The sequence below is a fragment of the Brachyhypopomus gauderio genome, chromosome 15 (genome assembly GCF_052324685.1).
Source record: "Brachyhypopomus gauderio isolate BG-103 chromosome 15, BGAUD_0.2, whole genome shotgun sequence".
Taxonomy (NCBI): domain Eukaryota; kingdom Metazoa; phylum Chordata; class Actinopteri; order Gymnotiformes; family Hypopomidae; genus Brachyhypopomus; species Brachyhypopomus gauderio.
Genome location: NC_135225.1, coordinates 20462966 through 20607144, shown reverse-complemented (window position 1 = coordinate 20607144; position 144179 = coordinate 20462966). Strand labels below are relative to the sequence as shown.

The window sequence follows — 144179 nt, the reverse complement described above, 5'->3', positions numbered from 1 at the left end:
TATGTCAAGCTAGTGCCCCTCACAAACTAAAAAGTAGTCCATGTCGCTATGTCCCAGCTCGAGATTTCTCAAGTTATTTTTCTGTGGTATCACCATTTCTGTAGTTTTATCTTCTTCTTTTTACATTTTATTTGTTTTCATTTTAAGTTTTCATCCAATTTTAAGTGATTAAATAAATTCCTGCCCATCATCTTTCTAAACTTCCCCCATCAACAAGTGAACCCTGAAGGATTTAGGCCAATGCATGCTTCCTGTTAGATATATGAAGCCAAGCACACAGGCATCCATGACTGTGAGCACACAGATGGCCATGATTGGATAGTGTGGCTGTGATTGACAGGGGACAGAGCGATACATCCCTCCCACACTGACAGCAGTGCCAGTTTTGCTCCCTTGGACTCCAAACCACAGATGGCTGTGGCACCATCAGGATTCAAACCAGCAAACTCTCAATTATACGGCTAATGTTATTTTCTTCTATGCCACTCGGGAGCCACGGGTTCCATTCTGGGTCAGTTTACCTACACAACATCCAATGAAATAATACAGAGCGCCTTGGGGCCTTTTATGACAATGTACCTCAGAATGACCAATTACACAGATGACTGAATACTCTGCCCAAACGTGTAGTAAGCAGGTTATGGAATCAGTCTCAGTTCCTCACTGTGAACCACAATAAAGTCCCGATCAGGAACTGTGATGTTTCTCAATGCTCCACGAGCAGGAACATGTCAAGCAAGTGGCGCCCACACTACTGATGTGTGTGCATGGTTGTGTAAGTGAACAGGCCAGGCATGCAACAAGCCTCTGGGGTCCTACAGACAGGTAGAGAACTGATGTGGGCGGTTAAGAAAGTCTAAATGGGCTCTGTAAATATTTTCTGGAGCGCTTTCAAGTTTGTTTCAAGTTTAATAGCCTTGCTTGACCTTTCCTAAGCAAACAAGGTGTAAATCTTTGCTTGAAAAATGTTAGCTAATGTGCTAGTGTAGAAAACAGCAACACTCAGTTGGAATATCAGACATACTGATATCAGACATACTGATATCAGACATACTGATTGTCCTGGATTGGGAATTGCTGCATATTTTTTCAGTAGTCACATTGTGTGCAGATCAAGAATGGAAAAAATGTGCCACATTTTGTTTTCATTATTACTATAACCAGCACACAGATATAACCAAAATGGGACTGCCCGTATCATTTTAATTATTTCATGTGGTTGAGTTCAACAGACCACAGAAAATGTTTGACTAGCTTGTTACATTACATGAATTAAAATGGAAGGCTGGTGGATACCTGTGGTTAAAACTGTTTCAGAGACATTTCAGAGGCATCAAACCTAATGGCATTCATGTATGTGCAGTGTATACCAACAAGTGAACTAAAGTGATAAATGATTTTCTCAAAAATGTCCATGAAAAATAAAAAGCAGGAATGGTGTGGTGGCTTAAGATGACTTGATATGAAAATCTATACAATGGAAAAAAGGCATTTTGGTAATATATTTTGGTAAAGTTTTGGTGCAACCTGTTAACAAAAAATATTTCAATATATTTAATAGAGAGTCTAGTATTCATAACTGAGCTGAGTCAGAGAGAGACTGGTTTCATATGACATTTATCTCAAGAGCATGGAATAATGTGGAATGCTAATGGTTTGTTTCCATTGCTAATGATTTGCCAACAATTTGTTAATTAAAAGTCGGTCTTTTCTCAGTGGAACTGCATTGACACATCTGACAACCAAACATGGGCCACTAACAAACCAATTATGTGCAGAATTAGGGTGTGGGGTTGGAGTGGGTGGGGGTGGGGGGTTGGAGTGGGTGGGGGTGGGAGTGAGAGTGGGTGGGGGTGGGGGTTGGAGTGGGTATGGGTAGGGGGTGGGAGTGGGTGTGGGTAGGGGTAGGGGGTGGGAGTGGGTGGGGGTGGGGGTTGAGGGTGGGAGTAGGGGGTGGGAGTGGGTGGGGGTGGGAGTAGGTGTGGGTAGGGGGTGGGAGTGGGTGGGGGTGGGAGTGAGAGTGGGTGGGGGTAGGGGGTTGGAGTGGGTATGGGTAGGGGGTGGGAGTGGGTGTGGGTAGGGGTAGGGGGTGGGAGTGGGTGGGGGTGGGGGTTGAGGGTGGGAGTAGGGGGTGGGAGTGGGTGGGGGTGGGAGTAGGTGTGGGTAGGGGGTGGGAGTGGGTGGGGGTAGGGGGTGGGAGTAGGTGTGGGTAGGGGGTGGGAGTGGGTGGGGGTAGGGGGTGGGAGTGGGTGTGGGTAGGGGGTGGGGGTTGAGGGTGGGAGTAGGGGGTGGGAGTGGGTGGGGGTAGGGGGTGGGAGTAGGGGGTGGGAGTGGGTGGGAGTAGGTGTGGGTAGGGGGTGGGAGTGGGTGGGGGTAGGGGGTGGGAGTGGGTGTGGGTAGGGGGTGGGAGTGGGTAGGGGGTAGGGGGTGGGTGTGGGTAGGGGGTGGGGGTTGAGGGTGGGAGTAGGGGGTGGGAGTGGGTGGGGGTAGGGGGTGGGAGTAGGGGGTGGGAGTGGGTGGGAGTAGGTGTGGGTAGGGGGTGGGAGTGGGTGGGGGTAGGGGGTGGGAGTAGGTGTGGGTAGGGGGTGGGAGTGGGTGGGGGTAGGGGGTGGGAGTGGGTGTGGGTAGGGGGTGGGAGTGGGTAGGGGGTAGGGGGTGGGAGTGGGTGTGGGTAGGGGGTGGGAGTGGGTAGGGGGTAGGGGGTGGGAGTGGGTGTGGGTAGGGGGTGGGGGTTGAGGGTGGGAGTAGGGGGTGGGAGTGGGTGGGGGTGGGAGTAGGGGGTTGGTACTTTTCTCACCACTAAGTTGTCTGCCTAGGGGCATCAGCATTGTCCAAAGTCTCTATTGCCCAGACAGTAGGAAGACACCAGCATTCATTAGGTTGCAGTTGAAAAGATCGCTCACAGAAGTCATCGACAGCTCCAGGCTGATGAGGATGCTGGCTGGCATTTACCATGATGAGTCAGTGAAAGGCAAAGGGCAGCCTCTCATCCCGCCGCTTCTGCGCAGTGTAATGACATGTTTGGAGCTGCTAACTCAGTGTACGGCATGACTTTGAGAGGTATTGACACCAGCAGCCAGTCTGATCACTGTAGCAGTGCAAGGTAGACAGAGATTACTGTGATAGGTACTAGAGTGCAGTTAGAGATACAAACTGAGCAGTGTCTGGGCTCTCTACACTTTTTACACAAGACCAGTCTAAACAAACAACCCATTTTCAAGAGATCTCTATGGGACTGGGTAGTTTATTTATTTATATAGTTTATATAGATATATTTCCAGTATGATTTAAGCTATCTATGATCGTGTCTCATTTTTAGTTCCGTGCGCTTGAAGTATCAGTTTTTGCTATTTAATGTTTAGTGTATACTGTCATTGTTAACACTATGAATATCAACAACATATAAGAATAAGACGTATTATGGATAACATGAGGCAAAATATTACCGTTACTCACCATTATTACCAATATTACCATTACTCACCAACTAAACTGAGATAATTTGACCAATATTTATAAAATAATGCATCAGGAAATTCAACCCAAAATAGCCAAAGTTATTATGCTCATCCTTTAAGATGTCATTTCTGAAGAACTTGTGCAAACACTGTTTTAGCTACAGATAAACAGACTACCAGCAGGGACAAAAGCCGAGTGAAACATTTAAATGGCACAGGTTGATTACAGGAGCGGTGAAGTAATGGTGGCGGTGTTCCCCTTACACGAGGGAACAGACTAGTGATTACAAGAGCACAGGAGAGGGAATCGTTCATTCTTTCAACAGCTCCCATGCTACCAGACCAGAAGCACATCTAACAAAAGAGGAACTATTTAACATGGTGTGACGGGGATCTCCTGCCCCACACGCTGTTGCAGGAACAGCACGATTATAGAAAATGTCACCACAGTGAGACATTCCCGAGTCCCGGTCTGCTCCAACAGAGAGTGAAGAAGAAATCATTTCAGTAATGAAAGTAATTAAGGGAGATGCTCTCGCACGTTAGGCCTGTGAGCTGGGCACCTGCCATGTTGTGTTCCTCTCGACTCTGGTCTTCTGCTTTCTTCATCTGTCTCTGGCTTTCTGTCCAGTTCATTTAGCTTTTCTATGTACCTCACCCTCAAGGCTGTAGTGCGAACCAACTATATTTGTGTCAGTTATGTGAGCTCTGATGTGCTAAAAGTGACAGGAAATATCTATAGCTTGAACTCATTAGTGAAAAGATCCAATCTCAAAAAGATGCATATGGCATTCATATAAATGACATGATCGCATTTCCATAGCAACTTGAAAATATCTGCACACTGAAAAACATACATAAAGCTGAAAAGATGTTTAAAGGCAGGTTGGGTTTGCTCCTGTTTTCTGTTTTTTGGTAGGGAGGGAGAGTGAAAGAGAGAGAGAAAGAGGGAGAGACAGAGAGAGAGAGAGAGAGAATCTGGCAAATCTCCATCTGGCTGCCGCCTGTGAGTGCAGTTATCAAGCCATGAATTAAACGCAGTCCCCTGTCAAAAAACATCCTTCAAACGATTACAGCGAATTCCCTCTTCATCAAACATTAGCCTATATGAGTGAATTTATCACGCATCCTTTTTTGTTTTTTTGTTTTTTTGCCAACTTCAAATCATCCAAATATGGAGGAAAAAACATTAAGTACTTTCTGGGTCTCACTGTACAAGCCGGGATACTGGACATAGTGCAGCGCCTGTACCTACTCTGATAATTCAGTGAGAACGAAGTGCTGGAGATCTGGGAGGAACTGGTGCTAAATAAAACAGCATCAGCGAGAGGGAAAGAGAGGAGGGGATGGGGAGAGGAGAGGATGGAGAGAGGAGGGGATGAGGAGAGGTGGGGGATGGGAGGATGCGGTAAAATGACTGTTTCAGCTCAGCTCGGCAGGAGACATCAGTCCAGCGGGGCGTGTGCTGGCATCGTCCTCCGCCGCAGATAAGCAAAGGTTATTTTTGGGTTAGGGCTCGTCTGTTTTTCAAAGGAGTGGCGAGACCCCGTAGCCTGAACACTCCACCCCCCCCCCCCCCCCCCCCCCCCCCCCCACAACCCCCTCAAACCGAGGCTCCCCCGCTTTCCGGATGCCGCTAACTCCGTGCTGCTGTTTCTGCAATGCCGGCGCTGCTAAACCGTCGGCTCTCTTTAAGGAAGTGTCTTTGGCTGGGAAACTGAAAGCGAGGGTAAAGAATGCCAAGATGTTTTAGTCAAGCTCTGATTTGCTGCATGCAGGGCACTGAGTTCTGAAATCTCGAAGGAACGAGATTTGTGATGGGAGAATGGTGGCGTTCTTAATTGCCAAGGTGCAGTCTGCTCCCATCTCACCACACAAGCTAAACCCTTCATTAGATTCAGATCTGATTACATGCATGACCCAGATGTGTCATCAATGGTTACAAAAGAAAGGCTTTCAACCACCCATCGCAGTCAGATTTCCCCCAGTCCATATCTTAAAGGTGCAATAAGGAATTGTCATAAATGGCAGCTCGGTTTTAACTTGGGGCTTTTGATTAACACACTTCCCTGGCAGACGCCCCATTAATTATAAAAAGTACGTTTAAATGTAATCTCGTGGTGTCTGTACTGTCGGAAATTCCTGGAATAGAGGCATTTCAACAAATCTGCAGTTGATGGACAAAATAATAAAGAAAAGCAATACAGCCTCTATGAACGGAAATCACATCGTGTTTCTGAGTTTCCACACTAGCCTGGAATACCTGTTTTGGTAGACAGCAGAACAATAGCAAAACAAGTGTCAACCATCTTAAAACCAAAGCAAACCACCCACATGAGAAAAAATTATTACCATATTAAAAAATAATACATTAAAAGCATACTTACATAATTTGAAGCCAGGTCTGGGTGTAGATAATCAATGCCTGTCAAAAATACCAAATATATATACTCTGTGGTACAATACATATATCTATAATATCAACACCTGCAAAACAGATTATGTTAAAGTTAAAATTACATATATTTTGCTTAGTTAGGCATTCATTGTTGTTGATGGGGGGATGAACTTTTACAGTGTACGCACCGTCGTCCATTATGGCGATGGTCACTCCTCTCCCAGTGTAGCCCATCTTCCAAGCCTCAGCCACATTTAGGTCCAGACCGGGAGTGCCGTCAGCCTGTCCTGTGTTTATCTAATCAGTGACACAGTATGTGCATTGTGTGTGTTAACATTCTGGGCACGTGCACATCAGAAAATTAGTCACAACCATGACAGCGCAACAGAACAAGATAAAAGTCATCAGTGTAACACGTTGTCGAAACCTTGCTGGGAAACATTTAAAACTGACATGCTCAATAAAGGGGACGTTCCCATCGTGTCTCCCGAGCCTGATTAAGTCCTGGAGAAACGGAGCCGGAACTGAGGTGAAGCTTGCTTGCACGCCGTTGATACAGAATGCTAATGTAAAAGAAATCTTTAAATCAGCTGTTTAGATTCATCCTGTACAGGCTGCCACAGTGTTGAAGGTCAAGCAAAATGAAGACAATGCAAACAGTAATTACTTACAAGATACCACTGCTTAGTGAAGAGTGGGTCATTCATACTGATGTCAAAGTCATTGATGTCACGGTAGCCTCTCTTTTGACGAGCAAAGCCCTCCTGAACAACCACATTTTTCACCTAAAACATAAAAAGGAATTTCTTTAAGAACAGGTCATTTTTATATCATAAAAATCCTATCTTATCGTGAGCAGTAACAAAAGCATGAAACCTTTTCAAATGGAAAACAGGTCTAATTCATGAAGAAATACAATAGTTTTTGTGTGTACTCGTTCTTGAGAGCTCTTTTCAGGCACGAAAGATACGTTCGTTTATCATCCCGCGAATTCTTCTCATTCTATCTACTCGTCTGGGCCCCGTACCTCAACAGAAGCTAAAACCCACAGAAGCCAGATGCCCATTCCTCAGGCATTATGTGGTGTGATAAGGCCTTGGAAACAAAGAACGCCTGAATTATCCATCTAGATTTGCATATTCTCTCTCTTTCATTGTACAGATCAAAGGCAGGTCTGACCTGATTTAAGAAGTGCTTTGAAAGCTCTTTCATGATGACTAGGGATATCATTGCCGACAGTCCAAGGGCTGCGTGCTTTAATGAATATTCACAAGTGTTCTATTAAATTCAAATGTAACATTTTAAATTATTTAGCTTGCGATATAAAGCACTGCAAGGGAGCACATATTACAGAGTATGTTTACAGCCTTCATCCTGCCAGACTGGTGACACTGTCATAAGATATAAGTAGAGAAAGGCTTGGAAGCTGAAATCGAAACTCCTCGATGTCCCTGAGGACAGATTTTTGTGGAAATGTGAGATGAGGAAGGTTTGTTTGAACAGTACATGTACCATTTAAGACATTAATCCTGTCAAATATTTATTAGGAACCAACTCAGAAAACCTGGCTAAACAACCCCAGCTTCAACAAGGAGACATTAAAATGCACTGCTGACTGCTGTGTGAATCTGTGTGCAATAAGCTTACAACTTTAGGATGCTTTATTAATGTTAAAATAGAACTTTCTGCCTGTGACTCTTATTTGCCACACCCATTCCTACCCCTTTGACATTAGCACTTAAACCTGCAGTTAGGTGTCCACAGTCAGCAATGTGCATGACTTGGCTGGGTTTAAACTTGGAATGAAAATGACTGGAAGTATATACTTGTTGAATATCGAGGGCTAAGCAAAACATAAAATATCACCTCCCTTTTTTGGACTAGCACCTAAAGGGTTTAAAGAGGCAGGAATGACAGATGTAAGAGAGCACAAATAAACCTGGAGCGTTGCCTTAATTAGTTTAGAAATGTGAATTCCCTGCTGCCCCCCTGTTCTGACTCAATACTCACTTAGAAGAAAATATGAAAGAAAAACTCAGTGTAGTGCACAGTCCCTGACTCTCACAATCACTCCCAGTAATCTGAAATGAGAAAGACAACTACATCATTTAACATCTGACAGGACCTGGAAGCAGCTTCTTGATGTATGAATTTGGTGCATGAAATTACATGCCACGTTCTGGTCTTTGTTGCTCTAAAAAGAACTTCTGAGCTAATTCAAGCACTTGAAACTAGACTTATATATTTATACTTATATATATATATTTATTTATATATATATTTAGCATCTATCTATAAAACATTTCCATTATCATATATTTAGCATTTATCTATAAAACATTTCCAAACTATCATTCTACTTGTTTCAGACTTTTTTATTAATATGCATTGTTATGTTTTTTACTTATTTTTCTTAATTATACACATAATATATTTTCCTTACACTGGCAGCATATAAAACTCAAGTCCAACCCACCAATCTCTTACCAAAATCTGACAAAGAAACACACCTTACTCTACGTACCACCGCAAAGACAATTAAGCCCAGCTGTACCATTGTGAGGTCCACTATTCCTGTTCGGTAATGAGGAGATCCGGGATCAAGGCTGGCAAGAACAAGCTCTGCCCTTCGGATTTAATTGGTTCCACAAGTTGCCGTTTTGGTGTTCTTTAACACCCCGAGTAATGTAATGCTCTGATCATACCGTGCTAGTTCACGGAGGTCTGAGGACCGTGGCAGGCTCAGCAAACTGCACATCAGGTTTCCTGTTCTAAAACAGCGTTACAGTAGAATTACAAAGAAGGAATGTTTTACCTTTTAACTGTGAACTTTCAATTGCACATCCTGTCCTGTGATACCGCAAGCAGTTTTTCAAACACATTAAAATTTAATGATCTTATAAATATGAGCTGGGTCATTGTAGTTATTGGTAAACCTATATATAATGCTTCCCCTTAGGACATAAACATGCAACCCAAACAATGTGCTGACAAAGAAATAATACAAATGTGAATGTTGCAACACCCACATCACAATGGAAATTAAATCAGGCACGCTGCCCTGGAAAAGCTATCTTGGTTTCCTCTTGGTAAAATCTACATCTCCCCCCCAGCCATATAATTTCTCAGTAATGTATATTTTACTACTGTGAGGATGAATTATAATCTCTGTAAATGATAAAAGGTGGATTTACAGGGTAAGGAGTAGATTGTTCTGTATCGTGTCCTTGTGTTGTACTGTGTTGTACTGAGCAGTAACCCAAATATCAGACACAAGTTTGTCTAGTGGGCACGAGCTTCTCCGATAACTTTATGATTGATCAGTCACCAAAGACACAGCCTGCACTAGCAACCTCACTCCATTATGTATATCTTTGTGGTGCCGTCTCTTTTTTCATAAGCAACAGGGGCACCAATGACCTAGATCCTCAGTGTGTGGGCCTGCAGTTGAAACACACACACGGTCAAGATCTGTGTCCTGCATGACTAATGTCACAACATACGAGACAGCATTCATGAGCCCTTTAAAGAATAAAAAAGAAATAAAGTCCTGGTCATGTGTGAGTTGTGTATCTGTACAAACCCATGAAACAGGCGATTTAACCTTGTTTGGGTAAATAAGTATGCAAGGTTAAAATAACTCACTATGCTATCAAGCTAATACTCATTAACATTTGCTAATAAACCCCCATCATGATGAAATCTGCAGGCAATACTGAAGCAGCCCCACTCTGGACATCTTTCTCTGGATAAATGTTCCAGATTGATCTCACTGGAAGACTACAAATGATCTAGATTGGAAACATTCCCTCCCATGTAAATTAAGTAAGCATCAATTCAAACTCAGCATTAGCGCATATCATAACATATTAGGAACCCAAAATATCTTCCGCTTTCCACAAGCACATGAAGAGAGCCCATAAATCAAGAACTGACTCCTACTGTGTTGTGAGGAAAACCCAAGACATTTAAAATGGCTTTAAGTTAAAAGATCAAAGAGCAAAACTCTAGCCACTTGGCGTAGTTATGAAGCTTCCTTGAACACATCTTAGGACACTTAGAAAACACATAGAAAACACATCAATGATGGCAGTTACACCTGTGTTTTTCTCTTATCTGGCCAAGCACCTCTGCCCCTGTGGCATTAACTATAGAGCGTTACCCACATCAGCCTGTCTGATCTCTTATCACCTAACAATTCAATCGCTGCTGTTCCTTAAAATGGCATCCCTGGACTTTCTGCACGTAGGCACTCTATTTCCTGACCTCGAAATCAAATCTTCATTACAATGTAGTCAGCTGATACTGTCTCACCATAGATCCAGCATCTTAGCCCATTCAATCTGTGCATTAGGACCAACTTCACATAGGCCTTAGACCTACACTTAAACCTACACTTAGACCTACTCCTAAGTGTTAAATGAGGAAGCTCATGCTTAGCCTCCTTCTGCAATGATGCTGTTACTCAGCAGCCTGCAGGGACAGGGAAGCAGAGGATGATGAGGATGAAGAGCAGAGTGAGCACTGTCTCAGCCAACAGACCAGACGAGGAGCCTGAGCCAAGGAGGCGAGATCAATACAACGTTCTCTATGACAACAAAGATCCTCTGCCTGGTTTCACTGATCTTTAACCAAAGCGAGGCTGTGGTTTAACATGCACTGACGCTCACCACTGCAAATGCAGGAATACTAATACTTAGCAGTTGTAATTTTACATCGCTATTCAGCTGTAAAAAGCATTACTACTTTCATTTTTATTACTAATGGCTCGTGAGACATCATTTGTCTAACGTAATTTGGAGTGGTTTTACAGTGCTGCGAAGTGATTACACATATTAGCACTGCAGTTGGGCTTTTCCGTTTCTGTGTTTGTGAAGAAAACCCAGACAAAACGGCTACGCTACTCAGTGGGTACGTATGTCCTCACTTTTCCTCACAGAGACAATCAGCAAATCCAGGTATTTCTGTTTCATCCCATTGAGCAGTTTTGTGCAGAAAAATTTATGGAGCTGAACTGTCAGTTGGGACGTTTCTGGTCAGCCTGAAGTAGTAATATATAAATCAACTAAAACCCCAAGCATAAATAATATAAAAACTGTTATTATTAAGTACTCAATAGCTCACACATTTACTCATGAAGTTTGCAATAACAGAGTATACAATGTGGAGCTAACAGGTTAATATTCTTAGATCTTCCAAATGTTAGAAATGTGCAAAATACGCATTCTTGTGTCTCATTAAATGAATTCATGCGCTCTCTTAACCCACCATATACAAATGATGCACCTCAGACATCAGTACTTCCAAAATGTATGAAAATCTGTTGACAAATGCAGCATTTTGAAACATTTTACTTGAATTCTCATCAGATAGCTGCACAGACACCATATTCATACATATTCACATGTATATGATAAAGAATTCCAATCTAGCCAAAAAATTATGTGAACACCTGAAGCATCAATATGCATAAATCTATGCCCATAAATTACTATATAAGGTAGCAATCGAACTAGAAAAATTCATGACTCCCATGGTGTCAGAGGGAATAGGTAAAGTAAATAATTTGATTCAGAAAACAAGATTTAGTGTGTAGACCTACAAAATGAGGCTATTCTGTGTGCAAAGTCTGTACTTCTGGTCATACCCTTACATAAGCACTCATGGCAAAACCATTATCCTTTATTTTTTTCAGGTTACTTTTACATTATCCAATATCCTTGAATGAAAGATCCATTAACCTTTGCCAGCAAGCATGAGCAATCTCTAAAGATGTGTTGTCTCTAAATAGAGAGACAATTTAAGAGGGTTATATGCTTTTCATACATAATGTCTCATCCGTATCACTGTAAACACGGAACCTCTGAATTTCTGTACTGACTCGTCCAATGACATCGGAGAACTTTTGCATTTTCCATCAGCAAGTACCATTTTAATGAAGGAGCCCTATTGTTTTGTTTATCTCAGACTTCAGCGAGTGGGTAATGCACACACTCACACATACACATACGGATCATGTATTTTTCCTTAATTGTGCATGTGATGGCAATAACCAAAACATTAATGTGTATTACCATAAGAATATGTTTGCTCATCTACAGCACTGTCTCATGGTGACTATTAAAACAACATTTTGAAATGACTCCACTGTGGTATTAGCAAGGGCTTATTTATGTACTTGTAGTACTGATGATTACTGTCAAGACATAACTAAATATATCCATATACTGCATAATAAAACATGAATGTATTGTTACACTGTAGCCCTCGTACAATACATCTTTCAGGACATCATCCGCAGTGTGACAGGCTTCATATTATTGTTGACACGTAAAAAAAAAATAGCGATCCAATTTTTAGGTCACATCACCCGTCACTATTAACAATTGTTTCCCAAGGACTGGAATCGGGCCGGTTTCTATGGGAACCACACACAGAGCTGGTAGGCTTACTCGTTGGTCCTTCTCCAGACTGTGTCGAGGGCTGCGTTTCCTCCTGGTCTTAGGAGCGTCCCGTGGGTAGAAATGATAAAGCCTCTCGCCAAAGGGAAGCTTGAGGAAAACAGAAAGAACATTAAAGGTTATGGGAAAAGGAAAGGAGAAATCACAGACACACCACTGGCCCACCGTGGGTAGAAACACAGCGAACATGGTGCTCTGGTTCTGTTTTATCCCAGGGTCACTGGACTGATCCATCATGTCAGATCAGTGTCTGGTCCATATACATCAGCATCAGATGGAGAGTAAATGCTGTTCATCTATGTAATTAAAGCCAGCACATCGTTCAAAAACAGGCTCACAGTGCCACAGTTTGTGTATGTTATGACTGGTAGATAAAACCAGACAAGGAGTGGGCTAAGAAAATTAACTACAGGAGCTGAGACTACATGAGAGCCCAACAAAGGTTCATCCAAGACAACTGAACTTCAGTTCAGTTAAGCATGAGTGAGAGCCACAAAAGACTAATCACAGAGTGCATGCAACTCATAATTAAGGGTATCCACTGAAGACAAATAAAGAGTATTATATGGATGCTGTGAGATACCGTATGTCCTAATCTCACCAGACATCATATCATTTTGAATTTGATTTTGTTGTACGATGAGTGTCTGGGTGTGAAAGGGCTAGACGGTGAGAACCTGCATGTGTAGACAAATTTGTGTCATGTTCCAAACTGCATCCGTAGGCTTCAAGAGAGCGAAATTTCAAATGCACGAGCACACGTCGAGTCCTGCGTTCAGTGAGTGGCGTAACACCCCAATGCACTCCCACAGCTCACACTTTGACATTTGACAGCACTAATCTGTCAGGATAATCATGTGCTCTGTTCACTAATAAATGGCTCTTTATGGCGGCCGTATAAGTAAGTGCAGTGATGTCAAATGAAGGCAATTTGGTCCATGAGTGGATTAGATACTTTAACATTAATGCTGTGTGAAAGGTTGGAAGTTTTTTTTTATAGTCCATGCTCAGTTACTAAATTCAAACCCACACACAGCAGAAAACACATATCAAAAATCTTTTATGTCTATGTGTTTGTGAATTTTGCCGCTAATTTCTAAAGGGACAGTTTCCATCTAAAGAGCCCAAATCTAACTTTGATATAAATAAATGAACTACATAGCATATAATAGTAGACGGTAAAGAAATATGGCAGTGTAAGTCATTTTTCAGCACTCCTACTATAAATGCATAAACGTTGAACTTGCATTTGACATTGTTTATAGAGTAGTGTGGCTAATCTGTAAGAAATGTATGAGCTGATTAAAGGAAAATAACTATGGCCAAACATTGTTTCACCAGATGTAAGGTCATATTGACACTGTGACCTTATAAAAAACATTTTTTGATCATTACTTCAGTCATCCAAATAAATTCATCAGTTCTCATAAATAGTTATTTGTTTTATTTCATAGCAAACGGTTTATACATTTAAAAAGTATGTTTAAGCAAGCAACTGGGCAATATTTCAATGTTATGATTGTCCTCTGAAAGAAATTCAGAAGGCTGCTATAGTCTGGTCTTTGACTTTAACTACTATTAACTGCAACAATTATTTGCTTCGTGGAAGAAAGCTATGTTTATGTCAGATATGGTGACTTTTTATGACTTTAGAAAATCAACGGATAATTGAGTATGTCTTGGCTTTTAAACTTTTACTGTCCATATAATAAGGCCCTGTTTCATCAGAGAATAATAGAGTGTAAAACGTTCCCCCCGAATCTAAACTTTCGACTTGCTCATTTACCGAATTTTACACATAGATTGATTAATATTTATGGGACTCTGTGTACTCATTGACAACGACAAAACTGTAGGATGTTCTGGGGATGAGATTTTTTCCATAAAGAGCTCTTAATTATCTTTAAGTTGTGGGTTTAATGTCAACGCTCATATTCAAATTTCAATTGTTTAAATGACTAATCTTAAAAGCAAACATTTGTATCGTAATAACCACGAGAGTTCGGTGCGTTTTGATGAGGGTATCAAATCTTACCTTTCTGGCACTTCCGAACCCATACTCTGCCGTAAGTTCATCTTCATCAACACCCTCATGTAATTGGACCAAAAGATGGTTTGTAAAAATTCCCTCCTCAGAGGATCCAGTGATAAGGAGCAACGCATTAAATAAGATCAGAACGGCCGCTGTGCCATATTTAAAGGTTCCAAGCATCGTGTCTCTGTTGTGTCGCTGTCTTGCTCAGAGTGAAATCAGAAAAACAAGGTGCTCCCAGTAAGAGATGACTTTATTAGGGATTCTCAGGATTCATCTCCTCGTCGGGGTGTGAGTCGGAGTGAGTTGAAACGGTCGTCGGACAACCGTCGTTTGCTGTACGAGTCGAAGGTTTGTGCAAGGGACCGAATCTGCATTTTCAGCTAACCTTTCATCTATAATTCATCGGTATAAACGTGTGGGTCTTCTTCATGTGACGTTCCCCGGAATGATGCCCAATAAGCTACAGAGGGTGTGGCTGTGGACCGCCGCCCCCTCTCTCTTCTCGGGTGTATATGAAGCCTTCCCGCGCCTGGATGCAGGCGACGTACTTTCAGCACCTTGGAGAATTCCTTCGTCCAGCCCAGCTGGACAAAAATGTCCCTTATTGTAAATAACAAACGAAATATTTTTTTTTCTTCATAAAGGGGATTAATTAGTCTTTTATTTTGTGTATATCGATTATTGTGTTCGATCTAGGTTTAATCGCGCATCATTTACACACAGTAGAATAACTATAACTTGCTTCTTTTACTGCCTTTTAAAATATTAAGAGTACAACTATTTTAATTAAATTTAAATCCTAATGGCGGCACTGCATACATGTTTTTGGAACATGCGATCGCAGTTATCACGTCTAACACAGTCTAAGACGCGTAGGCTGGGAATGTCTCAATCACACGTGAGAGAGAATGATGAAGAGGATAGCCACGCCCCCACAAGCACCAAACAAATGGTATACCCTGCAACGCACGTGCTCGCTTTAACTGGAAACATAGATCTGACGTTAAATGTTTGATATGAGGAGATGAGTTAAATCAGGAGTGGAAACTGCGTGGCAATCCTGACTCCATTAGTATAATTACCAGTGGGAAATTATCTTTGAATTAAATAAGATATAACTGTATGACAAACTTTAGCTTCAGTCGATAAATGAATTACTGATTTTAACATGCATATTCCTGCAGTCCCACATAACGCTACTTCCAGCAAACTTTGTTTTATGCATGACATGTCTGTATCCATGACAATATCCTATCATACTGAAGAGTAATAGAGACTACAATTTCAAACCCACACAGATCTTCTCACAGGCCTTCATGAACTGTTGCTTTGTGAGTCTTATATCGGAAGGAGCTGCGATGTGGAGAAATGTGCTCCTTCAGATGTTTCTGTTTTCTCTTGGATGTGCCCTTTCTATTGCAGGCTCTTGAAGAGCGTCTTGGTTTCAGCCTCTCTGCTATCATTGCAGACATCAATGCCGCTCGTCAGAACACATGGCGCGCCATTCTTCTCAACCCAGTCAGACATGCGCTGGCCATGCAGAATAGGAGGAGGCAAATATAGGCTGTCCCAGCACTGAAGGAATGATCAAATGCCAGCGCAGAGAGTCACTAAAAGTCAACTCTGCACACGTGCGCCCCATCTCACTTTCCGACTGCAGTCCGCAGAGGAGGAATCAATCGGCTTGCAGCCAGACTATTATCTGCTGCGTCTGTTTAGGGAAACATCAAGATGAAAAGGAAATCGTTTTCATGCTTGAAGAGTTTGATGATTTTTTCAGAAAGTCGTGTGTTGGGAGCAGGGCAGGGGGGTGAGTTAACAGAGGGATGGTCTCATGCTTGTGTGCTGACTTGGCCTCTTCTCTGTGAGCTCCCAAAAAGGTGAAGGAATCTTGGTCTCCCTGTACTTTCTTCTGTCATTATGTTTTTGGTGCCTTCATCCGAATGGAGAATCCATTAAAGTTCCTCTAGCTTATTAATAGGTAAAGATTCGAATGGTCAGCTGTTTAAATCTACCTGTAACTGATTTTGATAAATGTGCTGATTATTTTTTTGTTTTGTTTTGTTTTTTTTTTTACTCAACCTTTCCGTCCCACATGCACTCAGCCACAGGTCGCAGAGCAAATTCTCCATGAATCTTATGGAGCCAGAACTTTGGGCCATCACTCTTTGAAGCAAGATGGCAGATACTTCTGGCTGGCAACTTGGAGGGAACCTTTTGCAGTTTTGCATAGAGGGCAGAGGAGCACATCAGAGTGCCACACTGCACTGACCTTTCCGGCTATCCGATGCTCCGAGCCTGAGCGTACTGGCTTTTTGAAGATAAGATGGTGTTGATCGTTTTTTTGTTTGCATCAGACTAGTTATCACTGGTCTCTTGCTATTGTGCATATGCTCCCATACAAACAAATTTGGAACTGGAGTGCATCTGAAAAGGTTTGGTCTTACCACATATGACCATACAGTGACTAAAATCTTGTGATACCACAATCTCTCTGTTGCCTGGGAAACAAGTAGTGCATGTAGTATATAAGCTAGTGTTATTGGTGAAGGCAGAAGATACATATTCCTCTTCTACTCAGCCAACCAGGTAAGCTGGGACAGTTTTGCAGTTCTCAGTCTCAGGTACCGAGCATGGTTGATGTGCCAAGAGGTCAGGACAAGATCTCAGTGTCCACGCACCAGTGGGTAATCGGAACCGCTACATCTGTAATGACTGCAAGCTGCCATGTGCTACAGGACCCAGGGCGGCCAAGCACCTCCGCCTGTCCATCTGTCTGTCTCTCTCTCTCTCTCTTTCTCTCCCTCTCTCTCTCTGCACTTTTACAGCAAGTGCAGCCTATCGAATTTACAGGGGCCAGGCGAAATGGGAGAATCCAAACCGACATAGACGTTCCCAGAGGTTCCACCGGATCACGAAGCCCGCTCGATGGCCTTTGAAGCGATCCACCCTCTTGTAGACGTGGTGCCCTCTGGAGCCCAGTGTTCTATTTGATTACACAGCTGTCAGGTCTGAGAACGTCCAGCTCGGTGACATCACCAGCCTCTGCGTGAGGGAACATATCACTTCCGAAGAGTCTGCGTAGCACGTCAAAGGCGGGCCGAGAGCAGAGCGGGAGACACCCGTTTACGCTCTGCTCGTGGTCGCAGGAGGTGTCCGATGATCCGTCACGTAGCCGAGCTCGAGCCGAGGTAAATTTAATTGAACCCATCAGTCTCGCTCTCTTCTCCTCGGAAACTAAATTGTCCTGCCACCGTGTCAGCGCTATTTATATTTCCACCGCTTGGTCAGTAATCGGATGACAGACGAGACCCGGGCCTCCGTATGATTTGCTGTGTTTTTCCATAACCACTGAAGTACTAGACCATCACAAGCATCACTTTTAAGGGCGAATCTATATCTTCAATAACAGGCATTTAGGCAAAAATACCCATATTCTTGAGTGTTGTTGTCATTTAAGCCATCTAGGATTCTTCTTGGTGTCCTATGCAGTAAATCTAAAAGTTAATAATAGCGATTAATAATGAATATGAGTTTTCAACTTGATTTGTTTTGATTTAGGAAAATTTGGAAAACAATTTTTGTGCATTTCATTAGAAAAACTTGACCACATTTATGCACATCACCCACACGGCAGAGTTTGTTCCACATTTATGCACATCACCCACACGGCAGAGTTTGTTTGTAACCCAAATGTAACATCCTAATCAAGTTCTTTGTGGTCTGAATACCACAAGCAGGCATACAAGCTGAGGGGAGTTAAAACTCTTTAGGGCCACAGGAGTAGATCTTCGACAGTGGGGTTGGACGCCCTATTGTAGATCAAAGTCTCCCATTAGCAGCTTAGGTCATATTGTGAATCCAGACTCTTTGTTTTCCCTTTAACCAATAAGACTGGAAGTTACACAGTAAATAATAATAAAAATATAGGGTTTAACACACCATTTAACATTTATAAAAACTAAAATCCTAGCATGTTTGTACAGTGCAGCCCTGCTTTCTCTTTGCATTTATATTCTTTACTTGCATGCCAAGTGTATTTTGAATAATTAAAGAATAGGAAAGCAACAGTGAGAAGGTGGGGTTGGTGCATAATCAAACTAATTCCTCTCTCTTTATGTTTGATTCCAAGCTGAGCATTTAGTGCACCATAATGAATGAGCCGTCAATGTAAATCTACAGCTGAAAGTGAAGAAAGAGTGTGATTCACCTCCAGCTGAAGATGCTTTTTTCACAGGAGGCAAACAGAAGAGGAGGAATAAATGGTGATCCAAATCAAAGCAAATTACCTTGATAAATCTAGTTACGCACTCAGCCATAAGGCACTGGCAACTGGGCTTGAAAAACCAGCCTCTTTGTTTCACTGAGGCACCTTGATAACACCAGCCTGGCACAGAAAATTCACATGGACTTACAGTGAGGGTAAGCATATGTAACAGGATGTCACACAGATAGCAAATGCTACAACTGCAGTGTTCATATTTTGTATCTGTATAACAACTTAGCAGAATATTGTACTTTGTGTATAAGTGCATAAAAAGAAACCAGCAGCACACCTTGAGTTTAACTAGGCAGTGGGTTCCTACACTAACAATTGCATGAGACAGAGCAGCAGTTAATCAATCAAAGATCTTGATGGTCCTCATCAGCTCAGCAGCAAACCACGTCCATGCTGTGGTTCTTAGTCAAGTTCATCTCAAAAGGTCATGTGGAGTCCACAAGTTGAGGAGCATAAAAAACTAAACAGTTGTTTTCCTTCCTCCTCATTTGTCATTTTCACTCCAAGTGCATGAAATCCACCATGCAAGGACAGTGAGTCACTATCAATTTGCTTCCAATCCTTAAGCTTACTTCATGGGTGGCATTTTTAGCATTGCCTAAAAACAGATTTCTAGGCAGGTGCCAGGAAAGGCAACCAATCAGATCACTGCTCCTCATTTCTACTGAAACATTGTATTGCATCTTGGTAGTGTTCAGTGGGAGTGAACAAGAGAGACACCCCCACCCAAGCCCACTGTAAACCCACCATAAACCCTGTGTAAACCCATTGTAAAACCACTGTAAACCCAGTGCTCTCTACGACATTTTAAATATTGCTGCTTGTAAACCATTTTTACTGCTTATATGGATTCACAACATTATTATCTCAACAATATCTATAATTGAATGATAATTTTCGTTCTGTTTCAGTCCACATGCGACTGAAAAAGCTCAACAACACATAGTATAGTTTGACCTGTATTCAGGTTGGCCCACTGGTGTTCTATCTCCATTGAGAACTCTTCACTCTTCAGCCTTTTCGTTTTTCTGACTTGAATTGGAAGAAATTTTTTCTCAAACCGCAACCTCCGTAACTGGAGAAGCAATATTGACATTGATGTATCAGAGTGTCCAAGTCAGAGTGGCATGTCATTCTAATTTTGAGCTTCGCTTGTTTCTTGTTTTGGTTTTACCAAATATTATGCTATTCTCATAACTGTGACCCTGAACTATGGTATGTGTATGAAAATATGGGTATGCAAATACGGGACTATGATTCAATAAGAGGTGTAGCATTTTACTTTTGTCAATGTGGGAAGTTCCCCTGTTTTATACAGGTACAGGAACTCTACATATTGGGTGTATATTAGGTATGAGGTATACAGTACATATTATATATACTCAGCACAGCCGTGTCTACTTGAGACGATCCAAACTATGGTACACTGGGCAATGGGGATCATGCTCAACCCAATTGTGTACTGATGCTTTGTGGAGATCTGCAATGTCAAACTAACATAAAATTGTCAGGTGGGGCCAATAATACAAAATGTGTTTGTGTAAAACATGCAGAAATTGTTTTCTGAACTGAGCAAACGGAACTGAAAATGTACTTATTTTCAGTTTTCTAGGGCACAGACTTAGGCAAGTAGTTTGTCATACGTTACACTATTATGAGCAGCCAATGTTGCTCTGCATGGTTTCTACCACATTTCAGCACAATATCCACATGCACTGTCAAAAAAATGGATGATCATTCCAAAGAGATGACGGTCCTTCTTCACGTGCGTTGGTTTTGGGAGGTTTCAGAGCTTCTGAAAGGAACATCCAGCTGCTTCTGCCAGACGAGTCTAGCTTTGTGGTCAGTGGACCAGCCAGCAGGACAAAGAGCCATAGCTTTTCCAATGACCCACCCAAAAATAGCTCAGTGATCACAGGATCAAGCTTTTGAAGTGGCCATCCCATTACTCTGTCCTAAGCCTAATTAAAAAGCTGTGGGCTGAACTAAAGTGTCCAGCAGGCAAGATGTGGAGATGTCCGTGAACACAGAATATCTGCTTTGTGTGTTTTGGTACTTAAGAATAAAGGAAAAGAATAACAGGTCTATTGATAGAAGCTATCTGCCAGAATGTTCATTATGTCGCTAAGACTCTTATTATTATGTGATCACTTATGCACCTTCGCAGGGCTTTATGTTGCTGTTAAAGATCATCGTCCTATACATACTTTCCATAAATGCTCAGGTTAAAACACAGTCATATACACATACATACTGCCCTGTTCTCCAGGTTTACCATGTCTTTGTTTCACTGGGAACTCTCCAGAGTTCTGAAATGTCTGTTCACTACTGTGTGGATCTACAAACACAGGCTGTGCCTTACATTTGACCTCGAGCCCTTGAACAACCATTAGTACATTTTGCTATATAAATATAGACAGATAGAATGACTATAAGTTCCACCAATCCTGAGGTCACTTGGCTTGATTTCTGCAAATCAATAGCTAATTCTGCAACCTGAATAACAAAAGGCAGATGCTATTTGCACCCGGGTATATGCAGCAGTATGTGTTATTTGCACCCGAGTATATGCAGCAGTGTGTGCTATTTGCACCCGGGTGTACATAGCAGTGTGTGCTATTTGCACCCGGGTATATGCAGCAGTGTGTGCTATTTGCACCCGGGTGTACATAGCAGTGTGTGCTATTTGCACCCGGGTATATGCAGCAGTGTGTGCTATTTGCACCCGGCTATACGTAGCAGTGTGTACTATTTGCACCCAACATTTTGATTTATCAAAGATTAGTACTATTCTTTTGTGTTCCATTTTACTTACAAATTATTTTACAAGAAGTGAAGATACTTTTATTTGGGGTTATGGGGTAGACCTGTTTGAATTTTGTTTTTCACTTGTGAGTCTTTTTCTTTACCATGCTTAGAATTTAAATAGCAATTTAATTATCCTAAGTCGCTTACCGCTAATGGCAGTAATCACATGGTAAATACTACATGTAATATACACTGCCAGTGATAAATAATGTTAAAACAAAATGTAACACAAGTTAATATCTGTCTGTAGCACCCTGATATGTACACCACATTGTATGTGTCACGTTATGGTCCCCGACCCCTCCCTTTGGGCGTGTGTTTACGTCGTCTGCGTCAGTGGATCTCCGTGGGTGCGGTTGCGTCCTGTGATAATTCGTTTTACCTGTGGCTCGTCTCGTCATCATGTGGGGTTTATGTAGTTTGTCTATTTAATGTGCGTTCACGCAGTGTCTTGTGCTCGTCGTTGTTTGAGTCTACGTGTCTCTATATGAGTGTTAAACGTGCGCTGTCTGCGCTATATGTGTAAAGACAAATAAAGTAACGTCTGTAGCGAACAGGATTCTGTGTCTCGTCCTTCTCCCAGTCGCCAGCGTTACAGTATGATGTATACAAATATTCTTCCTGCCAGTACATTATCAGCCTCTTTAATTTTATTTAATTTCACAGAATGCAGAAGACAGATTCTATGACTAATTCATTTTTTCTGGATGGTTTGTACATTTTTTAAAGAAATAAATTGGGGTTTTTATTATTTACATCATGTTTAAATAAATTTTAATTTTGTGCATTGGATGGTAGCCCTCTTCACTCCATAATCTCAGTGCTCTCTGGAATTCCTCACAACTGTCGAAGGAGTATCCTTCACAAATGTTCTTTAGCTTTTCTTCCTTCTTGGGAGAAAACACAAATATTAGCTTATATAAAATAGTCATTACATTATAAGTCTGGCATATTGACTCTGTCATGCAAAAACCTTAATTCAAAAGGACTGTACATCTTTTGTTATACACATTCATGTCCTTTGTGTGTACTGAAACAACACAAAAATAGAGAACAAAAAGACAAAATTATATAATTTTACACAAAACTCAAAAAATAGACTGGACAAAATTGTTTTTGTAAGATAGCAATGCGACTGTCACGTAGGGCTACACCCCCCTCTCTGTCACTTCGGGTTCCTGTCCTTGTGTCTGTGTTGTTCCCTGCGTGTCTGTCTCCATGGTTTCCCCTCGTCTGACACGCCCGTGTCATCAGTGTCTTCACCTGTGTGTCTAGTTTAGTTCTGTGTATTTATAGTCCCAGTGTTTCACTTATCGGTTATTGGTTGTTTTGTTCTATTTGGTTAGTTTGTGCTCTTGTTATTCATGCTCTTTGGTCGTGTTGTGCTCTTGTTATTCATGCTCTTTGGTCGTGTTGTGCTCTTGTTATTCATGCTCTTTGGTCGTGTTGTGCTCTTGTTATTCATGCTCTTTGGTCGTGTTGTGCTCTTGTTATTCATGCTCTTTGTTCAGTGTTCTACGCTTCCTGGTCTGTGAGTTCTACTCATTTCGTTGCTCAGTCGTCTGTGTTTTCTGTAGCCTGATTTTCTAGTTTGTATGCGTTTACCCCGTGTTTGGTTTAAAGTGTTCGTTCGGTGTCTTAGTTTAATTCTTAGTATCGTCATGCCTGTTTATTTGTCAAACCTGGATGGCTCGCCCGTTATGACCCCTGCCTGTTTGAACGACTTTGATCATGATCATTCCTCTTAATAAATCTCGCTCTCCTCAGCGTTTGTGTCTGCCTCCAAGCTCTGTAGCGCCAGTTAGTGTTGCCACCTGTCCCGGTTTTCACGTCGCTGTCCCGGTTTGTCCCGGTTTTCCTTCTTTTTAATATTCGGTCCCGGCAAAAAATAAAAATCATTTAATGTCCCGGTTTTCACTAGGTTAGTTCAAACGACTATTTAGACTGTTTCTGCACACTTGAAATCTGTCTTTTTTTTCTCGCTGTGTCCATTTTACACCCCCCACCCGGTAACACTTTACGTTCGCCACTATTATGCTCCTATTAGCTCAAAAATATATCAGTGTTCGTTGGATAATAATTCTCACACTATTTCTTAAATATATATCTTAAAATGTAAAGTTAAATTGAGTGATGGACCTTTTATACATAACTATTAACCAAATTCTGCTTACCGTTTCCTACTGTCTCCGTTTCGGTTCCTTTGAATTTGCGCCTTTTCGCTCCCGCGCATTCATTGGTAGACATGCGCAGATGGGTTCGCTTTTTTTTTTTTTTTTTAATTAAGGGGTGAAAATAGCCTCGCTGTGTGGCAAATGCTACTTGTACCCGGGTGCAAATAGACACTCCGATAACAAAATTGCTGTTGAAATATTTTATGAAATGTTATAAAATACATGGTCAATTTTTATCTAGTATTCTTTTATTTGTAATGTGAATTCTAACTTTATTATTTACTGAAGCATTTATTACTGTTATTTGTTCACTTATTTTTTTTCTCTCTCTCTCTTCTCACTCTCCACAGGACTCTGATGAGAAATCACAGAAAAGGCCCACTGGCGTTAGCGCTACAGCGCCGAGGCTGAACGTCCACCTACCTCCATCTGTCTTATACTCAGGCAGATGCCTCGGACACACGTCAGGACAACCTTCTACAGGAGAGTGATTCATGTGTAAATCAAAATGAGACGCCATCCCAGAGACACGGTCAGTTCCGTCAAGTGTGCACCGACAACACTGAACGAGCTCGAGCTCGCAAAACACGATTCTCTGTCGAAAAAAAACAGTCTGTCGCAAGCGGCTATAACGCACCCGCTGGAACTTTTTTTTTTTCGGCACAGAGAGCCGTTGCCGTTAATCATCGTGACATTAACCCTTTACACTTGGAAAATGAATCCAGTTTCCAGAAGGACGAGAACACAATACTGATGACCGCGCACCAATTAGCAGGAACAACACACATGTGAAATCTGCAGGCCAGCTCGTGTTCACTCCAGATGCGTTTTTTCCATCTCCAAATCGCATTAGCAATAATGGTAATGATACCACTGTGTACTCTGTGCTTATAGGTCTTCACAGAATCGACACCTGACCTAGGAGGAAAGCACACTCCATTAAGAAAAGCAAACAGAGTTATTTTTTTGGTCACCATGCAGAGTAGGTAATGTGTAAGCGGAATACACTGATACATTTGCACTGGTTGTTTGAGCCCTACAGATGGGTCTTGTTCTGAAACAATGGCCAAACAAATAAACCTGAAAAAGCAAATGGAGAATGGAACAAGTAGTTTCATATCACTAAAATGTTATGAAGCCAAAACGAGATAGATAGATAGATAGATAGATAGATAGATAGATAGATAGATAGATAGATAGATAGATAGATAGATAGATAGATAGATAGATAGATAGATAGATAGATAGATAGATAGATAGATAGATAGATAGATAGATAGATAGATAGATAGATAGATAGATAGATAGATAGATAGATAGATAGATAGATAGATAGATAGATAGATAGATAGATAGATAGATAGATAGATAGATAGATAGATAGATAGATAGATAGATAGATAGATAGATAGATAGATAGATAGATAGATAGATAGATAGATAGATAGATAGATAGATAGATAGATAGATAGATAGATAGATAGATAGATAGATAGATAGATAGATAGATAGATAGATAGATAGATAGATAGATAGATAGATAGATAGATAGATAGATAGATAGATAGATAGATAGATAGATAGATAGATAGATAGATAGATAGATAGATAGATAGATAGATAGATAGATAGATAGATAGATAGATAGATAGATAGATAGATAGATAGATAGATAGATAGATAGATAGATAGATAGATAGATAGATAGATAGATAGATAGATAGATAGATAGATAGATAGATAGATAGATAGATAGATAGATAGATAGATAGATAGATAGATAGATAGATAGATAGATAGATAGATAGATAGATAGATAGATAGATAGATAGATAGATAGATAGATAGATAGATAGATAGATAGATAGATAGATAGATAGATAGATAGATAGATAGATAGATAGATAGATAGATAGATAGATAGATAGATAGATAGATAGATAGATAGATAGATAGATAGATAGATAGATAGATAGATAGATAGATAGATAGATAGATAGATAGATAGATAGATAGATAGATAGATAGATAGATAGATAGATAGATAGATAGATAGATAGATAGATAGATAGATAGATAGATAGATAGATAGATAGATAGATAGATAGATAGATAGATAGATAGATAGATAGATAGATAGATAGATAGATAGATAGATAGATAGATAGATAGATAGATAGATAGATAGATAGATAGATAGATAGATAGATAGATAGATAGATAGATAGATAGATAGATAGATAGATAGATAGATAGATAGATAGATAGATAGATAGATAGATAGATAGATAGATAGATAGATAGATAGATAGATAGATAGATAGATAGATAGATAGATAGATAGATAGATAGATAGATAGATAGATAGATAGATAGATAGATAGATAGATAGATAGATAGATAGATAGATAGATAGATAGATAGATAGATAGATAGATAGATAGATAGATAGATAGATAGATAGATAGATAGATAGATAGATAGATAGATAGATAGATAGATAGATAGATAGATAGATAGATAGATAGATAGATAGATAGATAGATAGATAGATAGATAGATAGATAGATAGATAGATAGATAGATAGATAGATAGATAGATAGATAGATAGATAGATAGATAGATAGATAGATAGATAGATAGATAGATAGATAGATAGATAGATAGATAGATAGATAGATAGATAGATAGATAGATAGATAGATAGATAGATAGATAGATAGATAGATAGATAGATAGATAGATACTTTATTGATCCCAGAGGGAAATTCGTGAATTTGAAGTGATAGTTTAAAAGGCCTGTTGTTTTGATGTTCCACTTCTAATATGTTTGTTCCACTTACACTTGCTTATCTTTCTTAATTCCAACTTATGAACAATAAAGAATAATTAATAATGAAGTAATTTATTTTTTCATTGCTAATTTGTTCATTACTCTCATAAAAGTATAAAATGCATTTTGATAATCATGGATGAAAAATAGAAATACATAACACTCTTATATCAAAATTCAGTTGTATAGCAGTAAAAGCCTCATTCCTAGTGAATGTAAGTGGGACTGTCCAAACTAGGAGACACCGGGTCTCGCAACAGTAATTCTGAGGTCATCTGATGCAAGGGCTTCTTACCAGGGAGGTGTGAGGATGCTCCGCTGAGCCCGGCAGGATTAAAGGTCTTCTACCGTGTCCACTGACTCACGTGTTGGGCCACGGGGCACACGGCACACACCTCATCACCAGCAGGATTCCCTGCTGGCTTCCGTGGCTTTAAACGTTCGCTCTCCCGCAAGGGCTAAACACGAGGACCTCTTTGCAAAACACACACATCTTAAAGGAGACGATCATTCGCAGTGGTTATAGTCTAGAATGTCATGTACCATTGTTGATCCCATGTAAGACTTCAAGTTAGGAAAGGGAGAATGAGAGAGAAGAGGCAAGAGGCTGGATAATCGCGTTTCTACTGATCCACACGATGTTTTACTCCCACCAGGGCCGACGAAAAGAGGGGAAAGCTCAATAACGTCCTTAGACCATTTCCTTAATCAAACGTGTTTCCTAATAAATAAAGGCCTGGTAAATTAAGTTTCAAGGCACTTAAAAATAAACCGAGCATTAGACACAACCTGGGCTATAAAAGGAGATGGTGAAAAGTGCCTGGATTTCCTGATTTAAAATGACTCTTCTGAAAGTGAATACACACATGGCCCAATCAATGAAGAGACCATTAAGCTTAACAATCCTACCTAATCCATAAACTGCCTCTTAACTCTGAAAATAAATAACAAAAAATTACCTGGGCAACAGACGGGCAGTGCAGCCTCATGCATACCTGTGTGTGTGTGTGTGTGTGTGTGTGTGTGTGTGTGTGTGTGTGTGTGTGTGTGTGTGTGTGTGTGTGTGTGTGTGTGTGTGTGGCATATAGCATCCCTGTGAATTGTAACTGCATGATTCCCAATACAATATTTTGACCATCCATCACACAGACGACAGTTGAAGTAGGCTGCTCGTTCGTCGTTTGAACGAGTCCCCCTGAGTACACTCGGTTTTTCTATGTTTTCAGTGTGATCCGCCTCCACTCAAATCCCGCCCTGGCATTTAATTGCTTCACTTAGCCTCGTTCTTCTTGCTGTGGGTAACTGGTTGTCATGACGTGCTAGCCCCATTCGGCAAAAAACTGAGCAAAATCAGAAAAGCCACCACGACAGAACAGAGCTGCAGACCAGCCCCCCTCTCACAAAGCTGCACCACAAACTGCTGTTGTGCAGTGAAATCTGGTGTGACTCCCCAGTCCCTGAAGTAATACAGCCATGGCTGACACCTAACAGCTCGGCTGGGTGCCCAGGCAGCCTGGCTCGTCATAACAAGTAAATCACAACCTGATAATTTCATAGTGTGTTCCTACCATGTCATCCATACAAACATATATGCTAATTATGATCCAACCTTAGAAACTACTCATCAACCTACTTTGTGGTGATTATTTTTTTTTATGGTAATGCCTTCCATCACTGTGAGAAATATGCCTTCATATGAATTTTAGATTTTTATCTTTGAGCTGGACTAAGAAATAAAATGCTCCAGACAGACCCACACGTGCATGTCGGATAACATCTCGGCATCGTCTACGAGGAGCGCCACGCTGTTAAATGCTCCAGTGGGAATGGATCTGTGACTTTGCTCAACATGACCATGTCATCATTACCACAGCGGGTGATGGGTTTTACAGAGCAGCAGTTACTGGGCGAGAACATCATTTAGAGCTTAGAGCTCAGAACAGACCGCACCTCGGCCGACACTCGTCAGCATCAGAGCAGGGCGCAGGGCCCACTGTGGGCTGGACTTATTCAGTCCTGGTAGGAAACTGGAGGGAGCTGAGCGAATATTCCCAGAAATCGCCCTGCAGAACGGGACATGGACTGATCTTTTTCTTGATATATTTAATATTTTTTCTTGACATGTTTGACATATCAAACAAAATGATTTTCCATGTTAGCAATACTGGTAGCTCATTTTTGTATGTGTCTCTGATATATATTCTTTTGCATGATATAAAACCTTATTCATAATACACAGAAGTGAATCACCATCACCGTTTCCTTTTAGGACAAACATACAGCGCACTCACTGGAATGAAAGCAGTGACTTGATCCCATAATGTACAATGGTAATGATTGCAAGAAAACATGCTTGGATAAAAAGGGCTTTTCATGGACTTAAGTGGCACATAATTCTATGAAACATCCCAGAAATTACTTATCTTAATGTTTTCAGCTTCCTTCTTCAAACTGTAGGATGTTACTTTTTACAGACATGCAGCTAATAGAGTATTTATGATTAATTCCTTGAAAGCTTTAAAGAAAGAAACACAAAAATGAAAGAGCAGGACAGGAGAGATATAGTCCTCAGGCCGTTTTTAAGCCATAAAAAGGACATAGAATTATTAGCTCCTATCCCCCAGTTCCCAGACATGAGTAACTCATTCAAATGTGACAGTGAGGATAATATAACTATATAGCATAAATAACATCTTAGCTTTATTAACTTGTTTATTTGGAAACAGCCATTACCTCTCTGTGCATTCTGATGCTCCTTAGTCAAAGTAAACAGGAACCGTGGTAAAAAAAACTACTCATGAGTGATGCAGTAACATGTTAACAAGCAGGTGTGTGAGTACTGATTCTGTTTCTCCATGTTCCTTATAACTCGATTCTCTTCCTCAGACTGCAGACTGTTTAATCACTCTTTTTGCCGTATGGTGAATAGAATGACACACATTTTGAAACACTCTTCGTAAAGAAGAGATTTGTTTATTTGGCTAACCTGCTTTTTAGATACGCATGCTAATGCTCACATCAAAACCTATTATCCAGCAAAGCTCAGATGGCTTCATTTCATCGACAAGAGCTGATTTCAGTAAGAATGCGAAGAAGCGTTACTTCTGTTGTCATATAGTAAATAATAGTAATTGAGTATCTTGGGTATAATAGGCAAAATGACACTTCACTGTCACGCTTCAGGAGATCCCCACACAAGCAGGAGGCTTTAATGGTGTGATAATGCCCCTGAGCTTGACATAACACGTCACCTCCAGGAAGAAGCAGGACTACGCAGAGAGACCAGCCAGGTTTCCCTTGATGCGAGATACATTTGTCCCTTGTGCTAGACAAGCACAGTGCCACAAAGACCGCAGACCTTCAAATGCTAAAAGCTTTAAGCAGTACTGTAAGTGTGACAGACAGTGGGAGACATTGGCCTTATCATCAGCTTTGCCCTTTAACACGAGTCACGGAAGAGCAAGACAGTGGCCCGGTTCCTGCACGAACATCGAACAGAGTTGGCCAATCAGTGAGCTTCTGACAGCATGCGTGTGCGGAATGTGGAGTGTGGTGATGGTGGTGGGGGGGTTGAAAGAACAACACACTCCTGTGGAAAAAACACGTTTACCGGTGCCATCTTCCTGCCTCACTCTTCCGGCACCTTCCACGTGCTCCAAAAGCCTCTTACCACGTTTCCATCATCCGTCTATGGTGTCTGCAAAACCCACGAGCCTTGTGACAGGATGTTGGAGCCACACCGTTGAGAAAGTGTCGTCGCACACTCTCCACCTCCTGTAATTGCCCTACCTTGACGACCGCTGTGTTTTCTATCGAGTGTTTTCGCGGGTCCCCTATTGCCTTTTTCTGCCCCATTTCATTCAAGAGAGAAAAGCAATGACCATACTGCGTTCAGACCATGGTGTCCGTTTCCTGTAACATTATGTTAACTATTGTAATGATTGTATTGTAATGTTCATAACACAGAGGGAGACGTAGCATTGAATCAGACCTGATGCAAATGATCTGAACATTCAGTAAACACAAACTCCCACTTTTTCTCTCTCTCACCAAACCAATATACTGTACACACCTGAACTTTTTTACTCTCTTTCCATCTGGATTCTCCAGGACCACAAACACACACATTTTGCACACATGCAAACACAAACACATTAACATTGATACATAATGAACAAATGTACACAACGACCAGCCATTCATTTAAATATGGTTTTGAACCCCAAAACATTAATTTGGAGAAATATATTTTAATTTGGAGAATTACATTTACATAGTTTCATATTTAAAATAAATTTGCTATTAGATGCCTTAATGAAACATTTACAGTATTGCAGTGAACTAAATGGCTTGAAACTTATGAACTGGAACATAGGCAAAGAATTCTGTCATCAGTTGTGAATCTTGCATTGGTTTTAGGTGACTACAAAAATGCATGTGCATGTAGGTAAACAACAAAAAAATCTACTGATTTTTCTGAGCCAGAGCTATGTTGAAGAACGGTATTTTTGTGGCCCCTAAATCATAAATCATGCACATATCACACAATATGCAACTCTATGTAATGATCTATGTTTCAAAAGGTGCAAACAGTTGCTCTCTGCGCAGGGCTGATGGGAACTGTAGATTTTTTAAAGAGTTCTGGAGAATCAATATAAATCTATTTTTAACCATCTTCAATTTGTCATGCTACGGAGGCCCCCTGCTGGCCGCTCCTGTCAGCAGCAGCAGTATTCCATGTTGTCCTGTTGTTGTTTTCATTGTTTGTCCCTCAGGTGGGCGTGGCCCATTAGGGAACCCGACACCTGAGGGTCGTTTGTCTGCCTATATATGTCGTGTCTTTCTATCAGTTGACCGCAGGTTATTGTTCACGTGTTTTGAGTTTGTGCACTTTAAATCCTCCATTTTCCCTGAGACATGATCACTTCCTTCTTTTCTTTCACTCCTTTGCCCGTCACACAATTACTCTGTAGAGTTCACTGTACAATTAACTACAGTATATTAATATGCATAGTATGGAAAATGTAAATCAATTCTTTAAGTAATAAATTCTCTGGGTGCTAAAGTGAAGGCATGTGTGCCCCTTCAGTTTACCTGGCATTTGGCAACCAGGAAAGGAGACTAAGTCTAAGTCAGAGTTATATAGCAATTTTACAATTGTCACAAATCAGCTTTACATACACTACCAGACAAAAGCTGACTGAATGTATGTTCTTTATAGTCTAAAGGCATTATTTATATTTTTTCCAAAACGATGTATATAGTATATAATTAAAATAATAATAATAATAATGAAATTTTAAATGAATATTTATTGCCTCCTCATCCTTCTCATGTTCTTGTACATGAGAATGTGTTCAGGGCATCATAGGTGGTGCCTCATGAAGCCGGTTAAGAACACCAAGACCATCCAGAACATCACCCCACACTGTCCAGGAATGAGTGGCTCTGAAGAACTTTACAATCCACAGCCATGTATTAAACTGTATCTGTTTTGGTTTATCATGTGCTATTTTGTTATTTTGATACCTTCACTGTTTTTCTAAAATGTAGAAAATATTATAAATAAATAAACTAAATGCGTCCAAACTTATGACTGGTAGTGTATATCCAAGTCTAAGCCTCCAGAGAGCAAGCCAAATGAGACAGTGACAAGGAAAAACTCCCCAGAGCACGAGGAAGAAAGTTTGAGAAGAACCAAGACTCAAAGGGGGACGCGACCTCTTCTAGTCATCAAAGAACACCACAATAACAACAACATAAATGTTGAGCAGCAAACCGCAAGATATCTAAAGACAAACAAAAAAGCACTGAATGTCCATCCTGGTTTTGTAGTGACTGGGTTGTAGTTAATGGTTTTGAAGTCCTGGTCTGGGTTGACTGGGGATAGATACGAGGCATGTCCTGTCAGAGGCCTGCTGAACCATGAGAGAGATTGTTCTGCACTCTGGAAGGTTAATGACCACGGTCCCCAGGATGAGCCCTAATGTGGAGCCAGTCCCCTCCGGGCTAACAATGGCTGAGATCGTAACGCTGCGGCACTTTGAGAAAACATGTTCGTCCAGTAGCTGCTTCATCTCTCTGTGACTTGTACTGTTTCTTTCTCCTGTACGGGCTCTTTCCGTGCATTATTTATGTTTATGTGCATTTACACTAGTTCATTATAAGATTTCTACAATATATCATATGAGATGTGGTTTTTAATATTTCTTGGCACGATATGATAAAGATCATAAAATTCATATCTGAGAATAGCGGGGACCTTGGTGAATGACTGTTCTGAAATGTGATGGATTCAGATGCTTTCTGATTAGGTCGGAATTGATTTTCTTTTGCGGTCCTCTCAGCTGGGAACTCCGAAGACCGGAAGGGCACAGCTGCAATCCGGGCAGACACACAAGAGCGCGTGCACACACACACGCGCATGCAGTGGCCTGGCCATCTCTCTCCTCTGCACACGACAGACCCCTGTGGTATCCATGGCAACCCTCCAATGCTGACGCTGTCTAACTGATGATCGACTTTGGGTCCAGGGAGTGCGTCGTGAAAGGATATTGGACAAATAAAGTCTGATGCACGAACTCAGACGTCCTCACTGCGCTCAGAGCAGCCGGGAAGCAGCTCCCATTTCAGGAAGACAGCCCCAAAGCAGACTTTAAAATATGTAGCAATAAAAGAAGTCTAAAAATACTTTGCACCAGTATTAACAAGCAATCTTCCTTACACGACCTATTTTGCACAAAAATAAAATCTTAAACACATTGTGCCAAAAAAGGTGAGTGTAGAAATAACAATAACCTGATGTGTGTGTGTGTGTGTGTGTGTGTGTGTGTGTGTGTGTGTGTGTGTGTGTGTGTGTGTGTGTGTGTGTGTACTCAACCTGGATAGGTTAAATGCAGAGAGGAATTTGCCTAAGAGGATCAACAAAAAGTACTTCTGCTTCTTCTTCTTCTTCTGTTAAATCTCCACTGCAAACTAGACACACTACTTCCCCCCAGAGGCCGTCACCTGTAACCCAGCACTGGTAAGAAAGCGCATGGGAGCAGACAGATCATACAGTGGCCATTCTTTCTGTCCCCCACAGACTTACGTTCACTGGGGACTCACAGAGCAGAGTATGTCCTGCTAACTGGGTTTGCAATTGAGACATGGTGCGACATTAGGAGATTAGGCCTTCTTGTAAAAAGGCTTTGAAGGTTTTTTTAGTAGTGTATTTCATAAAATAGTACATATTTGCATAGGATAAATGAGCAATATCAGTGTAAAGTTGGAAAAAATTGTAGAACATTGGTTTCAATTATATACTTTCACGTGTTTTTATATCATTTTTGCTGGTGTGGTAGATAACAAATATGAGTTCTGATATCAAAAGAATAGTGCTAGGGAACAAACATGATTTTATCTCACCAGTGACACCACAGTTTAAATGACGCAGTTTGGGATATTGGAGATTTTTCATTCATCAAAATGAAGGGGGACGATAATGTTCTAATGTGCCTGTGATGATGTGGTCTTAAATGAAACAGGAAGTGCCCAGTCACACTTTAAATACCCAAGAAGGTTGTTGTCGGTGTGTGTGTGTGTGTGTGTGTGTGTGTGTGTGTGTGTGTGTGTGTGTGTGTGTGTGTGTGTGTGTGTGTGATATTAATGTGTGTAATTTAATTAAAATGTATTACAAATTTCCATTACTGTTGCTTCCAGTAGTAACATGGTACTCGTTGCACTTCGATACATTCTGTAGTCGGTACCCGATTGGCACATGAGGTGAACTAATCGAGTTTGCTCTGCAACTCCATCGTCCTTGAGGTCCAGGATCCATTTGCATTCTTCCAAGGTCATTGTGCGTGTGTGCCCTTGCTGGCAGGTGGAGCATTACCACACTTGCCCAACAGATCCTCCCCACAAGACATCTCCTCCTGCCAGAACACAACCTCAGTCCTGCCCCTCCTTCCTGCACGCTTCTCCGCGAGGTTTCATACACTGATGAAACATGATCACCGTGACGGTCCCATCCAAATGACAGGGATAAAGTGGGCGGGGGGACCTTCTGGGCAAATTAGATTTTTTATGTTGAACCTCTTGACGATGTTCTCCTACAGGCCTAATTGAATATTTTGGGCTTTAATAGGACGTGGAAGTAAAGGTCACGTGCTGTGTGCGACTGCGTGGTTGGTTCAGTTCCCCGTAGTCGTGCTGACATTATATGTTCCGCACACACAGAAAAATCACAATAAGGTTACGGTTCCCTCCACTGCAATAAGTAATTGACGGCTTGACACTGAAAAACAAAAGCTCTATTCATGATCGCAAATTGAATTTAGCAATATCCACTAATGCCACTGCAGAAGCAGGCACAGAGAGAGAGAGAGAGAAAGAGAGAGAGAGAGAGAGAGAGAGAGAGAGAGAGAGAGAGAGAGAGAGAGAGAGAGAGAGAGAGAGAGAGAATGCTCTTCAGGGTAATTACCTTCAATTTTATGCTATTCAGCTCTGTCAAACAGCCGCGCTACAAAAAATATCCCCTGAGAAATGAATCAACGCATAAATAGTGTTGCCCTCTGGCGCTTCAAGATAACATAGGTTATGGGGTTAGCAGTAAAACATGCTTTAAGCATATTCTGAACAGTTTTCTTTGCTAAGATACCTTCCCTGCGTTTTTCCCACAGAAATGTCAATGCAAGCTAGAACACAGTGAAACAAAAGTCACCATTCATCAAAACACGGGCACACTCCATAGAATAAGAATTGTTTTATTTATTTTTTATTTTATTTTATTAGTTAGTTATTTAATGATCTTGTAAATAAAATCTAATTGTATGTGACAGCTTCCACTGTCATGCTACACTAAACCTTGACATCTTGAGAGTATATCTGATCTTAAGAAAAGGAATACACCATTGGATTAAATGAATATGAAAGAAATTGACAGAATGGCAACATAATGTGTAATACATGTTATAAATCTATATTTCAGACAGAGGTAATCAGTTCTTCTGAATTAATAGGAGGAGTAATCCGTTGATATAAGTGTAGTAAAAATGCATTAGCTGAATATTTCATGATGTATATATATATAACAATTGTTTTCTGCAAAAGAGCTATACTTTAAATGTAGGAGAGTTGTATTTATAACCCACAGCAAGATCCAGTATTCAGTCCTCGAAACATTACTGCAGTTTCCTCTTCAAGCACAGAAGAAGTCCATCTCCTGTATTTGCATGCAGAAAAGATAAACTCAAAATAATAGAATAGAATAGAATAGAATAGAATAGAATAGAATAGAAAAGTGCACCTTTAAACTATTTATTTGTTCTGTGATGCCTGTGGTGTGTGGAGACAGAGAAAACTCACAGTGGTAGGCATCTCAATGGTTTTCTTCTCAAAAATGTGTGTCTCGTTAACATGGTTACTCGGGAAGTAGCCAATTATACCCATCTGATCTACATAGCGATCACCATACACCTGTAAAAAAGAACTGTTAGACTTTCTGTTTTGTTTGTTTGTTTTCCAAAACAGTTAGAACAAGAAAACGACTGGTGCTTCTTCTACACAAATACAGTGCATTTAATATTTTATGCAAAAAATTAACTCAAATGCCTTTGGTATCTTAGCATGTTTTCATCATTAAAGACACAAATGTTAGTTACAAAAACGTTTTGAAGTTGCAAGAGCAGAATACTTTTTTCTTACTGCCATAAGAAATCTTAACTATTTTTATTAGCTGTTTAATAATTATTTTTATCTTATAACGAAATAAAAGTATAAATGTATCAAAGTATACCGTGATGCATGAAAATAAATAATCACAGAACAGAACTGCAATGCAATGTTATCATGTACTCACACTTCCCGACCAGAAGAGTCCAGCGCCCTCTAGTGGCTCAAGTTTGGAATAAACATAAATAATCTGGCCTTTCTTTAGATTGATGAATCTGCAGTCTGAAGCAATGAAGTCCTCAAGAGCTATGGCCACTGAAATAACATCTATAGGAATATAGATCATAAATCTAGATCATAGATCTATAGGAATACACATCATGAATGTATTATGACCACTTTGTCAATTTTGTAAAGGTTCACAAAGCATAGCAGATTTTGCACAGCCTAATCTTTAACATACGGCATGTTGTCTTTAATTTAAAAATGAATGAAAGAAAACTCAAAGTCAAACTCACATGAGCAGTACTTATCTGCACACATTTTTCTGTTTGCCAGTTTCTCCATATTGATGGCATCTGTTGTCTGGTACAGGCAAGAGACAATAAGCAAAACTACACAGGCCAACATGCCCATTTTCCAGCCTGATACAGTATGAAATAAGTACTTACTGCAACATTCCCAACTGAGCCCTTCATCCAGAGACTGCAGAAAAAAATATCCAACAGGCAGCCAATCAGCTTGGAGCAGTGAACATCCACATTCCAAACCTTAGAGATGGCAGCGCTCTGTTTGCTGAGCTAATATTTTCCTTCTCCTCTGCAAAATGCTCTCTTGTTCATTAAATTAAATGTGATTTGTTGCAAGCCAGTCACTGTGAACCTGCAATGACAACTGTGATCCATCATAAGCTCCACTGTGGTTTTACATATTTAGCAACAAGAAGGTTTGTGGGGTTTGTTTCTTAAAAAACATCAAACAAGTGTACATTGTCAAAATAATACTGGAAATGAAAGTTTTAAAAAAGATTAAATAAATCACAACCTTGTATACGTCCTTTGTCTGAAGGTGCTCAAGGATTTCAGGATTAGCCTATATATTTAAAATAAGGATTTAAATGTTTTGAGAGAATGAATCGACTTGCCCACTGCTATGGGCTTCCAGCCCCTGTACAAACGGAGCAAGACCTTCATTCACAAAGCCAGTAATAAGTCCATGTTGGACGTCAGCAGGGAGGCCGTTTGTCCACGGTTCTGTTCATAACATTTATGGACAGAATGTCTCAGCATAGCTAAGTGGCGGAGGGGGTTCGGTTTGGTGGCCTCAGGATTGCACGTCTCCATTTTGATGATGTGGTCCTGGTGGCATCATAAGGCCAGAACCTGCAGCTCTCACTGGGTCCGTTTGCAGCCGAGTGTGAGACGGCTGGGAGACTCTAGAACTGAGACCACGGTACTCAATCGGACAAGGGTGGGTCTGCAGCGTCTCCCTGGTGAGGTGTTCGTGTTCTACTGGGAGGAGACCCCGGGGAAGGACCCGAAGAAGCAGATGTAAATGCAGATGTAGAAGCAGATGGATGCATGGATGCATGGATGGATGGTGTTGACATGCAGCAAGTATTATATTTTCTAATATATCCTGATTTGATGCTTGGTTTGGGATAGTGTAATACCTCGTATTACAAAAACAGTGAGAAGCAAATGTATGAACAGATACTTATTATTATATTACTAATTATATTAACAGATACATGAGCACATATTTGTATTCTCCAATGTTTTGCTTTCTTTTTTATTGTAAGGTTATACCATATATTAATTCTGAAAAAGCATAGGTGCATATTAAAAAATATGTTTATTTGATAATTACAGTGTCATAGGCTAACCAAACAATCAATCAATCAATCAATAAGTGAAAGTATCAGATATTTGGCGGAAGCTAATGTGCTTTGAGACTACAACTGAACTTTTTGCCCAGTGATCCCACCAGTAAGATTGTGTTTTGCCTCCAGTTTCTCTGGGGCCCTTCTGAAGCTAATTGCCATCAAACTGCTGTTGAATAAAAAAAAATAAAAAAAAGAGGCACAAAAGTGTTGTAAGTATAGACTTTTTAATTATTATTTGCAAAAAAAATGTTTACCAAAACAGCCGAGCAGGTTTTGGTCAAAACCAAACCTTCTTGTCAGAAGGTGGAGCTTTTAGCTTTTATTGAAATGAAAAACAAGTCTGTCAGCTCCCTTACTTGAAATTACGAGAACATTTCTGAAGAATCGAAAGGGCCTTAAATAAGTAACCCCTTTGAAGACCTAAAGAAAAAGATATTTCCATACATTTGGTAAACAGTATACAAAACAGAACTACACATTCACATGTGTAGCAAACTAGCAAGTCAGGCATCAAATACGTATTAGTCTTATTACACAATAGAGTTTATGTAAGCCCAAAGAAGCTCATATATTAGTGTTTCACAAAATGGGTAGCTATATAAGTGCACAACAAATGATTCTTTTATTTTTCTTTTATGTTACGTTGTACATTCTTCACAGTAGGTCACAAATTTGGTATACCTACACCATTTGATTATATTTAACACGTTTGATAAGTGTGGTGTTGCACATGTATTTAGACCTAATTTATAATGTGACTTTTGTAAATGATAAATTAGGACGAGTCGATTTATTAAATAATCTTGAAAGCGTAACCTACAATAACTATGCTGTGTATGCAATCTTGTAACACACTGGAGCACATGATTAAAAACGATGATAATTAAAATAATCATAAAAAGGATGAAGTTAATAAACAGTTTCTCTTTAGTTACTACGCAACTTTAGTTACTATCAAGTCACAAACAAAACGTGTCTAGTTCAAATGTCTCGTGTGACATTGCAGTGTTGTTGCAACATATGAAACCGATGAATATTCAAAATATGTTTTACGTCGTAGGTTTCCTCAACACTTCCGCTCCGCTCATGAATATTTAAAATATGTGGTTTTACGTCGCAGGTTCTCAGCACTTCCGCTCCTCTTCATGAATATTCAGTGGATGACGTAACTGCTTCCGCAAACTTGAACACCGAGCGGAGTTGTTTTCATTTTTTCAGCAGGTCTATGTGTGGATCGGCCGGTCTGTGTGTTATAGTCCGTCCTCTGTTATTTATTCATAGTGTAGGTATATAAACTACATTAGTATGAATGATTCCGTCAGAACAGCTGGAAAACAGCGTTAGTTATTATTCGGGACAGCAAACTAACTTGGCGTTTCGTCAGGGTCCTGAGCGGTAATGGATACGCGGGTGTCGGAGCTGTTCGGGACGGGTTCCGCTTTCAGACCCGGGGCGTCGGGGACTCACGGTACCGCCGGAGCAGCTGCAAAAAAATCCTTCTTGAAGAATGGCAAAAAGTCAAAGAGTCGGTCAGCCCGCTATCCCAAACCAAGCAATAACCCTCCTTATCTGCCCCCGGAGGTAAGACGGGTAGAGCGGGTATAACAGTCCGTGCGGGGCGACGTTAGTTCCACACCCGCCCGGGTCACTAGTGTCGGGGGGGTCCGGGTCCCTACCAGCGCTCCGTCCACGGCGGCCTCTGGCTGTCTCTCGCTAGCTAACTTCTTATTTTCAAACTGTGGATACTGTCTAATTTTAGAAACTCGTTATAGCAGTCTGGTTCCTTGGTGGCTGGTGGTTTGTAAACGCCGGTAAACGTGGCGAATGTTCGTGCTGTATAAAAGTGAGAGTTGTGTGGCTGCACTGGGAAGGAGCCCCGGAACTCGGACTTCATTTTCGAGAACGGAAGGTCAACAAGTCATTGAATTTCAGCAAGAAGCTGTAGCTACCAGTGAATCCTAACTGTGTTCAATGTGAGGGAGTCAGTACTGGTTAATGCCTTTGTTATGGTACCCTGTAACTTCGTAGTTATCTAGCTGGTAGTAACTTTACTGTAACGGCTGTGTTTGTAAATATACCCCCACCCCCTCTCTTACCCCCCTAACCCCACCCCCTCTCCCAAACCCCACCCCCACTCCAACCCCACCCCCCTCCCAAACCCCAACCCCCCCTAACCCCACCCCCCATCAACCACCCTAACCACACCCCCCTCCATGGGCGAGGCGTAGCTAACATTGTCCCTGGTGGCAGTATGCATGCCAGCTGTGTCTGAAGTAAGTCAAAAAGAAAACAGAAAAGATTTTATAATCTTTATATTAATTTATACACTGTAAAAAGCACAAAATAAAGTCACTCTTGTCTGTTTATTTGCATGTTAACCATTTTAAACATACATCATTATGTGAACTAACTGGTCAGCCTATTTTAAATCGCCTTTCCTGCACATGTGTTAAGGCAGTGAACTGGGATCGTTTTGTTTCTCTTCAGCAGCTACTTTCTGTGTATTGTGAGTGATGGTTTGTTCACAGTGTTTGTTCTAGACATGCGTTGGACATCAAAACCTGAACTGCAGAGGCTATTGTCCAGGCTCTGTTCACTTATAGCTCCCTGTTGTTTTTGGTTTCAGGTTGAAGAGGGAAATATAGAATATAAGGTAAGCTTTTAGCATTCTTAATATCTCTCCTCATGAGTGCCCATCATCCTGCTAAAACATTTAAAGCTATTCTCAAATATGGGTGCTGTCTTAAAGTACTCCAAAGCTGCAATAAATTCACAAAATCTGATCATCTGTTTATTCTGATGTGGATTTTGCATTGTGTCTAAATGAAACTATATTCTGATTTAATGTAAAAATATGCTAATTACTTTATTAATTCTTAATACTGCACTGTCTATGGCTGTAAAATATAAGAATGGCATTACACTGTCATAGAATGTCTTAAGCACTTAACAGACTTGTTTGTAACATGATGCTGTAATGGATTATCAGCTCTGTACTTAGCACACAGCTGCTCTCCCTTTACATATAATGCAAAACAAATTCTAGCCATTATCTGTTCATTAAACTCCCCAGTCCACAGCACTGCCCTGTAACTGTAAACTTCACTCTCAGCTATGTCTTGCATATAAACATTGGACCTGTGTACAAAGAGCAAGTGTGTGTGTGTGTATATGTGTGTAAACTACAGTTTGGTTTTGCCCTAGCTCAAGCTGGTGAACCCCACGCAGTATCGGTTCGAGCACCTGGCCACGCAGATGAAATGGAGACTGCAGGAGGGCAGAGGAGAGGCCGTGTACCAGATAGGTGTGGAAGACAACGGCCTTCTGGTCGGCTTGACCGAGGTGGATATGAGAGCCTCACTCAGGACCCTCCACAGGATGGCTGAAAAGTATGATTTATTCTCTTACAGATACAACTTACAGATATTGTATACTAACTGTACACAGTAAAACTGCCAAAAATAATATAAACTGTTGGAATTACAGTGTTATTTCACTATGAACAAGTTTCAGGTTGTTTCATGGGTTTTTACTGCTTTAATGAGGCCCATGTTTACCGAGTCCTCTCTTTCCCCAGGGTGGGTGCAGACATTACGGTTCTCAGAGAGCGGGAGGTGGACTATGACTCGGAAGAACCACGGAAAATCGCAGAGGTGCTGGTCAGGAAAGTACCGGATGACCAGCAGGTGAGCCGTTCCACTGCCTGTTTAGAAGAGGCGTTTGTATGTGCGGCTTCATGTCCGTGTCCAAGTGAGCTGTGTTTCTGTAGCATTGGCTCTGACAAGCGTGCCCTGATGTCTGTCCCTGGCTGGGTCCGTAGTTCCTGGACCTGCGGGTTGCTGTGCTGGGGAATGTGGACTCGGGGAAGTCCACCTTGCTGGGTGTGCTCACGCAAGGCGAGCTGGACAACGGCAGGGGCCGGGCGAGACTCAACCTCTTCCGCCATCTCCACGAGATCCAGACGGGAAGGACGTCCAGCATTAGCTTTGAAATCCTGGGTTTCAACAGCAAGGGGGAGGTGAGAGACCTGCACTCTCTTCACACGTCCAGACTTCTTCATTTATTTGAGAAGATGATGTCGTTTGTATTTGCGTCCGGCACGGCAGGAGGAGAATATGAATAGAAGATCATCGCTTGTTTCATTCCTGGTCTCACTGTTTTCTCAGATTAAATCCAGCCATGTTGTACAATGTCAGTGTCTACTTGGTGTCAGAGATACAGGGTTACAGTTCGTGTCTGCATAAACGTGGGTGCTGCCACATATCACACCTGTTCTTCTTGTGTATTTAAACAGAAGTGTTTTCTTAAAAATGCTTTGTTTACGCTTAGCTAGCAGAACAGCCCATCAATCACTGAAACTGCTCACAAGTTCACCCTTGATCAAACTGTGAAATAATAGCTAACATTTTTTGCAGTGCCCAGAATTGTATTGACCGATTGTCAATATCGCACAAAAGGAGTCTGTTTAGGTGGAGGCTCACTGCTCTTCATGGCCTCTAAGATTCGGATGACGCTCGGTGAACGGTAAACGTCTCGCACACCTCCACAGGTGGTGAATTACAGTGAGTCGCGGACAGCCGAGGAGATCTGCGAGAGCGCTTCGAAAATGATCACCTTCATCGACCTTGCCGGCCACCATAAATACCTGAAGACCACCATCTTTGGCCTCACGAGCTACTGCCCTGACTTTGCAATGTTGGTAGTCAGTGCAAACACAGGCATCGGTAAGTGTGGCCCAACACGTTTCCACGGGTCCAACATTTGTTTAGAGAGACCATGCTATCCAACTACAGCTATATCTGGGTTAAGGTGACTCTGTCAAGATCAGGTTCTGACTGCGTAGTGCTTCGTCCTTTGACTGTGGGGTAATATAAGTTTAGATAAGTGTCAGTATAGCTTGTCTGTGATCCCCTAAAATACTGCAGCGCGCTCTTGTAAGCGTCGGACGCAAGGGGCCCGGGCAGCGGCGTGAAGTGGAGAACGGGCAGGAATGTTCAGTAATCTGAGCTCTGACATTGCCAGTGTTGACTCGAAAGATAAGACACGAGTTGGGGTCTGGCAGGCAGACGAATAGAGCTTGGTGGCTCGCTATGCAAGTCACATGCACCGGCGTCACATCTGTTCTCCAAAATGACCTCTCGTATTCTCACATTAAGCCATAAAAGATAATATAGTGGTAAAATCAACTGCTACCATGGAGTTTACTAATGTTAACAGCAGGTTTGTATAAGCATATTACTTTAAAAGACGAAGAGGTATTTTCTCCCTTTGCCATTGCCTTATGCACAAGGAATTTTTTAATAACTGTCAAACACAGTCTGTTGGCTTGTTAAGACCAAATTTCAGCAGATATTTGTGACTTCAAAACATGTTCATTAAATAATACATTTTACTCCACCAAAATGGCAAAGCAGTTATTGTTTAGTTATTCTTGTGTAAGGCAAAAAAACCCCAAAACAAAACACCCCCAGCACCTACATCCAGGGTGCCGAGGCCACCATTTTAGGTCAGGTAGTGTGTCAGTAACAGGAGACGTTATTTAGGTAAGGGGGTCAAGTGTCAGCTCCATGTCCAAGAGTCTGAAGGAGTGTCAACAAGGCACCTGCAACTCGACACGCCGTCTCGTTGTGCAGACGCGGACGTGGCTGTGAGGCGCGTGAGACGCGAGGAAGGGCTCGCCGCTCTTCACGGAAACGACCCTAAAAAGCGGCCACACGGTCCCATCGGCCCCATGTTGCTCTGTGTTTCTAACACATTGCTTGCACTAAGATTCAGACTGTCCACTAGAGCATTTGAAACAGGTCAAGATGCACAAAAATAAGATTTTATGGAGTGTTATAGGTGTCATTTTTCATGCCGAGGACTACTGCAGTACATGTAATGTGAAGGTCAGTACTGATAAACCAAGGGTGTGTTTTGAAGAACTGTGCAGACTAATGAAGAGAAATATGAGTCACTGTGAGTCACTTACGCCATTGAGTTCTGAACATGAAACACTTAGAAACTGGATTTCTCTTTTATATGTAATTTGATTTCCTCTTATTGATGAAAGGCTGTGTTAGGTGATGTCACACCGCTTTGTGATGTCAGCATTTGAGGGGCGGGGCTTCAGCCCTGTGCACACACACACACACTTGTTAGAATGAAAACTACAGGCCAGGAAATTCTAGCCTTATTTCTTTGAACTGGATAGTTAGAAATAATTTCTAAATACAATTCTGAAAAAAAAAAAACCAAACTACCAAACCAAACTACTATGTTACCAAACTATGAGTTTACTGTAGCATGTTCTGTGTGTATGGACCAGTATCATCACTCCGACACGGAATGAAAACCTGGCGTTCATCACAAGACATTTACATTGACAATATCAACACCCAGAACTTTCATTCTAGTTACCTTATACTTAGTCTGATTGTGTGATTTGTTTGTGACTTGTGTATTCGTCTGTATAATTTGTGTGTTAATGGGCCGCCCAATGGAGGATGGGTTCCATTTTGAGTCTTGGTCCTCCCAAGGTTTCTTCCTATTCCCCACCATCTAGGGAGTTTTTCCTTGCTCATTAGGGATTTAGACCCATATGATTGTTAAAACTTGTAAATCCTGTAAGCTGCTTTGTGACAACATGTGTTGTGAAAAGCGCTATACAAATATATTTGATTTGATTTGGACAAAACTCTACATTCTAGAAGCACTGCATTGCCGGAAGCTGCCGGAATGTGTGCAGGTAATTCTGTGTTAATTGAAGGTCTTCTCATTTCAGATTGCTCTTCAGTTTAGTTTGTTTGAAGCATGTCTTGCATGGCAAAGCTGTGTGTTCATGAGTGGAAGGAAAGGGGGCTACCACTGGCAAAAACATGCACTGGTCTGGTAATAATTGCAGATAATGATTGCATGATTTAATTTGTCATACCTTGTTAAAATAAGTGTTGATTTATTCTCCATCATTTTAAGACATTAAAAATGTACAATTAAGTGAATTCATAACAGGACCCAAGTACAGAATAAAGACATACACCTTGCCTTTTATCATATACGGTTAGCCATCTCCAGTTTAGTCTATGATGCTCCTTTTATAGGATGAGTTGAGTTCCATTTGCTAAACGTATATATTGTCCCTCGTTCCTTGCATGTGGGCATGTATTTTTACAACAACCTCTCCAAACTGCATACCCTCATGCTAATACAAATGTGTTTCCACCCCCACGCGACCTTCTCCTGAGCCCTCAGAGCTCCTGCCTACACACACCTGTATGCTACCAACCTACTGTTGAGACTAGATTACCCAGTTCTTCAAATGTACAATAACAGAATGCAGATGCTTCAGCTAATTAGATGTCTGCTGTCTCCTAGTTTATTGTTTATATGCAATGGTCTTTGCGTAAGATGCTAGTTCTTATTTCTTACAACGTGATCTCTGAAACGCTCGCTGCATGGACAGCTATGTAAAGATCAGAAGATGCAGTGTTCAAATCTCCTGACTGGGCAGTAAATCAAGACTAAAAACACATGGCTGAACATGACTGCTGTTTTCCCAGTCACTCACAGTAACTGTATGAAGTGTTTAATGTTGTTTGTTGTTCTTCACAGTCATCTAGCTAGAGAGCCTCCCACTAAAAAAAATGCCAAGTTATAAAACCTTTACACATTCATGTGGGTATTGTAAGTTTGAATATTTTTCTTCCATACAGCTGTGTGATGGAAAAACGTTTCTGCCATCATCTTGCGTTAATGCAGTTATTCACCTGCCCCACTGAGCTCTGAATATTTCAGACTCATATATAATAGTCATAGCATTTGTATCATGTCATATAAATGAAAGTAAATTAAAGTTATCCAGGCAAACACAAATGTCACATTTGGTTCACGCTTGCTACTTCTGCGGTGCGGAGATGCACGTTGAGATCTATTCATGTTCCCACACATGTAGCCGTCCGGAGTCAGATTTGGCTGTCTTGTGCTTTTCAGTGGGCACCACGCGAGAACATCTGGGTTTGGCCATGGCCCTCAAGGTGCCCATCTTCATCGTGGTCAGCAAGGTGGACCTGTGCACCAAGGCCACGGTGGAGCGCACCGTCCGTCAGCTGGAGCGTATCCTGAAGCAGCCGGGCTGCAATAAAGTCCCCCTGGTGGTGGGCAGCACAGACGACGCCGTCACTGCCGCCCAGCAGTTCGCCCAGTCGCCCAGGTACCTCCCAGCTTTAAAGGCCCACGCCGACAACAACAGCCCCCGCTCAGCCGTACGGCCACCAGAGGCATTGTCTGTTTGGGGTGCTTTAAAATCTTGCTAATGGGAACCCACAGTTAATCCTTAACTTGTATTGGGTCACAAGTCACTGTGGATGAAAGCGTCACTTTTACACGTGCTATATTGTACATCCTTCCCCTCTTTTCTTGGTCTGTTTAGCGTCACGCCGATCTTCACCTTGTCCAGCGTATCAGGGGAGAACCTGGAGCTCCTGAAGGTCTTCCTGAATATCCTGCCTCCCCTCAGCAACAGCAAAGAGCAGGAGGAACTCATGCAGCAGCTCACCGAGTTCCAGGTTCCCACTGCCATAGATCTTCATAGGTCTTCATAGATCTTCATAGGTCTTCATAGGTCATCTTCATTTTTGGTTATGCTTCATTTAAAGGAATATGTTGCCCAACAACTGGAAACTAGTACAAATACTATTTGGTGACTGACCTCTATTTGCTATTGACCATGTTAGCATTTACACAGAGATTTACATGTTCCTGTAGGTTGATGAGATTTACACCGTGCCTGACGTCGGGACAGTGGTCGGAGGAACTCTTTACAGGTATTCACAACCAACATGATCAGTTGCGCTTGTTCCAAGATGGGGCATTTTTGCAATCGTTTCCCCGATTGCCCTTGCTGCCTGTGTGTAGTGGTATCTGCCGGGAGGGGGATCAGCTGGTGGTCGGCCCAACGGATGACGGGCTGTTCCGGGAACTGGCTGTGTGCAGCATCCAGAGGAACCGCTCGGCGTGCAGGGTGCTCCGGGCGGGGCAGGCGGCCACGCTGGCGCTGGGCACCTTCGACCGCTCGCTACTCCGAAAGGTTCGTGCACGTACGCATGCTTGCGTGTCGGTTATAGCGGCTCAGGAGCGTCCGGTGACGGGCCTTGTCCTGCAGGGCATGGTGATGGTGAGCCCAGAGATGAACCCCACAATCTGCTGGCTGTTTGAGGCCGAGATCGTCCTGCTCTTCCACGCCAAGACGTTCCACAAGGGTTTCCAGGTGACGGTGCACGTGGGGAATGTCAGGCAGACCGCCACGGTGGAGGCACTACAGGGCACGGTGAGTCTTCCATTGGGTCGCGGTGTCCATACGTGCCGTTTAGATGCAGAGAGAAGGAATTAAGAAACCGCTCTAGCTCCCGTTGTGTGTTCGCTGAGGTTCCGTCTCCCTCGGGAAATTTCTTTATCTCAGGAGGAGCTACGGACGGGCGAGAAAGCAGTGGTGCGATTCAGATTCATCAAACACCCAGAGTACCTCAAAGTAGGAGCTAAGCTGCTCTTCAGACACGGAGTGACCAAAGGCATCGGTCATGTCACCAAACTTCAGCCCTTGTCGCAGTATGAGCACCACTCCTAGAGACAGAGACCGTCTCACTGCCAGCTCAGACGACACGGCCACAGTCGTGAACTCATCCATCATTCGATGCAGCTGACAGGAAGTAAAAAGCTAAAGTTGTTAACTGGTTCATTTGGTAGCTCCATGTGCAGTTTTAGATTAACTCTCTCATTCCTGGTTAGCTGCTTCTGCCAACAGTTTACAATCATTTGCTGCAAAGCAAAACACAGAAACGTGAGTGATGTTCTGAACATCTTCTGAAGGTAGTTAAAGGTGCTTAAAAGGAAACATGATGAGTTGGCTATCTTGTGTGGTCATCTTGAATAAGACTTACACGAATATATACATAAATCACACAGGAAGTGTGAATTGCAAGATGGCCGCCCAAGCGTCCATTTTTTGTGTGCCCAATTGTGTTTACAAGCCAAAACATTTAAGTGCAAATGGACAGTGTTAAGGATCATGGCAGCTACAGTGGTGACAGAGTGCCCATCTTATCAACCCGCTGTGTCGGACTCAACACCAGCACCGTTAGTGTTTACTCTAAACCTACTAACAGTCGCTACTGTGTGTGTGTGAAAAATCTATATCCGATAGCTATGAAGTGTTTTCTGAGATTTTATAAAGAGGCACTTTAATGCTCTGGCAGTCTCAAGCTTTAACAAATGAAATTTTGGGCTCTATGAGAAACCATGAAAGTAGAATGTAATTGTTGAGCTGTTGCCGTACCCATGTGGTTGTCTCTGTCTCACTGTTGCTGAAAATCAGATATTTGTGACAAGGTCACTGGCGTAAGCTGTTGTAATGCCTTTCAATTGTCGTATAACTAGATAAATGTTTCTTGCCTACACTCAAGTGCTTTGGTTGCTCAGGGAATCTCCCAAGCTCCAAGAATGTATAACATCCCTCTTTTACCCTAGAACAGAAGAATTTGTGATTGACTTGCACAGCTTTGAAGGTGTGAAATCCCGAGTCTCCCTTTATGACTCCGCTGTTCTTTTACAGATTATGCAAAATCGATTTCAGGCCACACAAAGGCCCACGGGCTGTTGTGTCACGGTTCGATTTCGTTACTGGACTTTTCTTTAACTGATGTCAGCATTTAACTAAAAGACTGTTGCAGCTCTTTCAGAACTTGATTTACTGCTGCGCCTTTTGCTATAACAAAGACAAACGGGGTTGACACATTTGTTTCTTAAACCCCGAGACTGTCTCATAGGAGCTGTGTTTGGAGCCTGTTCATGTGTTCATGCATGTGTTTCCTTTACTACATACCACATTAGGACACGTTAGTGATGTTCATATTTGAGTTCTCACCATGATATTGTTCAATGTGTTTTATGTGCAATTTTAGAGGCAAGAAAAACAAATTTATTTAAACCAAAAAGGATAAATCAAATTTAAAACAGAAATGTACAAAAGAAACAAAGTAAATTTACCACCAATGTTTTTGCTTTACAAATTTGTAGTGGTTTCTAATTTTATTCAGACGTCTATTTTTGACTTGCACCTCATTTATACCAATGACTTTTCCAGTTTCACGTGCTGGAAGGGTTTTTCCAAATTATTTTTTAAATATTTTAAAATTTTAACTTTACTTTTGGTGAATTTGTGTATAAATCCATTTGTATATGATGTACATAAATAAAATCTTTATTATAGTTTACTCCCTTCATGTGGCTGTGTTCATTTGTTCTAAAACCTGAACCCTTGACTTGTCTGTGTGGTAAACAGGAAAAACAAGGTCAACAATGTGCTGGGCTGATTCCTGTGTTTTCAGTCAGAGTCATTGCTGATGTAAGAGACTGTAATTGTAGTGTCAGGACCTCCCTGTACTTTTACAATAACAACGCACAGCCTCTTCTGACCCACACAAGTGCACGTTACATACACAAATATTCAAACACGTATATACAAATGAACTGTGAGCTCACCAGCTCGTGTCTGAAGAAAAATGATCATCATATTGTTTACATACGTTTGATGTTTCACTTAAATCTGAACCAGTTTTGTTGCTGGGAACATGGCAGGATTTTATTTGTTTGTCATAGGTTGGTCATAAAAGAGGTAAGTCAACAGGTTCAACAAAAGTGTGTTTTAAAGGTCAGGACAGGTCATTTTTGACCTACAACACAACAGGAGGGTTAATGACTGACAGTATTTCTGTGTAAGATTAGCCATAAACCCTCAGCACAGCCGTACACCAGAGATGAAATGACCTTTCCCCCACCAACTTTTCTTAGCATACTATGGCTCCACCCTCTTGGGATGACTGACAGGTGGGATGCTGGGAATACATGTAGTACACACAGCTTTAGTGTAATATTTGCTATATTAGTGTCAAATCATATTTTGAATTGCATTTCAAATAGAATTTGAACACCGTTATATTATAATCACATGAAAAATAAGTCGTTTTTATGATTTTTTTTCACATTATGAAACAGCCACTATACTGACACCTAGTGGTCAGAGTGTTTCACATAATATCCGGTAATAAATATTTTAAACCTGGTTGCCTCTATGTTGGGGGATCTGCTTTATGGAGCATAACAAGTATTTCTTTCATTAATAAACATGTATAGGCCTAAAACGTATTGTTTAAGTTTATTTCTGGATTTGTATACTTAGGTAAAACAATTTTGTTGCATCCTGCTAAATCTGTGTAAAGTCTCACCGACACATCTAACACCCAAATAAATGTAGGAATTTTTATTCATCAAGTATCACAACAATTACTGCTTTAACAGTCTCGTTCTGTCTATATTAAATAGCATAGCCTACATGTGACACACAAAACCTCATCATTTTCATTAACAATAACTTTGGAGCTTTGCACATCAAATAAGTGTTTTTATGCAAATGTAGCATATTCATATTGTCAGTGTGATACAAACTGCAATAAAAATGTTTTGAATGGGCTGTGGTTTTGACGAGACTAAATGGCCTGCTTGAAGATAAAATTTTTGCTTATTTAGAAGTGTCAGTACAATATAAAAAAATCACCAGACTGTCAACAAAAGTTCACCCTAGCCAGTGAAGTTAGATCAATGGTGTTAAAACAAATTAAGTCTTCTTGAAGAAGGACTGCAGCGTGGCGGCACCCTGCATGGTTCTGACCCTCTTTGCATGAGGTCCGACCTCAGTTTTAGACCTGCTCTTTCCACGTGAAGACTGGGGAGCTCCAGCACTGAGGGAGCCAGTGGCGGAGGACGATGAAGACGAGGAAGAGGAGAAGGAGTTCTGCAGGTCGAGGGCAAAGTGGTAGTCCATGTGTTCTGGCATCTCCCACACCAACACTTTCTGTCCACACCGTTCACATGTGTGATGGTCGTCTTCGGCATGGCCGGAATCAGAGTGCTCCTGATGACCTAATTGTGTGAAGAGCTCTGGACAGACGTGGTGAACTTCAGTAGACGAAGAGCATGTCGCACCTGTAGAGTCTGGCAGAACGTCTGAGTCTGCAGGACATTCATCCATCTGAGCTTCCTCTTCGTCACTTGGGCCTTTACGTGGAACCGGCTGTTTCTTCTCCAAAACCTTCTTTTGGAAAAATGATGAAATTCCAGTTCGAGGCGGTACGGCAGTTTTGTGAGCTGAAGGACCAGTAGACCGAGAAGACGTGCACTCAGATGCAGGCACCACACGACCACTGAACGACGGGAGGTTGAGATCCGACATCGCGTTTTCCTCTGCCTCCCTTTTTTTATCAGCAGCTTTCTGGAAAAGGACCTGGATGGCTCCTGGTTTCTTGCATGTCGATTCCGCCTGGGAAGGCATCTGAGCGGAGGACTGAGGAACCTGTGTGGACGCCACGTCACTGCTAAGGAAACTGACAATCCCTCCTGATGAGGCTTCACTGAACTTGCTGGCTGACAAATGAAGACAGGTAAGCGCAGGACTCCTGTGGAGACAAGTGCAGATCATTAAAACAGGTTGAATGGGTTAGTTGACCCTTGGCCAGGACACAGTTTTACAAAAAGACACTGCCACAAATCAAACTTCATTCTAAAACTTGGTGATCGGTGATTAAATACCACTTTCCCATTATCGTAAATTTTTTTTGGTGACATGAACGTTTATTTTAAAAGGTTAATAGCGATGACTTGAAAATCACTCACCATGACTCCTGATGGCTGCCTGCAATGTTAAGGCTTTTAATGAGGGCAAAGCTGTCGCTGGTGATCTTGGAGGTCTCGTAGCGTACTAAAGCACAGCAGCGGGAAAAACTGCTGGGTCGTTTATCTCCAGCCTGACGGACACCTACGGTTAGGAGCTTTGCCACTCGGCCATTCTACAGAGATAGGAACAAAGACTTCGGTGAGACAGGAGATAGTTGGGGAGATGGCGACTGGCTCTTACGGTGAAATGGTGTTGATCTCATGATGGTCTTTTACCATCTCTCGATCCTTATTCAACCTCTCCTCCAGCTCGAGGGCCAGTTGGTGGAGCCAGTGCTGAACCTAGACAGAGAGTGTGAGAACACGGAAGTAGAGAGAAAGCATATCATGAACAACAAAGTGTACCTGTGCGTGACACGACGACGTTACCTTGCTCTTCGTATCCAGTGCTGTCTTTCCGGAGAAGTTCTTGCTACAGCCGATGGATTTGGGAAGCTGTCTGGGTTTTACCGGCTCAAACTCGATCCCTCTGCACAAGTCGTACAGCCACTGTCTGAAGAAGGGCAGAAGAACTGGCTTTAAAAGCTCAATAGGGGAATTCAGAGTGTTGTATTCAAGAACAAGTACTCCTTTATCTATTTGAAAGTGAGTTAGTAAACCTTAATTCCCTATTTCTATGTCTTACCCAGTCTTTTCTCCAAAATGTTCCTCAAGCTGGGCCCGTGTGAAGTTGGTGAGTTCTCCCATGTTCTCCACCCCTAGAGTTTCTGTGATGGAGGCTCCCAGCTTCCCCCCCAGGTTGCGACTGAAAGAGAACCCCGAATTTCAACCCCATAAATGGCTGTATCACACTTTGTGACTACATTCAGCCACACGATCATGTATGGGACGCTTACATTTTACTGATGGGCAGGGTCCTGAAGAGTTCAGGTACTGATCCCAGGGGCAGAATTGTCTGGCGATTAGGTTTGTTTAGACCACATGCAAGTTTCGCCAATACCTGCAATAAAAGGTGTTTCCTTTAAAACAACGGGCATAAAGCAGTTGGCAGTGATGGGCATAAAGGCATGGTAGCGTCCTCCGAGTGTGCGCTTGCTTCCAGCAGGTGAAGCTGTCACCTTGTTATGAGAGATGCCAGCAGAGCAGCGGAAGCCCGTGTGCTTCTCCACCGCGGCCCTCATCTCCTCCACCAGGAGTGCTCCCACCGTCAAACAGAGCTCCGCAGAGCCCGTGCACCCAGTCTCGGGCCGGGGCAAAGAGTCCAACCATTGCTGCAGACCCCGGGACCTTCGTTCCTCTGTGTGGACGTATAGGTAAGGAAAGGACCGCTGAAATCTCAGCTCCATTCTTCACTTAAGGATTTGCCAATATTGTTACTGTATACAGAATAAAATTGTTTAGATATTATATACAGTCAATGACATAGTGAAAAACACCTTTATCCACGACCACGTCTTCAGTTTGAGCCGGCACTGTCGTGTTGAGATGTGGAAAGCCTTGGACATAGGTGGTTTTCAGAGAGTGGGGTTCAATCTGTGCTGCTGTTAGATCTTTTAGTTTCTTCTGTACACTGGCGGTAAGATCCATGTAAGCTTCATCAATACTGGCTCTCTCAACCACCGCAAAACGGGACATGACCTCAATCACCTCCACGCTGGCTTCCCTGTAACTGTCCACAAAGACACAGTCCAAACTTTGAGCAGGGTAATTAGACATAACAGAGAAGAATTCAAGCCTCATTAGGTGAAGGAACCTGGTGTTCTTACTTTGTGAGATCAGCCTTCCCGTGAGACTCCCTCACTCTCGCCACTTGTAGGTCTGGACATAATTTCTTCGCGTCGTCTGCCCACATGTTTCTTGTGACTCCGTGGTCCCTGGCCTCGTAACTAACGGCTATGATACTGACATAAAAACACCAAAATCAACACCACAGTCGTGGTGAAATCAACAAAAACTGTAAGAGGAACACGAATGTCACACGCATCATCTCACCCGCCTCCTTTCCACGTTTTGTACTGAGCAACAACGCAGGGCTTGTTCTTCAACTCGGGGTTCATTCGTTGTTCCACTTGCACGTAAAAGCAGTCCATGTCCACCAGCGCGACCACTCTCTCCTCCCCGAACACCATCGCTGCAGCTCGGCCACGAACCACAGGCCCAGCGCCTACGAGTGATGTCGAACTCGAAACGCGGGAATCGAACTGAATCGATTCATTTGAATCGCGGTGTTCCGAAACACTGATTCGAAGTCTGTATCGAAAGGGGAAAGTCACGTGACTGTTCCAAAAACGGGGTTCGTTACGTCACGCAGTTTCGAATCTTTTCGCGCGTTTTAGTCCGCACTTAAGTTCAAGCAGCTGATCTGAGATCAGAATGTTTACTAATTACGTGTGATCAGTTGTGATTACAACTGATTACTTGTAATGTTTAATAAATAAAGGAATACACAAGCATTTCCCTACCTCTTAATGTAAAATTAATAATGTCAGCTATATCGATCCGCTGACTAACAGTGTATCATAATGAAAAATACATCTTAATGACATCATTAAAACAACTCTGTTTTCATGACTAAAATTTATTTAGGAACACAATATGCTATAGAGGAATATTTCATGTCATTTTTTCATAAAAAAAAACACATTACTTCTGTTTCTGTTAAGAAGTTGTGGGTTTAGTCCCTAGTTGTCCACTAGATGTCCCTGTGGCGTGTGATGATTCGAACGTTTCACAAGATCGAATCATTTCCGGAATCAATTGGTTCATTTGATTCGATCTCCCAAAAGCCCCACATTTACCATCACTACCTACAACTACAGCTAACTACAGTTAACTGACTGGTGCCATTCAAAACCTAATGTAGCTAGCATACTAAGCAACGTTTCTAGATTTCACAAGAATGCCCAAATTTTAAGGGAGAAAAAAACGTACAGCGACATAGTACAATAAATTAATTAAACTATTTTTAATACGGCTAGCTAACCTGAGTCATTTTCTAAAAACACCGCGCTATGGTTATAAACTTCCGCTCGACTTCTTCTCCTGTGGGTTCGGACGTGTGTGGCGAGGGAACGTGCGCCATCTGCTGGTGGTTCAGCGTCGCGTTGGTTTCATCATTCTGTTCGTCTTGTGGATTTGTTTTAGTAATTAAGACCTCTATATCAGAGCAGGGCATTTCCTTTAGCCATATGACTGATTATTCAGTCGAGTTGAGCAAACATTTACTGGTCGGCGTTGCATCAATATGTTTGAGCAGGGGGCGATCTGAGGATTTTTCATCGTAGATTAATTCTGGTGTCACAGAGGAATCATCCAAAACTACATTTACGCTGTTGTAGTTACGCTGTTGTAATATTTACAACATTTACGAATAGACTTTAGATGATTTACGTAGCGGGTATAAGTACCCCTTCAGTACAACACCGAAACTAAAGACAAAAATTAACAATCAATTTAACAATGCATTGAAACAGTGCAATTTAACAGTGCATTGAAAATGCAGTTATTTAAACCCGCACACGCAGTTATTCAAAAGCAAGGCAGACTGCCACGTGCAGCGCCGCATTTGGATGTGTTTGAAGTCTTGGAGCTTGACTTCCCTACGTTTCTCCTACAAATGGGCCTTGAGCTTGTTTGGAGGTTCTAGCAGGGGAGTGCAGCTACTTCTATACCAACGATGCTCGTCTGCCGGGGAGCCTGTCCTCTTCCACCGAGCGCGGAGCTTCGGGAGGGACACACATGGAGCGGTGAGGGAGGAAGGGGACACCCGCCTAGCCAGCCAGATCAGCCGAATCAACCCTAGCGATCAATGGGGTGACAGATGTCGCAGCCAGATCGCCCTCACATCCGAGGTATAAAGCTAGTAACACAAGTATATATAGAATGGATTCGTCGATGTATTTTCATCTATGGTGTTAAATTTTGTGAGTAATGTACTACATATGCTACAAATACGTCCAATGGTTCACAAAAGGCAATATGTTACGCAAAACATGTTAAAGGTGTTAAATATTGTATAAATACTCGAAACTTAAACTTTCCCAAAATGCTTTGTGGCTATGCAAACATCTCGTAGTACTATTGGTCAGTGACCTACAGTAGTATGGGCGTGCCTGAAATTACGTGCATGTGCGTGTACGAAGCGGCTAGTTTGTTGTATTTAAAAATAAATCATTAATACAGCCCTGGGACATTCGGCAAACTCTGGCAATCGTTCATTTATGTGATTGTGCTTCACTTCCGCCCCAAATGATTATCATTTTCGTCAGTTGTAGCATTATATTCAAATGCTCAAGGAGATGTATTTTTTATCATTCTGAACGCAGAAAATGCATAATACATATTTTTGCATGGTCTGTCGTGATGTACTTTACACAATACGGTTAAATAAATTACGTTACATCACAGTTGTGTATAAAAACAATGCTGTTTTTTCATCGCGCAACTAGGTTATGGAAATCAAGATACAAGTCATTTCATATTCACTACGTAAAACCTGCAAAACATGTGACACGCGTTAAACGCTGTGAACTATGACTCTTGCGGGCGGGGTTGTTATCTGACCCAGTCGGTAGTTGGGATATCTTTTCAAAGGCTGCAGTATTGTTTAAGGTTAAAACATTTGTTCCTTTAAAATGTCAGAAAAGGTTGTACTATATTACTTCAATGGGCGAGGGAAAATGGAGTCAGTACGGTGGCTGTTGGCCGTGGCAGGCGTGCAGGTTTGTAATCATGCTTAACATATTTCAAATTAATGTCTGTCACCGATTAAGTTAATAAACTTGATGATTGCATTCACAGTTCGAAGAAGTCTATTTGACAACCAGTGAGCAATTCGACAAATTGGTTAATGGTAAGTCTTAGTAATCTATTTTTTAAATCGTTCTAAGTCAATTTGTTTATTATTTCTTGCGCATAAGATACAAGTATTATGGAGATAAATTATGGGGATCTGTTGCGAAACCTGAGGACGTGAAGGACCTGATTTGAGAACTTGTAAAACAAAATCTGTATATGTATTTTTAATTTGAGAACTTGTAAACTAAAAGTTGCACTTGTATTTTTGATGTGAGAACTTGTAGAATAAAAATCTGAGCGTGAATGTTAAAAAATCACTGGCGGGAAATGTGCACGAATTCAGCACAACTTCAAATCTGCTCACCTCGACTTTTACAACATATCTCTCCGTACCTGTTGCAAAACATTTGTGCACTTGTACGGGAAAGTGGGCGGGGCAGTGGGGGATGGGACAAGAATCGTGACTCAGCTTATTTTTCGCTGCTAAAATAAAAGAATTGTAGGCAGAAAAATTGCGGATAATTCCTTCTATTTCCGCGAAAAATAAGCCGAGTCACGATTCTTGTCCCATCCCCCACTGCCCCGTCCACTTCCCCGTACAAGTGCACAAATGTGATTTGCAACAGGTACACAGAGATATGTGTTGTATAAGTCGAGCCGGGCAGATTTGAAATTGTGCTGAATTCGTGTACATTTCCCGCCAGTAATTTTTTACCTTCACGCTCAGATTTTTATTCTACAAGTTGTTCTCACATCAAAACTACAAGTGCAACTTTTAGTTTACAAGTTCTCAAATTAAAACTACAAGTGCAACTTTTAGTTTACAAGTTCTCAAATTAAAAATACACATACAGATTTCTCTCAAGTTTTGCAACAGATTTATCTCCAAAGTATGACTCGGTGACCAGAAACGGACCGTTGAATTGACAGGGCCTTGTCTAACTTCTTCTGTGAACTCCAGATGGAGCGCTTTTGTTTCATCAAGTCCCACTGGTTGAAATGGATGGTATGAAGCTTGTACAGACAAAGGCCATCCTAAATTACATAGCAGGAAAATACAACCTCTATGGAAATGATCTTAAAGAGCGTGTCATGTGAGTATGAACACACAAAAAATAAGGACAAAATGTAAAAATTGGAAGAAAAAAAGTAACACATTTTGCTGATTTCATGAAGGGAATCCCATTTGTTCCATAAGCTGCATATAGTGCATTGTTGCTCTTTTCTCTTTTAAGGATTGATATGTATGCAGAAGGTGCTAGAGACATCATGGATATGATCATGGTGTTGCCCTTTACACCCCCTGAGAAAAAGCAAGGTCAGCTGGACAACATACAACTCAAAGTCAAAGAACGCAGCCTTCCAGCTTATGAAAAGGTTTGGGAATTCCCAAAAAAGGAGCCTTGCACATCGTGGCTAGCAGAAAATTAGGCAATTTCTTATATGCACCAGTAGTTGTGTCTTCAGTGGCTGTTTCAATGTGGTTTTTAGGCTCTCACGGAGTCCCAGTTCCTTGTGGGTAACCAGCTGAGCTGTGCAGATGTGCACCTTTTTGAGGCCAACCTGATGCTGGAGGAGTTATTCCCCACAATACTATCCACCTTCCCCCACATCCAGGTGAGCTTCATGCAGAATAATGTGAACTTTTCCACACAACGTGTACTGAAATTAAACATTTCTGAGATTTACAAAGGCAGTTATGAAAAAGATACAATATCAAATATCAAAGGATTGTTGAAGGTCTTTAATGAACATATTTAATGATATTGGTGAGGGATCTACAGTGTTATTCATAATTAAACAATCACATTTTTATTAGGGGCACCCAAAAATCTGCTAATTCATGTTTTTTTCCCCATTTACCCAATCATGTGGCAGTAGCGCAAGCGTAAAGTCATGCAGTCACTTCGAGCTTCAGTGTTCACATTGGGAAGGAAAACATTATCTCCGTGACTTTCGACCATGATATATTTGCTGATGCTAGATTGGCTGGTTTGAGTATTACTGAAACTGATGTTTTCCTGGAACTGAAACTGATGGTTTTAATTTGTTTAGACAGCAATATGAAAACCTATAAACACACTCAGTGAGCAGCAGTCTGCCCCCTCACCCGACAACAATGCACACGTTGTACTAATACAACCTTTATGAAAATCTCCTGTTTTCTTACAGGCATTCCAGAAGAGGATGAAAGCCATTCCTGCGATTGACAAGTTCCTGCAGCCTGGAAGTCAAAGGAAACCTCCACCCGATGATGTTTATCTCAGCACTGTGAAGACTGTACTGAGTTACCTGTTCAAGTAGAAAACCATTGACCAGACAGATCAATATAGGACATAGTTTGGCCTTATGGTGATGTATAGGTCCACTATTAATCATATAAATATTTCCAATTCAAATTTGTCCTTTTTAAATGAGCATATCTGGTCTAAAGCCTTAATGTGTTTGCAGTTAAAGTTCATAGGATCAAAATCAAAGATTCCTACAATTTCAACATAAAACGTGTCATAAAACACTGCATTTCATTCCCCTGTCTTGCTGTGAACACAAAACGTTCTAAATTCCATTAAATTACAGGCAAAATCACAGTTTATAAGCAGTTTAATTAATTTGTCAGTCATATACGAGGACTGATTATGCTTGGAACATTCTGATTACATCAGCACAAATTAATACAACCATATTATAAAGTTTTAAAAATGGTTCAGTAGTTGGATGGGCTGTAATTAATGTTTAATGCATGTCTTTAAGCTAATAACCTATCAAGAGACATGGATAGGGAATTAATGATATAATTAATGTGCCTATACAGTAACTGACAACCACTGCCTGTACATGTTTCTACCAATAAAAGTGAATACTGGATTGTATTTTATGATGTGCTTTCTAGTAGAGTTACCTTTCCTGGATTCATAACATGGACAAAATGAAAATGAAATAAACAATTATTTGGAATGTAATGTTTGTACAACATTAGTGTAAGTCTGACAAGATATTTCTTCAGAAAAAGTTGTCACCAAGTAACCATAATTTCATGCCATAATTTTCAGAGGACCAGCGTACGCACAACCATCAGGAGGCTGAAATCAGAACAGAGTGATCTTTACTACACAATAGAAAAAAGAATATAGGTTATAAGTCAGCAGAAAAAAAGTTTCTCTAAAAAAAAGGGGGGATAAATTGTGTTAAAAATCATGATAATGTATTGCTAAACCAGTCAATGATTTGTGATTAACTCCTTACACTTAAAACAATGTTCCTGCACCTCATGATAAAACATCTCAATTACTTGAGCTCCATTTTGTTAATTAAATTCATAATGTACACTTATGCAACAGTGAATACAATACATTCTCTCATTCTCACCTTAACCCAGTCATAAATCCTGCTGGCATTAATTTTCCAGATTTCTTAAATCTCATTCCCATGACAACTGCCAGGGCAGCAGCTGCACCTGGGGTGGGGTGGGGGGGGGGTGATTAGGTCGCTAAAACAATGTTCATAAACAAATAACTTTAAAACAATTTCTTCATACATCTGTAAGAACGCACAACTGACAAACATACATTTTAATACTTACCAAAAGAAATCCACATATCATTAGGGTCCATAGTTATCCTAAAGGCTCCATACGTGGATATGGTTCCAAAAAACAGTCCCGCAATTAATGACATCAAGCTTCCTATGACATTAAATAACATTTGAACATTAGGTTTTAGATTATTTACAGCACGATTAGTCCTAGACTGCAAATATGTCAGCTAAAATGAATTAGCTAGCTATATAGTTTCATACCTTTCTTCTTATATCCCATAAATCCTCCTAATATTATGGTCGCTGCATAAGCAAAGCCCAGCCAGTCAACAGCCATAGTGCCCTACAAACAGAAAACAACGTTTACATTTAAAATAAACACCGAGTACCACCACCATGTTAGAACCTGGAGGTACTGGGTGGCTACAGCACACCAGCCTAGCTGCCTAGCTAGTTAGGATAGTATTTGGACCAGGAAATAAGTAAATCGGAATTTTTGTCTTCAGTACCTGTATTGATACGAGAACAAAGTAAAATAAAATGGGAGTAGGTTAATTCGCACAATCGGAATGTTTTATCAACGACTGCGGTAGTAGTGCAAAGAGCAACACATCTGCGTTACGTCAAGAGGAAGTAAAAGTATGTCAGCAACGACGGGGTCCAATCACCCAAACAGCACTTTCGTCTTTCCCTGCTCTATGATAGGACAAGTAATATAGTCTAATATAATACTTGCATAAGCATCAATCATTGATTGAAGGACTATTGATTAAAATTGTACGGTGGAGTTTGACAGTCTGATAGGTATGTGCCATTATGGAGCAAAAATCCTCTGAGAGAGACAAGGTAAAAAGTTGTGTGCAGGGTGTGAACGATCCTCATAAATGTAAAATAAATTTGTACAGTTTGACTGTACATTTTACAAATCTGAATTAGATTTAAAGTTGCTGGTTTACAGTGTGTATAGTAATGGAGACAGAATATAGTCTTGGAGGACTCCGGTATTAAGAATTGAAGGTGTGCAAACCCCACAATTTTAATCACCTCATCCCTGTTTGATAAAAAAAAAAGATAGAATTCAGCAACTCATACACTCACCGGCCACTTTATTAGGTACACCTGTTCAACTGCTCATTAATTGCAAATGTAGAATTAGCCAATCACATGTCAGCAACTCAATGCATTTAGGTGGTTTAAGTGACAATGGTGATATAAGTGACTTTGAACGTGGCATGGTTGTTGGTGCCAGACGGGCTGGTCCAAGTATTTCAGAAACTGCTGATCTGCTGGGATGTTCACGCACAAACATCTCTAGGGTTTCAGAGCATGGTCTGAAAAAGAGAAGATATCCAGCGGCAGTTCTGTGGGTGCAAATGCCTTGTTGATGGCAGAGAGCAGAAAAACATTACCTGGTCTGATGAGTCTCGATTTCTTCTGTAACATTCAGATGGTAGGGTCAGAATTTGGGGTCAACAACATGAAAGCATGGATCCATCCTATGTTGTATCAACAATGGTGTGTGGGATATTTTCGTGGCACACTTTGGGCCCATTAGTACCAACTGAGCATCATGTCAACACCACAGCCTACCTGAGTATTGTTACTGACCATGTCCATCCCTTTATGACCACACTCTCTACCCATCTTCTGATGGCTACTTTCAGCAGGATAATGCGCCATGTTAGAAGGCTTGAATCATGTCAGACTGGTTTCTTGAACATGACAATGAGTTCACGGTACTCTAATGGCCTCCACAGTCACCAGATCTCAATCCAATAGAGCACCTTTGGGATGTGGTGGAACGGGAGATTCACATCATGGATGTGCAGCTGACAAATCTGCAGCAACTGTGTGATGATATCATGTCAATATGGACCAGACTCTCTGAGGAATGTTTCCAGTACCTTGTTGATTCTATGCTACAAAAGATTAAGGCAGTTCTGAAGGCAAAAGTGGGTCCAACTCACTACTAGCAAGGTGTACCTAATAAAGTGGCCAGTGAGTGTAAACTCCTGAATTCCAAGCATTTGGTGCTTGTCAGAAACCTGAAAAGAGTATTGTATTAAATGCTGAGCTGGAAACTAAAAACAAAATTTGACATGAGTGTTTCAAAAACCTTCATAGTAATAGAATGTAATTATTTAAACTTTTTATTTAAACTTAATTTTAAGTTACACTAGATTTACAATAAAGGTCTAGGCCTCTGGTACCTGTCGATTTAAAACAAAATTTCAAGCTAAATGTAGTGTAGTGTATGTGCATCCAGCAAATGTTTTGATTGCTGTATGGGGGGGAAAAACCCAAATGTTAGCCAATATGTGCTGAATTGCACGTTAACTTGGAACATGTACAAACAGGCATATTTACTCCACCTTGAAAGTGGTAGTAACTAATCCAAGATGGGGTTTTTTTCCTTCTGTCCTGATGGAGGGTGTGTGCAAATTGCAAGTAATGCAGTGAAATCAAATTAATCAAAAATATAAATCAAAAAAACTTGAAAAAATCATTACCAGTAACAAAATTGCTAGAAGTAAGTTGGTAAAAAAAAAAAAAAAAAACTTTGGATTAACTTGTCATGGAAAAACATTAAATTCTCCAGATGTAACATTTACTCTGGCAGTCTAAATCCTTACTATACACACATTACTATGCAGGAATTAAATGAAAAAAGAAAATACTAGAAATATAGTAAACATTTTTATTATTAAAAGCAATAGACAAAAACAGCATACACTCATGACATGGCCTTCAGCTGGCAGATAATCTGATATGTTAAAGAACTGACACTAATATGGCTATTTCTGCAATATTGTTGCAACAGAGAAACTCGCTGCAAGAAACTCAGTGGTGGTCTCTGTTACATACTGTGTCACAGTTCACAGCTGACATGAAAGGGAGAGAGATTAACTGAGAGGGACAGTTTTTAGTATTGTACAGGCCTCCTTCTTGAACACAAATGACTTACTGCAGTTCTTGCAAATACACAGCAAGACTTTGAGACAAACACCTTCTCAATTTAATAAACACTGATCGTGAAGCATGTGCCCTGCAAAAATAAATGAAGCTATTTTCAATGTAACATTGACAACTTTAAAAACCCAGAAAGAAGCACATTTTAGTTTTGGCAAAACACGCTACCCTAAACATCAAGAATGGTATTTTCTATTGCGCATAGATGAATCACTTTTTTGTTACCTTATTCTCACTCATTGCCTTATTTACTTCTTACAGCTCAAAAGCTTTCTGTAGTCATTATCAACACGGGCCTTACAGATACTAAAGTATAAAGGAAACAGATCTATGACAACATTTTAAGGTAAACTCTTCAATAAAAAACCAACAGATATTAGCACTGCTTTACCAAAGCATTATTGCAAAATATGTAAAATTTGTATTTCCCAACGTATTTTTGTTTTAGATCATATCACTCGCTGTCATGTTCCAACAACTGAAATTATGCTATTAAACAATCCGAGTACCATCAAACAAATGTGAAGAATCAGTGCACCAATAAACACATCAAGGTAGTTATCCGTGTATAAACAGATGGAATTTGAAGTAGGCACTTTTTGATTACCTAGACCTGAAATGTCATTTCCAACAACACCCACACACAGCTGGGATAGACAAAAGGGTAAAACAAAGACATCCACATGAAATACAAGGAGCAGCGCTTACCAAACATGAGCCACAGTGCTAATCTCAATTATGTGCCATGTAAAGTTATTTTAATGTGAGGCTAAAATAATCAGAAACAATAGATCAACACATTTAATATTCATGATTTCCATAATCCAAACATATGTTCAGAAAATAACTCAAAAATTCTCAACTTTATACTAAATGAGAGCCCTTTTAAAGACTTTATTAGCTGCTACAATATGCATGCCAATCCAAAATAATTTATTTGGAAATCATCCGTTTTCAGCATCTTATTTCCAAAAAGAAAAGATGAAGGGAACATTTTGCCACACACCGGAGGGAAAGAAAGATCCACTTTGCATTCATACTGAACATACACAACTACTCACCATACATATTCCATAATCTGTGGATATGCATACATAAGGAGGTAGAGTTCATTTTTTAATCATATAGAGGACTATGTTTCATTTAACCTATATTTTGTGACATATTTTAATCACTGAAGATCAGTTTAACAAACATCAATCTTGAATGGTTATGTCAAACACTGTGGAAAAAACTCAGTTAAGTACAAACAGCCTGGCTGTGGTAAACACATCTGAATCCAAATGAGGGCTTTCAGGTTTTTCAAAGCGGATATGCATAAAAATTTAAATTCAAGCATTCTATTGTATATTCAGTGCAATGAAAGGATCAAAAGGCCATCTCACTAGAATGACACTGACTTAGAAACACTTTCACTGGGATAAATATATACTGGGAAATTTTCATACAATACATTTCTTAATGTAAACCGCATCAGGGCCAAAGTTAGACAGAAATACTCCACGCCACTGCTAGCTGAGAGAAGTCATATTTTTGGAACTTACCCCTCTTCTTGTGTGAAGAGAGACTACATAAAATCTATTTTCCATCAGAATTTCTTCACATACAATTGCACACAATGTACACGACATGGAGATGACAATCTAGAAAGATACACATATTAGAAAAAGGAAACTATGCATCCATTTAATGAAGAAACCCAAATGTTTGGAGCTTCTAATAATTTCTGAAAAATGCTAAGATTTGGGTGTTGGGCGTCAAACTCTTAGCAGCTTCCCAACTGACTGATCTCCTTGAAATATACATGTTAAAACATGTCCAGAGACGCCCAGTAGAGGGCGCTGGTGTGAAGTTCAGGGCTACATTCTACCAGTTCTGTGAGGCTGACTGGTCTGTCCTTTTACATTAAAGGCACACAAATTGATCAAATAGCATTAAGCAGAGCTTCTCTTTATATGGATTTATCATTTGCATTTTCACGTTTGGGCCTTTTAAAATAGATATATGCAAATATATACTGTGACATTGGTCAAAATATTCAAAATGATATTATGCATTAAACATTCTGAATAACAAAAATACTTGTTGAGTTTGTGAACAAAAGTCCATAATTGAATAACTACAGAGGTAACTGGAATAGCGTGGTAAAGGCATATTACAGTGAAATACGTGTTGCACTCTACTTACCTAATAAAAATGTTTGTCATGTTTAACTGACATATATTGCTCTGAAGTAATCATGTATAAACTAAACACACCTGCATCCTGCAAGTTTGGCAATATGCTGTTTATCAGTTGTGCAAAAAGGTCAAATAAGCCCCACAAATACCAACAATAAACACCACAGTGGAAAATCCGACTACAAAATGGCAAAAACAAAAGCTGGAGTTTCATCATGCCCAACCAGATATACGTCAACACCCTTTTGAATATTTTGCATTCTCCTCCAACTGTCCAAATCCTCTTTCATTTTTTTTTCAACTTTAGAGGGTAATAAAAGGTAAAAAGACCCACACACTGCACATCACATTAAAGAGTGTAAAGCCAAACCAAAATGAAGAGACAAGTCACACAAGAACAGAAGTGTGATTCTCCTTCACACAAATGCTTTAAAGGTTAAAGGTACAGACGTATTATGAGCCAGTTATTTGGCAAAATTCTTAAAAATTCCCCAAATTGTGTAGCACAGTTGACTGAAAGCATAAGCAACTAACCGGTAAACTAAAAGTCTCTCCACACTGGTGTGAGTTGGCAGGATGGTGGTGACTTCCTTTATCTTATGCACTTATATGGACCCACATCCAGCCCAACAGAGTGCCATACAACCAGGTTTTGACGTAGAGTTTTCTTCCTGGCTCGGTTAGCAACATTGGCAAAGTGAGGCCACTTAATAGCAGCAGAGAAGGTAGCGTCTTTGTAAGACTGAGTGGTGACCTTCGACCTTCTCCTGGGAACCTGCCGTTTTTGCCAGGCTCATCGGACTCATAGAACGAAGTCAGCAGCCTACAGAAAAGGGTTAAAGGCTTTTTAAGGGACTTTTATTTTAGAAGGGCACTGCTACTAGAATTAAATAAATGACACACACTTCTCAGCATCTACGCTATTGCTAAAGTTGTGTTTTGGAGTGACGGTGCAGAATTCAGACTGAAGCAGTGAGGGTCTGCACACCAGGACCACGAATACTCACTTATCCTTGATCTCAAATCTATCGTGAAGCCACCTGCGGAAAAAGGCAGGCTCTGAGGGAACCTCACGCAGGTCCACACGTTCAAAGTAGATGTGCACTCTGGGACACTCCTTACACAGGAACTCTGCCATGAGAAAGTTAGAGAAAATCAGAAATACATGCATTAAGCAACCAGAAACCTACGTCTGGAGGAAGGGTGCTAGAAACTATGGCAATAATTATGTTTGAAAAGATAACATGGCAAAAGGGCAAACTGGGAAGATGGCATAATGCTTTGCATTCTTCTGCTCCCTGGTGTCCAAACATCTAACTGTGGCTGTGCAATATATAATAAAGGACTGGATAAATCCAATAGGGTACTACCATGTAATATTAAATGTAATTACTAATTAAACCCAATTCTAAAAAACAAAAACAACAAAAATCAAATAAACAAACTCAAACCAAAACCACATTACATCACAGCTGGTATAGGTTATTAGCTACATAAATGACTCGTCAAAGCAAGAGCTAGGTGCTACATACCAAACTAATTATTAATTAAAAAATGAAAAGGACTTTAGAAAAGGCATTTAGATTAAAAAAGGACTGGGTTAAAAACACAACTGTCATTGCGTTTAGAAATGCGCTTTTATAATCATTACTTTGCATAGGTTATGGCTTTGGTTTGCAATGTTAAGCAATTGTTTAATATATGAAACATAATTCAGAGGAACATTTCACAGCTATGATTTGAATGTGTAGTTGCATTCACAAAAATAAAAGAATGGTGAAGACTGGTGTGTTATTACAGAACTGATTTAGTCACAAATACACACTTATGGCCTGTTTTTAATCAGGCACTTAACATTATTCTATCATATTGTGACAAAGGTGTAATCTAATCAGATAATACACTTATAAACACAATTTCTTTAGCAGAAAAGATCTGAAAAGCAACATGAAGATCATTTCAAAAAGGCAAAAAATATAAAATTTTGTGAATGGTACTGGCCCAAAATTACAAATGCATGGTGAAAATTCATGGATGATTTCAACACTTATTATTATTATTATTATTATTATTATTATTATTATTATTATTATTATTATTATTAATACACTTCAGATTTACACAGATGTTGCAGACAAGTCAAGGGATCTGACTCACACTTATGCAATGAGTCAAGCAATACAATAACATGTGAAGGAAGTAGTCATAACATCAATACAACTACTCAGATGCTATTGGTGTTTATTCCTTTGAAAAACAGGATGTTTTCACATTGTTTTTCGCATGACAAGTGGTGGCTTTAATGTTTTTGGGAACACCACAGCCCTGGACATCAGCACGTCATAACACTCTCTGTTTACAGGAAGTGACAGGAAACCCACATTTATGTATTCTAGTAACTCCGCTCCAATCAGAACTGACAAACAGCAATGCACTTCCGTCGGGCAACCTGATCTTTTGATATATATATTTTTAAGATGAAGAAACAAAAAAAATCTAAATAGAGAAGAAAAACTGGAGGATAACCTACATGTTAAACTGTGTAATGTATAATAATAATACGGCTCCAAAAGAGCAGCATTAGCAGGTGTGTTTCCTGACGAGCAATGGTGTGGTGAATGTTCTGTGATGGTGTGACGTCTCGTCTCTACCTGGCATTGATGGGGCTGGGCGTCTTTGGCCATCGGCGGTCAGTGACCCCTCATAAGCTACGGTGATGTCATACACTGCATCCAGATGGTCTTTCATGCTCTCTATGGCTACATGTGATGCTTTCATTCTTGGTGTCAGAATGTTTTTTAGAACAGGAAGGCCTACGATGAACCAGACAGATGAAATAAATATGTAACTACATCCACCAGGCACATAGCAAAATCTCACCAATAAGGTTGTCATACAAAATGAAAGGATAGCAAGACACACACAGACATATATAAAATGGGAAACATCTAAAAGAAACATTATTTCCAGTAGGGCGCAAAGTCCAAGTCCACCACCCAAAGGAATAAGGTGTTTGTGTGGTTTTTCAGCACACGGCAGAATAATGTGGCCTTGAATTGTTCCACTAAGCTCATCTGACAACTGGAGACTGTTTCCTTCAACAGAAGTTCTATAAAGTTAAAGAACCAACAGTGTTAACACATAGATCTGTGTTTCTCAATTCAGTCCATGGGCTGTACAGTTTGGCTTGATCCCAGGGGAGTCGAAGTCTGGACCTGGAATGCCTGAATCCTGTGAAGTTTGTCAACTGCTTTGCTCAGACACATTTAAAATACCCACCAACGTGAGTGGAACCCAAGTTGAATCAGGCTTGTGTAACTACGCTTTGGCCAAGGTTTGATTCCACAGTGATACATTAACTAATATTACATAATATTATTTAATATAGCATTGTGGTGTCACCATCAGACTTTGCTAGAGCCTAGTTCTAAAAGATCGGACTTTGACACTCCTGGTTTATCTTGCTTGCTAATGCACCCAACCCGAGCCATGAACAGCATGGTACCTGCTAGAGGCGTACCAACAACGAGCCATCAGGTAGGTCCTGAGGACTGTGTTGACAAACACTGTAATAAAGGGCCACACTGAGCCTCTACTGGGCTACTTCATGGCATAACAACAATAAAATAAAGAAGCGCACGTTTTAACAGGATATTATAATTATATTCATACATATTTCTCAACAGCTCAAAGCATTTGTCAACTGAATAAAATTTGATAATTTCTGACAAATCAAGACTCAGATTTGTGGTCCCTACCGCATCTTAAACTGCTTGATGTGATTAATGGTACAGAATACTAGTAATACATGTTTGTACATTATCTCAATTTCTGCTTTAGAAAACTGCACAATTTGTTAGACCATTTCATTTTAAGGTAATTGTTCATTGATGCAATCACAGCTGGAAATCGCCCAAACACCACAGGATTTTAAGCCAAGGACATTTCTATTTGGCTGTCATATCCTGTTGTGACAGACACACCATAATTCACTCAACCCTACAATTACAGAACCCAACTGTGGCTCTGTTCAAATCAAGATTACAAAGCTTTTTAAAAATCTAATTAAATCTGTGAAACGTCCAAGCAGGATTTCTTCCCAAATTTCTTTAATCTAACCATTGCCCTGCAATATGCATCATCTATACCAGATCTCCAGCACTGCCGACATTGATGGGTGAAACTGGATGAAAAGGCTGTGAAAATATTTTGATCAAGACTCAGAGAAATTATTACCTTCTTTAGCAGCAAAAGCTTGACTGCTACTTATCACCTCCTTTATTTCAGGATTGTAACGGGTTCCCTCTGGGAAAATCACAAGATACATCTGGAGAGAGAAAAGTAGAATCCAGCATAAAGTATTTACTAAAGTAAGAGTATTTATGTGTCTGCTGCAATCGTGGGATGTCGTGATTTTAGGTAGGCGTAAATCAGAGCCTTCAAGGAATCAAAGGCATAACTTGCAAATGTCAAATATCCCAGCCACAGAAAAATTGCGCGGATTAAAAAGACGGAGGTGAAAGGCTTTGCTCCAGCAGAAGCAGTGAAAGAAAGGTCTTACGGGCCAGCTGGAAGGCTTAGAGAGTGTCATGGGAAAAAGTCATTTGGCAATAAATCTCCTTTCTTATATAGACAGTTCGATGTTCATAGGAAGCGTTTTAACCATTTTAAAAAGGGCTCTGCCTTTTTACCAGAAACCTAAAATGTCAAATGCCAACATGTGCCAACATGAATCATTTGGTGTAAGCTTACAGAGCTCAAGATGTTTTTTTTATTCAAGATAAACAAATTCTTGAACATAAGAATAGTGTGCTTACTCTAATGTGCTTACTCTACTCTAGGGAATACTGTGCAATGTACATACAGGTGCTCCTAAATCGGTCTGGGACCGGAGTTTTCTCCTCATGGCCTTTTCTTCAAATTTGGAGCTCCGCTTGACATATACACCACCATGCTTTAAATTGAGAGAGAGAGAGAAAAACACGTTCCATACAAAACAGACCATTATATTAATAATATTAACATTAAACACACTTTTCAGAAATGTATAAATACCATAAAGCATACTACCTGAGAGAAATACCAGCCATACAATGGAAGCCATTTCAGACCATCTTTTAATACATATCGCACGTGTCCGAGTGCATTTTGACGAATGGCTAGCATGTCAGCAATGATCCAATCCGCTATGTCAAGAAATACAAGCAGTTAAAGCAAACACTATCTTTCTCAACCATCCATACGATCCCTTAGCTGACAGAGTCCAACAACACCAGCACGCATGTTCAAGGGACCCTCCAAAAATGCATGTGAAATTATTTTAAATGATGGTAAAATAAGTGAAGGACTGTGTGTGTGTTCCTGATGAGTTCTACCAACATGGGTGACGGGAGCGAGACATACCTGTGGACTGGTGGTTGGACAGGTAGACCACATTCTCTTTGTTCTTTGGTATGTCCCCATAAATGACAATCTAAACAAAGAATGAAGAACACTTCAGAATCAACATGAATGAATGAGTGAATGAAGAACACTTCAGAATCAACAGGAATGAATGAAGAACACTTCAGAATCAACAGGAATGAATGAGTGAATGAAGAACACTTCAGAATCAACACGAATGAATGAGTGAATGAAGAACACTTCAGAATCAACATGAATGAATGAGTGAATGAAGAACACTTCAGAATCAACACGAATGAATGAGTGAATGAAGAACACTTCAGAATCAACACGAATGAATGAGTGAATGAAGAACACTTCAGAATCAACATGAATGAATGAGTGAATGAAGAACACTTCAGAATCAACATGAATGCCCTTTGAAAGAAAACTAATAAAGGAAATTAGAATGCATTTTGTTTTCCTTAATATTCATTAATTTATTAATAAATTGTTCTCAAAAATCAAATGGTTTACCCAACAACCACCTGCTCACTGTAAGAATAAAGTAATGCATTACATTACAAAAAGCTCAATCCATGTCAGTACACTCCATGGTGTGCCAGTAAGCATTGCTTTTTGAGGTGCAATGACTGTAGAGCACATATGTCAAAGATAAGGCCGGCCCGCGAATTGATTATCTATGGCCCACTGGATGATATTTAATTACTATTAGAACCGGCCCGCAGGCCACAGCCGCCCGCTGGTGTTTTGCACGCACAAACACAACATTCCCCACAATGCAACGGTAGCCCGCGAAGTCACTGCAGCGCACACAAGCGGCAAAGGTCCGCTCGGTGAAAATGACGTAATCGCAGTGGCTCCGCCCGTGCGCGAGGGCGTCGCGCGCTGTCTATTCGCGAGGTCGTGCACCTCTCGAATTTTGTAACGTTGTGCGCACCAGCACGTTAAACTTAATTAAGTTAAATATCTATACATATATTCGAAATGATTCGACATAATTCGCTTTTATTCACATTATTTATTGGTTGTTTATTTTCAAAACGCCCAATCTTAACGTCTTCACGTTCTCTCATGTTTCGTCCTGGAATTACAAGATGCTCGTATTTGTTAACTGTTCAATCAGACAGATATTTGTTGTGAAACGAAGTAGTTACAATTTCAAGCATTTTCAAGTACTTTAGCCTAAATTCCAGCACTTTTCAAACCTTTATTACTTTATTCATTTAATGTACAGGACATGTTTTCTTTGAAGGAAGTTTGTTTTTATCTGTTTGCTTGTTGAAAAATGTTTTCACTTGAAATTACTGACAGATCCATAAGAAAGTATTGCTTTATTCATTTAAGCATTAAATAATAAACACTGTGTTAGGTCTTGGTTCAATAGGCTATGTGCAATCATTTCAATGTTTTAATAAACATTGAACCAGTCCGGCCCTCGGCTTGTAGCAAATTTGGTTTTTTGGCCCTCGGTGCATTTGACTTTGACATCCCTGCTGTAGAGACTTCAATAAAGTTTTATTTTGAGACCATCACACACGAACATCTGTTTATGTCATTGACTACGAATAATGCAATCATGCACCATACGTCTCAGGAACAGGGATTATTCCTAGAATTTATGGGCCTCCATCAGGGTTTTATCACTGCAGAAAAACATTTTCCAATCCTGGGCCGGGTATGCACTTCAAATCATATCTTCACCTCAGTCCTTATCGAAAAACTTTTCAACCATGCAGTACAATGACAGGACACACCTTTCTACATGTGTACGTGTGTTACATACTCAATGAACTTGCTCTGCTGGTCATTCAGGATCATCAAGACCACAGATAGGCAATAATATCTTGCAACACAGACTCTCAATTTAGCTGGTTTTGAGTATATAAAAGGTAGAATACATGTACAATGCATAGAACTATTCACTGTGAGCAGTTTGCCTGTTTTAACCCTGCCTTGAAGGAACGGACATGCAGTTTCAAATGTTTGTAAAATGGTCTTGTAAGAATGTCCCAGACATCGACATCAACACCACAGGCATGAAACATGTAACTTCATATAAATTTAGGCTAAACCTAATCTAGCCTAACACTTAGAATAAGGTGGCTGTCTCCAAACGCCAGGGCCTACTATTCCAGTGAAAGCTGTTTTACGTTTAGTTCTGAAAAATTGTGCAAAAGAGAAAGAATTATCATGAACTGATTTCAGTAGAACAACTGTTCAAATTGAACAGTCTCGCAGAAAAAAGTGCACATGAGTTTGAAGCATCACTGTTTGTTAGAGTTGAGGATAAAGTCAGTACACTCACCTCCACACCAGTGTAATGTTCAAAGAAGAAGAGGACCATGCTCTGGTAGATTGTGTATATTTGGTCGTCCACTTTGTGGTACAGCCTGGCTGGCAGGGCGGTGGACAGTAAACGCCAGGCAGCCCAGGACAGCAGGTAGGCCGGGGCAGTGCCGATCATCACGGCGGCTGGGAACCAGTACCGCACGGAGTAGGAGTGCACGACCAGGGAGAGCAGCATGGTGGAGGGCACACACGGTCCAGCTCAGGCCGCACTAGAGACGGGCGGGTTCACCAGCAGGCTCCCAAACCACGTTTGAGACTATGACTGACGACCATGAAGTAACGACCTATCTTCCCAGCTAACGTGAGGGGCTCGGGGAGGACGGGGCGGGTCTACAACTACCCCAGAGTACCACAGTACTACAGTACCAGAGTACTACAGTGCCACAGTACTAGAGTACTACAGTGCCACAGTACTAGAGTACTACAGTACCACAGTACTACAGTACCAGAGCTGACAGGAGCTGAGCTAGCTAGACTCGTCCAGTGTTCCCTGACAGAGCACACTTCCTGTATTACTTTCCCTAGCCTACATGCGCTTTGGAAGACTTAAAAGTCTACAAAACAAACGTGATTTGTTGTTATAAACGCCCTCAGTGCCACAATAACAACATTATCAACTTTACTACTTCACTACTTTACTACTTTACTCCACACAATCTTCAAACACGCCCCGCAGCCTGCAGTCAGAAGTGAGGCTACATGCTAACTCAGGAGAGACCGAGTTTACCTGCGTCTTTAAACGGGATCACGGCCGATTAAAGCCCACGCGTGGGACTGATCTGGGCCTTCACCTTCACCACTAATACGCTGCACAAGTTAGTCCCAGAACCAGCTAGTCGTGCACTCTCCCTTCACCAAAGTCACGCCACACTCGCCTCACGGACCCCATGTTGCAAGAAGTGACATCAGCGACGTGCCAGCATCGCGCTCTCTGATTGGCTGAACACGAGCTCCTAGTGTAGTGGTTGCTAAGGCCAAGGACACGCCTCCCTCCCCCCATTCTACTAGGAGCACGTGGAAGGCTTCCAGGACGCGCGCGCGCGCAGGACCAAGGTGCCATTTCAGGAAAGGTGTTCTGTTGCAAGCCATCAGGTTTTCATCTGACCAACACTGAACTGAAGTGTTAAGGCTTCAGGATCTCTGTACTATTGGTACTACAAGGACAGGCGTTTTAGCCTAAATAAGAATATAGGCCTATGTATTAAATATTGACATGAGCAGGATTTTATTTTTGGGGGATGACCTTTGCTAAGAAGTCATGCACCAGGATAAATTTATGATTAACCAAAGTCAAACCATGATAAATGTCTGATTAACCAAAGTCAAACCATATGAACTAAACAAATAATACATATACAAATAATACAATTTTACAGCAGTTAACCAAATTTTTTTTTTATTATTTACAATGTTTTTCAAAACACACAAGAAATGTTAACACAAAAGCAAGTTTATCAGAACAAACACTAGCACATACATATTCTCAGATAAAAATTTCACAAATTCAAAACATGGCAATGTGCTTCACAGTAATGCATTACAACATTGGCCTTTCACTTCAAAATGTACTTGTCATATGGTAGAAGCACAAGATGTGTCACACAATCTGTAAAAGAACAGAAATTATGACTGTTAGATTATCACCACCTTCTTATCATGGGGCATATACCATCATACAACCACAAATCAGAAAAAGTTGGGACATTCTAAAAGTGAACACAGTGATGTGTAAATGCTTTTACCCATATTAGGTTGAAAATTGCCTCATGAATTTGATTATTTTAAAAAGCAATCATTTCAATTTTGATTCTTCAACCACACAAACGTTGGAAAAGTGTTCACTACAGTCATGTCATTCATTTCACAACAGCCACGAGACATTTCGGGACTCAAGACACTACGTCATGAAGCGACTCGGGTGTAATTTTGTCCCATTGTTCCTGCAAACAAGGCCCAAGGTGTGCAACAGCGATAGGTCTTCATTGTTGCATTTTGTGTTTCAAAATGCAACACGCACTCCGTGTTCGGGCCAGGTGGTGACTGTAGGCGGACCAGTCCCACACCTGCACCATTTTAGTCCGCAGCCATGCCCTCGTAATGCCCACAGAAAGCGATTTTGCATTGTCTTGTTGAAATATACATGCCCAGGAAGTGCGTCATCCTGGAGGCCGTGTACTGTATGTTGCTCGAAAATCTCTTTGTAACCTTTCAGCATTAATGGTGCGGTCACAGAACTGCACCTGTGTGTTTACGTTTGCAGGATTTAGCAGAAGCTAAGAAAATGGCTGTCATCTACTCATAGAATGCATCATTGACAGGACGATACGTTAGACCAGGGATGTCAAAGTCAAATACACCGAGGGCCAGAAAAACAAATTTGCTACAAGCCGAGGGCCGGACTGGTTCAATGTTTATTAAAACATATTAAAATGATTGCACATAGCCTATTGAACCAAGACCTAACACAGTGTATATTATTTTATGCTTAAATGAATAAAGCAATATTTTCTTATTTTCAAGTGAAAATATTTTTCAACAAGCAAACATGAATAAAGTAAAGGTTTGAAAAGTGCTGGAATTTAAGCTAAAGTACTTGAAAATGCTTGAAATTGTAACTACTTCGTTTCACAACAAATAACTATCTGACTGAACAGTTCTCTTGTATCTTGTAATTCCAGGACGAAACATGAGAGAACGTGAAGACGTTAATATTGGGCGTTTTGAAAATAAACAACCATTAAATAATGTGAATAAAAAGCGAATTATTTCGAATCATTTCGAATATATGTATAAATATTTAACTTAATTAAGTTTAACGTGCTGGGAAATATTGAAATGAACCTTGAAAGTGACGTACAAGTGCTTTAATTCCACCTTATAAAGATGTATGAACCCTGCAAACATGACTGTTCATTGCGCTGAGGCGCGGCGCGTGCAAAGTACAAAATTCGAGAGATGCACGACCTCGCGAATCGACAGCGCGCGAGACGCTCGCGCACGAGCTGAGCCACTGCGATTACGTTATTTTCGCCGCGCTGACCGCTTGTGCGCGCTGCAGTGACTTCGCGGGCTACCGTTGCATTGTGGGGAATGTAGTGTTTGTGCGTGCAAAACACCAGCGGGTGGCTGTGGCCTGCGGGCCGGTTCTAATAGTAATTAAATATCATCCAGGAGGCCATAGATAATCAATTCGGCCCGCGGGCCTTGACTTTGACATATGTGCGTTAGACCCAAAGATATCATTGAATGACTATAGTGCTAGACACAGGAGTTAAAGCCAATACCTAGACAAAATTACACAATGAGCACAGGTACAATACAACAGTTTAACTTTAGCAAAAGTTACAAACAACCCAATACCACAACAGACCCTGGGTTTGTACTTGTTGCTCATAACAGGCTGGATGGTTCTTTTCTTCTTTCGTCTGGAGCAGAGGGCATCCATTTCTTCAAAAAAAGACTAAATATTGATTTGTCTGACCTCATTACACATGTCCACTGTGCAAAAGTCCATCCCAGATGCCCGTGAGCTCAGAGAACTCGAAGGCACTTCTGGACACGGTTAACATAAGATTCCCTTTGGCACAGTGAAGTTTTTAATGGCCTTTGCAGATGTAACTACATACTGTAGTGCTTGACAAAGGGCTGCTAATGTATCCTGAGACCATGTGGTTATATCGATTATAGATGAATGATGGTTTTTGGAAGGAGGTCATGGTTATTCAGTGTAGGTTTGTCCTTTAGGCACAGAAAGATTTTTGGAATCTTTTAATTACATTAAGCTGAAATATCCCAATCCCTACCAATCTTTCTTTGAGGAACACTGTTTTTAACGACGTATGTTAAAGACTAGGCCTTCCCTGAATGTTGCTTTTGGACCAAATCATAATTACAGTCACATGTGAACATCACCTGTTTCAATTCGCCTCGTTGCATAAATATTTTACTTCATTACTATCCCTAAAATGCCCCAAAGCCAATTTTGTGGAATGTGTTACAGGGCTAAATGTAAGGAATATGGATGCATATTTATAAATGCGAAAAGCTGACCATATTAACCATTAAATGTGTGTACATACTTGTGTACACACTGTCTGCAACAAAACACAAGTCAGAGTTAATGTAAAAACACACAGAGTTAATGTAAAAGTGCTTTCTTATTTCACTTGCACTCTCCATGCTGTCCCAACTTTTGCTGGCATGAGGGTCCACATGTGAAACCACATCCTTACCTAAAATCCATCGTTCTGACAGACACTTGGTCCCTTCGGGCTTCTTGCCCTTGTACTCCCCGATACAGAGGCCCGCCTGCCGGACGGTCCGGCTCACGGCGCCCCCGCAGAGCTGGATGAGCTCCCCCAGACTGTGGGAGGGCGGCTGGGACAGCGGCGCCACGAACATGAGCGGCTGATCCTGGAACAGGTCCTGCTGGTGCTCCCCAGCAGACAGATGCTGCTGCAGTCGGCATATCTGTACGAAACATGACGGCCTGTGTTATACCAAACAGACCCTAGGTTTGTAAGTTTAGGTTTTGCATTCTCAGCACAACAAATGTCCTAAATACTCTGCTGAGGTAAGCTTGTACAGTTGTGTACATCTTTCAGTATTTCAGAACTCTACATGGACACCAAGCATGACGCAAAATATTTCTGAACAAAGGCACATTAGCTCTCGTAAACCAGTGTAAATGTAAGTTGAGCGGAAAGTTACATTCACTTAACAGAAAACAAGACCAGTTGACAGAAAACCTTGCAGCTCACGATCTGCACAACAAATGACACATAAATATGCATGCAGTAATTATGATCAGGCATGACACTGTAGCAATTTATAAGAGCTTACTGAAATCTGCACCTATTGTTGCTGTTTGAGTGGCACCACACTACACACATGGTAATAGTAGTCAATGTATCTGCCATTATGTTTTCTATATTATAGGCCTATGTCTGCAAAATCTTTAGAATTAAATACAGAATTCAGATCCAGAGGCCTCAGTCAAACTAATAAAGTCCGTCTTTTGAAGATCAACACATTTTAACATCAAAACAAAAAGGACTAAAATATACACTGTGCTCATGCCGCATATGCGCTGCTCCTTTGAATCAGCCCACATAGTGGATGATGGGAACTCCATTGTGCTAGGTATGCTGGGGACATGGGTTTCGTGACACCGGCTGCCACAGCTCCCAGTTTGCAGCCGAAAGGCGGAACACATCAAAGATCACATGCGACGTGCCGTCCGTGCCTCGTTTCAGCCCTGATCCGGGCGGGCCGCACTCCCCTGCTTAGACGTCTGAATGGAGTGAGCGTACAGGCGTTTTGAGCTGGCATGGCTGACACATTCACGCTGCTATGGAGGGCCTTTGGTGGGGAGGGGGCCCGGGACATGCCCCGTGACCATCACGGGTCAGCGCCAAGGCTGAAAGGGACAATCTGCTCCGGTTAACAAATATGCCTGGTGCAGGGCAACATGCACAGCAACGGTCGTTAAAAACTGAAGAATTACGGCTGAGTACTGTGGAAGGCTTTTAAACAGATTCCCTTGTAGTATATAGAGCATAGCATATGGAGTATAGTATACGGAGTACATAAGTACGCTTTGGTTGGTTTAATACTTTAAATACAGAATCAAGCAATAAAAGTGGGGAAAATAAGTATTTAGTCAGTCACCAATTGTTGCACCACATGATAAAAGTTCTCCCACTTAAAATGATGAGAGAGGCCTGTAATTGATATCATAGGTAGACCTCAACTATGAGAGACAAAATGTGAAAAAAATTTGAGAAAATCATATTGTCTGACTTTTAAAGAATTTATTTGCAAATAATGGTGAAAAATAAGTATTTGGTCACCTACAAACAAGCAAGATTTCTGGCTGTCACAGACCTGTAACTTCTTTTTTAAGAGGCTCCTCTTTCCCCCACTCATGACCTGTATTAATGGCACCTGTTTGAAGTGGTTAACAGTATAAAAGACACCTGCCCACAACCTCAAACAGTCACACTCCAAACTCCACTATGGTGAAGACGAAAGAGCTGTCGGAGGACACCAGAAACCGAATTGTAGGCTGGGAAGACTGAATCTGCAATAGGCAAGCAGCTTGGTGTGAAGAAATCTACTGTGGGAGCAATAATCAGAAAATGGAAGACCTACAAGACCACTACTAATCTCCCTCGATCTGGGGCTCCACGCAAGATCTCAGCCCGTGGGGTCAAAATGATCACAAGAACGGTGAGGAAAAATCCCAGAACCACAAGGGGGGATCTAGTAAATGACCTGCAGAAAGCTGGGACCAATGTTACAAAGGCTACCATCAGCAACACACTACGACGCCAGGGACTCAGATCTTGCAGTGCCAGACGTGTCCCCCTGCTTAAGCCAGTCCATATCCAGGCACGTCTGAAGTTTGCTAGAGAGCATTTCGATGTTCCAGAAGAGTATTGGTAGAATGTCATATGGTCAGATGAAACCAAAGTAGAACTATTTGGTAAAAACACAACTCGTCGTGTTTGGAGGACAGTGAATGCTGAGTTGCATCCACCATTATTTGCAAATAAATTCTTTAAAAGTCAGACAAAATGATTTTCTCAATTTTTTTTTCACATTTTGTCTCTCATAGTTGAGGTCTACCTATGATGTCAATTACAGGCCTCTCTCATCTTTTTAAGTGGGAGAACTTGCACAATTAGTGACTGACTAAATACTTATTTTCCCCACTGTATCTGAAGGGCATTTTATAGATGTTTTTGTTTCAACAATGAATGTGTAAAACCTGAACAGTGTCTTTAGAAATATGCGACTTATATTTCAATGACCTTACACTCCATATTCAGCATATTAATAACCATACCATCCATCACCGTGATACAAGTTTGATACAAATGGCATCTGAACATCAAAATCGAAACTCTATGCTTAATTTCAAAACAGCATTCCAGAGTCGAACGCCGCCGGAATCAACAAGCCCGGATGTTGCCATAGCGCTAGCGAACCAACGGTCTCCTGCTAAATCACAGGAAAAAACTAGATTCCTGAACTGGTTCCGATGACAAATCTCCTGATCCGAATTAAACAGACGGAGCTTAGAATGTTTTAAACTCTGTTTAAGAAAAAGGAGGACGTGCTGTCATTTCCTTCCTCGCATGGCTTCCTTTAAACATGAAACGGCTGAAGCAAACAGCAGCCTCCCACGTGGGGGGTGGAGGGGGTGTGGGGGGGGCGGAGGAAGGAGCAGGAAGGTGATTCAGCCCGAGCACCTGAGCTGCGGCATGCACGCCTGTCCTTTGAAACGCCGTCTTCCTCTCCGTCCACCGGCCATGTTCAGCACACTTCCAGGACGCTGGTCCCCTCAGCACTCCCGTCTGACTTCAGATCAGCCTCGTCTGAGCGTTCGGTCGCAAGAGTTCCGTCTATCCGTGGCGCACCGGCAGGGTTTGAATACGGAACTTTGCTTTTGCGCAGAGGCGGTTTCAAGGTCTCTTAAGGGCCAAGGGCGGCAAAGCACAGCTTAAACAAACACAGAGGACATTAGCATCCAGCACCTGCTGTAAAAGTTCAATGTTCGCAGCAGAGGGCAAAATAACCTCTCCATAAAAACTATGACGTAGATGACATGGAAAGTTTTGATGCTCATCCCAGAAAAATGTCCTCTCAGGTGTTAATGGAAGTGACGCTTTAAGCCACAGGAGCGCTATGGTGATGTGTGTTCTGAAAAGACCCCCCAAGGGGTTAAAAGACAAAACATCCTCTGAGCTGAATTATTTCCTCCCCATGACACCTGGCGTCCCTCATCCGTCATGTCGCTCTACGAGCTGCGTGCGATCATTGTCAGTAAGAGATTTTTTGACGGTTTGCTGCTCCCGACTTTGCTGTTCCAATGCTGCCCAAGAGTGTTTAAGACTTGACCGCGCGCATATAAACTCGAGATCTTAAAGGACTACAAGTCATTTTTAACTGAGAGGATGAGAATTTATTTTAGTGATGCTATAAAAATGTATGTGCCTGTGATCACATTACTAGCTTATTATACAGCTTATTATAATATTTTTGTGTGTGCAAATCCACTTCTGAGGTTAAAGAGCTTGATCAAAGGCTAAAGAGCATTTATCAGTAAATATTTCTTACTCAAAAGATATTTTTTACCGACTTTGTACTAAACAGCTTTAAACCAAATATTCTACCAGTTTACCACAGTCCAGCTGTATAAGAACTAAAACACACAAGGCTGTAAGCAGAATCATGAGAATAAAGGACTGAGAAAATTTAAAAGCCAATAATGGGAAAAATGCAAGTTTGACCATATCAGCCATTTTGTGAACTTAAGATGAAATATTTTTAACTAATGCATTACTAGAGATGAGGAATCGTATTAAGATGACATGAGAAATGCTTAACAAATGACTTCTTTCTGAGTGAGAGCCAGAGAGCTGTCTGCCATTATAAACAACGGCATTTGGGATTTTCTTCTATAATGTTCCTGATATAGCAACGCTCTGTGACAGGAAATAGAAGCAAGTGCCTTCTGAAGGCAATCAAGAAACATCAAAAATGATGCGAGGGACAATTCAAACATCTCAATTACACACGGTCTCAGATTCTTATAACATTAAACCCTGGTTCCTCTCAGAAGGTGTGGGGGGAGGGTCCCATCAAAGCCAACGCAGGCAGCTGCATCCTGAGGAACTTTTTTAGTGTGGCAGTCTCGAAGAAAAACACAAATACTGCCTTTGTTGTCCTCTCTTCTCCCATGGGCCTGATCCCAGTGTTTGGGCTATCTCTGGAGTAGGAGCAATACTGAAGGAGCATCCAGCAGGAAGTGTTTAATTAGTGCTGCTTGCTCCTGTCTGGCTAAAATGATTCTCGGGTTTTGCTCCGCTCTGCAAGGACGGTGGGTCGGTGGGAGGGGCCTGGGCCCCGTTCCCGTGGCCACAGGAGCACAGCAGCTCAGACGAGCGCAGAGCGATGAAGGGGAGAACACATGCTGAGAGTGGGGGGGACCCGCTGAGTGACGCTCTACTACTACACGCCGACGTTTGTCTCCACCCCCTGCTTTTGGGCGGCGTTATAAATGAAACCTGTGCTCAGTGAAGACAACATCTGGGACAGGGAGATTCACGCAAGCACAGCACGAGAGTGATCAGCATTGAAGCTTCAGAAACTCTTGACACAAAAAGTGAAAAACACATCTATCTTTAGAAGAAAAAATGCTGAACGCGGGAACAATCTTTTTGAGCATCTGTTTCACCGTGGGAGGAGGGTATTCGACCGGCAAGAAGCAGTATCAGATTCAGAACGGGCCATGCAGCTACACTTTTCTCCTGCCGGAGCAGGAGGGCTGTCCGTCCAACAGCTACAGCAACCTGGTGCAGAGGGACGACCCGGCCGAATACGAGCAGTCGGTCCAGAGGCTGGAGCAACTGGAGATCATCATGGAGAACAACACGCAGTGGCTGCTCAAGGTAAAGTCTCCTTCATCACTGAACGATCAGGGTCATTTATCCACTTGGTCTCACCGCTCGCGTCGGACGCTGGCGTGGTGCTCAGGGGAGTAGGAAACAGGGCTGACGGCCGCACCTGCTGTGGGCTCATTCAAAGTTAGAGAAGTTATAGAAGACGTGTTTACTCTGTTTCTTAAAGTCATGCTGTTGACATCACACAGTGGTGGATTAACGCCAGAAAGGTTGTATGTTCTGGATCGCAATACATTTATATCCATGGTATGTTTGAGGATGGGTGTTCAATGTTTCATAATGAAGTTGTGAAGAAGAGATATTGTTTTTTTACACTGAAGCTAAGCACTCAAACATACACCAGCTGTTTAACTCGGGGTAGTGACAGGACTTGCAGTTTGAGACAGGACAATTTAAGACAGGTATACTAGGTCTCACAAGTAGGAAGAGTGTGTGTGTGTGTGTGTGTGTGTGTGTATTCATGAAGTTAAAAATGCAGTGAATGAGCACATGGACAATACCCCAAAGATTTAAACATTTAATTGGATCTCACCCCCATATCTGAAGAGACCCAGAGGTTTGGGAACTATACAAACTGCACCTACATTCTACAAGAAAATGACACATTTAAAAATAAAAGTGATGAATGAACAGGAAATATTTCACTGTAGTGCTCATGGTCATAACTGGCAGAAATAGTTACAAAGTCCTATAGAAGACTTACAGAATTTGCATTAAATTCACAAACTCGTTAGCAAAACTGAATAAACTCATTAGCAAAACTGAATAACTTTCAATCCATAACCCTGAGCACTTATAAGAAGCAAACTTGTATATTCCTCAGTGACAAAGGCAACTGGGCTTGCAAATAAAGCTTATAAAAAGATCCTTAGCAGTAATTCATTGATTCATTCATCTCCTGCATGTTCTCAGGGATGTGATTTTAGGAACCCGTGTGGAATCCCAAAATGGGACATGCTACAATGTTACATGCTACAATGTTACATGTTACAATGTTACAATGTTTCAGCATAACAGAAACCAGCTCTCTGGTGAAGAAGAGAAAAAAAGACAACTTAAAAAAAAAAGAGAGAAAAAAAGGAATCATTGTCTATTGAAGTTCAGCATGTGAAACTGCTTTTGTGGTAATTCACAGACTGTTAAACAGTCAGGTGTGTTATCACCAAGTGGAAAAAGACCTAACTTGTTCCTGCCAAAATATACTCGAAAGCTGACATGATGACATGATAATAGTTTGAATGCTAAGATGCCTCAACATGTATTAAAGAAACAAGCCAAAATCTTTAAATTCTTCACAAAAAATTATGGAAATACCATTAATACCATTATGCTAGGTTGGGAAGGGGGTGTTGGGAAGAGAGACAGTGTGGAGAATGGGGGAACAAAACAACGTATACAGATTTTATAGCATAGCTTCCTTTAGGTTGCAAGGTTGACGGTTTACTGACATGATCCGTAAACTCAGAGGAAAGGCACTTCCTCTTAGCGGTGCTTTCGAGCCCCGTAAGTCAAGGTCAGAGGAAAGCATTGACCTCATCTGGCGTAAAGTCATGCCACAGAATCTCACCGTTTTTGATTCATTAGCGGCACTTCATTGTGCTGCCGTGACGGTAATGTGTGTCACTCACACATGGTCACACTTTCGTGTAAACAGAGCGTTTCCTAATGGTATTCCTAGTGGCATAAATAGCGTAAACAACTGATTAGATCATTCAGCCAGTGGAATGTCTTGATCACAGTTCCAAGGACACGTGCGTTTGTTTTCCACAAAACAAGTGGGACGGAGCTCCAGAAAGGAAGACAAACAAAATTAGCACTGATTGCCGAAGTCGTCGCATTTGTCATTACTTAACAAGGAAGAGTTAAATATACCCTAACTGCAGTAGGAGAAAACTTGCCTTCCGGAAGGCTTTAATTCGAATAACGCAAACACCGGGGAGAGCGTGTGCAACAAGGCCACCCTGTTTCCCTCCCTGTCACGATACAGAAATGTTTTCATCGAGGATGCAACCCGTCACTCGTCATGTCCATCCTGTTTGTTTGAGCACAGAACTGCCGAGAGGAAGAACTGCTTTTCAGGAAGAGCATGAAGACTAGATGAGCACCAAACGTGCTGCCTCTTCCCCACGATGCAAACAGGCACGCAGGACTTAGATTTTAATATAAGCGAAATGACATTCTTTAAAAGGGGTTTAAAAAGCAGCTAGACTAATTTACAGCAAATCCATTTAAAGCACAAGGAATCATGGAGTCAACAGGTTCCATGATTTATACATATAAAAAAAACTCCTATAGCAGACAAAAATTTTTTACCCTGAGTTGTTATGATAATGTGTTAGGTTTCCATTCTGAAATAGACAGGCAATGCCTTGAATGTTTAAGGTTAACCACAAATTAATGCTAGGACACCTACGAGGAGAACACCCCCTGTTCACTATATATGAAGCTCATGCAAAACCTCAGAAAACAACAAAACTGAACGTCCATAAGCCAAGAAGGAACGACAAAAAGCATGTTCCAATAAATATGAGAATACTGATCACACCAACAGTCAAGTCACATTTGGCGTTATGGCTCTATTTGAAAAGGGTTATGACCCTTTCATTACAAGATCCAATTACTGCTCGTCAATGAGCTCTGAAACTTAATACACCCTGTAGCATATTAAAACTCTCTGAACCAGAACAAAGCTGCCGCCATCTTCAATGAACACCACTGTGATTTAGCCCAAATTGCTTCCAAAAAAGACTCACTTATACTCTAAGCAGAGTAGAAATGGTCTAGAATCTTGTTGGTTAAGGAGGGGAGAGGGGGTGTGACTGAAATTTATGGGGGGAAATTTGGTGATGTAACTTATCTATTCAAAATCCTGTGTGCTGTATTAAGGGCAATGATTACAGCTTCTAAAAAAGCTCTATAGTCATCCACAGTGATAATGATCCACAGTGAGTGCAGTTGCATGTTCCTGCCAGATGTCTTAAAGATAGCGGCTGCATTTCCTATATATGTTCCTGATTCTTTAAGCAGCTTCTCTAGGGACCAACTCCATCTGTAGTCCTGTTACTGAATACAATAGCGATATATATTAGGAAGAACAAAGACCCTGCGATGTATCACCACACCAGATTAAGATCATAGCCCAGCCAAAGGACATAAGAGATCCTGTTTTAGCGCCCCCACGGCTGGTCTCCTGTGTCTCAGCCTGAGCTTCTGCGTCTGATCACTTCCACAGCTGGAGAGCTACATCCAAGAGAGCCTGAGACAAGACATGGCCCAGTTTCAGCATGAGGCAGTGCACAACCACACGGCCACCATGATCGAGATCGGCGCCAGCCTCTTGACTCAGACGGCGGAGCAGACGCGTAAGCTCACCACGGTGGAAGCCCAGGTAGGAATTCTGGAGTCTTCACCCTGATCATACGTGTAATGGGGGTACTGACTTAAACTACAACTTCAAACACCTGGGCAAAAGATGCACATCGATGCAGGCCTATGAATTTTGATCCATCCTCTGTATCTGGTCAGGCATTGTCATAATTCCAGCTACCACGCCTCACAGATAGATCCCATGTAGACAACACACTGACCAGGGGTTTTCTGCTGAGTTCAGCACCAGAAACCATGTGCAGCGACTCAGCAGAAGGATTGAACATTGAGGCATACAGACCTACGTTTAAAGTGTCCCCGTTACCCAACCTCGACCTATCAAACACCAGAAAGGCCTATGCTAAGACCCACCGAGTGATATATGAACAGTTCCCTACTTACAGTTAAGGTCTTTCACACATTGCTGCTCATTGGGCAAACAATACCACCTCTTATGTAACTGGTCATAACGGGGTCATCCTTACCGAGCAAAAGCCTAAAAGCCTAAACAGTCAGATCACCATCATGATAAACGCTGGTATGTGATATCAACTGTAGCCTATTCAAGAGCATTACAATGAGCTGTGGAACTGCGTCTAGAGCAGACTATTCTGGGGAGAAAAGTGCAACTGGCAAAATGCATTGTATACATAATGAGTCATATTCTTCTAACCGAGAAGGGTGCGCGCTTTACGTAATCACACCACAAATGGAAGAACACCTTCAACATGGAGTCATACCGAGTGAAGCCTTTACTGAGTGAATATGAACAGTAGTGAAAACAAAAATTTATCCCTAGAGATCTCATGGCCTTAATTACATAAGCGTTCAAGAACCAAGGCTCTGCCAAATGCTTCACTTAATAGCACATCTTTTCAAGGCCGTTACAATTAATACGCGGGCTTATCTGAGGTACTTTCTGTGGGAAACACCATGTCTGTTTCATCTTTAGGTTATAAACCAAACAAGCCGGCTAGAGCTTCAACTTCTTGAGAATTCAATCTCAACAAATAAACTGGAAAAAGAGATGATCTTGCAAACGAACGAAATAAACAAACTGAGTGAAAAAAACAGGTGAGAAGTACTTCTTTTAACCCATGTGAATTTTGTAAAAATTCTTTCACATACTTATTAGATTTTGCCACACACATTATATTCCTGAGTATTAGACCTTCCCCACATCATAATATTCGCAGCTCTTTCGACTCAAAGTTCTCAACTCAAATGCACCAATAGAACACCACAAACTGTGGCCCATGTTACGTGGTGCACGTCACTATGACCAACGGCCATAGGATTTAGCAGAAGCCGCTGTGCGTGTTTCTTAGCTCGGTCTTCTCTTCGTCCCTTGCAGCTTCCTGGAGAAACGCGTGGAGGAGATGGAGGGTCAGAGGCAGGAGGAGCTGAAGAGCCTCCAGCAGGAGAAGGAGCAGCTGAAGCAGCTGGTGGAGAAGCAGACCAGCGTCATCACGCAGCTCCAGGAGCAGCTGGAGCAGACCTCCTCCCACAACTCCGCCATGCAGCGGCAGCAGCAGGAGCTGACGGAGACCGTCAACAGCCTGATCCACACCATCTCCGTGCCCACACGTGAGAGACCACGCCAGCACACCAGACCATGTTCAAAACGCTCAGGAAGTTCTTCACGTGGTCTTCACGTGCTCTAAGCTCCCCCATAGAATGAGAGAACTTCACATCTCATTTTTACTTTCAGACCACACACACAATGTCCCTCAACTTAAATATGAGTATGTGCAAAACAACAGCAGCAAACAATGTATTAACTGCTATTCTGTACATTCAGCTGGAAAATCTGCAATGATGCAAGACACCCCGTCACAGTACAAGGACTGCACGGCAGTCTTTAAGTCGGGAAACAAAGAGAGCGGAGTCTACACACTTACTGTACCTGAGACAAAAGAGCAAATCAAGGTATGAAACCTTCATCGTTTTAACACACCATATCCGTGGAAAGAGACAGGAGCTAATTTAACATGATTCACAGTTACATGTATCACTGGATAAGAATCAAGCAGAAGGTGGAAGTCAAGTGACTTCTGGGGAATTTCTATTACTGCACACCAAGAACGCCTCAGTCTCTCTTGTTGAAGTTAGCTTTGCGCATGCTTCTGTTGACGGGAACCATCTCCTAAGATACTTTTCATGAAAAGTAATTTAAGTTTGGCAATTTAACAGCCTTTTAACAGACATCTTAATGTTCTAAGAAAGTGAAAGAACAAAGTTTGCTGACTGTGAGAGAAATGTATGGCACAAGATCCGGCACACAAAGTTTTCAGACTATATGCAACTTGTACTGCTCCTACTTCCAGGCATACTGTGATATGGACACGGAGGGAGGCGGCTGGACAGTCCTGCAGAAACGCTTCAATGGGCTTGTTGACTTTCACCGTACGTGGAAAGAGTACAAAACGGTGAGTTTTGGACCAGCGGCGTGACTCGACACAAAAGGAAAAGTTGATAGTGCTGACCTCATCCTATGCTGCACAAGTCATGCGATAATCGAGTGCATCGTATTCACAGGCACTTAAACTAACGGTTAAAACCATCCGAAACGGTTCAGAAACTGCTTATCTTATTGAAGTCGATGTTAAACATGTTTGTTTTTTCTTCAAAGGGCTTTGGAGATGTATCAGGAGAACACTGGCTGGGAAACGAATATATCTCAAAGTTGACCAGTGAGCAGCAATATGTCCTCCGAATTGAGCTCTCGGATTGGGAGGGAAATTCAGGCTTCTCTCAGTACGACCAATTTTCCCTCAGCAACGAACAGCAGAACTACAGGTGAGGAAAAAGGTCTTGGCCAAAGCTGGCAAAAGTTTAGAAGTTCACTTGAAATTCATGGTGCGTTCAATTGCAAACTGCATTCGCTTCCTTTGATTGTCATGATAAATGGCGGAGGAGAGAGAGTGTATATACACAATTGCACTTTTATAAACATGTTGCTCATAGCCAGTTTTCATTCTGTCCCATAAGGCCGTGAAATCTCTGGAGAGGGGGCACGCTCTCGTCTAGGGTCCAAAGTAAATATTTTGCCATCTGGAAACAGCTATGGCCTATGAGATACAAAAACAGGACAACAGCCCAGAGCTGTCTATACTATTATCGCTTGCTCTGAAAAGAAAGCCAACTACTCTAGCCCTCGCTGTTTGACCCCGCGACAAAATTAAGCTAAAGGCAACACCACCTAACTTTTAATCCTTTGACAATAATGGAAAGGCAGACATACTGGACAACAGCAAGGATTTCCTGTTGCCTGTTTTAAAGTTCATAACAGACGGAACTTGGAGGGGAGGGGGGTGGTGGTGATGGGGGGTTAGCAGACAGAAACGAGTGGGCATGAGAGACACAGAGAGTGTAAAAGACAAAGAACCTGAATGTCATGGTTATGCAAAGACTGCGGGCTGATTTCAGGCATAACCTGACTTTACGGCAGAAAAAGAAACATGGCTTTTTATCTCCTCAAAGACCAGTGATGGAAACCCTAAAAAAGGGTCTGACAGGCTTTTTTTTTTTTTTTTTTTTTAATAAAAAAAATCTGATGGGATCCTCCACAGATAAAGCTGTAGAAGAGGTTTTTTCCCTCTCTTATATTCCTGCATGTTTTTCCATCAGCAAGCCAGTGTGAAGGAACTGATAGCCTAATCTGTTCTTACTGACTGCACCCCCCTCACCCCGCTTTCTGTAACAGTAATTATGGACTTCCTTCTGACATTGTGTATTTCTGCATTTCCAATTACACAGGATACACCTTAAAGGCTACAGTGGAACAGCAGGCAAAATCAGTAGCCTTGCCCAGCCAGGAAGTGATTTTAGCACAAAGGATGCAGACAATGACAAATGTGTTTGCAAGTGCTCACAACTAACCTCAGGAGGTAAGATCAGGTTGATTTCAAATGCCTCCATCCTTTAACTTAAACAAACTGTCCTGGTGCAGCTCTCAAATGCGCCCTGTGCATCCAAACTGACTTCTCAAGCTCATTCCTCAAAGCTCCCTTTTCTGAACCATGGTGCTTTTCCCCTCAAACGACGTGCAGAAGTTGAAAAACAACTTGCATTTTTTGTGTCTGGGTCACAACTCTCAAGCAAAAATTAGCCGGGACCTAATCACTGATCAGCCCTTCGGGGAATTCGGCCCCTTGTGAAAACTGAAATGACCAGTGTGGGAACTGCAGACACACAGAGCTTTGAGTAGAGGTTCTCCCCTCTTCCACTCCGCTTCTCCGGGCGTTCACAGCCCAGCGTTAGGTCACATCTCCTGGCAGGAGCTCTGCAGATGACTGGGCCTCAGGAGGCAGGGTTGGTGACGACTGGGTCTAACATGTTTAAAAGTTACACCCTAGGCAGACACGTAAGACAGAGATGAACTTACACCACCTTTAAGCTAAACGCATCACAACCCAAACGTTCTTCTGACAGAATAGCTAAGGAAAGTCCAGTAGATATTTATTTGGTTTGAAGTATTGTTTGTTTGACATCCACAGGTTGGTGGTTTGATGCCTGCGGTCCTTCTAATCTCAACGGAATATACTACCAGCAAGGGCAGAACACCAACCGCTTCAATGGTATTAAGTGGTACTACTGGAAAGGCTCGGGATATTCACTGAAGACGACTACTATGATGATTAGACCTGTGGACTTCTGAGCAACACATGGGGCAATGAGGCCAACGCGTGAGGCAATGAGACTTTCAAATCCAATACAAGATCTTGTATTTGGAGAGAAAAACTCTCGACATTTATCCACAGTTTCAGGCAAATGGCATTGCGTTTAGCAAAGGAAGCACTTATAAGAAAAGTACAGATTTAATGACTAGTTGAAACCAGCAAGTGTGTTTGTTAAACACAACCTGTTAAGAGTGTTAACTGAGTGTTCTTAAAGGAGGCTTCGCTGACACGTGGGGCCCACTGTGCTGCCTTTTACAGGACCCGTACTTGTGGACTGAATGTTTGATAGAGTATCCATTTTTTCATACAAACAGCTTCAAGCAGAAAAAAGTTATATTTTAGAGCATTTATATTTATTACTGTCAATGTCATACAGTTACTTACAATGATTAGGGTTTGATATTGACAATGCAACTATGGTACAAAAGTAAAGAAAACTGAAAATGATACAGAAGGGTTCCTAACATCTGCCTGGATATGTGTTATTAACGAAGCAAATGTTTGAAAAAATCTAAATTAAGATGCTCTTTTGTTTACAGAGGTTGAATGATTTGCAGTTTAGTTTATTTTTCTCTATTTAGTACAGATTTATTATTGAACATTTTTATAATGTCTGATATAACATTTCAAGGAAGCTTAATGGCATGTAACTAACTATGGCCCAATTAATTAATTTAATAATTTCATTACTGAAATTATTACTCTTCTTCAAAAACGAAGCTTTAAAGCTTTTGCTTGCTTCATAGGAAGAACTTACTTTCTCATACGTGTCTGAGATTTGGTATTAGGCCAGATACAGTATTTGGTAACGTTTAGGTTGCTAAAAGTACATTTTTCAGGTTAATTAAAAGCATACTTATATTCATATGAAGTTACTACTGACCTATTATGAAACAAACGGGTTGTTAATCCTGTGTACAATGAAAGTGAACCAAGCAGCTTTTCTTCAGAGTTGTGTGGCAGTTACCCGAGAATGCCAAATGAATAAAATCAGCTAGGGTGCCAAAGGATTGGCCAGTGCTAAACCAATCACACTGCTGCCTCAAGACATCCAACCTTTTAGTGTCACACAAGTAATGTCTTCAGAAATATATACTTATCACCATTAACAATGATGTTTAACACTGATTTTTACTGAAACGTTTGTTTCATTACCATTTACCACTACATTTTCAGCATTATTCTTCATTTCAGCAGTCAGGTGGTCTCACAGCCATTAACTACCAAGCACAGTTGGTTTTTTTTTTTTTATAAATTATTTTGTTCATAGTTTATATCTAGAGTACAACTATTGTCCAATGTAGGCTAACTTAAAAGTTTTTTTTTAGTTTCATTTAACAACTCTGGACTGAAGCGTTTGAGGGAGATAATGAGGGATATTTATTTGTTTGTATTACACATACTTAAAATTATGTATTTAAAGATGTATGTAATTTTATTTGAAGTCAAAACAGCATAAAAAAAAATTTTCACCTCAATGTGAATACTCAATTTTTTCCCATTCAATCACAATAAGCACTTTGCACTACAGTTCATAAGTAATTGCAGTAAAGTTAATAAGTAAATGCACAGTGGGTTTTAGATGTATTGGCTCTATACTGTCTATGTAATTAAACAATGTCCAAGAGATTAAAGTGCAGAATGTTGCTTTTAATATGAGTATTTACGTATTTCTATTAAGTGAACCATGTAAGCCACTTTATATACAGTGCTCCTGCTGTAAAGGACGATGAATAAAAAACTGACAACTTAGTTATTTCATAGCTAGCTAAGAGATAAAAAAATTGGAGCAGACATCAAACATGGTGTTTCCAACTGTTGTCTCAGATTTGCCCCTAAACACAAGGGGAAAAAGAGGTGCCAATGCCAGAAAAACAGACCTACGTAAGGCTGAAAACAAAATCATGAAGCGGCCAAGTGAACTTGTTTTCACTGATGTTTTGCTACCACTGTCAGCAAGTCACAAGACTGAAGAAAGCCACAATAAACAAGAATTAAAAATGGTTGCATTAGAGGCTGACAGCAGTCAACAGGCTATCAGGCCAAGAGATCAAGCAAAGATTGCATGCACAGATTGTTACTGGTTTTCAATCAAGCTCTTTTTTAAGTTTGTTTTTGTCAATAAGTGGTTTAGTCAATATATGCAGACTTAAATACTTTCAAATGTGTTGGATTGCTGAAATACAAACCAACCAAATGCAGATGGAGTAATATGTCCCAATATTTATGAACAGCACATTTCCATCAGTTACTGCAACAGTTTGACAGACTCTTGAGGCAACCATGGATGGCTGCGTAGCACCCAGAAACCCTACAGTAAGTGGAATGCAGCAGCAGACCAAATATGCATGTCCTTCCTACAAAAGGCCATTTTAGTGCAGGCAAAAGCAACAGGAACCCCACGGTAGCCCCTTTCTCTCCCTCTTTACTCTCCTCCAAGCAGGATGTCTACATTTCAGCCAAGTCTCCTTTTCAAACACTTCAATCCTTATTCACATTTCCTCATTAAAAGGATTCTGTGCAAGACCTTTCAAACTGTCAGGTGAAAAGAAGAAATGTTGAGTGGCTTCTTTCGATTCCAATTTGCTAATGTGCAAGACATTTCAAAACTGCAGCTGAAACACGGAAACTGCAGCTGAAACACGGTTGAAGTGTTTGGAGGCCTATCAATTCCAATTTGCTAATTTTGCCAATCTGAAAGGCCCGTTGAACACTGTATCTGAAACATGAATAATGATCTGAAAAGAACACAAGATTAAGGGACAAAAAGCCCAGAGATTAATGGTCCACAGATAAAAGGCAACACACAGCGTTCTTGTCTGCTTTAAGCACTTGACACGGATGTAACAGGCATAGAAAAAAGACACAAATTGAATTTCCAGCAGTCACTCCAATGTTAATTCTCATTCCACAATCCCTCTTCAATGGCCAGTGTAAGAGACAATGTTTTTATATACACCAGCTTTGAACACAATGCAACTGAACACTTAATTTTGTCAAAATAAATAAACACACAGTACTGACTTAGATTGTTCAGCTATGAATCCAGTCTCAACGATTTAGCAAATTTTCTAATTTAAAACAGATTTCACAAACTGTCAAGATGCAAGATTTTTCGTCACATGTGCAGTTGTAGTTGGTACAAAACACAGTAAAGGTGTTCAGAGGGCAGTGGTGACAGAGACATATATAATGCTACTTAATATCACTACTTCATTATCTTACAGAAAGTGAGTTTGAGTTGTTATATGTGCATAACTAATGTGTATATAAAGTGTGTGAGAAGATCGATAGGTCTTCAACAGCTCACGTGGGTACACTTGTACACTTACAGGTGCAGCTGGGAAGTGGTCAGACAGTTCATACGGTTCCTCTGGGACCCACTGCCTGTGCTCCAGACACCACAAGATCTATGAAAAAAGGTATTTTATTACTTTAAAATTTGAAACCTCATATGTCATAACATTTAAAACGATGGTTGATTTTGAAATCATAAATGACTATTTTAATTATTGATGTATTTCTTTCTTTTTTTTAAATTAAATCATTTACTAACATGAACTTACTGATTCATCGTTCAGTCTTATGCTTTTATATGGGACCTCTACAGTAAAAATGCTTTCTAAAGCTTATAATGTATATAGGGCCAATATATAGTTGAATTTTAAATGACACCACTGGTACCGGTACCCTAAAGCATTGCAGAACTGCTATGAGATTCTGGGTCAGGCTCTATTCCACAGTGACCCACCCATTCAAAGGAGAGAATCCAGCATCCTCGTGCGATGCCCAGCAGGACATTGAGGGTGCGCCGCGGGCTGCCTGAGACGACATGCGTGGTGCTCTCACACACGGTGTCCACCACGGTGAAGCCACCCAGGCTGTCGACCACCTGAATGACCATCTGCTGCTTCCTAAAACAACACACCCAAACTCCAATCAAGAGAAGAGCAGCTCTCCCCCAAACCAAGTGACGCAGGAGAACTCCATACAGTAAAAACCATACACCAGCAATCACACCACAGTGATAAATGAATCAAGGATGTTGGTGGCAACAATGCATGTGATGAAATGTGTGTTTGGAGGACGGACAGCCAAACAGACTTACTCAGTGGGCATGCTAGTCATTACTAACGTTCTGTTTTTCTGAAAAGGAAACAAATTGGCACAATTAGGAAGGCGAGCTTCTTCACAAACACGAAAACGTGAGACGGTTCCCCCCGTGTAGCTAATAAACACACGATCTGATGAAGGACGCGCTGGTGAGCAACATGGCAAACGACACGGCAGACCACGCGCTCGCACGCGAGCCACATGCCGGATGTATTCGCATATTTGGTGAGCGGAGAGGAAACGCCGAGTCCAAGGCCGTGGAGCGGGGGGGGGGTTCGGGTTGTTGTTTGAGCGGGGTAAGTTTGCCCCGCCGCTCCATCCGTCCCCTGTACCCTGGCCCCGGGACGGCAGGTCTTCAGCGCGAGCGCCAGTCGAGCAAACACGCACGCACGCGGCACTTCCTCTCTGCTCCCACCACAGGAAGTTGGGGTGTTCAGGTCCATCAGCACGCAGAGCGGCCAAAACAGCTCCAGTACATAACATGTTTAGATAGGCTTATTGACAGCAGTGACCGTGTGCGGCCAGGTGTGCCCTCCCCAGTTGTGCGTCTGCACAAAACCGGCCAGAGCAGCTTGTGAAACAGGCATGGCCTTTATCAAACCATGCACCAGAGCTTAAAAAAACAGGTGAACGTTTGATGTTGTACATCTGTGGCTCAAGACGAGTGACTGAATGACATATTTTGCCAACTTTATACAATATGCAGTGCCTAGGCAGGACGCAACTGAAAGCCACTGACCCGAGTCGTTTTAAAGTTCTGGTTTGAAGACTTGGGGAGGAAAACATCATGGAAGATCAGGTTTTGAAAATGAAACACTTTATCTAACAATCCACAAACCCTACAGCAGGCGGTTTGGTCCATTTATTAATCACCACACACTATGAGTTATTGAATGTTATTGTTCAGACCCGTATATTGTTCAGAGCAGTGGGGAACCGTCAGGGCCCTCTACGCCCTCTACTCAGAGGGCCTAAAAATATTCTTAAAACATATATTTAATATAATTTATCCAATTTTATTTTATCTACTTACAGTTTGACAATCGACATCTAAACAATTACAAAAATATAAGCGGGCCCAGGTTTAATGGTCACGGTTCGCTACTGGTTCAGACTTGATTCAGTACTTTTGAGTGTTGTGATTTTACCTTCTGAGCCAGAGTAAATGTGATTACAATCATTCATCAGCAAAGGTTGACTTCTTCACCAACGATAAAAAACCCAAAAAATAAAAAAAATAATAAAAATAAACCCAGTGAACCCACAAGAACTTCATAGAAGCAGATTCTGGGATGGCTGCTTCAACTAGTTACGCAGGGTTTCTTTTGAAAACATCTCTCATCACTTCACCCTCAACCAGAAAAGGACCCCACCTTGATGTCTAGTGTGCTGCATGAAAAGGCAACAGCAGCCTTTTGGAGGCACGGGTGGAGGTGTGGATGGAGTAAGTAGTTAACAAGGATTTTGCTTGTCTTAAATCTGGACAGCAATGCTGTTTTTCAGCCCAAAGATCTATTGTCTATTGTCTCAAGAGTGGGACAGCGCTTTCACTGCTTGGCAATTGTCAGGGACTTATCCCGTATGTGCCCTCTGTGTGCACTCACACTCCACACACTCTTGCCATAGCAATGCTTCCATTCAGGAAGAATGTCACTGGATTTCAGTAGGATTTTACACAGCTTCCTGACAGTCCGCTGAGAAGCCCACATGGATTGGGAAAAGAAAGAGGTAACAACCTAGTATTCAATGCATTGAAACAAAACCACTGGTGAAAAGACAAAAAAATACAAAGGAATCTCTAACGTTCTTTTCAGACACAGCAAAAAAAATGTGAAAATTGTTCCCTCTGTAGCTGAAATCTGAAAGGCTGCAGAGATCACACATTCGCTAAAGTACATGTATGAAAGTCGTGGTTTGAACCAAGACAGAAACATCTAACATGTTCACATCTAGGCCTTATTTGATACGCTCTCTCTTGAAACCTCAAGGTAGCCCGTGCACGGGGGCAAAACCCTAGCACTGGTGTGAACTGTTTCAAGAGTTTGTTTCCAATACGCCCAGCACAAATGAAGGAAATTCTTCAGGGTATGACACACTGAGCTCGCTGGGCAGTTCGTGCACTCTGATATGATTGAGGCCTCTATTCACACAGAGAGACGCAGCTCGGGGCCTATATGGGCCCCTGTCTTGCTGGGCAGGCACTGACTCATCATTCGCAGCACTTTAGAGACCAGCGAGCACACTGCCTCTTGGCGAGATTTAATCCCTGTTGTGTTTGCGCTCGTTTAATTGAATCTTTCAGTTTTCGTACGTTAAGCACCGAGTTTTGACAGTGTGGATCATAATGCGGTCTCGCAGCTGTGACTCTGTTATCTAGCCAGCTTGTGTGTCATAGTCACCCCTGAAATCATAGGGCTAACTGTCAGGATGCAGCGATTAAGCACACCTGCACAGCCTGTTGCATTTAAAGAACTGAAGGACTGTCTAAAAGCATTAACTGCGAGGCCGTCCGATGTGGTCCTACGAGGCTGCTTCGTGGTGCTGTCAAGCAGGTTTTGACTCACTCAAAGTTCATAGAGATGCTATCCCTGTCATTAGCGAGATAAATTATTACATCCTCATGACGGTGTCATTCTGGCAGAGTGCCTAAGTCATCAAATATAAAAACTTTGCTAAAGAATTTCAGACGGTACCTGATAGGTTCATAGAGGTCATCTACAATGAAATTAAATGCAAATAAGAATTACTCAGTTCCAATGTTCAAAAAATGAAATCTTATTTTGCTCGTCACACACTGCTGTTAAAAAGTTTGTGTGAACTCCACTGTCTGTCCAAGACGTTTCATCCTAGAAAAAAAAAAAAAGCTCATCTCAACCCAGAGTCCTTATCGCACCTGACATCATGGTCCCGCGAGGTCACCTAGCTGTCCTCTTTGATCTGCAAGGAGAACGGCTGCAATTGTACGCCTTCGTACAATTGTACGCCAATTCTCCTTCGCGCTGGAGGTGAGGTGGAGATCTTACGCAGCGACAAACGCACGTCTCTCAAAACCTTCACGCAACGGAAAGCTCTCAAACGGTCTACGCGCCGGATTATGACGGGACTGAATGACTCGTGACACAGGTCACATGGAAGTGAAATCAAACAAAGATGGCAAACAGATGAAAACCCTCTGCAGCACTGGGTGAACGGAGGGAGCTCCGTCAAGGCTGAGGGAACGCAAAAGGAGGAGACGGCCAGGTGCAGTGTCACCGATGCGAAGACACAGGCACATACAGGAAGCCAAGAAGACAACAAACGAGCCAAGCAAATAGCAACTCCTTCAAAGCCAATTATTATGCTCCATTACTGAGCCATGAAACACCACATAAAGGCGGAGGAACAGAACGGGGGTGGGGGGGAGAAGAACCAATATTCCAGTTCAGTTTACATTTCCAATAGGGTATATATCCAGTGTCAAAGTAACAAGCTAAAAAGCAAAGTGGTATTTGTGATAGTGGGTGTATATTTTATGGGTGTTGTTGACAAAACTCAACATGCTACAATGGGAGGCAAGAAAGTAAAAAATTCACAGTACTTTACTCTCATTTCACATGATTAAATCTGCAGTGGAGCTCTGCCAAGATGAAAATTCCCTCCCTACTCTTTGTCGAGAGCTCATTTTATTTGGTCCTCATTTAAATAAGGAATGTTAAACAAACTAAATGTTTAAGGACACCTAAACAAATGAATTCATGAACAAATTTGAAATGCCAGTAGCATCCATTCTAGCATATACAGGCTACAGCTAGATTGAGTAAATGAAGACCCACTCCAACAACAAGAGGTGAGATAGATTTACTTTACCTTCACAAATTTGTCCGTTTTCATAGTCGCATGTTTGCTACACATTTCAGAACATCTGTCAGTGAGCCCATCTGAAGTGCCTTCACTGTCTTTGCCTACAAATGTAAACATGCAAAAAAAGAAAAGAAAAAAAAAATTCAGCCTAGAACGGCACACCGCAGGTGCATCTATGCCGAGAGCCTTAAAACACTGTTCTAGTCTTCACATCAGCCTTAGACATGAGATACATGAGACGCCAGATTATGAAAACTTTCTTTTTATTAACAATTGTTCATCAAGATAAACAGAGTATTTTGTCCTTGTGATGTGTTAATCAAACTGCCACCACAAAGGAATCACATTTTTATATCGGAAATTCAGAAGGACTCAAGTTTTTTTTTTTTTTTGGTTAAACAATATTAAACAATAAGACAACAATAAGGTTTGCTTCACTGGCCCGACCTCAAATTCATAAATACATTCAATTTTGACAGCTCATAAGAAACCCCAGGATGGCATTTCTCTGGGTTTAGAAGAGCTTACGTTCTACAGGTGAGGAGGAGTTTGACTTCATTCTCCTCTTCTGTTTCTTTGCAGCTGGCTCCTGCTTCATCTTCTCAGAGTCAGACACCCCAGGGCCTGATGCATGGCCCCTGCGACTGAAAACCTTTTGTGTTCCATCTCTGGTGCAGATATGGGGAGGGTGACTCTCTCGCATTCTCGACCTCTTGGACTCCAGGTCAAAGGAGGGTAGAGGCATTGCTTCAGAAGAGCTCACCATGACAACCTTGCACCTTGGCACGCTGTTACCTGAAGTAAAGTAGTCCTCAAACACACTGTCGTCGTCGTCACAGCCGTGAGTGTCTGGCCTTCTTGTACAAAACTCCGACTTCGTAGTGGTCAAGTCTTTACTTTCAGCTAAGTGATCATATTTTGAAAAGGAAGGATCCACAAAGGAAAGTCGTCTGGAGTCAGCACGATTGCCGTTGTCATTTGCCTCTTTTAGGCATAGTGGAGTCTGCCCTTCTCCTGAATCCGTACTGCCTAGTGTGGTCGTGCTTTTGCGTTTTTTCATATTGGCTGATAACTTTGTCAAATCAATTGCACCCTCTTCAGTTTTTGGCAAAGAATGTGAGGTAGGTTTTTTTGAGGATGTTTTACGAATGTAACCATCTAAAGAAGATTGTTTTTTCATGCTGGAACATGATCTCCTTGGTCTTTCACTCCGTGGAGACGCCAGAACTTCAGTACGTGTCAAACTGTCAACCGAGTCACAGGGTTCCTTCTCAGTATGGCCATGAGATTTCATCTTGTTTGATGGACGTTCACAATACCCTTTCTCTCCCTCACTTTTGGAATTTGAGAGGTTGACTGACAAACTGCATGATGGCTCTTCGTCCTCTGTATAAGAAAGAAGTCATTCTGAAATATAATTACATATTATATAGCTATATAATTATACTGACTTTGTGTCAATGTCATGGGACCCCACCACCTGAACAACACCCACTGACCCAGTATTAATTTCGATAGGCCTGCCGGAGTCTCCCCAAGAGTAGGCCGTATACAGTCTTCCATTATTGAGTCCTGGATCTGTGAGGCTGAAAAGAAGAAAAAAAATATTACAGCTATAAAAGAAGCCTTGAAGCAACAGCATTACTTTGGAAGTTCTCTAAAAGGAAGGGGAAAGTGTCAGTCAATCCCTGACATGTAAACCAAGTCCCAAGTATCTGACAGAAGCTTATGGAGACGTACAGAAGCTTATGGAGACATGTGGGGAGATACAGAAGCTTAAGGAGACGTGTAGGGACGTACAGAAGCTTATGAAGACGTGTGGGGATGTACAGAAGCTTATGAAGACGTGTGGGGATGTACAGAAGCTTATGGAGACATGTGGGGACGTACAGAAGCTTATGGAGACATGTGGGGACGTACAGAAGCTTATGGAGACGTGTGGGGACGTACAGAAGCTTAAGGAGACGTGTGAGGATGTACAGAAGCTTAAGGAGACGTGTGAGGACGTACAGAAGCTTATGAAGAAGTGTGGGGACGTACAGAAGCTTATGGAGACATGTGGGGACGTAAAAAAGCTTATGAAGACGTGTGGGGACGTACAGAAGCTTATGAAGACGTGTGGGGACGTACAGAAGCTTTTGGAGACGTGTGGGGACGTACAGAAGCTTATGGAGACGTACAGAAGCTTATGAAGACGTGTGGGGACATACAGAAGCTTTTGGAGACGTACAGAAGCTTATGAAGACGTGTGGGGACGTACAGAAGCTTATGAAGACGTGTGGGGACGTACAGAAGCTTATGGAGACATACCGAAGCTTATGAAGACGTGTGGGGACGTACAAAAGCTTATGGAGACGTACCGAAGCTTATGAAGACGTGTGGGGACGTACAGAAGCTTATGGAGACGTGTGGGGACATACAGAAGCTTATGGAGACATGTGGGGACGTACAGAAGCTTATGAAGACGTGTGGGGACGTACAGAAGCTTATGAAGACGTGTGGGGACGTACAGAAGCTTATGGAGACGTGTGGGGACGTACAGAAGCTTATGGAGACGTGTGGGGACGTACAGAAGCTTATGAAGACGTGTGGGGACGTACAGAAGCTTATGAAGACGTGTGGGGACGTACAGAAGCTTATGAAGAAGTGTGGGGACGTACAGAAGCTTATGAAGAAGTGTGGGGACGTACCGAAGCTTATGGAGACGTGTGGGGACGTACCGAAGCTTATGAAGACGTGTGGGGGCGTACAGAAGCTTATGAAGACGTGTGGGGACGTACAGAAGCTTATGGAGACGTACAGAAGCTTATGAAGACGTGTGGGGACGTACAGAAGCTTATGAAGACGTGTGGGGACGTACAGAAGCTTTTGGAGACATGTGGGGACGTACAGAAGCTTATGAAGACGTGTGGGGACGTACAGAAGCTTATGAAGAAGTGTGGGGACGTACAGAAGCTTATGAAGAAGTGTGGGGACGTAAAAAAGCTTATGGAGACGTGTGGGGACGTACCAGTGGGGGAGAGATTCTCACGCTGTGCTCGCATCTCCTTCAGCCGCTGAGCCATGGTGTCGGCCCTCCTGGAGGAGGGACTGTACACGATCCCATTCTCTTCATCAATAATGAGTGGAGACGTATCTGAAACTACACACACACACACACACACACACACACACACACACACACACACACACACACACACACACACACACACACACAAACACACAGCGTGTGAACTATGGAGAACAATGAACATAGCCACGGAGGGAAGAAGGTCCCTGTTTCTTACCTATAGGAGATGATTGGACCAGGCCTTCCATCATCTTGTCCAGCTTCCTCTTCAGTCGCTTAGGGCTACTCAGAGGAATATCCCTCGGCTGCATACAGCGGTGCTATATCAAATCATGAGTAAATGAAAATCACCAATGTATGTTAACAGGCCTCAGGTAAACAGAATGAACAGAAAACGTGTTCTCCGAGACGGGCTTCCATCTTACTGTTCTTTTTTTCACAAGGCCGAGCTTCGACTCCTCGTTTTGCGCAGGGTAAAGATCCTCGTCGGCATGCTCCGTGTTTTCTTTGCACCTGCACAGAAAAGCAGCGTAATAACTACAAGCAGCGTAATCTTGAGTGGCAGAGACATCTAATGGCCAATGTGAGAAACCTAAATTTGGACTGAATTTTAAGTTTCAAACTTCACAAAGATTCAAGAATTAGTCTAACTGAAATAGAACACAATGTACTTTTGGCAAATGAGTTTCTAGAGAGGGTATATATCCAGAATCAAGTGTAAGAACCAGCCTCTTCAATCACTGAACTTTAACTTATTACTGATGGGTCAAATAAATGAAGGGTTTATGTGCTGGACTAATGCAGGATCAACACTCCTTAAGATTTTAGAGGACGGGGAACTCAGTTAAAATCATCAGTTATTGTTACTGTAATTGATATTGTAATAATTGATATAGTAATTGTAATCTACCAAGAAAAGACAACAGAGACTAGCTCCTGGTTTATTTAACTATGTTTTTATTTTCTCACTAGTTTGTTAATTTTCCTTTTTTAGAAACAGTAATATATTGTTAGTATTGTTGGAAATAAGTACGTGTATCTAAGGCCAAGAAGGAATTATTTAAAGCTAGATATAAATATACACATATCTAATCCTGGTGAGGTAGTGCAGTGCTACAGCAGCAGAACTATGAATATATAGGGCGAGCAGAACACTCAAACTGTACTGTGGTAGCATATGTAATTCTGTAAGAATTAAGTAAGATTACATTTAAATATCATTGTCAGCTAATATCTGGTCTCTCCAATACACAGGAGATAATTGGGAATTGTGAATTTACCTGGCAACCCAGTGGACAGACACAATTTTCACTCCCAGTTTCTTCGCTTTGTTCCATGTGGACTGATGACCATTTTTGAACACTACATGGGTGACTTGTTTGTTAAATGTTTTAGGTACCTGCAAGACAAAGCCATATTCCTGACTACTTAAAATACACGTGTTGGTTTAAAAATATGTGCCATGGTTAAACAAGGACTCTCACCTGAGCCCCCAAATCCCGGAGCTGGTGAATAAAGGGGTCAGAGTAATTCTCGGTCTTACTTGCAGACCATACATCAACATATGCCACGACATCTGTACAGTGGAAGGAGAAACAACAAAGTCATCTGAAAATAATTACAGAATGAAGCAACAGTCCCTAAATGATCATCGTACAGGTATAACCAAAGGCAGGACTATGATCAAAATGTGAAGGATGTACGCATGTAGGAAATAGGGCTGTGTAGTCTACAGGTAATGCAAAGGTCATGTTACAGAAAAAGCTTATTCCCTAAAGAAGCACTGCGTATATAACAAAGTACCTTTGAGGACTGCTGGACAAATGTAGTCTGTTGACATTGTTGAACTTTGACCCTGCAAAACAGTAGTAATAATGTGTACACAGGACAGCTTAGATTCCCACAATACTGCCAGGTAACTTTAACAAGACCCAATAAGTAGTAAAGCTCAGTATTAGTCAACATGATAGCGACTTATAATTCCTTTATTTAAAACAGCCGAGTTCATGTTGTAGGATATAGCAGTCTAGCTAGCAACACCAGTTAACTATGCCAAAAGTGCTGTTTTGTAACCTGGCTAATTTAGTTAATCTGGCTAATTTAGTTAATCTGGCTAACATAGTGAACCTGGCTAACATAGTGAACCTGGCTAACATAGTGAACCTGGCTAACTTAGCTAACCTGGCTAATTTAGTTAATCTGGCTAACATAGTGAACCTGGCTAACTTAGTTAATCTGGCTAATTTAACTAACCTGGCTAACTTAGTTAATCTGGCTAACTTAGCTAACCTGGCTAACTTAGCTAACCTAGTTAGCGTTAACTTTAGCCAATCCGCTAGCGGGTGAGATAACTGAACCCGGTCCACTAACGGCCCACAGCTGCTCACCTTAACCGACAGCTAGTTGACTTGTTGCACCTGCGCTACCCACTAACCCGCCTTGCCCAGTAAATGTCGCTGCTAGCAGTCATTATCGGTGCTGTTTTACACTTATCTCCTCACGGCGTGTATTCCCGCTAACGTTTGCATCTCTTCTTCGTGAGGATTTCTGAAGTGACGAGGCGCCTCACTACCACCTACTGGAGACGTCCAGAGGTTCCGGCGTGTGTTGGGCTGAATCTGGGGTACAGAAACACAACCTCTGTGTACCGTCGACTTGGACCGCACCGACAAGCAAGATAGCCAATTACTGTCCAATTCTAAAATAAATCTTTAACTCGAACTTTTGGCTGAGGTGTTTGGATCTGGTCAGAGGTTGACAACTAGAATTGTTGTGGTTACAAGAACACTGAACAATATATATATATATATATATATATATATATATATATATATATATATATATATATATATATATTAGGGGTGGGATGCGATTAAAAAAATTAATCGAATTAATCGGAAGCTTTGTAATTAATTAATCGAAATTAATCGCATTTTAATCGCATTTCAGTATTTAACATGAGAAATATTAATTTAAGTTTGAATGATGAATGAATCAATGAACATAATCATAAACTTCAACATCTTGTTTATTTTTCCACTAGTCTACTACACAGACCAATATATGTGTAGTGTGCAGAAAACAGTTCAGAACATTGGAAATTCTGATCAAAAATGTTGTTTAATTTTGGGAGTTTTGCTCAGGATATTGGAAGAATTGAAGTAAATCAGAAGATGTTTTTTAATAGCATTTTAGCAATTTCTTTAATTTCCCAGGCTTCTGCCACATGCATCTCCATAGTGCCTAGAAGTGGTCTTCTGCATGCTCAAAGCAAATGACTGGATCTTCATCATCTATAGATTCATCATCTATATGAGCTGTCACACCAAGATAATTCTTGTTGCTAACAGAGGTCCAGTGATCCCCAGTCAGAGCCACATTTGTGGCGCTCTTCACAATAACCTGTTTTACTTCCTATTCCTCATCATACAGCTGCTGGATTTTCTTCGACATTGTCTTTCTGGGGTGAGTTTCCCAAAACGTTCTTAGCGCCAAGTACTTCGTTACCTCATTCTTACGTACGAGGTTAAGAAGTACTTGGCGCTAAGAACGTTTTGGGAAACTCACCCCTGGACGGTAGTTCGTAACTTGCATCAGTTGACGCAATGTGCAGCGCTTCTTGTAAGTCTTTATCTTCGACCACTGAGAGCGGACAACACAAATAATGTGACGCGTCATGTATAAACGCGTGCGGAGTCGCGCGCTACGGCCACTCGCGAAAGTTTAATCCAGTCTTAATGGTCCAATGAAGGTAATTTAAAAACCAGGACATTTCCTCACAGGATGTGAATCGGACACTGTGCGATTTTTGGCCCATTTTCAGCCGATTTTTCACTCGTTTCGGCTCAATCGCGTGTCGTGCATCGTATAGTTTACACAGGTATAGCTACGAGGAGCGATTCACAACTCCCGATCAGAAATCGCAGCGTCGCAAGAATATCAAACATGTTTGAAATTCAAATCGCTCCTCGTGAAAGTATCGCACTGTTGAAGCAGCTCCACGAGCCGACTCTCCCTGCGATTTAGTCGTACAGTTTGAGCTGGAGCTGAGTACACGATTTAAAATATCGCACAGTGTACGCCCAGCTTTAGCCGCAACATGTTTTGCGTTGAGGTGGTAACGAAGAGTGGAAGTGCTCCTGTGATAAGCGAACTCCTTCCTACATAAAGTGTAAATAACACTATTTTTGTTTGTAGCCTACTTCCATCTGGAAGTTTATATTTAAATTTCCCATCCACCAGCGTAGCCTCTTCAGTCATATCCATCATGATCTTATTGTGCGTCCATATAATCTGTATGTCTGGAACTCGTGCACTGAGAAACATTCCATGGTGCAAAAGTGTCTCGCCCGTTAAATGCGTTAATTTTTTTAGTGCGTTAATTTTCCTGTAATTAATTAATCGAAATTAACGCGTTAAAGTCCCACCACTAATATATATATATATATTCTATTCAAATACCCCCTATGATGCTGTTCTTGGTTCTTGTGTGTGTGTGTGTGTGTGTGTGTGTGTGTGTGTGTGTGTGTGTGTGTGTGTGTGTGTGTGTGTGTGTGTGTGTGTGTGTATTGTATGTATATATGTTATAGTGTGTAACTGTTATCACACATGTTCCTGTATATGATCCCTGGTTGTGTCTATCAGTGTGACCACCTGGTTGTGTCTATCAATGTACACTTTCCATGTCAGCATCTTGCATCCCGCTGATAGGTGCTGGATTGTCTCAAAGGCTCCTTTGCCCAGTCTGCATCATGGGTCTTGTCTGGTGTGATTCATCCCTGCTTTGATCAACCCAGTCCTTAGTGCTTGATCTTGTGCTGCCATCAAAAGTGCCTCTGTGCTGTCCTTTAGACTTGCCTTTCCTTTGGTAAGAGTGCTTTCTGTCGGCCACCTGTGCTACGTGTCAGTGGTACATTCCATGGAGGAGCCTATCCTGTCACAGCACACTGTCTGCTTCCATGGTGACCATGTCCCCATCTGGCTGAGGCAGTCCCTTATCAGCTCATCCTTGGTGGGCATTGCATATTCATGGATGTTTCATGTCTGCCCTGGACAGTGGATCTTACACTTTGTAGACTCCATCTCCCCTCTTTCCAGCTGGTGCACAGCCTATGGATGTTGAAGTGTGGGTAGAGTGCCCCATGCATTGTGGGGAGTTTTCTGATGTTACCTTTGGCAGCTTCCGGCTCTTCTCTCGGCCAGCTTATTGTGCCTGTTGGGTATTTGATGACTGGTAGGGCATATATGTTCATGGCTTTCATCTCGTTCCCATTCGACTGACTCGTGACCTGCCTAACACACACACACACACACACACACACACACACACACACACACACACATAATATATTCTTTATTTCTTTTTACTACTTCTGTAAAGTGACCTTAGTTCAACCAAAAGGCTCTATATCACGTCTATAAATTGTGTCATTTTCATAATCGCTAGCTAATTAAATAACAATCACTAACAAAATGTGCTCAGAAGAAGAGCGCTGTGATGGGGGATGGGACGTAAAGCTGGTGCTGACACGGCAGTCGAATGGGCAGAGAGGTTTACACAGATCTCACAAAGCTTTCTTTATACACAGCACGTAAATGACTTCAGTTGCCCCTGGCAAAGGACAGAATGTACAGAAAGATTATGAAGGGCATGGTGGTTTAATATGAGTGTAAATGAGGATTACACCAATAAAGCAGGTTATGATCAAATATTGACAGACATGTAGAGAGAAACTGAAATTTTCAATGACTCTGAAATAATTGTGAAGTTTTTTTATGAGTGAAAGCTTCAGGAGGAAATAAAGCTTCTACATTATCAACATAGAGGTTTTGAAAATTAAGGAGGGTACCAGGTACAACCTCAGGTAATAGAGCCTGGATAATGCACATTACTAAGTACCTGTATTCACCATTAATTAACATGAGTATGGGTAATCAGAGAATAGTGAAGAGGAAAAAATAACTGTGGTTAAAATGCTAGGAGTGCCTTGAAATAGTTAAAAGGCTTTTTCACATGGTACATTTTCTTGTGGTTCCATATGTGAATTCTGAAACATTCTCAGAGGAGACAGGACTCTTTGACTAGGGTCATAAGTTGCGTCTTGCCCTACCTACACTCTAGGGCTGTGGGCACATCCATTAGATGGGGTGATTCAACAACTATTTCTGGTCCACCTGCTGACTGGGGTGAAGAGACAGCAGCTTCTAGTCTGATTTTACCAGACTGTGCAGCACTTGTTAGCTGTTGGAGGTTCCAACAACCCTTCCTCCACCACCTTCTGTATAAAAATGTTTAAGGTCACACTATGCACGAGACCAAAAAGTAGCTCCATGCACCACAAACGCTAATATGAAGATCACACACACATTCCAAACTATGCTTTAGAATGTCAATGGTATACAAGTCAATGACTGAATAACAAATAATGATAATATATTCAGCATACTCAACTGAATCCAGAATCAACATTCCCAGATCTGTCCTGTCCAAAAATGTTATATTTCATTTGATATCAAAGCAGAACCAATATGTAAAAATAAAACATATGTAGTTGACAACATATTGAAGTTTCTTTCTCTCCTTCCTCGCAACGCCATTCATTATTTAACTGATATCCAGCCACCTGAAGAGGTTTGTTTCGATGGTCGCGAGGGACAGCGAGGCATGTGTCTTTTTAATGTCACTGTTTGACACGTTGTTCAACATAAACAAAACACCAAAGATACTGGTCAAATGTTTAGGGTTATTATTAGGTTAGAAATTTGCATATTCAATGTTTACATTTGAAACATCTTTCCATCAGCATTTGGTGTTGAGCTATATCCATTTGCTTTCTCTTACATTGGAAATGGTGGTTGCAGGACATTGAAACACCAGTCACATTGAAGGGCTCAAACTGGTCTCATTGCACTGCCACAAAGTCCCACAATGAAGACAGGAGCAGTGCTACTGTAGACATTTCAGTGTCCCTCTTCTGTAATTGAAAGCTCATATCCTGAAACCAGTTGAATATGGTGCCCCAGAAACTCGCCATGGACGCCATCTCTAAAATGTCATTTATGACACAGAACACAGCATCTCCGGTCTGTGTCTCTAGACTTTCTAAGGCCTCACTAACTTGTGCATAATATTTCCAGTGTGTCTTGGGTAAATCAACTTGTAATTCATTTGACAATGAGTTCACTGTCAGTTTGAGATCTGTTTCATGGAAACCTTTCCCAGTCTATGAGCGGATGATGCAGAAAATGTATATAGTGACTATATGATATCAAAAAAGTTTTCAGGTGATGGGATCCTTCCATCAACCACGTCCACACCAACTAAATTTAAACGAAGTGCTGCAGAAGACACATAATATATTAGGGAGTTTTTTTTGTTTTAGATTTAGGCCATTGTGTTTTCCTGACATATTGTTTGCACTATCCCCACAGTTCAATAGGTATAATCCAAAACTGTTTATCACACAATTTACCAAACTTATATCAGTGTAGCTGTAAATGAGTTGAGCACAGAGATATTTGACATAATTTCCAATTTTTTCCTTTTTATTCTGAATAAGAAAGTTAATTGGTCACCATGTAATACGTCTGGGGGTGTTGTCAACAATTATTGATACATTTTTGCCATCTTGAAACTCATTTCCTATTGCTTGTTTGGTTCTCTGTTCTATTACTTCAATGAATTACTCTTCTTTATGGAATTACTTTATGGAAAATACTACATTGTGCCTCTTCCTGTCCAATAAAATATTTTGATGGTGTTAACAAAGGTTCAAACTTTGACATCAGTTATATAATGCCAAGGAGTAAGCCTATATGTTTATCCTCCCTGAAAGCAAGTCCTCTCTCCCCAAAGAACTTAATCGCTGCAACAACTATTCTCAGAATTCTCAAAAACTCTTCTGCCTCTTTGATTTTGTTTCACGGAGTCAGAAAGTACACTCACAGGGGGCTTGGGTTGCTGGTGTAATGCAAGCATGAACAATCTTGGCTTTGCAATCCTTTCATGGTCTCCTATTCTCTCTGAGTGTTTCCAATCACTGGCACCCTCAACAAGGCACCGTGTTTGCTGGATAACAGTTTTACACATAAAACAGTGCAAACAGCATACTGAAGGAGCAATTGTTGAGAAACAGTTCATTTGGCAAACTACAACTGAGCGTTTGTAAAATTACCCCCAAGAACAGTGACACTGAAGTTATGTAAAATTATAAGTCATGTAAAAAACACATCTATTTTAACAGGGGGGATGCATCCCCCCCAGTGGTGTAGTGGGAGTGTGTCATCTCCTACCCACTTACGTCCCCTCCCCTTCACAAAAACCAAGAGCAAAGAGTGGTTCATTGAATTAAAATGACCTTTTTTAAAGTAAAATATGGTTAGGCAACAGGTTTTGATTGAAGAGAAATTATGGTTTCGATATACATTAATGTTTTATACATGTTTTGTAGGCTGTCTAAAATAGTCTGTAATTTACAGCAGTTATCAAAGATTATGCCATGCAGAAAATACCCGTTTGTTTTATTTTTGCATAGTGAATTTAGTTTCATCATCCCTTTTTGTTGTTGTTTGTTTCAGTATACTCTTGTTTCATTATATAGAGTAAAAAAGTTATTTAGTTTTACTTAAACAAAAAAAAAAGTTTTAAAACAACCTCTTCAGTTTTTTTGCTACTGTAAGCACCTCTACCAACAAACCAGTTTTACAATTACATTTGCAGTTTCAATTTTACAGCTGCATAACAACTATGTCTGGTTATTACTGGATGTCAGTTCTGGGTTGTAAGATCTTGTATTATTATGCCCTCTGGTGACTGCATTGTTCTGGATAGGTTTGACGAATGAAATAAATTAAATGAATGGAAATGTTTAGTGCCCGGTACTATGTTTCACCAGTAGAGGTCTCTGTTGCACTAAATTGCAACCCGTCCTCTGTCTGCATTATAGACAGATTATTTATTCTTACCTTGTTTACTGCTATACCAGACGATATTCTGAGTTCTATGTATATATACATAAGATGGTCATTCAGGGTAAAATTCAGGCTTAACATCAACAGTGATGTATACTGCTTTAAATATACTTCCAATTATATTATGAAAAGGTATGAAATTAATTTTGGAATGAAACCTCAGTGATCTTTCATGAACAACTGTCTTTGAGTCATAGGCCTTCATAATGCTTGACTGAGTATTAGATTATATCTCCCCTTTGATGCATAGAGCTGCATATTCTGTATTCAGGAGTTACTAGTCCCCATCAAACAGAGTACACAAGAAAACACTAATAATATTGTTACTAGTAATCAGTCAAACTCATACTCAAGTTTCTGTAGCATGCGGTTACATGAAGGGAATAAAATGTGAAGTGAGAGGTCTCCACACAGAGTTCATGATACTTTGATTATGCCTTTGATTACAGCGTGAGGCAAGAAGTCTCAAAGAGCTGGCAGCTGTTTCCCGGCCCACGCCCATGTACTGGCATCTACCTGTAATCCAATTAAGTCTGGCGAGAGGCGGGCTTCAGTTACGCAAGAGCAGATGCACAGAAACCCAGCTGCTCGGAGCCGCTTAGGTGAACGGCACAGGCTCAGACGGACACGGAGTAGTGGGATAACCACTCCCTGCTTATCGCTTCTCTTTCTCTCTCCGCTACAGTTGGCAAAGGCAAAAAAAAAAACAACCCTAACGTACGACTGAACAGTGAACAAAGCAGCCCGAGGAAGCTCCCACCATCTGCCCGAAGCGGTCCTGCACAGCTGGGTAACCCGCTCCGCATTTGTGGCCTGGATGCTTTGCCTTTGTTTGCAGGCATGAGGAGCGGTCTAGCATTTCAAAACTCCACAGCTGAGCAGTAAGCCTGCAGAGATGGAAATGGACCCCAGAATACTGTGTGAACATGTAAGCAATGGAAAAGGTCAGGCAGCATCTTGAAGCTCAATGTGAGGTGCATGGCTATATGTTTTTGCTGGTAGAGGCCCTGCCAATGCAGGTGCTTCCTCGGTTAATTCTGAAATATTGCCCCACACCCACACCCACACACACACACACACACACACACACACACACACACCCACACACACACACACACACACACACACACACACACACACACACACACACACACACAAACACACACACACACACACAGAGATTCTGGTCAGACCCTGTCTGCGGTCTCTGCACAGCTGTCCAGAATTCCTCCCCTGAATATGCATGCCAATTAATTATTGATATGCTGGACCACTGACTGTCCAAGCCTCCGACTTAATGGGAGAGGAAGACGAAGCAAACACTTCATTCTGTGGCTCTTCACGTGTCAACGCAATCCAGCTCACTTCAAACAACACTGGGCTGCTTTTTAATGTTCTAAAGGGAAAAAAAGACCCTAATTCTTCTCTTCATTTCCTATCATAATGCTTTGGTGTGTTTTCCAGATTGCATTGGTGCAAATTTCTATATAGAATTTCTACATAAAATATAGAATTTCTAAACTCTATTGTATAGATCGGGATGGTGATGTAACAAGCTAATTTCAGTGTGAAATAACCGATATAAATAATTCGCCCATGTACAGCATATTCGTCAGAAGTATTACATAAATGAAATGTAAAATGCCAAAACAAAGTAGTTAAAAATAATTATAGGCATAATAAAGCATAATCAATATAATATTTAATCTAGTTTAATGTGTGTCACTGAAACTATTATAGTTAGCTATCAGGTGGTTCACATGCCCAAGTTTTCAGAGCTGCAGCTTAAAAATTTTACTACATGCTAGTTCAGAGTTTGGATTCTTTATGAAATATTGGGCTCAAAAAAGAAGTATGTCTGAGAGCACCTGAATGAATCATGAGACAACACACAGTCTGGAACACTCTGCTTTCCTGAGCATATTACAGCATTGTCCAAGCCAAGAAAACCCTCCACACCTTCTTTAGTCTTTGGTTTCTCCTCTTCCTCTCTTAAAGGTGATACACTTGCACATGATAATGACTATTACCTCATTTGCAGCTCTTGTAGGTTGCTGCCTGTCTTGATGGTATATTGCATGGGAAACATTTTCAATCAAACAAACACATGGAAGTTAATAACTTCCTATGCAGAGTTTGCCTCTCTAAATGAGATACAAATATTTATCTGCCCTTTGTATCAAATAAGACCTGTATAATTCTGTATCACCAAACTTACATTTTTGTTATGAAGGTCAAAACGCAGCTAGCTTTGACTTATATGCCTCAATTAGCAAAACATGTCAATGCAAATGACGTTGGATACGGTGTTGTAAAGTTTATAATAATTGAATGCTCATATTCTCGCAGTGAAAAAACATACATGAATACTACTGATAAGTTTGACTGAAGTCACGACTCCACAGTACCCAGACCCAAACTTTTCAAAGTGTCAAAGTTCATTTTAGTCTGATGCAGGTACACAGGCTTCACAGGTTCAAAGTTTCTTCCATCTTGTCTTGGTCAAAAACAAAGTTTTCTTACCACTGAACAATCAAAAGTGACCATATCTCACACCATAGGACAACAATCAGACCGCGATCACAGCCACGTAAAGTCACATGTGGTAGGATGTTGATTTTATAGTCCTGAACAACACTGGAGGTGGAGTGAGGCCAATGTAAACACCAGAACCGTACGTTCATCCTGGTTAGTATATGGTTTCCCAGATCTCCACAAAGGCTTAATTAACACTTATCAGTCTCAGTGTATTGGGCAAGATAGGCTATGGGCCTGTTAGCAGGGTAGCACAAGAAGTGGATTAAGTTTTACTATTTCCTCAGTGCTGAATGTACCATGTTCACAAGCACTGTTTATCTTCTGCTCAGTACTGTGGTCCAAAAAGTGCTCCATATAGCACACACACACACACGTGTGGGGGTGTCTAAACACTCATGGGCCAACGTGGGATTTTACCGCGCAAACGAGATTGTGCTTAAGTATGCAGCCAAATCACACTAAATTAGAAAAGGGCATTTGAAGATTACCTATTTTTAGGAAAGAAGTCCATTTTCTCATGAAGTATATGAAGGTCAGATGAGAATAAGTCAAAGACAATAACTATATGTTCCTTAAAACACTTTTAACATTTAGGTTGATTGGTTGTAGTCAAAATCTGATGCCAAATCTGATTTACTGAATTACAAATGTTTGAAAAATCCAACATTCAAATATTTATTTAAAGAAAAACAAATCATATAAAATCTTGTTAAACATTTATTCTTAAAACAAGCAATTATACACACTTTTGGAGCTACAGTGATCAAGGTATAACTGTCATATATTAACATTCATATGTAACCTGAGTTTCCATGACATCCTGTTTCAAAGGTATAAATATAGTATAAATATGCTCGGACATGCAGGCAAAACACCATTAGTCAATTAATACACACAAAAAAGAAATGAAAAAAGTTGTTGACAATATCAGTGTCTATAGAAAATTGCCTAGAAGAGGATGCCAACATATTTTGCTCCCACAAAATGGAGGAGAAGGTTTCTAGATTTCCTCTATTGGTCAGTCTCCAGAATTAGCATCCTGGTGTCAGCAAGTTTCTAAAACTACATATCCTCTACTTTTATAAAACCTAGAGTGCCTAGAGTTCACAACATGTAACTGGGAATAGTTTTGTAGCCATATGTACCAAAAAAATTGAACTTTTTGGCCAGCTGGGTTTGTTCTAGAGTCAAGGCCATGTAGCAAAAAATCTTCACTGGGCAGGACAGTGGTGATCTGTCATATTTCAGTTCCAAAAGTCCCTGGAGGTCTTATTAGGATACATGGCAACATAGACACCATCAAATATCAGGAGATTATAAATTAAAATCTGGCCGCCTCTGCCAGGACCCTAGGAGACATTGATCGATCTTCCAGCCGGACAATGGTCCAAAGTGTACCTTCAAATTCACACAGCAAATGACAGAATATTTGGCAGTGGCCAACCTGGTCCCGAAGTGAACAGAGCTCAAAACAGAGAAGACATGGAGGATCTGGGGAGGTTCTCCATGACGGTCTCTAAATCCTCATTCAACATTAAAAGAGGACTGTGGATTGGAGGCCGCATGAAATGTTAAGTGCAAGGAGACCAATATACGTGACCAACATTTTCCCCTTTGAATAAGGAGTCTTTCTTTGGCAAATTTTTAACTTTTAACTTTAACTTAATATTTATAGTGAGGAAAAAGTTTGCCCATGGCCATTGTCCCCAAAATGTTTCCAAATATGCAGAATAAAATGTATGATTCCACTATATGTACATGTGTAAGCATTAACAATCAGACCTGAATAATAAAAAAAACTTGAAAACACCAGGAATCCAAATTCCAAAATTCCACTAGATTTTACAGTTTAGGGAAAAAAAAAAAAAACGAGACCCTTTGCCTTTATTTAAATAATTTTTCATTGATGGTAGTCATAAAATCCATAAAAAATACTACAAAGAGCATGCTTCTCATATAGAGACAGAATATATTCAGGTGGAAGAACCCTTGAAGTTTATTTGCTACTTTAATTTCTTTGGCCTTTTATAAGAGAGATTAATAAAAGATGTTCATTACATAAAATGTATGTAACTACATAAAATATCTGAAATTGTAGCTGTTCCGTAATGTGCTCTTTACCATATTGTCTTATTGTGATGCTGCAAAGTTCTCCAATAACATATCAGATTCGCTAATGGATATTGGCGAAGCATTGTGATATTTAATGAATTTAATTGATGGGGAGCCTATTAACTAAAATATCCTTCCACATGTTCAGAATGTAAACTAAAAACATTTAGATACTTCTTTGCATATTGTCAGGAGAATTTTTAAAGCTGATTTTGGTAAACATCATCCAGGATGCCTAATGAATATGACTTTTAGCCCATGAGCATTAAGAATATATAAATTATCAGGTTCAATTTCTCTTAAATCGTTTTTCGAGGACATGACCCATACATCTGCTTCATGGAAAATCCATAACAAAACAACTTCTTGCACAGACAAATTGCACTTATTACTTAATAGCCTTAAGTATGGAGCCCTCCCCTTCTCAAGGTTAGTGGTGAATAAAAACAGGGTAATTAAATGTAACCTAATTTCTGCTCTCCTCTCCCCCAGTTTGAGAGCAGGATAATCGCGTTCAGCCTAGCACATCTTAGAACTCATAATGCAATCTTCTCTCCTGCTTATTATAAAGCTCTCCTGAGGACTTCCAGTCTCTCAGACAGGCACACAAAAAACCCCCAAAAACAAATAAACAACCCCAAAAAAATATCTCTCCAAAAACATCAACAGCAAAAAAAAAGTGCCTTGTGGAGTTAGACCGATAGTTGCGGCATGTCTGACCTCAAAGCAACCCGTGATGCGGAATCACTGACTGATTTTGGTCTTTTGCCCGTTCTTTGCTTGGTTTGGCAAATGTAAGCAGGCAAGGCATCAGCCCAGTCCAAGTCCACTGTCAGGAGTGTCATCTGCAGGTTGGGCCAGCCTGCTCCCCTCTTATTTCCCCTAGGACTTGGACCACATCATTGGCACTGGCCTGCAGTAGGTGAGCACGCGGAGATCGATACAGAAACACGTTCATCCGCCATTTAACTGCAGGGAAATGCTGCAGGTTTTTGTTCATTCTCATTGCATTTATTTTTGCATCTCAGATAAAGGCAGAGGGCCTGTGATTATCTTCCGTTACAGTGGCTGTAGCATTTATAGGATGCTCAATTAGTACGAAGGGGTCCAATGTATGCCAAGAACATATTCCCTACACAATTGCTCCAACACCACCAGACTGAATTATTAATACAAGGTAGGATGGATTCATGCTTTCATGTTTATGCGTAATTTTGACCATCTGAATGTGACAACAAAAGACTCAGCAGATGAAGTTTTTCCAATCTTCTGTTGTTCAGTTTTGGTGAGCCCATGAATTGTAGCCTCAGTGTTCACCCAGTGGGGTCTCCCAATTCTGCTTCAAGGTTTGACATGTTGTGCATTCAAAGATGCTCTTCTGCATACATGGGTTGTAACAAGTGGCTTTGCCACAGTACAGTTTGAACTACCCTGTCCGTTCTCCTCTGACCTCTGGAATCAACAAAGCATTTCTGCCCGGATTTTTGGCACTCAGTGGATATTTGTATCTTTTTTGGACAATTTTCTATACTACGAAAGATGGTTGTGTGTGAAACTCCTGAAAGTCGATCTGCAGTTTGTGCACTTCTCAGCCCGTCTGACACCAACAACCATCCCATGTCCAAAGTCACTTAAACCATCTTTCTTCCCCATTCTGATGCTCGGTTTGAAGTATATACTTTATATAAATATTATATATACAGTGCTGCTTGAAAGTTTGTGAACCACCCAAACATGGTCATTGTTTTCTAAAAATATTAAAATAATCTTATAAGATTAACATCCAAATCTCAATTTGTAAAGAAGACCTTCCAAATAAGGGACACACAGAAAAATATATATTTTCATGATTTATTCAACAAAAATAATTTCACAAAAAGGACGTGAACTCTTTTAGTTAGCAGCTCGTGGCACCTACTTTTGCAGCCATTACTTCAACCAAACATCTTCTGTAACCACAAACGAGTGTCTCACATCTTCTTTTTGGGATTTTTGCCCACCCCTCTTTGAAGATCTCAGCCAATTGAGAGAGGCTGGAGTGACATCTGGCATGTACTGCCCGTTCCAGATCTTGCCACAGAATTTCTGTGGAATTGACTTTGACTGGGCCAATCCAGAGTGCAAATCTTCTTTCTCTTAAGATATTGCATGGTAGTTTGGCTCGAATGCTTTGGGCTGTTGTCTTGTTGCATAATCCTTTTCCATCCCAGCTTCAACCTCCTGATTGATAGCAAGAAAGTCTTCCAGGTCCAAATGAATGAATCTTCAACTTATATAGCGCCTTTCTATATACCCAAGGTCGCTTTACAATTTTAACACAGGTACAACCAATCACACTCCGGCAAGAAGTGGCAACCAATTGCGCACAGCGTACTCTCTACCAGGATCCACAGCCCCCTGGGGGACTTAATGGGGTGCAGGAAGGGGAGAGAGGACAGACCCTAGTGGCAGAGCACCATCCACCACTGGGCATACAAGCACACACACTCAGACAACTGCTTTTTATTGGACATGAAGGGACAAAGACACACACTCAGGGAGAATTTGTCGGGGAATTAGATACTGCTAATTTACCTAATCTCCATGTCTTTGGACTGTGGGAGGAAACCGGAGACCCCAGAGGAAACGGACGCAGACACAGGAAGAACATGGAAACTCCACTCAGATAGGGACTTGAACCCAAGCCACCATGTTGCCCAAAGGCAGGAAAGTATACACAGACCTTCACATCTCCACCACCATGCTTCACTGTTGGGAGGAGGTTCATCTGTTTTTATGCATGGTTGACTTTTCTCCCAACATGGCACCTGTGATTGAGGTCCAAAATCAATTTTGGACTCATCTGTCCTGAGAATGGACTTCCATTCCTCTGGTTTGTCCAAGTGCTCTCTGATGTCCTCGGATGTCTCCATTTCTCTGCAGTGTTGATCCATGTACTGTATGACTCGGCACGACAGTAGTTTGGTTGGTTTCCTCTCCCTTAATCCATGTGGCTCAAATCCTTTCCCAAAGAATGTCTCATTTGATTGATCTGCAGCACTGTATATATATGAAATGATGACTAATCAGGATCAGGGACTTTTTGAGAACACAGTGAACACTGACAGCTTATAGGGAGTGGAAAAGCAGAAGCTATAGCTTAGCAATGGTGCTTGACTTTTATGATTAGGGAGGCAATTCTCTGTATTGGGCCAATAGCATTCAAAAGTATGGAAAACATCACAAAGGAACAATGCCCCATAGGGTGCACTGAGCTCTTCAGAGGCCGTGGCCAAGCAAACACTAGACTCCTGCAAGATGTCTGTCCATATTGTTGCATCCAGCAACATTGGTAACACTTGGCAATAGATTTCATTGGTGGAAAGTATCTTTTATGTTTTCTCAGTGTAAGCATGTTTCTGGGTTTGGGCTTCTTTAGACCAGAATTCTTCATTGATCTTGTAGTTTGGACTTGAATAACAACAGTTTCAACATTCTGCCATAAATTCCAGCTTTCTGACTGTAACAATATACAGTTTTGTTAGGACTGGGTCACAGAGGTGGTACTTCAATTCTGTGGTCATGTTTGAGCTTTATTTTTATTTTTTATTTATGAGCTATTTTGACATACATGCTGTTCCTTTTTGCTGATACTGCAACTGTGTTGCATTATTTTCAAGATCTTGACATGTTAAAGAAGAATAATAAAAGTATTTCTGACTGAATTCCCTGAAATGTTTATTTTAGTTAAACCCTGTCACATTACCTATAATTGCCATTCAGTTTAATGTGACTAACTTGTAACCTTTGTAATTTTGATTTAGTTCTTTCACTATTTCAAACCCCTTTTTATCTGACATTTCTGTTATTTTGTTCGCAACCTCCTGAACATATGTGCTTTTCTTTTTTTTTCTTTCTGAAGATATAGACATAATTAACCATCATTCTCACAGAAATATGGCTGTAACCACATATACTTCACCTCATGTTAGGAAGATGTCAGGTCTAATCCAAGACCCCCTCGTTGGCCTGACTTGGCTTATATATATATATATATATATATATATATATATATATATATATATATATATATATATATATAAAGCTGTTAAACATCAATACAGTCCATCAATAGTCACATGAAGACAGTATACAATATAAACAAATGGAGAAGTGCTAAAATGGTATTGTGAATATTTGTGACTAATATTTGGAGTGTAAAAAGGTATTGTGAATATTTGTGACTAATATTTGGAGTGTAAAAAGGTATTGTGAATATTTGTGACTAATATTTGGAGTGTAAAAAGTTGCAGAACCTCCTTTGATCATTTTAGTGTTGACAGGCTACAAGAATGTGTTTCCAGGGAATGAGAGGCTATTTTCAAGGAAGGACGACAGACATGAAAAGAAAGTAAGAGTCTGAAAATAGTATATGGGATTTCATACAGAGATTTTGTTAATGGATCACCGCCAATGTTCTGGACAGAACAAACAGAATGGATGCCATAATAATGCACCACACACATTTGCTTCAAGCTTTGCATAATACAAGTTTAAGAGTGAAAGCTAAACGCTGCAGTGTTTCATTGAAATATCTTATCTAAAAGGAGGTGCATACATAAAATTAAACATTATAGTGTAATCCAGACATGTAACGCATTATCACTTTATAATCTACGTTTTTGAGCTTATATACTTTTCAAGTTTAGAAAGGATCTAGCGCAATACATTCTCACAACGATTGCTCAGTAGTTTTAATTATAATTACAAAGTGTGTTCAAAGGTGTGCCTTCAATCAATAGTAATTCCACAGCCTACAAGGTGTGAAGCAGCTTGAGAAAAGGTCTTTGTGTGGGGTGAAATCTGTGCCTTTGATTACTGATATATAGATGGGAGGACAAAATTACCACAGGAGCAGCAACAGGCACATTAGAGATTTTCCTTTCAAATTTAGCCTATTATTTTTATTTAACTCAGCCATTTTAACATTTATTCAGTGTATAGGCAATTTATTCAGTGTATGGATAGATATGATGAAATATTGAGTTAGCTTAATAATGTTTGGTTACGCTAGTAACCAGTATCCATTATCAATGGAAACTAGCTACAGTAGATATTGCATTTTCTTAGATCTTCCTCCAGCTCTTTGGTTTTTTCTTTTGAAGTCAGGACTTGTTTGCTCAGATGGAGTTAATGTTTTTGAGAGGAGTTTCTTTCCTCTCAGATACTGGCTGCTGTTATAGATGGGCTGGCTGGTAATTCCTCACCCTGGCCAGCTCTTCCAGTCTGAAGTTTGAGACTCACTGCATGATCAAAGATGCATCATTCTACCCAATGCTGCAATGATGAAACTGAAAAATATATGTCCAATGTAACTAGCTGAGCACATCCTGACATTCGCACATGAACAAATCTTGACAATCCAACAAAAATGTTCAATGTTTTCTTCTTAAACATACAAAACACTCATTATCTCGCATGCTTTTTAATCTTTATAGCTATAATGCCATAATTTACACAAAACAAAATAGGGCATGTCAAATCTGATGTAAGGTCTTAACTTGACGCTTCCATCTTATATTACTGAAGATAAACATTCGACACATGAACACAAATCACAAGATGATTCTGTCTTCTGTGCTTTCAGCTCAAACGCTCCTCCCCATCTTGACTGAGAAACACAGCAGATCTGATTAAACATCTCTCTTGACTCCCTTCCTGACTCTCTCCTCAAAGCCCTCAGCTAAATTAAAAACTGTTTGCTCAGGCTTTGTGGCTAATCCTACGAAATTTCAGGACTATGCACTAAGACTGTAATTTTACTAGGGCTTGCAGGCTGCAAGACTAGTGTGTGATATAGCTATGTTAAGGGAAACGTCTGTGATACAGAAAAGTTCTCCACCAGCTACTTTCTTCCCTTTGTCTCGGAGCCTGAGGTGCTGATATTCCCTCGTTGTGCGAATGGGAAGGTTTTGTGACAGGTTAAATGGAAACTGCATTGACTCAAGCACTGTCCTGTCCCAAAAGGAGATGAAATGCTTCTTTGTTGCTACACGCTTTCATTATTTTCTCTTTAATGAAAATTCAAGGAGGTCACATGCTTAATTGTAGCACAATATGCTATAACCATGTTTATCTAATTAACTCCTGTCTATAATTTGCTATTGCGACACATGAGAAAATGAATGTTGAATATTTGGTCATTAAGCATGTGAAATGTGTGATCACTCATGGTCCCTTTTGTGCTTCAAACATTTAGCCAAAAAGAATCACTGTCATTTGACATTGTATAAGAATTAAATAGCTTTTTGTACAAGTCTCAAATGTATTCAAGTGGCATAGCCAGAGGTTACTTCTGGGAGAGATCTGCCAATTAGTTGTGTCAGTATAAATAAATGGCCTAGCACAATGAATATCAAATTAAAAATGCAAATGAACACACAATGTCTAATGCATATTAATTGTTGTAACAATGGATTAAAGGTTGTAACAATGCAAAGCATTTTAACCGTTCTTTGTAGGTAATCATAATAAGGAAGACATTTTCCTCTTCATGTGAAGGTGTGTGGCTAATCTACACAAGCTGTATCTGCAGAACATAACCCCTCAAGTCACAGTCCATTTAAGAGATTCATGCCTTGTGTGCTTAGCCAGACATAGAACAGATCAGAAATGATTCGATTCTCAGAGCAGAGTACGTCAGAACTTCCACCTGAGTTCTCCAGGCACTCTGCATGTACCGTGCATTCCAGATCATCTCACAGACTGATTGGAGTGCAGTGGATCCTGCTTGCTGTTTGGTATACTAATTTCACCTCACCTCCCTTACCGTAATTGCGTAGATCTTTACCTGCTGGTGGTATTGTCACCCAAGGTGTCTGAGTGATAAAATGAGATCGCATCCTCTATGAAATCCATAAATAGTGCAGCACTCGAGGGTGAGATCAAAGGACAGGCTGTGGTGAATGTTATTATTTCTTTCTGCCCTGCAGCTGTTGCGTTTAGCTTGGCTGGCTGTAGCGATTAAAGCAGTGCTGTATATCTCATCTTCACTGAAAGCAGAAGGGAATGTAGTGTTTTAACACTTGTTTATGCTAACTCAATATAACGCCACAGGTTCATTTCAAAGTATGAGAGAAAATATTTCATACAAGCTCAGAACTAAGGGCTTTCATTTAATGTTTCCCTGACAAATACAATATAAATGCCTCAGTGTAATGGTCATTCAGAGTTATCTACCTCATTAACATTTGATCTTATTTAAAACAATCAAATCAAAGTTTTATGGGAGCCGTGGGCAGATCTAGATTCATTCTCACTGTCCACATATTTGGAACCACCCTATTAATGCTGGATAGGATTCCCATTTGTTTTCAGAACAGGCTCATTTCTAAGTGTCACGGATTATACAAGTCTCTGACATGTTCACCAGACCAGGGAACATTTCTCTAATATCCTTCTGTCCAGTTTTGATGAGCTTAGGCCCACTGCAGCCTTAGATTCCTGTCCCTTGTGTGACATGTGAGGATCCTGGTGTGGTGGACTTCTGTTGAAGCTTTAAGGGTCGGTGTGCCGTACATTCAGACATACCTTCTCTACTCACCACACTTGTAGTTACTGTAGCATTCCTGGCAGCTCCAATCAGTCTGCCCATTCTTTTGTGACCTCTCTCATCAACAAGGAGCTTCTGTCTCTTCTCACACCCTCCGGATGCATTTTGTTTTTCCACACCATTCTGTGTAAATTCTAGAGACTGTTGTGTTTGAAAATCCTAGGAGATCAGCAGTTTCTGAAATACTCAAACTAGCCGATCTGGCTGTAACAGCCTTGCCATACTCAAATTGACTTAAATTACATTTTCCCCTATTCTGATGTTTGGTAAAGGGTGTTTGGAGGATCATATACGTCTAAGATAGCTGTACCTGATAAAATGACCAGTGAATGTAAGGTGTAAGGTCAGTGGGGACTGTAAATAGGAGGGTGTGGCAGTAGCGAGCCGAAATAAATTTGTTTCCTCTCCTAATTAACTGCAATGAGACGACAATACAGCTTTAGAAATGCAATAAACAATAACATCTGTAGGCCTACTAGATAACTTCTTAACTTCTTAAGCAAAGTAAGGCTCACAGCTCCATGTTTCTCGGGAGCGGAATATGTAAACAACGAGCACGAGGGCATCAAAGGACTGAATCGAAACTAGCTAGCGGTGGTACACTAATGACAGCTAGCGTCGCCACAGCGGGCGGAAATTATCATACAGTTAAGCCCTCCCACCAAGACGGAAGATATGATTGGTCAATTTTACTGTCATTTGAAACTGGTATTGCGCTGAATTATAACTGCCAGGCCCTCTGTAAACGAAAAGCGGGCATCACAGTCCTGATAGGGGGAGACACAGGCTCACAGGCTTCCACTTAACCCCTCACCTTCCAACACAGATTGAATAGACACGGGTGAATAATTTATTTGCTTATATTTTTGTAATTGTTTAGATGTCTATTGTCAAACTGTAAGTAGATAAAATAAAATTGGATGAATTATATTATATATATTTTAGTGGTGGGACTTTAACGCGTTAATTTCGATTAATTAATTACAGGAAAATTAACGCACTAAAAAAATTAACGCATTTAACGCATTTAACGGACGAGACACTTTTGCACCGTGGAATGTTTTTCAGTGCACGAGTTCCAGACATACAGATTATATGGACGCACAATAAGATCATGATGGATATGACTGAAGAGGCTACGCTGGTGGATGGGAAATTTAAATATAAACTTCCAGATGGAAGTAGGCTACAAACAAATAGTGTTATTTACACTTTATGTAGGAAGGAGTTCGCTTATCACAGGAGCACTTCCACCCTTCGTTACCACCTCAACGCAAAACATGTTGCGGCTAAAGCTGGGCGTACACTGTGCGATATTTTAAATCGTGTACTCAGCTCCAGCTCAAACTGTACGACTAAATCGCAGGGATAGTCGGCTCGTGGAGCCGCTTCAACAGTGCGATACTCTCACGAGGAGCGATTTGAATTTCAAACATGTTTGATATTCTTGCGACGCTGCGATTTCTGATCGGGAGTTGTGAATCGCTCCTCGTATACCTGTGTAAACTATACGATGCACGACACGCGATTGAGCCGAAACGAGTGAAAAATCGGCTGAAAATGGGCCAAAAATCGCACAGTGTACGCCCAGCTTAACGCGCAGGTCAGTAATGATAACTTAGCTGCTAAATGTATTCCTAGTACGATAGGGTGGCCAAACGTCCGTAATTCACATCCTGTGAGGAAATGTCCTGGTTTTTAAATGACCTTCATTGGACCATTAAGACTGGATTAAACTTTCGCGAGTGGCCGTAGCGCGCGACTCCGCACGCGTTTAAACATGACGCGTCACATTATTTGTGTTGTCCGCTTTCAGTGGTCAAAGATAAAGACTTAAAGAAGCGCTGCACATTGCGTCAACTGATGCAAGTTACGAACTACCGTCCAGGGGTGAGTTTCCCAAAACGTTCTTAGCGCCAAGTACTTCTTAACCTCGTACGTAAGAATGAGGTAACGAAGTACTTGGCGCTAAGAACGTTTTGGGAAACTCACCCCAGAAAGACAATGTCGAAGAAAATCCAGCAGCTGTATGATGAGGAATAGGAATTAAAACAGGTTATTGTGAAGAGTGCCACAAATGTGGCTCTGACTGGGGATCGCTGGACCTCTGTTAGCAACAAGAATGATCTTGGTGTGACAGCTCATATTATAGATATACTATAGATGATGAAGATCCAGTCATTTGCTTTGAGCATGCAGAAGACCACTTCTAGGCACTATGGAGATGCCTGTGGCAGAAGCCTGGGAAATTAAAGAAATTGCTAAAATGCTATTAAAAAACATCTTCTGATTTACTTCAATTCTTCCAATATCCTGAGCAAAACTCCCAAAATTAAACATTTTTGATCAGAATTTTCTGAACTGTTTTCTGCACACTGGTCTGTGTAGTAGACTGGTAGAAAATGTTGAAGTTTATGATTATGTTCATTGATTCATTCATCATTCAAACTTAAATTAATATTTCTCATGTTAAATACTGAAATGCGATTAAAATGCGATTAATTTCGATTAATTAATTACAAAGCTTCTGATTAATTCGATTAATTTTTTTAATCGCGTCCCACCCCTAATATATTTATATTTTAATAATATTTTAGGCCCTCTGAGAGGGCCTAGAGGACCCTTACAGTTCCCCACTGGGGTGTGGTAATTAATTAGTATTACAGTTGTCAATTGTGTTATGTGCCCCAAAGCTTTTAAACAGCTACAACTAAGAACACAAGCACATCATAAAAACATCACATCTGCATCTTACATGATTCCGCTTAGCTCCAAAACTGCTGACCCTCTCACTGGATCTCAGGGTTCTCATTGCTAGAACTTAATTTTCTTGAAAAAAAGCAACAGCTTGCACCTGAATATCAAAATCAACAATTAACAAGCAGTGTACAAAAGCAAGCATGTAGTCAAGGCAACCAAATCTGAATACATAATTTAAGAGAGGGTGAGAGAGCCAGACACAGAGAGTCATACATGAAGTTGAGCAGGATGAAAACACACACACACACACACACACACACACACACACACACACACACACACACACACACACACACACACACACACAGTACAGTTGTACAATGCCTGGGCATGCTCCTGGTGAGGTGGAGGATGTTCTCCTGAGGAATCTCCTCCCAGACCTGGATTAAAGCACCAGTCAACTCCTGGACAGTCTGTGGTGCAACGTGGCGTTGGTGGATGATGTCCCAGATGTTCTCGATTGGATTCAGGTCTGGGGAACGGGCAGGCCGGTCCATAGCATCAATACCTTCATCATGCAGGAACTGCTGACACACTTCAGCCACATGAGGCCTAGCACTGTCATGCATCAGAAGGAACCCAGGGCCCACTGCACCAACATACAGTCTCACAGTGGGTCTGAGAATCTCATCAAGTACCTAATGGCAGTCAGGGTACCTCTGGCTAGCACATGGAGGTCTATGTGGCCCTCCAAAGAAATGCCTCCCCACACCATTACTGACCCACTGCCAAACCGGTCATGCTGGAGGATGTTGTAGGCAGCAGAACATTCTCCACAGCGTCTCCAGACTCTGTCACATCTCCAGACTCTGTCACATCTCCAGACTCTGTCATGTGCTCAGTGTGAAGCTGCTCTCATCCATGAAGAGCACAGGGTGCCAATGGCGAATCTGCCAATTTTGGTGTTCTCTGGCAAATGCCAGTCGCCCTTCATGGTGTTGGGCTGTAAGCACAAACCCCACATGTGGACGTCAAGCCCTCATACCACCCTGATGGAGTCTGATTCTGACAGTTTGAGCAGAGACATGGATATTGGTGTCCTGCTGGAGGTCATTTTGCAGGGCTCTGTTCCTCCTGTTCCTCCTTGCACAAAGGAGGAGGTAGTGGTCCTGCTGCTGGGTTGTTGCCCTCCTATCGCCCCCTCCATGTCTCCTGGTATCTGTTTCATGCTCTGGATGAGCTGTACTACCTGAGCAACTTCTATGGGTTGTAGACACAAAATGCCAAAGTGACCAAAACATCAGCCAGAAAGGATGAGAACAGTGAAAAGGTCTGTGGTCACCACCTGCAGAACCACTCCTTCATAGGGGGTGACTTGATAATTGCCTTTTATTTATACCTGTTGTCTGTTCCATTTGCGTAAGAGCAGGTGAAGTTGATTCACAGTCAGTTCAATGTTGCTTCCTAACTGAACAGGTTGGTTTCACAGTGTGGTTGACTTGGAGTTACATTGTGTTGTTTAAGTGTTCCCTTATTATTATTTTTTTGAGCAGTATATATATATATACTGTATATAGTGTGTGTGTGTGAAGATGAGGGTGGGGTCACGTTAGCATCATATAGTCTCTGAGCACCTATGAAGATGAGGGTGGGGTCACGTTAGCTTCATATAGTCTCTGAGCACCTATGAAGATGAGGGTGGGGTCACGTTAGCTTCATATAGTTGATTTCATAAATGATTAACAGCAAATGATTTCAACCTGTGCACTTTCATAATCTTTAATTAATCTCTATGGTTTATTCACTTCAGAAATGACCAAATTCATTAAAAGTTCAGTTACAGGATCCAAGAAGAATTTTAATAGAATAGGAATCCTCATGGAATTCTCTACAAGAATAGATGAAAACTGCTTTTGAGCTGCTTTTTTGAATCTTAGTCATTTGCAAATACCTGTACTATGCCAAATGTCTTAGCAGCATTCTCTCAAAGATGATCTTTTGAGTTCCAAGCAATCATAGACGACTTGCCACTGAGTCGGCATTGAGGCGGCCGGAGGCATTGGTTGTAACTCAGGGCTTTTATTCTCCATGATGAAGGACAACAGAAAAGCGCACGAAGCAAAACAGAAATAGCAAAGCTCATACAAGAGCTAAATACTAAGAACAGATCAGGGTTCTCCTTAGTAGCAGGATGCTGGGCGTATGAGACGCTGGTGTCCTTGAAGGAATGTGCAGCACTGGACTGCACGACCTTTGGGACTAAAAAGAGTGCACAATGATCACATACAGGTGTTAGGAATGTGGTGATGAGGACCTGGGTAGTGGCCTAGTGCTAGGGGGTGTGTGCAAGGTGCGTGAGCGGGTGAGTGCACGCACCCTCTGGTGGCCTCCTGGCCAACCCAATATAACAGAGCCCCCCCCCCCAAGGACCCCTCCAGCCGAAGCACACCAGGTCTTCCAGGACCACGTGGCGCAGGAGGGTTGGGATGAGCCCGGTGGAAGGAGGCGATGAGGGAGGGGCACAGCACCTGGGAGGGCAGAACCCAACAGCACTCTTCAGGCCCGAAGGCCCCTACCCCTGCGTCGGGAGTCCACTAGCCAGTGCACCAGGTACACCGGACCGTCCTGAAGCTGCAGAGGAGAGGGTGGTCTAGCGGTCCCGCTGTCGCTCAGTGGTCCCTCCCGGGCGGGTTTAGGAGCAGAGACGTGGAAGGCCCGTGAGACGCGACAGTCCTCCGGCAGACTGATTCTATAAGTGACAGGGTTAATGCATCTGGTGATCACATAGGGACCAGCGTAGCAATCCCCCAGCTTACCACGCGGTCCCAGTCTTCCATCTCCCGTGGAGACCCAAACCCTGTCTCTGATCCGGTAGGAGGGCGCTTCACTCCTCCTGCGGTCTGCCTTCAGCCTCAGCTTCTTTCAGCCTGAGATGGGTGTCTGCTCACACCCTCTCACTCCTTCTGCACCACTCCTCTATGGCTGGCTGGTCCAAAGCAGGAGCGTTCCATGGGCAAAGGGACGGCTGGCGACCAAACACACACTCAAACGGAGTCAAACCTGTGCTGGCCTGTACCAGGGAGTTTTGTGCGTACTCCGCCCATGGAAGAAGTGAGCACCAGATGTCGTTGTGCTCACTACAGTACGCTCTCAGGAACCTCCCCAGCTCCTGGTTCGTCCGCTCCACCTGCCCGTTAGCCTGAGGATGGTAACCAGAAGTTAAGCTCACCGTGATGTTCAACTTGGAGAGGAACTCACCACACACGTGAGGTGAACTGCGGTCCCCTGTCCGACACGATGTCCTCGGGCAGGCCGAATTGCTGAAACACGTGCCGGAACAGGAGATCCGCGGTCTCCCACACAGTGGGCAGGCCGGGCAGGGGCACAAACCGCACCATCTTAGAAAAGTGATCGATGACGGCGAGGACGGCCGTGTTGCCTTCTGAGGGAGGGAGATCAGTTACAATGTCCAGCGCTATATGTGTCCAGGGCCGCTCCGGAACGGGCAACGGAAGCAGCTTACTAGTAACGTGCGCTGAGTAACTGAGTTGTTTTAGTGGTACCTGGATGTCCTGTTCTAACTGATGTGTGTGCCCAGCTGATTAATGCAGTGCATTGCGCAGGTGGCATGTACTTGCGGTATGGTGGACAGCTCGGGTGCGGGTTGGCAGCAGCGATGGCTCTGTCGATCTCACAGTCGACGGCGCCCACAAAGCATTCAGGGGGCAACACCGGCTCATCGCTGGTAGACTCCACGCGAGACACGGCGTCAGCGCGGGTGTTCTTCGAGCCTGGCCGGTAGGTCACCTGGAACTGGAAGCGTGAAAAGAACAACGACCACCTAGCTTGGCGTGCGTTCATGCGCTTCGTGCTCTTTAGATATTCCAGGTTCTTATGGTCTGTGATAACTACAAAAGGGTGTTTGGCTCCCTCCAACCAGTGCCTCCACTCTTCAAACGCAAGCCGCATCGCTAGCAGCTCCCTGTCACCGACTCCGTAATTGCACTCCGCTGCTGTCAGCTTCTTAGAGTAGAACGCTATAGGACATAGCGTACCGTGCTTTTTGAAGCGCTGAGATAACACGGTGCCTACTCCAACGTTAGAAGCATCCACTTCTACAATAAAAGGCCATTTAGGATCAGGCTGCTGTAAAACGGGAGCTGTAACGAAAACCTGCTTAAGGTCGTTAAACGCCTTTTCCGCTGCCGCTGTCCATCTTAGAGTTTTAGCTCCCCCATGCAACAGGTCGGTCAGAGGTCTCGCGATCAGGCTAAACGAACAGATGAACCGCCTATAAAAATTTGTGAAGCCGATGAACTGTTGCAGCTTGCGCCGTGTGTGAGGCTGTGTCCATCCGACCACAGCCTCCACCTTGCCCGGTTGCATGTGTACAGAGCCCGGTCTAATGGTGTAACCTAGGAAGTTCACAGCCCGTAGGTGGAACTCAACTTGCACTTCTCTAGCTTGCAATAGATGATTGCGCAAGAGAGTGCCCAGGACTGCTCGTACATCCTGCACATGTAGTTTCAGGGTGTTCGAATAGATGAGGATGTCATTGATGTAAGCGATGACACATCTATTCAGGTACTCCCTTAGAACCTCATTAATGAACGCCTAGAAGTACGACGGGGCAAGACCCGTTATTCGTAGTGCCCTGTTGTGGTACTAAAAGCCATCTTCCACTCATCCCCCTTGCGTATGCGGATGAGGTTATAGGCGTTGCGTAGATCCAGCTTAGTGAACCAATTCGGCGACCGCAACTGCTCCAGTGCCGAAGGCACTAAAGGCAGCGGGTAGGAATAGTTCACTAAGAGGGAATTGAGCCCTCGATAATCTATGCACAGCCTCAGACCACCGTCTTTCTTCTTTATGAAGAAGATGCTGGCTGAGGCGGGCGAGGTTGAAGGAGTGATGTAACCCTGAGCGAGAGCCTCCTTGATGTACTGACCCATCATGCGCTCCTCTTCCTGAGAGAGGGGGTAAACCCTGCCACAAGGAGGAGTGGTGCCTTCCTTCAAGGTGACACGACAATCCCACGGACGATGGGGAGGGAGACGTGTAGCTTTAGCTACGCTAAAAACCTCGCCTAGGTCTTGATATTGTGCAGGAATGTTCTGACAGGCAGCGATGTTGGGTCTCTCGATGCTGGTTGATTGCACCAACACCTTGGGGGGGAGCCTGACCCTGCGGAGGGGCGTGACCCACCTTATCAACCGGCCAGTGATCCAGTTTATTACGGGGTTGTGCAGTTTAAACCACAGGAGCCCTAGTGTGATGGGAAAACGAGTGACGGGGAGAACGTAAAAGCTTATGGACTCTGTGCAACCTTGGATGTGTACACGAACGGGTGCAGTGCGGTGAGAAATGAAACCACCGCCCACAGGCCGACTATCCAGTGCATGCACGCGTCTCGGTTCCTCCAATCTTCGCAACGGGACGCCAAGTTCCTCTGGCACACTCCTCCGCATCAGGAAAAAAATGAGAAATCACGTACGAAACCTTGGCTCAGTGAGGTGAGGTTGGTACGCGAAATACAACTTGCATTGAACGAGGAAGCCCTTGCAGCTCTCGGGGGCACCTCCATACGCCTCAGAGCTTGCAGACAACCGGTGACCGAGGACAGTACCTCTATTAGCTCGTTGACCTCTTGTAGTTGCTTGCCTAGCGCCCTGCTCTGGAAAGCCAGGACCTCTAGGGGTGATGTCTCGCTGCCTCCGGCCGTAACAGCCACTAATCAATTTAGTTTTACAGTTTAGAGATACATGAACTGCACTTTATGTACCCTTATGAACAATATTTTTGAATTCAAAATTCATAAATTCAAAGTTCAAAAAAGCACTTCAATTAGTTCTATAATATTAACTATAATGTATTAAAATGAATTTTTACTCTTTAATACTCAACATGATCATAAAGTCATTCTAAGGGGTGAGACATTAAAGTCTATATGTAACACTCGAGGGAGGAGGCACGACGAGTGTTGAACGGTGCAACATAGAACGATTTATTGACACAAGCACGGTAAGCTTCGTGCGGAGAACAAGAACAGGCAGACCACTCTCGCACAGGCACGAAACTTTAGACAAAGACGAGCACAAGACGTTGCGCGAACGCACATTAAATAGGTGATTAACATATACCCTCGTGATCTCGAGACAAGGCACAGGTGCGACTACGAACACGCTCACAAACGACCCACACCCACGGAACTACAAACATAAACATAACTGCACGCAGACGACACAACGACACGCCCACAGGGCAGGGTCCGGAGCTGTCACCACGACACTATAGCTGACTTAATTTTTTTTACTTTAAATAAATTGTCTGTATATTTTGCAAGCAATAAAATAAACATCAGTTTTTGTAGATTTTTATTTATAAATTTGACATATTGCAAAAAAAATGCTTTCATAAAATTTTGCTTTATAGAACAGAGTGGTTTTTGACATATATCTTCTGTAGATTATTTGCAAATGGTCTACACACTTTCTTTTGTTTAGGTTCTTTGAATTTTCTGAAGAGATTATTATGAACCAATTTCTTATAATTCTTTTTAGAAAACCGATTCACCTTAGTCAGTTTCATATTATTCTTCACCCTTTTACTCTGTCACTCTGTCGTGGGTCATGTTTATGAGAATGACCATGTGTTAGGGAGGTCTCATTTTCATCTCACTCTAGCTGCAATGTTTTGCAATTCTCCTAATTTTCTGGATGAGTTTTATTGTTGTATCAGAAACATATGATGAAAATCACAAGTGGCAATCAACGTATGTGCAATGTATGTATGTACTAGCTTTTCTTCCTGTCAACAATATATTGTTCAGTTTGCAACTCAAAGTAGGCCTATTCCCTACAATAAAGACGAAAACAATTTGTCAATATTTGCCAGAAATCACCAATGACACAATGCCACATTATCGCCTACACTGACAAATGTTCCAATGGTAGGACATTTTTCTTCAAATGGATACAAAGGTCATAATATCAATGACATGGTTGGATATATAATGTTATCTTTCTACCATGTTGAAACCTATTTATGGCATTTAGCTCTTATCCAGAGCGACTTACAAAGTGCTTTGCATTTGATCACAGAATTCATCCTAGGTAATAGTACAGATAGGCCAGAATTCAAGATACCCTTGAGTCAGACTAGTACTAAACTAAAGGAGTCAATGTCATTACTTAGTGTTTTGCAAGTTAAATATTTACAAAGAAGCCCAAATAACCATATGTAATGGAGTAAAAAATGTGCTTAACTTTTTATGAATTAATTCAGCCAAAATTGCAAGGTGTTAGTCCTTCATATCTAATTGTTTCCTTTTTTCTAACATTTATTTATTTTTATTGTTCATTACAAGTTTTGTAATTCTGTTATACAATAACAACATCCTGCGAGTCAACTACGTAATGTCATGGTGAGGCGGCCCCCTACCGGTCGCTTCCGTCCACAGCGGCTGTTGTTGTTTTTGTTGTTTTGTGACGTCATGTGCGTCCCTCAGGCGGGCGGAGCCCGTGATCCGTCTCACCTGAGGGTTGTTTGTTTGCCTATATATGTCTTGTCTTTGTACCAGTTGACCGCTGGTCATTATATCCTTAATTTGGAGATATTGCACGGGTTTTGGTTTGCACACTTTGTATTAAACCATCCTTTTTCCCTGAGACTTGGCGTGATCGCTTCCTTTTTGTTCACACTCCCTGCCCGTCACACGTAACTGTTTTCACGCCTTTGTTCTTCCGGTTTAGTTACATTATTAAATTATTATTTGACTTGAAATGGTGAAATTATTTCCGGCGCTCATTTTCATGACTAACCTCTGGCGATGTTCTCAAAATCTGCCAGAATATTCTGGCAGGGGCTGGATGTGACAAATAACTTGTAGGTTTAATACATACTCTTTTTTTTTACATTCGTAGCATCAAACCAAAATGAGATATTTCTGCGTAGCGAAGTAATTCAGTTGTTTAAAACTTTCGAGACCTAACCACGCTATGCTAGCGGATTCCGCCGCTGAGAGATTATTGCCAGAGAGAGAGAGTACCAAAGCCACAGCTGAAAAAGTGATATTACTGCTGATTGTGTGCAGGAATAAAGACCTGGGAATAGAGTTTCACTGTTTATTACTGCTACGCCGTTTCCCAAATTTGTGACCATGTCTGAGGATTGCTTGCCAGGGCCTCAGAGCGATGCGGTGTATAGTCCTTTTGTCCCAAGGGAGAGGGTTGCTTTGTTTTACAGTTTGGAAGATAGTGGTGTTGGTCCCAGTACTTTTCATGGTTGTGGGGTAGGTTCCTCAGGTTCAAAGACTGAGGGTGCCAGAGGTATTTGCCGTGATCAGGACTCTGGTATTTCATGAGCAGGGCAGTTCTTGAGAGAGGGCCCACATGCTTCCACACCCAGTAATGATGGAGCTGATTCAGCATGAATCGTTGGATGTGCAACAGAACCCAGAGATTATTTACACTCTACTCCTGATATTTCAGTAATGCTCCATCCTGTCTACCCCTAGCCGATTTTTACTCCACACTGCCCAAACCTAGGGAGAACCCAGTTGATTGCTGGATCAGACAAAACAAAGCTGCTGACCTAGCTGATGAACGTCTACACAGACAAGGTCGGAGAATGCACAATATCAGAAGTAGCCCAAATGTTTGTTGTTATCCTTGACGTTTAGATGCAAGCCAATCAGTGACTGGACTGCAAAAGACATAGAAAAGAGGATAGATGAATACCTGCATGGCGAACGCGAGTCACGATGGAGTCCATAAGATCAAAAGTCATACCATATTCACTTCCACTTCATGGACAGCATTCGTGCTCCCAGACGCACAAGTCCCATGTTATTAGTCAGCTTACTGGACCATGCCCGTCCAACACCCTACCGTGCCTGGCACCTGTCCCTACTCAAACTCAATGCCATGTTCCTTATTCCCAGCAGGCTCCTTACCTGGCCCAAAATGCTCTCCAGTCAGAGGAGAAGATGTTGAGTCGTATGATGGGTATGCTGAAACAAATGCTGTACAAGGTGCAGCAGTGGGCTAATCCCCTTCCTAGGAATGAGATTAGATCTCATCCTAATTCAGTTGATAGGGCGTGTCTAGTTTGCAAACTAAATACTCATACCACGAAGGCCCACTGTCTCAAGGAAAGGTTGTGCTTTAGATGCTCTAGATGCTTCGCCCCTGGTCATTCTCGCAATTAATGCAGTAATAGGGTTTCTTCTCAGTCAACCTCGCATGAGGGAAACTAACCGACCTGTATGTGGAGGGAGGCTGTACAGGTGCTCAAGGGAACTCCCGTGAGAGAGGACTAGACGCAGAGATGATTTATGAGACGGCAAAACTAAGCGCGCATAATGTTATTTTCCAGAACACATGTGTAATTGGTAGAAGTGACAGCCTATTCTATACACCTGTTATTATTGGAAGGAAGCTCACCTTAGGAGCAATGCTAGACAGTGGCTCTATGGCCTGCACCATGAGTGAGGCAGTAGAGCTGAGACTCATTGATGCTGGACTGTTACACATGCAGGACCAATTTGACATGGATATCATGCTTGTGGGTTGCGGGGGTGCACAAGTGAAGGCCAAGTCTGCTTATAATCAGAGGTGGGTAGAGTATTCAACAATTTTACTCAAGTAAAAGTACTGTTACTTGAACCAAATGTTACTCAAGTAAAAGTATGCATCCAAAAATTTACTTGAGTAAAAGTAAAAAAGTACTTTGATAAAAAGCTACTCAAGTAGTGAGTAAATGCATGAGAACTGTCTCGTGTCAAATTACATCATGGGACAACAATGACTTTTAATGATAACACATAATGAAGCACATGCTTCATTAGTCTAAAAATGGGCAGCTATGTTGTCCTCATCCTCCAATACATACCCAGAATCGGAGCAGTTCTTGTCAATGTTAGCGGGCCTACATTGCTGGAGAAGTGATACGATTCCTGATATGGTTGGGACAGTCAGAACCGATTCCGCTATGTCTCGATACCGGCAAGGAGTATCTAGTTTGGGGTAGATTGCCTAAGACCTCCGTAGTTTCCCCAGGCAGTGCTGTGCTGACTGAGCCCTCCTCTTCCCACTCAGTCCCTAGACACATTTTAGTGGCAAGAGTTGTCACAACTCTTTGGGGAGACAGATCGGTTCCTCTCAAACTCATTAACATGTCAGACCACCCAGTGACGATTAGACACAATGCAAAGCTTGCTGATGTGTTCCCATCCATTGCGCTGGAAGACATGGATGATGCTAATCCAGAGCTTTCTGCTGCTTCACTAACGTGCTGCCTTCAGGCAGTAGCCTCAAACATTCCTACGGTGAGTGGCCTGACGAATTCAAGCAATGCACTCGAGAGACTCCAGCAAATTGCACTGGGTGGACTGGACTGGACATCCTATGAGGTGTCTGAGCAGTGTGAGTCTCAACTCGCTAACCTCATTTCTACGCTATGTGGATGTCTTCTCTCTTCACCACCTCGACTGTGGGGAATCCAGGGGATTCGTGCACATGGTTCACCTCTCTGACCACAAGCCATTCCGCCTCCTGTTCAGGAGGGTGCCGTCTAGTCAGTACCAGGAGTCACGCAGGGTCCTGAATGAGATGGAGGAGCGTGAAATAATCCACAAGCTGACCAGTGAATATGCATCTCCTCTATTGCTGGTCTGGAAGAAGAACGGAGATTTGTGTGTGTGCACAGACTTCCAGTAGCTTAATAAGAGGATGCACATCCCCTCCCTTATCAGGCATATTGCCTGCCTGCACTTGGAGGCAATTCTCTGTTTAGCATGATGGACCTCACTTCAGGATTTTATAACATGCCGCTTCATGAGGAAGATAGAAAGTATTCAGCTTTCACCACACTGATGGGGCTGTATGAATACAATGGCCTCCCCCAAGGGCTCTGTAACAGTCCTGCAAGCTTCATGCAGATGATGATGAGCATCTTTGAGGATCCGAATTTTATGAGCCTACTGTGCTACTTAGATGATTTACTGGTCTTTGGTCCGAATGAGACAGCTGCCCTCAAATGTTTAGAGCTAGTGTTTACTAGACTACGTAGTCATAATTTGAAGCTGGCTCCCAAGAAATGTTTCTTTCTCCGGAACTCTGTTAAGTTCCTTGGGCATATAATTAATGTGGAAGGTGTCTCCACTGACCCTGAAAAGGTTGAGAGTGTCGCGAAGCTGACCAGCGCTGACCTTATGGAGCAGGATGGCGTAACGCCCTGCCAGAGACGTGTTAGATCTTTCCTTGGTGTTATCAATTACCAACATTTCGTGTCGAATTTCTCTTCCATAGGCAAGCCACTATTTGAACTGCTATCTGGCCAGAAGAGAAAGTATAGAGGCGTACGTAAGCTCGAGCGAATGTCTCCTTCAAGGAAGCTGAGACCAACAGACTGGACCCCCCGAGTGCCAGCAGACGTTTGATAAGCTGAGAGAATCCCTTGTTGATACTGCAGTCCTGGCTCACCCCGACTTCAGCTGTCCATTCCTGTTGTCAACCAATGCATCACAGGATGGCAGAGGCGATGTGCTGTCGCAGGTGCAGACTGATGGTAGTAGGGCCAGACCCATAGCATTTGCTAGTAAATTGTTGTCGCGGTCTCAGAAGAATCCCAGCCCCCTCGTGGTCCCAGCCCACCATTTGGAATTTCTGTCCCTGAAGTGGTCTATATGTGATAAATTTAGCCATTTGCTCAAGGGATACAAATTCACAGTTTTCAGTGATAACAATTCGTTGACTCATATTATGTCAAAGCCCAAACTGGACTGCTGTGAGCAGCACTGGGTGGCTAAGCTGGCCTCATATGATTTTGACATTAAGTACGTTCCAGGTCCCCAAAACATTATTGCAGATGCCCTAAGCTGAGTGCCCTAAACTGAGGGCTATAGACTATTGCATGAGCCATTTCTTAACATTGTCCAAGATGCCAACGTGGTGTCCAATGCCACAGTTCAGGATGCCTTCAGATGGTCAACCGACCTCCTGGACAAGCTACAGAGTTCACCGCAGAGAGTACAGTGTCTTAAGGCCATGGGCAATGATGATGTGTCCGCAGTTTTAAACTCTCATAAAGAGTGGGACACCGGTGCCAGATCTCGTGCCATCAAGGCTTTGAACCACTTACCTCAGATGGTCCACACAGGTCACGAACTCTTACCTGCCTACTCAGCGAAAGAGCACCGTGACGCTCAGATCAAAGACAAAATCCTCTCCAGAGAACTGATGTACGTGGAAAGATGCCACATACTGTCTAGACGCGAGAGGGTGAAAGAGACAATGCCAGTCCTGAGATACTTGAATCACTGGAAGAAACTCGTAGCCAGTGATGGAATTCTCTGCAGGATATCCAGGGATCAGCTTTCGAAAACCAAACATTTTCAGTTTGTTGTCCCAAGTTTGCTCAAAGACGAGGTCCTGAGAGGCATTCCTGACCACGTGGGACACCAGGGCCAATTTAGAAGCCTCAGTTTAGCAATTACGTCCACCACTGCCATCGGTGTGTGGTCAGTAAAACCACAGAGCCAGATGGTTGAGCACCTTTAAAGAACATTATTACATCACTGGCCTGTATTGATTTTTGGTCAGCAGAGAACTCCAACAACAAGTCTGTTGACGTGTTGGTCATCACTGACCACTTCACTAGGCTGGCGCAAGCCTTTCTCTGCAAAAACCAATCTGCTGAACAGGTAGTCAGAGTTCTGTGGGATAAGTATTTCTGCGTGTATGGCATCCCAGAGAGGATTCACTCTGATCAAGGGGCCAGCTTTGAGAGCCAGTTGATCAGTGAACTACTCAAAGTTTCTGGAGTGAGAAAATCTCACGGCAGTGTTGATTGCTTCAGCAGGACCCTCGGTAATATGATCTTAGCCCATACAAGAAGCTTGAGTTTGCAGACGCGTACATTCATGTACAATTGGACAGTCCATGAGACGACAGGATATGCGCCTTTTTATTTGATGTTTGGCTGAATCCCATGTCTCACTGTGGATGTCATGTTTAGAAGCGTCCTGCATGATCCAGTAGTGGCTGACTATGGAGAATATGTCGCGTCTTTGTCAAATGTTCACAAGGAGGCAATGCTGATTGCCTAAAAGCACGCCTCAAAGGAACAGAGTCGCCATGCTGAGATCTACAATTGCAGAGTGAATGGGCCAACGATTAAGGTGGATGATTGGGTGCTCTTGGCCAATAAGTCCGAGAGGGGAAAAAGGAAAGTTGCAGAATGCTGGGAGTCGATAGTTTACACCAGGGGTGTCAAACTCATTTTCACCGTGGGCCACATCAGCATAATCGTTACCCACGGAGGGCCATATGTAACTTATAAATGTACCTACTTCTTAATGTTAAATACCTCTGAATTTATTACTTATTCAAGTTACAAATATTACAGATATATTTGTGTAAATGTAAAAAATGTTTACTTGTTGCTGTTATTATAACATAAATCCTTTAAATTTGTTAATTTATGAAACCCACATTACTACATCAATCAACGATCAAACTATCCAAGTGAATAAAGAAAAATGTATCAAATATATCACATTTACTTTGTTCAAAACTTGAAATATCAAATTACTGTGAAAATAGCGATTGTTCTTCAAAAATGCTCCCTCTGAAAAAGACTGAAGCGCGGCGATTTCTTTAGCCACAACAAAGCAGCTTTTACTGCTGTTTCGTTTGTGGTTGTGAACACATTCTGTTGCAATCGCAGTTTGCTTTTTAATTATTTGACAATTCGTCATTTTTTTTTATGGCTAATTTTGGCATACTTAGCTCCATGTTTGGTTACAAAATGCCGACGTATATTGTACTCTTTGACAACCGCCACCGCTTCATACCCGTTTTTCTCCTTGAAGCGCAAACATCGCTTTCCCATCTTTCTTGAAACACCTTCTATCTGCATCGATGTTTCTCTTCCTGGACATTTTGGGATCATTATTTGTATTTCTCAATTACACTTATTGGGAAAATCGCATCGATATGGAAACACTGCAGTGTCGAGATGCCGTCACTTTGTGGGTAACATAATTGTGGGAAATGTAGTTTTTGCTCACTTTTACTTTTTTTGGACAATTTGGCTTTTTGAGCTCTCGCAGGCCACATAAAATGATGCGGCGGGCCACATTTGGCCCGCGGGCCTTGAGTTTGACACCTGTGGTTTACACTGTGGTGGACGCAAATCTCGAGACACACACATTTAGGATTCGCAACACAGTTACTGGGCAAGAAAGGGTGGTACAACCCTTGGTACAAAGGGTGGTCGCAACCTGTTGATCAGAGTTGTATAGTAACGAAGTAGAACTACTTCACTACTGTACTTAAGTACTAAAATGCTGTATCTGTACTTTACTGGAGTATTGTTTTTTCTCCTACTTCCACTTTTACTTCACTACATATTTTCCATCAGTTTAATACTTTGACTCCGATACATTTTTTACGTGCTTTATAGTTACTCCCCCCAACAAAGTCCAACCGTTCTCCTCATCGTGGCGTTGGGGGTGGCAACGGCATACACAAGTATGCCGGCTAAACGGCTCTGGCCTGGGGAAAGACCTGGCCACCTACCCCAGTATCTTGGCCAAAACACTGCATGGATCAAAAACACAACAATTCAAACATGGTACTAAGTGGTGAGTCCCCCGGGCCACAAAGTATCTCACGAGCTACTGGGGAAGAGCAAAGAGGTTCTCAAAGTAGCGGCGGCACTAATGATGTGGACAGGATAAAGCCTACGGGAATCCCATCTGCTGATGCGGCCACCAGCGAACCGAGATCTCTACGCTGCACAAAAGTCACAAAGATTGGAACGTGGAATGTGAATGGAATGAACACTGGAAAGTTGGACATCATCAGAATGGAAATGGATCGGCTTCACATCAATGTCCTGGGAATCAGCGAAGTACACTGGACGGGCAACGGGTTCTTCAACACAGGTGACCACACAATGTTCTTCTCAGGCAACAACAACACCAGAAGACGCGGAGTAGGTTTTGTTCTGTGCAAGAAATTGTCCAAGTGCGTCGAAAGTTATCACCCTATAAGCGACCGAGTGATGGCCATCCAACTCAGAAGCAAACCATGCAAAATCACATTGCTACAAGTCTACGCACCAACCGCCGATGCTGAAGAGGAAAAGATTGAGCAGTTCTATGCAGAAATTGAAAGCGCAATGGAGAAAGTACCAAAAGCAGATGTCGTGTACATTCTGGGAGACTTCAATGCTAAGATCGGAGAGAGAGTAGAGGCAGGCATCACTGGCAGTTTTGGCCTGGGAGAACGGAATGAGGCAGGGGATCGACTAATACAGTTCTGTCAGGAACACCACATGCGGCTTACCAACACCTGTTTCCAGCAACCAAGAAGACGACGATACACCTGGACGTCACCAGGTGGACAGTATCGTAATCAGATCGACTACATCCTATGCCAGCAACGGTGGAAAAGTTCAGTCCTAGCAGTGAAGACGTTTCCTGGGGCAGACTGTGGGTCTGATCACGAACTACTAGTCGCTAAGATCAAACTTAGATTCTGCAATGTCAATCGACCACCCACCTCCAAAAACTTTGACATAAACAAAATTCAATCATCATATGCTGTGGAGATCAGAAATTGTTTTGAACAGCTTAACATAAAAGAAGGCCAAACAGCAGAGGAAATATGGGACAAAATGAAGGAAACTGTTATTGGTACTGCAGAGAAACATGTTCCGTACAAGAAACCCACACGATCAGCAAAATGGATATCGGAAGAGACTCTCACGATAGCAGAAGCGAGGAGAAGAGCAAAGACGACTGGAAACAGGGATGAAGTACGACGCCTAAACGCAGTGTTCCAACAGTCTGCCAGGAAAGACAAAGATAAATACTGGAACAAGGAATGTGCGAAGGCAGAGGAGGCCTACAGGAAAGGGCACACAAGAGAAATTTATCAGCATGTAAGGAAAACGCGAACTGTGTTCATGGCCAGACAAGCAACCATTCGTGGGAGCATGGGTGAAGAGCTGCATGACCAAGAGACGATAAAAGAGCGATGGAAAGAATACACCAAGCAGCTTTACAAAGGGGAAGGGAACAACACTGATGAACAAGTGGATGAGAATGAACTACCAGAATTAGAACCAGACGTCCTAGAGGAAGAAGTGGTGTGGGCATTGAAACAGCTTGCCAACCGAAAAGCCCCAGGCACTGATAGAATTCCTGCAGAACTTTTAAAGCCAATACCAACAAAAGCAATAACATTGCTCTACCAACGAATATGGAGGACTTGCAAGTGGCCAAGAGAATGGAAGCGGTCAGTTTTCATTCCAATACCAAAGAAAGGAGATACCAAGGACTGTGCAAACTACCGCACCATTGCCCTGATTCCCCATGTGAGCAAAGTTCTCTTAAAGATCATCCAGCAGCGCCTGAGTACCACCATCAAACGAGAAATGCCAGAGGCACAGGCAGGGTTCAGGAAGGGAAGAGGCACACGCGATCACATCGCCAATCTCCGGTGGATCATGGAAAAGTCAAGAGAGTACCAAAAGAAGCTGTACATGTGCTTCATCGACTATGCCAAAGCTTTTGACAGCATCGATCATGATAAGCTATGGAAATGCCTGGAGGAAATGGGGACACCTTTGCACCTCGTCCAGCTTATCCGGTCACTATACCGAAACCAGGAGGCCACAGTACGGACACCATATGGTGATACAGCCTGGTTTGAGATCGGCAAGGGCATTCGGCAAGGTTGCATCCTTTCTCCAGCATTCTTCAATATGTATGCGGAAATGGTCATGAGAAATGCAAGCCTAGGTTAAAACCAAATATTTAAATAGCGACGAATCCATGTCCCCCCCACTTTTGAAATCAAAATTACGTCCATGGCTGGCGCTGTCACCGGGTCAAGCGATCAGGCTGTCTTATGAGAAAACTGCGCATGCTCCGGTCGCGTCTCGTTTACTCTGCTGCTGCCTTCACTGAACACTTGAGCTTCGTAATTTAGGTTCACTTGACACGTCGTGACTGGCGCAAGGGTCCGGGCGGCAAAAATGACGCAATCGCGGTGGCTCCGCCCATGCGCGTTGACCACGAGCGCGGTCGCGTCGCGAGGTCGTACCCCTCTCGATTTTTGTGCGTGCAAAGTTACAAGGTGGAATTCATGCACTTGTACAGCACTTTGAAAGTCCATATTCAGTATTTTCCAGCACCTTCAGCTTAATTTACATATTTATACAAATACACATATATTCGAAATTATTCCAAATAATTCGCTTTTTATCTCATTAAAAGAGATGGTACTGTGTTTGGTAACAGCAGAAGAGTGCAGTAAGCACTAGTTAGGTTAGATATCTTAGTTAACTAACCTAATTATGTTCATGGCATGCTGCAGAATTCACTTAACATTAGCTGGCAATAAAGGCAACGTGCTGACTAATCATGTGTCCATTTTTATAGTGTAGTGTTTTTATAGGGTAAGGGCATTTATTGAGGGTAAACGCAGGGCAGTAGGCTCGACGGACGGATTTACGTCCAAAATACACCTCGTTTTCTCAGCGAAATGAAGGCGAATTTGTACTTCTGCGTCAAACCTACGACGTAGCGGGACATCTGTTTTTTGTGTATGAAGTGTTAACCCCAGTTTTTTAAGTAGGCTACATACAGAACACTTGTATTTGTGATCTTTGACATCTTTGATTTGTAAGTGATATATAAAAACAATTGATAATCAAACTTTGATCGCTTTCTTTAATTAATTCACTTTTTACTTTCAGTAAAAAGTGAATTAATTACTTTTTACTTTCAGTACTTGAGTAATACATTTTAGACTAAACTACTTGCAATACTTAAGTACAAAAAATGCTGAATACTTCTGTACTTCTACTTAAGTAAAGTTTTTAAAGAACACTTCAACTTCTACTCAAGTCAATGTTTTGGTAGAGTACTTGTACTTTTACTCAAGTATGGGTCTCGAATACTTTATACAACACTGCTGTTGATGTTGGCAAACTTCCTGCCGATAGCTGAGAACAGTGTGCTGCCTGATTCATTATCATTTGACTCCAATTCAGACCACAGTGACCACACTGCCCATCTAACAGGCACACTCCATGATGGTCCTGCTCTTGACTGAAGTGTTGAGCAACTGTGGTGAACGGCATGCGGACTGCGACCATGCGACTGCTGCATGTGATGGTCTGCAAGAAGGCTTATGTGACTCTAATAGCAGAGCGACGCAGTACCCGTCTGTGGGAAGTGGTGCGGACCCTATTTCTATTCCTGAGGGAATCGAGGAACGCTCCAGCTCTGAAGGTAGAACCCTGAAATAGCTAGTGGAGTCACCACTAGCACGTCCTGCCACAACTCCTGGGAGCAATTTCAGTGCAAGTGCAAGTGACCATTCAGATTATTCAGACACTGCAGCTTCCCTTGATGACGTTGCCTCTCTGTTTACTGATCAGGAACCTCTTGGTCATACAGACGATCAGCCTGAAACCTTGTCTGATTCTCACTCAGTAGTACCCGACACTCAGATTGAGGGCACACACACTTTCACAGTTGTCAGGTCTCGTTAGGGTCGTATTGTCAGGCCGGCGAGCCGATTAATACACATTATGTCTAGGCAAGATGTCGTCAGTGACGCTAAAAATAATGTTAAGGCCGTTTGCAGGTCGATGTTTCAGTTGTTCAGACATTAGGGAGCTGAATAGCTGATGTTATTGCTATTGTGCTCACTTTAGGGCTATGTTTTGTTTTTTTTACTCTCCTTTCTTTTCCCTCCTTATTCTGCTATTAGAGTTACTAGT

The 144179-nt window shown here is 41.7% G+C and overlaps 9 protein-coding genes across 11 annotated transcripts in view; 3 read left to right on the top strand and 6 right to left on the bottom strand.

Moving 5' to 3' along the window:
* pcsk2 (proprotein convertase subtilisin/kexin type 2) overlaps positions 1–14801 on the bottom strand; it is a 39356-nt gene extending 24555 nt beyond the window's left edge. The window contains exons 1-5 of the mRNA XM_076974871.1: positions 14353–14801; positions 12309–12407; positions 6528–6641; positions 6045–6153; positions 5846–5883 (exon numbers count right to left, since the gene is read on the bottom strand). Coding sequence (XP_076830986.1) covers positions 5846–5883; positions 6045–6153; positions 6528–6641; positions 12309–12407; positions 14353–14529 — 537 coding nt within the window. The 5' untranslated portion in view covers positions 14530–14801. The remainder of the gene's footprint in view (positions 1–5845; positions 5884–6044; positions 6154–6527; positions 6642–12308; positions 12408–14352) is intronic.
* A 20377-nt stretch (positions 14802–35178) lies between these two features.
* LOC143476934 (otoraplin-like) lies at positions 35179–36764 on the bottom strand. The gene is made up of 4 exons (XM_076975353.1): positions 36620–36764; positions 36289–36428; positions 35796–35906; positions 35179–35652 (listed from the first exon to the last, which is right to left on the bottom strand). The coding sequence occupies exons 1-4, from the start codon at positions 36735–36737 to the stop codon at positions 35629–35631; spliced, it is 393 nt and encodes a 130-aa protein (XP_076831468.1). The 5' UTR covers positions 36738–36764; the 3' UTR covers positions 35179–35628.
* A 2388-nt stretch (positions 36765–39152) lies between these two features.
* On the top strand, positions 39153–49232 carry gtpbp2a (GTP binding protein 2a). Its single transcript, XM_076974705.1, has 13 exons — positions 39153–39268; positions 39371–39567; positions 40613–40639; positions 41191–41375; positions 41564–41672; positions 41807–42004; positions 42536–42710; positions 45955–46174; positions 46394–46529; positions 46729–46787; positions 46879–47050; positions 47126–47290; positions 47423–49232. Exons 2-13 carry the CDS (start codon positions 39385–39387, stop codon positions 47585–47587), a joined length of 1794 nt encoding a protein of 597 aa, XP_076830820.1. The 5' UTR covers positions 39153–39268; positions 39371–39384; the 3' UTR covers positions 47588–49232.
* Positions 49233–50161: 929 nt separating this feature from the next.
* Positions 50162–53941, bottom strand: polh (polymerase (DNA directed), eta). 2 transcript variants are annotated; one of them, XM_076975220.1, is made up of 10 exons: positions 53680–53941; positions 53454–53588; positions 53124–53380; positions 52806–52984; positions 52584–52687; positions 52373–52492; positions 52117–52240; positions 51964–52029; positions 51688–51860; positions 50162–51470 (listed from the first exon to the last, which is right to left on the bottom strand). In XM_076975220.1, the coding sequence occupies exons 1-10, from the start codon at positions 53814–53816 to the stop codon at positions 50633–50635; spliced, it is 2133 nt and encodes a 710-aa protein (XP_076831335.1). In that variant the 5' UTR covers positions 53817–53941; the 3' UTR covers positions 50162–50632. The 2 variants fall into 2 exon arrangements, with proteins under 2 accessions (XP_076831335.1, XP_076831336.1); XM_076975221.1 differs by having other exon boundaries at positions 53124–53356; positions 53680–53939.
* Positions 53942–56217: 2276 nt separating this feature from the next.
* LOC143476454 (glutathione S-transferase A4-like) lies at positions 56218–59354 on the top strand. Its single transcript, XM_076974679.1, has 6 exons — positions 56218–56408; positions 56488–56539; positions 57446–57578; positions 57720–57861; positions 57976–58101; positions 58657–59354. The coding sequence occupies exons 1-6, from the start codon at positions 56322–56324 to the stop codon at positions 58786–58788; spliced, it is 672 nt and encodes a 223-aa protein (XP_076830794.1). The 5' UTR covers positions 56218–56321; the 3' UTR covers positions 58789–59354.
* tmem14a (transmembrane protein 14A) lies at positions 59068–60685 on the bottom strand. Its single transcript, XM_076974680.1, has 5 exons — positions 60528–60685; positions 60280–60361; positions 60065–60166; positions 59851–59938; positions 59068–59564 (listed from the first exon to the last, which is right to left on the bottom strand). Exons 2-5 carry the CDS (start codon positions 60353–60355, stop codon positions 59531–59533), a joined length of 300 nt encoding a protein of 99 aa, XP_076830795.1. The 5' UTR covers positions 60356–60361; positions 60528–60685; the 3' UTR covers positions 59068–59530.
* Positions 60686–62702: 2017 nt separating this feature from the next.
* agpat5 (1-acylglycerol-3-phosphate O-acyltransferase 5 (lysophosphatidic acid acyltransferase, epsilon)) lies at positions 62703–73844 on the bottom strand. The gene is made up of 8 exons (XM_076974402.1): positions 72880–73844; positions 70572–70641; positions 70239–70354; positions 70033–70122; positions 69405–69495; positions 67820–67981; positions 66176–66299; positions 62703–65991 (listed from the first exon to the last, which is right to left on the bottom strand). Exons 1-8 carry the CDS (start codon positions 73096–73098, stop codon positions 65766–65768), a joined length of 1098 nt encoding a protein of 365 aa, XP_076830517.1. The 5' UTR covers positions 73099–73844; the 3' UTR covers positions 62703–65765.
* Positions 73845–74302: 458 nt separating this feature from the next.
* mcph1 (microcephalin 1) lies at positions 74303–104198 on the bottom strand. Of its 2 annotated transcripts, none has more exons than XM_076974313.1 (15): positions 103852–104198; positions 103268–103319; positions 102949–103040; positions 102745–102863; positions 101890–101977; positions 101682–101784; positions 101405–101536; positions 99894–99980; positions 98923–99780; positions 98401–98495; positions 94550–94587; positions 94193–94355; positions 93774–93851; positions 77156–77393; positions 74303–74529 (listed from the first exon to the last, which is right to left on the bottom strand). In XM_076974313.1, the coding sequence occupies exons 2-15, from the start codon at positions 103302–103304 to the stop codon at positions 74477–74479; spliced, it is 2181 nt and encodes a 726-aa protein (XP_076830428.1). In that variant the 5' UTR covers positions 103305–103319; positions 103852–104198; the 3' UTR covers positions 74303–74476. The 2 variants fall into 2 exon arrangements, with proteins under 2 accessions (XP_076830428.1, XP_076830429.1); XM_076974314.1 differs by having other exon boundaries at positions 104044–104196.
* angpt2a (angiopoietin 2a) lies at positions 81869–92037 on the top strand. Its single transcript, XM_076974315.1, has 9 exons — positions 81869–82381; positions 85626–85781; positions 86712–86833; positions 87114–87346; positions 87561–87688; positions 88087–88188; positions 88392–88558; positions 89519–89649; positions 90259–92037. The coding sequence occupies exons 1-9, from the start codon at positions 82127–82129 to the stop codon at positions 90417–90419; spliced, it is 1455 nt and encodes a 484-aa protein (XP_076830430.1). The 5' UTR covers positions 81869–82126; the 3' UTR covers positions 90420–92037.
* Positions 104199–144179: the final 39981 nt, after the last annotated feature.

Bases quoted from the DNA above. Each gene is read 5' to 3' on its own strand.
- angpt2a (XM_076974315.1), top strand. From the start codon at position 82,127: ATGCTGAACGCGGGAACAATCTTTTTGAGCATCTGTTTCACCGTGGGA. The intron at 86,834-87,113 runs GTGAGAAGTACT...CGTCCCTTGCAG, and splicing joins AAACTGAGTGAAAAAAACAG to CTTCCTGGAGAAACGCGTGG. The intron at 88,189-88,391 runs GTGAGTTTTGGA...TTTTCTTCAAAG, and splicing joins CGTGGAAAGAGTACAAAACG to GGCTTTGGAGATGTATCAGG.
- mcph1 (XM_076974313.1), bottom strand. From the start codon at position 103,304: ATGTCAACAGACTACATTTGTCCAGCAGTCCTCAAAG. The intron at 101,978-102,744 runs GTAAATTCACAA...TTTTCTGTGCAG, and splicing joins TCTGTCCACTGGGTTGCCAG to GTGCAAAGAAAACACGGAGC. The intron at 93,852-94,192 runs GTGGGTCACTGT...CTTTTTTCATAG, and splicing joins GGATTCTCTCCTTTGAATGG to ATCTTGTGGTGTCTGGAGCA.
- polh (XM_076975220.1), bottom strand. From the start codon at position 53,816: ATGGTGTTCGGGGAGGAGAGAGTGGTCGCGCTGGTGGACATGGACTGC. The intron at 53,589-53,679 runs GTGAGATGATGC...TTTTTATGTCAG, and splicing joins AAAACGTGGAAAGGAGGCGG to TATCATAGCCGTTAGTTACG. The intron at 51,471-51,687 runs GTGAGTGATTTT...TTGTCTCCACAG, and splicing joins GGCAGCCATCAGGAGTCATG to GAGTCCTGCGCTTACCTGTC.
- LOC143476934 (XM_076975353.1), bottom strand. From the start codon at position 36,737: ATGGGCATGTTGGCCTGTGTAGTTTTGCTTATTGTCTCTTGCCTGTAC. The intron at 35,907-36,288 runs GTGAGTACATGA...TCTTTTTTACAG, and splicing joins GACTCTTCTGGTCGGGAAGT to GTGTATGGTGATCGCTATGT. The intron at 35,653-35,795 runs GTGAGTTTTCTC...ATGCAAATACAG, and splicing joins CCATTGAGATGCCTACCACT to GAGATGGACTTCTTCTGTGC.
- agpat5 (XM_076974402.1), bottom strand. From the start codon at position 73,098: ATGCTGCTCTCCCTGGTCGTGCACTCCTACTCCGTGCGGTACTGGTTC. The intron at 70,642-72,879 runs GTGAGTGTACTG...TTCTTTGTTTAG, and splicing joins AACATTACACTGGTGTGGAG to ATTGTCATTTATGGGGACAT. The intron at 65,992-66,175 runs GTGAGTATTCGT...CCTTTTCTGTAG, and splicing joins AGATTTGAGATCAAGGATAA to GCTGCTGACTTCGTTCTATG.
- tmem14a (XM_076974680.1), bottom strand. From the start codon at position 60,355: ATGGCTGTTGACTGGCTGGGCTTTGCTTATGCAGCGACCATAATATTA. The intron at 60,167-60,279 runs GTATGAAACTAT...TTAATGTCATAG, and splicing joins TATGGGATATAAGAAGAAAG to GAAGCTTGATGTCATTAATT. The intron at 59,939-60,064 runs GTAAGTATTAAA...ACCCCACCCCAG, and splicing joins TGATATGTGGATTTCTTTTG to GTGCAGCTGCTGCCCTGGCA.
- LOC143476454 (XM_076974679.1), top strand. From the start codon at position 56,322: ATGTCAGAAAAGGTTGTACTATATTACTTCAATGGGCGAGGGAAAATG. The intron at 57,579-57,719 runs GTGAGTATGAAC...TTCTCTTTTAAG, and splicing joins GATCTTAAAGAGCGTGTCAT to GATTGATATGTATGCAGAAG. The intron at 58,102-58,656 runs GTGAGCTTCATG...GTTTTCTTACAG, and splicing joins CCACCTTCCCCCACATCCAG to GCATTCCAGAAGAGGATGAA.
- gtpbp2a (XM_076974705.1), top strand. From the start codon at position 39,385: ATGGATACGCGGGTGTCGGAGCTGTTCGGGACGGGTTCCGCTTTCAGA. The intron at 42,005-42,535 runs GTGAGAGACCTG...ACACCTCCACAG, and splicing joins GTTTCAACAGCAAGGGGGAG to GTGGTGAATTACAGTGAGTC. The intron at 47,051-47,125 runs GTTCGTGCACGT...CTTGTCCTGCAG, and splicing joins ACCGCTCGCTACTCCGAAAG to GGCATGGTGATGGTGAGCCC.